This window comes from Macaca mulatta, chromosome 1, assembly GCF_049350105.2.
Source record: "Macaca mulatta isolate MMU2019108-1 chromosome 1, T2T-MMU8v2.0, whole genome shotgun sequence".
In the NCBI taxonomy this organism is placed as follows: domain Eukaryota; kingdom Metazoa; phylum Chordata; class Mammalia; order Primates; family Cercopithecidae; genus Macaca; species Macaca mulatta.
The window spans coordinates 183788413-183909549 of NC_133406.1; the positions used below are offsets into that span (position 1 = coordinate 183788413).

The 121137-nt window shown below is 39.6% G+C and overlaps 1 protein-coding gene across 10 annotated transcripts; it reads left to right on the forward strand.

Moving 5' to 3' along the window:
• The first annotated feature begins 20346 nt into the window (after positions 1-20346).
• Positions 20347-119761, forward strand: FYB2 (FYN binding protein 2). 10 transcript variants are annotated; one of them, XM_077955805.1, is made up of 22 exons: positions 20660-21127; positions 25409-25494; positions 29177-29234; positions 46184-46931; positions 49855-50016; positions 51776-51809; positions 71394-71503; positions 78672-78706; positions 81491-81522; positions 83454-83550; positions 86197-86356; positions 93314-93452; positions 93538-93578; positions 95382-95445; positions 97979-98077; positions 100139-100167; positions 101654-101714; positions 112265-112351; positions 114928-115021; positions 118308-118464; positions 118569-118602; positions 118932-119761. In XM_077955805.1, exons 4-22 carry the CDS (start codon positions 46565-46567, stop codon positions 118951-118953), a joined length of 1824 nt encoding a protein of 607 aa, XP_077811931.1. In that variant the 5' UTR covers positions 20660-21127; positions 25409-25494; positions 29177-29234; positions 46184-46564; the 3' UTR covers positions 118954-119761. The 10 variants fall into 10 exon arrangements, with proteins under 10 accessions (XP_077811908.1, XP_028689191.2, XP_077811883.1 ...); XM_077955824.1 differs by having other exon boundaries at positions 20665-21127; positions 93338-93452; XM_028833358.2 differs by lacking the exon at positions 29177-29234 and having other exon boundaries at positions 20470-21127.
• Positions 119762-121137: the final 1376 nt, after the last annotated feature.

Sequence of the window (121137 nt, forward strand, 5' to 3'; positions counted from 1 at the left end):
GACAGGGTTTCACTATGTTGGCCCGGATGGTCTCGATCTCTTGAACTTATGATCCACCCGCCTCAGCCTCCCAAAGTTCTGGGATTACAGGCGTGAGCCACCACGCCTGGCCTGGTTTGCCTACTTCTAAGCCCATATTACTTCTACTTCATCTTTGACCCTTAGAAACAGAAACCATATGGCCACCCACCCACTCACTGCTGCTCTGACCTTTTGGCCACAATGTAGATTCATCTAATTATCCCCTCCAGAAATTTTCTCTAGCACCAAAGGCTGGATTGATACATTTTGGTGTAATCCCATGTGGGTGAAATCTGGTGGCTTCAGAGCAAAAGCAAGCACAAAAGGAAAGGGGAAGTCTCATGACTTTTGGTTTATGTGCAGCTAGCAGCTCCCTTTCCCAACTTTTGCCTCAGAGACCAAGCTGTCACTGGGCCCAGGGCAGAGGGTACCCCTCACTGCTGATGCTGGGGCCTCAACTGGGAAGCAGCCAACGGATGTTAACAAAAGAAACAAACACACATTATTCTTTCATAAAACTTGTACAGTTTACAAATCTCTTTCATTTACTTTGAGTCTTGCATTCATGCTGTGAAATAAATATCATTATGCCCAATTTATTCTCATATTGATGACCTAGTAGAGACCATGCATTTTGCCAGGCAATTTCAAGTACAACACATTATTTAAATCCCACAAAGACCTGTGAAGCGGAGATTATTATTCCCATTTTAAGGAAAAGGGAATTAAGGTTCTGAGTAGTGGAAAGACATACTCATTGCCACCCACAAAATCAGTGGCAGAGTCTACATTGGAAGCCAGAACATCTAGTGGCAAAGCCTGTGCTCAGTCCATGGCACAAGGCTGCTACCAGACACGCCCCAGCCCACCAGACTGACTCAGCAGCTCAGCTTCTAAACACCGCTGCTCTGATGGTTTGAGTTTGTCTGTCCCACCATTGTAAGTGGAAGCAGAAGACTTGTCTCTTTAATGCACAGGACTTCTGATCAAAACGAGCTTTATCTGAGGAACTGCACCCCAGGAGCCTCTTTGGCATCTCAACTTGAGGAAATGACAGGATTCTGGACCTTGATCCTGAATCTAACACCATAATGGGATGAGGCTTTTGTGGAGGTATTGGGAAGCAGTGGATATAGTTGGCGTGTAGAATAATTGTAATTATTTTGAGGCCAGAGGGCAGACTGTGGCATGGTTGTTTTAAAACATGATCCCAAAACTAATTGATATTCCTCCCATTAATGTCCCCTGCCCTTGAATCTGGGTTCTGGGACTTCTTGGCCAAAAAATTGTGGCAGAAGTAGTGCTGTGCCAGTTTCCAGTTTCAGGCTTTAATAAATGGACAGCTTCTACTTCCTACCTCTTGTGACACTTACTCTTCTAACCCAGCAACCATACTGTGAGGAAGCACGAGTTGCTCTGTGAACAGACCAGTGTAGAAAGTGATATGAACAGGAGGCAGAGAAATACTGGGTAGAAGAGGGTGGGTCCCTGGCCGGGGTTCCACCCTCAAGCCTGGACCCATGGCCCCAAATGAGAACTTCACATGCTTGTTTTCCTGCCTGAATGTTGCCTTTTCCAAAACCACACTGGTCCCCCCAGCCTCCCACCCTGTACCCATAAAAATCCCAAGCTCCGCTGGCAGAAGAGCAGAGTGGAGCGGCAGAGAAGGAGAGAAGAGAAGCAGCAGCCAGATGTAGAAGAAAAGCAGCTTGATTTCAGAGGGACAGCTTGACAGGGGGACTTCAGAAAAGAGTTAGGCCGGGGACAACTGAACTCCAGGAGAAGATTATATTCCCACTCTGTCCCATTTCCAGCTCCCTTTCCCGCTGAGAGCCACTTCCACCACTCAATAAAATCCTCCGCATTCACCACGCTTCAATTTGTTCGTGTGACCTGATCTTCCTGAACGCCAGATAAGAACTCAGGTACCAAGAGGGCAGGGTGTAAAAGGCTGGCACCTTGACTCTCCACTGAGCTGGTAAACACTTAGCTATCCATGGACAACAAATGTTAAAAGAGCATTGATTGTAACACACGCCCTCTGGGGCTCCAGGGGATGCAGACACCCCTTCCTAGATAGCAGAGCTAAAAGAACATTGTAATGTGCTTGAACCCTGCTGCAGGGCTGCACAGAGTCTGCTCCCACCAGAGAGGAGCAACTGGCCTGTTCCAGTATTCATTTGCTTGGGCTCCTGCACCCACTCACCTGTGTGCTCCCGCTCTGTGAGGGGTTCAGAGCTGCGGGCTGAGTAACTGAGTCACCCCTTCACAAGTCTTACAAAGGGGTCAAGGGAAATATCCCATCTCAAAAGGAACTGACAAGCAACTTTGCTAGCCATGCAAATGAGCCATCTTGAAAGAGGGTTCCCAGATGAGCCACCCCAGACAATGTTGCATAGAGAAGGGACAAGATGTCCCCACCGAGCCTTAACCTTAAATGAGCAAAGTGAGGGATTGTTTTATTTTAAGCCACTATGTTTTGAAATGGTTAGTTATACCACAATAGATAACCACGAGAGAGGAAAACCTAACATTTGTGGAGCCTATACCATACAGCAAGGCCATTACATTGACAACCACTCTGAGTTCCTTTAGCAATCCATGTAAACAGATGCAGAAACTGAGGCTCAGAAAGGATAAGTGACTCTCTTGAAATCCGATACCCGGTAAGTGGATCAGCATGGATCTGAATTCTGCCTGGTGAAGGACTTCAATCTCCAGCTTTATCCACTAAACCACAGGGCAATGATACAAACACTACTTCTTCCCAACTTCCAGCTACCTGTTAACCTGTTTTTACGGGGATCGCACAGAGCCTCCAAGTGCAAAGCAAGCATACCGGCTCGTTTTGTTCTTAGATTGCATGATACGTATTTGGAAATAAACACGTTCAGGTATGAATTTCAGCCACAACTCCAGGGAGTGTCCCCCTGGGGTAGGGCAGTACTGAGTCAGCTGAGCAACTTTCTGGCTGCATCACAATGGGCTCATTACTTAATTTCTCTCAGCCTCAGTTTCCTCATCTGTAAGACGAGGACAAAAATAGCTACTTCACAGAGCTTTTGTAAGAATCTAATGAGAAAATGTTATGTAAATGATTTAACATAGCACCTAACCCATAATAAATATTCAGCAATTCAGTGTCCCTTTTATTGTGGATTTAGACTTAGAAAAGTTTTCATGTTTCATCCCCCAACCCAACAAAGAGAGTCTCACAAGGTCCCAATGGAGCAGATACATCCCATCCCTGAGCATCATTTATTTTTACTTGTCCCAAAAATTTTAGCCCTTTTTTGCCACTGCTCCTCCAGCCCCTCCGGACAAGGACAAGAATGAATCTCAAACACAGCCAGTAAGCTTTGCTCACAAATTCCTCCTTCACGACTGACTGAGCCCTGACACTGGAAAGAAACATTCCGTTGAATCATGTAAATCCCCACTCATCTCCAAATTGGGTGCTGGAGTGCCTCAGGGAAGTGATTTTACAACCTCACTGACTTCAGCCAAGGTAGGCTCCAGTCCCTCTTGCAAAATAATTCAGCCTGCACCTGGCAGCAAGACTGAGCAGGGCTCCTTCCCTTCTGACTGCAGAAATGGCCCCTTTGGCTGAAGGGGAACAGTTTTTCCCCCAGGAGGCAGAAAAAAAGAAGTCCTCAGCCACTGGCCTCCTGCAGCCCTCCCCAGAGGGTGTAGGTAGGTAGAGTTCAGTGATTCAGAGCTCACACCCTTACTGGAACTAAGGATTTCAGATATTGGTGGAGAGGGCTGTTGTGAGAGATGGCAACTCCAATATGAGGTCAACTTGCCTGCGCTTTCCCTCACCACCTCCAGGATTTCGGGGGCAGGGTTCTGCTATAATGGACTGAGCCATCCTTGTGTCTCCATGCAAGGAAATGCTTTCTAGCCTGATATGCCTCTTGGGAGACCTATTATCTTTTCTTGTACTGCTGCCTTTTTTAAAAATTCAACTCAAAATCTGGATCTTGCAATAGACTATTCAACCCACAGCCGACTGAGCTGCATGAAGTACGTAGCCCCAGCCTCTGCTTAAAACCACCGCCCTGTCTATCCAAAATGCTATGACTGCCTCATCATAAGTGGCACAATTCCTCATTTGGTTAGAAAGGTTCCTTTATTCTCAAGTTATTGGGAACCCAAGTCCTATTACAAATATTAGAAAACAGGTCAGCAGCTTCAGCAAGAATCATAATCATAAAAATTACTATCAGTTTTTGAATATGTAGTCTCCAAGTGCTTCATAACCACTCTATCATGTATTTCTTGCTTCAGCTCCTCAAAGTAGATATTACTGCCTGCATTTTATATATGCAGACACATGTTCAAGAATCAAGTAATTTGTCCAAGGTCACACAGCCGATATGTGGCAAGGTTAGAACTCCAGCTCCACCAGCACTCACTCACCAATGCTAAATTCCTTGGGGAAAGTTCTCCTCTGGGGGCTGTCCACACTACAGAAGGATACACTCTCCAGACTGGCTATGTGACATTGCTTGCCTTTCCCGGCCACGATCAGCTGGAGGCCTTCAGAGACATCATCCACAGCTCATCTTTTTCATGTCCCAAGTCAGTTCATTGCAAGCTAGAGTCCTTCTCTGTCCTCACCAGCAAACAGTGGTTAGCATTTGTCTTTTAGCCCCTAACTCACACTGGTGTGCTCAGGAACCAATGACCTCACCAAAATCAAATATCTACTGTTTTTGCCCAGGTCATATTCCCCCTGCTGTCTGGGTTCTGCTTTCAGTGATGGAGTAGATCAGTAGAATTTTTTTTTTTTTTTTTTTTTTTTTTTACAGAGGACTGAGCCATGATGGAGATTCCTAGGGAAGTCCAGGAGACCAGAATCAGAAGATGTTCACAAACCATCTATAGTCTCTTCAGGAAGAGTGAAAAATGACTGACAGGGTTTTCCTTGTCAACTGGTGGAGCCCAGATGATGCAGTCTATATGGGTTGATCTTCCTCTTCCAAAGGAAACTGCCCTGCCCACACCACAACCCTGAGCCGTCATGTTTAGCATGTGACCCTACCTACCCTGTCAGCCCCTGGAACGTACTAGGCTGGACACCTGACCAAATGCCAGTTATGATGTGACCGAATATGGAAAGTTCTGCCCAAGGAGAAATATGGCCAATCGTATTTTCACTCTGGAAAATCTGAATTGAAAGATATAAGGAGAATCAGTAGCAGAAAGTGAGACTGGTTGAATGCCCAGAGAGAGGCTATGAGGTAGAATAGAGACCCTGAATAAACTGATGTTATGTGCAAACAAAATGATGGCAGTGTGGAAATCTGAGTAACCAGAAGTCTGATAATAGACCAAGGACATTTGAAGGAGCAAATTGTTGGCAGAGAGAGCAGCAGAGTGAAGCCAATGGTTAGAAAAAGCTCAGCGGTGCTAATGGCAGACCACTGGGTCACAGAGCCAGCAGGCCCCGCTGCTGAGATTTCTCCAGGTGCCCTCGACCACGTGCCATGACTGGAAGGTCTGGCCACACTGTGGTACCTGTTCTCAGATGCCTGGGACATGCCCTTTTCCTTCATGGCCAAGGGCATCTTTATGGCAACACCTTCACCTAGTCCTCCCCTTTCTGGTGCTGTTCCGTATAAAAGTCTTTTCATTACAACTAAGAGAATGCTGCTAAAACTATAGTCCCACACAGTTGTATTTGTGTGACGTACATGGTTTATTGGTGTTTTATAGACTGTGCACTCAATAGAGGCTGTACTTTATCTCTGGGCATCTAGAAAACAAGGGGCTACATCTGTGGCCTGCCAATAAGCAAATGGGGGAGTGATGGTGCTGTGCAGTTTTCTTAGTTTTGTCTTTGGTTCCAATTTATGCCTTTGTCCCCATGTTTTTAAATTTTACTTTAACTTTTGTGATTTTACATTTTGTATATTGTTTTTGGCTCCTTTCTAAAACAAGATAATATGTAAATAAAATTACATATCAGACAAGGGGCGATATGTCTGAATCAGGGCCCTTGTTGAAAACAGAATTTACCCCAGGTGGTTAAAAAGCAGAGATTCTAATGACAAGATGTCTCAGGGAGTTGTGAATAGGGTGGAGGGAATTGACAAGGAAGAGTGGAGCACCCAGCACGGAGCAAGAGCAGGAAGCCATTACCACACAGATGGTAGAAGGAACAAGGTGGGCGGAAAGATGATCACTAGAGCCCCACAGGGATGGGGGCCATGAGGAGGCTTGGTGGGAGCTGCAGTTGCTGGCAGCGTACCAGGAGTGGCAGAGTTTCATGCCCAAGTAGGAAGATGGGCAGGGAAGAAATACCTCAACTTCCTTCTTATCTCACTTCGGCACCTCCTGCTGGAGTTTTCTAACCTGAACAGGCAACAAAGAAGTCCAGATGGTGCAATCTCCCAGGGCACAGACAATGGCTGAGAAAGGTGGAGGACAGGGGTGGAGGGGTATTAAGAATAAACAGCAGAGATAAGCATGAGGTCTTAGGCTAATGCTCACAAACAGGGATCAGGCCTGGAGGTAGAACTGAGTGGTTTAAGACCAGTTCTGTGAATGGGAAGCAGGTGCTGGGCTCACTGTGCCTCCTGATGGCGAACCTTGTGGCACGTGGGCTTTTTCTCTAGGGATGTCAGCTTTCTCTTGTTTCTGGAGGACTGAGCTGACCCCCAGAGTCCTGGTAATCTTCAGAATGCTTGCAACTCACTTTCTTCCAAGCTCTACACATTCCCCAGACACCTCCAAGTTCCCCAGAGAGTAGCTATCTTAGTCCATTCGGGCTATGATAACCCCAGAATACTCATAGATTTGGTGACTTAAACAACAAGCATATTATTTCTCACATTGCTAGAGGCTGGGAAGTCCAAGATCAAGGCCCCAGCAGATTCAGTGTCTAGTGAAAACCCACTTCCTTGTTCACAGACACCAGCTTCTCATTGTAACTTCCCATGGCAGAAGCCGTGAGGTAGCTCTCCACGGCCCCTTTTATAAGAGCACTAATCCTATTTGTAAGGGCTCCACTCTCATAACCTTAGCACCACCCAAAGGCCCCGCCTCCAATTATCACATCGGGGGTTAGGATTCAACTTATGAATTTTGGGGGCACACAAACATTCACTCATTTGCCCCAGCAGAGGCACTGAGCTTTATCAACTCCTATTGTTCTGCTTGTCACACAGTCAGGAAAAGGTCTCCAAGTAGTCACAGCAGCTGATGAGAGCCTTGGTTTACATGTTCACATACCCACTGCCTGCTGCTTTGTTCCCTGTGCTTGAGAAAAAGGACTTCTCAGCTCAGCGAAGGGCCTCAGTTCTCTGGAGAACACATAGCCCCAGAAACATGCTTCCTCTTTAGAGCTCAGGGATTCAGTAAGCCCACCTCCACACCCGAGTGGGTCCACCCTCACCTACTTCTCATCCCTGCCATGGCTTCAACACAAAACCTCATTCATCCAGACCCACAGACTCAGAATATGTGACAACGTAGAATCCAGCCACTCCGTTCAAATGTATTTGTTGCCATCTGTAGGGAAACAAGAGACCTTATCAAAGTAGAAAGCTAATATTTGTTGAGCTAGGTACTCCTGTATACTGCCTCATTCCAGCTATATGTTCATTCTGGGAGATAGATACTGTATTAGAGAAACTGAAGATGGAAGAGGTTCAATTATTTGCCCAAAGTCTCAGTTTTACTGACTCATAGAGGCAAGGTTCGGGCTCTGTTTTTCTGGAGTCAAGGAACCAGGCTTGTCCCATTACATGACACTGCTGCTTGGCAAGAAAGTGATGCTCATACAAGTGATTGGAAAGAACAGGAGGGCTCTTTGAAAACAACAATTTTGTTTATTAAAAGAAGATCTCTTTTGGCCAGAAGTAGCGGTTCACGCCTGTAATCCCAGCACTTCGGGAGGTTGAGGCAGGAGGATACATTTGCTTGAGCCTAGGAGTTTGAGGCCAGCCTGGGCAACATAGCAACACACACACACACACACACACACACACGCTGTCTCTCTCTCTGTGTATATATATGTCTGTGTGTGTGTATATATATATATATACACACATATATGAGAATATCTTCTGAGCTTCATTATTATATTGCATGCCTACAGAGTTAGAAATAATAAAACACTATCCAGTTGTTTGGACAAGAGTACTCTGACTCACTTCCCTTGTGCTGTGGGAAGAATGACAGTTTTACACAGTGTCACTGGACACACATACCTTCCAGTCACCTTCCCCAGCCCATCAAATTCCACTGCCTTCAGGGCAAATATCTCATGCCCACTAGGGCAAGAATTCACATCCTCTGATTTGAGTTTTAAAGACAAAGATTTACACAGGATAACAATCTTGTTTTTTTTTTGTTTTTGTTTTTGTTTTGTTTTGTTTTGTTTTTTTGATTGTGGTTATCTCCAATTTCCCATTGTCTGAATCATAGCCATGGAATAAATTGAATCTTTTTCTAACATAGAATATATTACTCTTGAAATAGTAGGAAATGTTGATAATTGCCTTTTATTGGACTTACAAATAATTTATAAGTTGGTCCGGTTAAAAAAAAAAAAAAAAAAAGTACCATAGTCCTTTATTTCTTTGGTTTCTTCCTCCAGGCTAGAAGCAGCCTCTAAAAATAGCTACCTGTGCAGGGATGGGCCTAGCGCTCCCCCTGGTGGTCATAGTGCAGGATTGTGGCTTCCGTAAATGGACCTGAAGCGGCAGACCCTGCATTTGAATTAATTCTTTCTCCCCTAAGTACACAGAGAAATTTGATTTATTCTTCCCAGTCATGCCTGCATTACAGAGCACTTCTGCTTATAAAGTCCATCTGCTTTGAGGGTAAGTAAATGATCAATTCCTCGTATACATTATTATGTGGTGAACATTTTTCTCAAGTAACAACAGCTTCTGTGGTTCTATCAAATGTCAGGGGGGCTGGGGGTTTCTTCTTCCCTTAAGAAGATACTGAGGGAAGAAATATCAGCTGGCCTTTGCATAAGCAGTGTAACTACGTATGGAGGGGATTAGCTAAATACGACTGTATGGGGGATGGAGGCGGAGGAGAAAAAGAAGCAGGAGCAAGAGAAACAGACGGGGAAGGAGTCCGTAGAATGAGAAGCTTAGCTTAGAATCCTGGCCCTATTTACGAGCTGCACCAGGCGGGATCCTGGGATGGCCCTCCACAGGGGTGACAGAGAGATGCTCGCCCTCTTCCTCTAGGCACGAGGAAGACTATTTCCCAGACTTCCTTGCTGTTGGCCATGCGACTAGCTTCTGGACAGTAGGACGTGGGCAAAAGGGATGCCACACTTCCAGGCCTTACCTCTGAAGCTTCCCTGGAGATTTTTCACACACTCTGTCTCTAAATCCACACCAACGGAAACAAAATATTCCAAAATGTCAGGATCACACAAGGGAGGTGAACCAAATCCATGAGTCATCGCCTAAAGGACACCCACCCAGGAAAGCCACCTAATTCTCATTAGATTGTGATGTGAGCAGGAAATACTTATCTATATAGTAAAGTGCTGAGATATGAAGACTGTTTGTTACAGCAGCCAGGATCAACAACCCTGACTATTAAAGGAAGTCATTTAATCCCCCTGGGCTACCATTTCCTCATTTAAAGATAGGGTAAATATATAAAGAATCAACAAAACAATGTATGTGAAAACATTTGACATCTATCAGGACTGAATAAATCCTGGTTTAAAAGCTATTGTGCTTCACATAAGCAATATTTTCATACTGGATGAGTATTTTTGTGGTTATCACCCAGGTTTTTACTTGTAAGAAAAAGAAGATCCAACTCCAATGGGCTAACTGAAATAGGATTTTATTGGCTTCCAGAGCTGGAAACTTCAAGCCTAGATTAAGTCTTAGAGCTGGTTTAATCCATCTAGCAACTCAAGGACCACTCTTTATTCTGCTTGGTAAAACTTCATTCTTAACCTGACTCCCCTGATGGTCAAAGATGGCTGTCAGCAGCTCCTGCTTCTACATGTTCCTAGTGAGCTTTAAGGGCAAGAGGAAACCCTATCCCAATATTTCGAGAAAAAAAAATCCCTTGATTGGGCTGGCTTAGATCACATGCTTACAACTGAATCCATCCCTTCGTTGAGATGGAGAACATGTGCTGATGAACTGACAATCGGGTCCCACATCTGGAGCTGGTGGGATCTGATTGGTGGAGGCGAGGGTTGGAGTGAAGAGGGAGGAACCAGCTTTTCCTTAACTCACAGAGGGATTTAAGTGGGAGTAGGAGAAGTATGAGAGCACACTTTTTTTTTTTTAAATAATGTTTTAAAGCTGAGGGAAAGGGGAGCAGGGATAAGTGTATGCTAACGATTCTACCAAAAATGTGTGCTACAATTGGTATGTTTTTTCCCTTGATGTAAGAAAGAAGTTGTAGGGGTAGATGGTGAATATTATTTTGTGATCACTCAAAATGATCATTTAACCTTTCAGAAATCTGTAAGTGAACTGGACATTGTGGGTTTCAACTTCTTAACCTCTGACCATGAGTTTCCTAAAATATCCTCAGATATTGACTTCTTGAAATATGCTCACATATTGACTTCCTGTCTCTCTTGACAGTGCAGTGTTTTTTTAAAAAAAAAAGTCTTGTAAGAATAATTTACTTCCTTGCCCTTATGCTTTTCTCCCCTCTTTATTTCTTTGTACTTTCCTTTGATTTTGTGCAAGTGTTTTAGAAAGCATAAGGTGCTGTACAAATGGGAGGGATTGTTCTTCTCCTCTGCTCTTCATGCCTAAGGTAAATCATATGATACTTAATCATAAAATCATGAGACTGATTTTTAAACAGACTACTTAGATATTCGAATGAATCTCTTCTGAGCAGTCACCTGGAGAGGTGAACTTCATATTCCAATGAATATTTGAGCCACAGCTATATTAATTATACCTCAATTTTAACAAAAAGCATAATGGCTTGATCAACTGCATTATGCATCTGATTTAATTCCCAATCCCCTGTAATGTTTCAAAAAAATTAAAAAGAAGAAAAGAAAACCAAAACTGAATCTATGTTTGCAAATCCAAAGCAAAGATTTGTCTTCTTAAATAACATATCTTAGGATCTGAAGGCAACTGTCCATGGAGAATTACAAAAATATTTTGGATCCCGGCATTAGAATAAATGTTGAAGAGCAAACACTCAGGAGGGTGCATGAGTTTTCCATTTGCTTAATAGAAGAGGAGAAGGAAGAGCGGGGAGGAGAAGGAGACACAGGAAGGTGGCAGGGTGTCGCACTCTTCCTCTACATCCAAGATGATCTGGACAGCCCTCTTTCAGCCACCCTGCATCAGAATTCTCCCAGCCTACAGGCTAAATCTGAAGTCCTCAGTACACAATTCAAAGCCCACACTGCTGCAACACAACCTGGTCTTTCCCCCCTGGGATGGCTTTCCTGACACACCCTGTACTTCTGCCAGAGTTCTCTCTGCTCCCTGAGGATGCCAGACCCATTCCAGAAACTGTGCCCCCGTCATACTGCTGACCCTTCTGAAACAGCCTCTCCCTGCTTTCATGTCAAAATCTCATGCTTCATCAAGACCCAGCTTATGCTTTCTCCTCCAAAAAGTTTTCTGAACCCTTTCCTTCCAGAAAAAAAGGACGTCATTGCTCTTTCTATTTTGATCTAGTGGCTTTTAAAAAGTCAATTACGGTACTTATTGTTTTCTCTTATATCATTTGTGTCCCTTGTGCCTGCCATGAGAGAGGTTGCCCACAGATGCATTCTTCAGCCCTGTCCTGTTCTGCTCCAAATGGCAGGACCTCTGACCCCTACAGGCTGCAGGTCTCAGGCTCCCGCATCAGCTGGCTTCTGCCTGGGCTTGGTCAGTGGAAGGCACTCACAGGAGACTACTGAAGGGCGGGAGGAAGGAAGAAGCCAGGGTACTTCTTCTCTTCTCTAGAAGCTTCAGAATGTAGAAGTGACCATTACTTTCCCATACTGATTCTCACACTTCCTCTGAGTGATTCTAGCTCCTAGACCCTGATGACACCACCTCCAATTTGTCCCTGTAGCTTAATGGCTCCCAGCTGTTGCTAATCTCTGGGTATCCTCACAGCTCTCCTGGTATAACAAATTGTCCATATTAAATTTCCTGCTTCCAATAGGTAGAACAATTTCTGTTTTCCTAACTGGACCCTGGCAGGTACATCAGCTCATCTCCCCATCCAGCAGTTCCTAAGAATGGTCAGTTTAATAATAAAACCAGTGAATGGGTGAATGGAGAAATATGTTTACTTATCATAAATCATGTTTATATTTAAACTTTCCAAGACACTTTCATGGCTCTGGGAAAGTTTATCCACTTTTTCTAACTGGGTTCTCCAACCCCAATCCTCTTGTTCAAGTTAACACACACTCAAGTCCTGCATAGCATCTGTGTCACTGACAGATGGTGAGATACTGGGTGTGGAGTGAGACCATCACAATCAGAACAGTTAGAGAATCCAGAACATCTGAGAGTGTTGGCAGGGACAATGGCAAAGGATCCATTATCCTTCTGCTCTTCAGGTCTAATATGTGACTTTAGCCAGAGTGAGGCCAATTTACAGTTATTCCTAGAGCCCAGTACAATTTGCCCATGATGAGAAGATGCACATTCATGGCCAAAATGGAAGATTTGGATATCAGGCTGGCTGTGGAAATGCTTCCCTGTGTGTGAGGCTAGCACACGGCCGCATGGTCTCCTCAATGCTGCCCAGAGCATTATTATATTTCCATATTGGTCTGGAGGCCAAATGAATAGAAACAAGGCATTTAAAAGGCATCTGGGAACAGCCAGAAGTTAACACTCCTGCTACAGTGGAGGATGGTTCTACCCTTTCCTGACCCATACATCTCTCAAATCACTTTGGTCCTTCTAAAGGAGGCTTGGCTGTCAAATAAGGCTGAGCAGCTATTGAGAAGAAGCTTAGACCTAAAATGAGAAAAGGAAAATAATCCCACCGAATGAACTCTCACCAGAAAGGTAACATGTTTACTAAAAAACATTTATTGTAGGTTTAGCACTGAGCTGGGTAGAGAATGAGTAAGAACCAATTTCTGCCCTTGAAGGCCCCACTGCCTACTTGGCAGAGACAGGTGTAGGGGTGGAGGGACAAAGGCAGGGTGGTGAGCTGAGCTGCAGTCCAGAGGCTTCGTATATGGCCCATGCACAGCAGGTAAGAATACATGTTCTGGATAGGGCTGATCAAAAGCAAATCCCAGCCCTCCCACTGACCAGCCTTGTAGCCTGATCTGTGTGACCCTCATTTCCCTGGGTCTCAGCTTTCTCATCTGTAAAACAGAGGGTGAGTGCCTACTCACAGTTATTGTGAAAATAAAATGAGTTTATGCACCAGAAGTTCTTCATGCCTAGTCTGATGCAAGCCCACGCAAGAACACTGGTGGTGTCATGATGGATGGCCTCTGGTGACAGTAGTGAAATTCCACCAACAGCTTTGTGGGCCCTGGATTGGAGCTGGAAAGAAAGACTGTGGTGAATGCCACTCATGATGGGTCTAGCTGACACTCGGTCTTGGGGGCCTTTGGGAAGCTGCCTTTGAAGATCCTCAGAAATACTCGGGAGGATGGGGAGTTTATGAAGGACTCACAGAGGCTACCATATGGATAGGAATAAAACCAGTTTTGTTGTTGCAAGATCAATTATGGGATGAATGATGAAGGAACTGTGGAAATACAGAACTGAGTAAATCACCTTCTGCTGTCATCAGAGAAGGCTCAATGCAGGGGCATCACTGGCACTAGCTCTGGAAGGTTAAGGGACATGGCACAGGTGGGTAACAGCTATGCAAGGGACAGCATTCCAGGTAGAGAAAATGGGATAGGCCAACATTGAGAGGCCAGATGCAGCATGGAGAGCTCAGAAGGGAAGAAATTCAGTCTAGCAGGTGTAGGGAGCCCAATGATGGGAGCCAAGGCTGGAGAAGCACCAAGGGGCTGATTCTAAAGAGTCTTGTATGTCCTGGGAAGGATTTGGACTTGCCCTTGTAGGCATTAGAGAGTTAGAGGATGTTTCCCATGGTGGAGTGTCATGGTCAGATTTGTCTTGGGAAGATCAATCAGATAACACTAAGAAGACTCATTTGGTGTGAGGTGGGGGATTGGAGGCAGGGGTACCTCTCCCAAGACTAAACTTACAACCTCCCATAGAGGGGAATGAGAGAACCACATTGATTGAAGAGATGTTTCTGAGATCTAGTCATTTCATGAGGTGAAGCTAGACTCTCATTCCCTTAATGCAAAGATTATGCCTACTTTGTGCCAGTGACCATCGGGCACCCACTGTGGGAATGTGTGCCAAGCAGGCATGCTCACTGAATGTTGTTGAGTGAGGCATAGTCCACTGCACTTGAGAAGTGAAGGATCAGTGGGAGTCAGGAAAGTCCAGGTTTTCTGCTCAGGAAAGAGGATGAGCTTGATGCTGCTTGGAGCAGGCTTAGGGGGTCAGATCATTGGTTAAATCATGGTCTTGTTTAGTTTGAGGTATCTATGAAACACCCAAGGGAGAAATGCAGCAAGTAGTTGGTTTTGTGGGTCACTGTGAGTCCTCAATCCATAGAACAGAGCCTAGCTCAACACACTGAGTAGGTGTTCAATAAATATGTGTTGGATGAATGAGTAAGTATATTCAGGAATGACTGGACTTCATGACGGTCTTTGACATAGTGGGGGCCCTTGTTATTTTATTCCCTATGTTTTTCACAGCACTTGAGGGTATGAGTACTCATATGATTCAGCTGTTTGTTTAGTGCCTTACATCCTAACTAGACTACAGGTTCCGTAGGGTAAGAATAGTGTGAATTTTGTTCCCCACTGTGTGTCTTGGTCTAACCTAGACCATAGTGGAAATTAGGTAAGCATTTCCTGAATGGATGAAGAGACACGGATGTGGGCGTGGGCAGGAGGCATGTGGGAGCCAAGAGAAAGGAAGGGAACAGGTGAGCATGGTGACCAGATCAAGCGTGGAGCTTCCAGGTTCTGTTGCTTGTTTGTAGCACTCTTCTCTAGACCTCCCAACTCCCTCCTCCTCTTCCACATGCCACACTCCCCAAATCCTGCCCTGATCAAATCCTTTCTCTGAGCTGCTGTTCTGTCATCTGTAAAATGGGGACTCATTATGTGCTCTGCCTTCTTTATTAGCTGGCTGTGAGCATCAAATGAGGTCATTCAATTCTACAAATGTTTATATAGGTGATTAACTGCCACAGCGATAGATGCCTTTGAACGAATACACTGACCTCCATGCTCAGTTCCGCCTGGCTGATGTATACGCAGATTGTTCTCCTGTGGCTTGAGTAGCATCTTCTGCTCTAGGAGACAGTGGGAAACAGGATCTCATTGACACAGGCCACCTCCTTTCCCAGGAGCCCTTCATTTTGATGACAAAGGACTCTTACCTTGCAATATGAACAAGGGCCAAATGGCCTGTCTCATCCAGCATCCTCATTCAGAACTAGCTGATTGAGATCCAACACATGGGGCCATGGTAGTGTGGCCTGCCACATCCCACCTCCCTATAAGCTGTTGTACCAGCTCTTGGCAGTGTGAGCCTGGGCTGCTGGCAACTCTGTAATGTAGCTACATGAGGAAGAAAAATAGACATTAAAGCAGAAAAGGAGGTGCAGTCCTTAGGGCTCCTTTCAGGATGACAAAGGGTCAGAAACAGCAACTCCTGAGAGCAGGAACCATGCCTTTGCAGACCCTGGGATGTGCACACACATGCCTTAAGTCCATGCATGGGAGAGTGCAAGAGTGTGAGAGAGAAGCTTTGCCTCCCCAAGTCCTCATAAGGAGAAACTATTCAAACTCTTTGACTTTGATAGAGCTTTTCAACATATATGAAATCAGCTACCTAAATTATGAGTCATAAGTCACATACCAATTTCTATGGTTTGAATGTTTGTGTCTCCTCCAAAATTTATGTTGAAGCTTCAGAGATTCATGCCTTATAAAAGAGGCAGAGAGAACTAGCTGGGCCCTTTTTAGCCCTTCTGTTCTCTGGAGGATGCAGTGTTCAAGGTGCCATCTTGGAAGCAGAGACCGGGCCCTCACCAGACATGGGGCCCTCACGAGACACAAAAACTGCAGTCATCTTGATCCAGTCTCCTCGGCTGTGAGCAATAAATTTATGCTGTTTACAAATTACCCAGTTAAGGTATTTTGCTGCAGCAGCACAAACAGACTAAGATACCAATTGACATGTGGATTTTGTGGAGAGACCTACCACTCCTATATCCTAGTAGTCTGAGTCTCTGAACATTGCATTCATGCGGTATGACTATGCCTTGAAGTCCAGACCCAAGAAAAACAAACCCAAAGAGAGATGGGGGTTCCCTGCTGGAGTTTTCTGTCTAAAGACTCACTTTTCTGCGTGATGGAACATGGGAGTGATTGACATTGGAAAATATTTCTTATTTCCAGGCAAGCTCCATCTTTTTCCCACAGAGGAATGGTGTTCCTTTGATCTCAACAAGACAAGCATATTAGAAAACATCTTAATAATTCATCTGAGTGATGCATACATAATGTAACTGGCATTAGTGGGGGAAGACCATTTCTTTACAAGAACCAAAAGGGTTGCTACATCCCTAGCTCCAAGCACAGCACCTGGCTCAAAGCAGGTGGTGAGATTCTTATTAAAAGACTATTAAAAGAGAAGCAACTTGTCTCGGTCATGTTTGCTTAGCATTCTTCAAAAAAGCTCTTACTAAATTATTACGCACTTATTGAGATGTTTACTTAGATGAGCACAAAATTGACATGCGAGCTTCCTTCAAGGCAAAGGAGAAACCAGCTGGACTAAATGTTTTTCAAAAACTGGTAAAATGGAAGCAAGACCTTTCTTGAACCCACGCACCTCCAAGATAATTCTAGGCATTTTATCCTTAAATATTTTATCTTTAAATACTTGTATACCTTATATGAATTGTCCCATGTTTCTGTCCTGATTATCCATCCCTTCCTAGCTTCCCACCTGCTCTGTCTTCTACATGGCTATTATCTTCATTTCAAATCATACTTTTTACCTGTTTTTTAGATGGTATGCTCCCTCAACCCCTTTTGCAGCCACCATAGAATGGAGGAAAGAGCAATGGGTTAGGGCAGGGCAGAGTTCAGATGGAGAAACAGACCTGTACTCTCCGCATGGCCAGGACATCTGCCTAACCTTTCTCAGCCTCACTTTCTTCATTCATCAACCAGAGATAGCATCTTTTATCTCACAACATTGTCATGAGGAATAGAAGAAAATATACGCAACTGTGTAGCCTGCTACACAATAGACTCAATAAATTTAACTTCTTTCATCTTTCCTTCTCTCCCTTTTGAAAGCAGTCAGGATATAAATTATACATAAATAAATTACATATTGTGCTGGAAAGCCTCAGAAATGATTAATCTAACCAATAAGAATTTTAATATTAATAATAGGTTACTCTAGCAGCACCAGCCTAACTCTGACAATCAATCGACACAGTCTGGCTTTGTCATCATATAACATACAGTGCTCAAAGTTTACCCTAGAAGGAGGTGAGGGTACATGATTTCCCATTTTCAGATCTGTTTTAAATGCTCCTTTTTTTACATCGGGGTATTCTATTTCACATTATTGCTTATGATACAAAGTGTAAGTAATATGTTTGCTAAGAAATGAAAGACTGAGACATAATAGGAGACACTGCAGAGCTCCAAGCAGAATCTGAGACAGAAAGCAAGGTTTGGAAACATTAAGAATGTGCTGGAAATACTGATTCCTGCTGCTCAGTTCCCTGAAGAATGGATGGGCCCTTTTTGGAGAGTATGGCACGTCATCCCTGTTACGCAGAGGAGCAAACTGGAGCTAGAGCCTTGAACGACTAGAAATATCTAGAAGATGTTGAGCCAAACTTCAGCCTAAGTATCTGCTAAGCTTTCTCATAGGCTACTTTCAAAACTGAGTTTGGAAAAAACTGCTTCAAAGAACCCCTCAAGCTCTCTGATTCTGTGAGTTTACGATTCTGTATTTCTCTAAGATTTAAATAGAAGCAAACAGAGCACCTGTGGGCATGGGTTCTGAAGTCAGCCTTCCTGGACTGAAGTCTCTGATCTTCCACTGGTTGTGTTACCTGAAGAGGCAACATAACTTGTATGGGCCTCAGTTTCCTCTGCTGGAAAATTAGGATCATAATGAGGACTAAATAAAGTGATGCTTGCAAGGTCTGGGGCACTGATCCCAGCAGGCAGCAGGTGCTCAGTTAGTCATTTCTTTATCCATGATTAAGTGAACCTTCCTGGCTCTAGGCCAGTAAGATTCACCCTGGCCTAAAGCTAGCAGGAGGTCACCAAAGCACCTTGGATATAGCAGGATTTCATACATCTTTACTGAATTGAAATATTTATTCATAAGGTGTAGTGATATCTATTGCCACTTAGGTCAACCCTCAAATTTCTCATCCGAAATTCTCCCCACAATGTCTGCACTTTGTACCTACCTCTTCTGCCTTTACCCTCCCATGTAGTCACGTATGAGTTCTCATAGCAACTGAATACAAGGATCTGCCACTTATGGGATAGAGGCCCGTGAGAAAACTGGGATGATTACAGGGAAATAAAATGATGCTACTTCATTTGTATATCCAAGTGCTACATGGGCACTTTGACAATATCACAGCCACCAACCACTGAGGAGGAGAGGGGAAAGAGAGGAACTGACATTATTGGTGTTTACTTATTGCTAAGCCACCCTATCAGGAGATTTTCCCATGGCCATTAGTCCTTAAGCCAACACTGCCAGACTCTTATTTACTTTTACAGATGACAAACATGCATCTCAGAGTTGACTTTCCCAAGACCAACAGCTAGTGGGGAAACTGAGTTTAACACCTAGAGGATCATAAGACATACAGCCAGGGATTCTCTGCCATTCCAAGAGTCATAGCTCTTAAGCCGACTGACAAAACAGTACCCACCCCTAACAGCTACCAGTGATTAGTGCCTAGGACCTAGCACTGTAACTAGCCCTGAACCAAAGCAAAATGCAGAGACCTCCCAGCCCTCCCAGGAAGGGGGAGATGAGAGTCCTGCTGCTCTGCTCCACCCCCTCTGCCAGTGTAGGCTGGCCTGAAGCCACTAGGGGGAGCTCTTGCACTAGGAGCAAAGGGAATTTGACAGCCCAATTGTCAGCGGGGACTGTGGGGAGGGCTCCAAGTTCTCCAGGGAGCTTCCTCCATGGTTTTATTTACAAACTTATACACATAGGAGCGTGAACCAGAGTGCTAAGGGAAAGCTACAGATGACTTTTGGCCTGGGTCCCCTTTAGCTTCAGAAATGGGCCCTCTAACTGACTGGCAGCAGAGTCTACACAGCAGCGTTGGCCAAACTGAGAGTCATGAAGTCAAGAAAGTGCTACCAGTTATTTAATTCAATAGCATGTCATGGCTCAGAGCAGAATGGAAAATATCGGCATGATTACACACAGTAAGAGTGAGTACTGCTTTGGGGAGTTTTTCTTTTAGCCGATGTGTATGTGTGTTGAGGAAGGATGTAAAAGGCACATCTTACTGAGTCATTCATTAATAAAGTTTAAAATACACAGACCTCAAAGGCTTTTATAAAATCCAAACTGCCAGTCCCTGGGCCAGAAGCGCTGATGCAGTGTCTTGTCTGGGCCTTAAATGCTGTGTTTTTTGATAGATTCCCAGGCTGCTCTGGTGATCAGCCAGGTTTGGGAATCACCTGTTATACGAAATGGCCCTCAGGTGGGGTCTCCTCACCTGTGCTCCACCCCTCCTTTCCCTGGTCAGGACAGGAGAAGATTTCTAAGAACTTGACAAAGCAAGAAAAGTCACACCGGTTACACATAAAGCAGGGCACAGGCCACCCACTCTGCCCCTCCCCAACCCCGGGAGAGCTACAAGCCCCCAAACTGGCAACTGAGGCTTGGGTTTCCATCTCCAACTCTGTCAGACAAACAAACAAAAATAACCCCAGCAAAATAAAATCACTTTAGAGTCAGCCAGATCTGGGTTCCAACTCTGGCTCTTCTACTCACTACCTATGTGACCATGGGCAGGTGTTACCACCTCTCTGAGCCTCAGTTTCCTCATTTTTTTTTTTTTTTTTTTTTTTGTGAGATGGTGTCTCACTCTTTCCCCCAGGCTGGAGTGCAGTGGTATGATCTCGGCTTACTGCAACCTCTGCCTCCTGGGTACAAGCAATTCTCCTGCCTCAGCCTCCCAAATAGCTGGGATTACAGGCACCCACCACCACACCTGGCTAATTTTTTTTTTTTTTTAAATATTTTTGGTAGAGATGGGGTTTCACCATGTTGGCCAGGCTGGTCTCAAACTCCTGATCTCAAGTGATCCACACACCTCGGCCTCCCAAAGTGCTGGGATTACAGGTGTGAGCCACCACACCCGGCCATTCTTCTTCACCTTTTAAAATGGGAATCCAAATGCCTCAGTAAATATCAGGCCAAAAACAGGGTGTTCCTTTATATTAGCTCCTTTTCTGGCCTCCACTAAATCCCCCTGTGGGCTTAGGCACGCTGTCCTGTTGGGCTTTGCTTTCCCTGACCGTGAGAAAGGGTTTGTGAAATTAAGTAGTCGTCTGCAAGGGCGGAGCTGGCGGAGGCTGTTACTAACGGGGATCACACTATCCAGCCTGCACGGTCTGTACTAACAGGAGCCTGCCTTCCCCATTCCTGCGCAGCTCCCGCTGCCTGGGCACAAAGGGAAATGCCCTGGAGAGTGAGTGACTGTTAGAGCAGCCAGAGGGGAGCAATGGGAAGAGCTGCTTGCTGAGAAAAGGTGGTCTTGGCAGGACTGCAGACAGAGGACTCTCCCCAGCCCCCGGCAGGTGCCGGTCTAAACCAAGCTGGGAGGATGGAGGCCGGCCCTGGCCCAGCCCCAGGCAAGGGAGGAGCCTCGGCTCAGATGGGGCAGGTGGGGAGCCTGGGCTCAGGTGTGTCCTGTGCGAAGTGATTGCTCCCTGGCTGGCAGAGACAGAGGAAAGCGGATTGTTGGCCCCAGGACCCAGCTCTGGGAGGCTGGGCTTATCTCCCCGACTCTGACTTGGAGGAAAGCAATGGAAGAGGTAAGCCTATCTCAGTTTTGCTGCTGGCTTTCTGCCTGTCTTTTCTTGAAGGTCAAGTTCTTCCCATTTGAGAGCCCTGTGGAAAAACTGCCTGTGCGTCCTGCCTCCTGGGCAGGAATAAACATGTCAGGTGTCAGCCAGCGCGTTTCTGCTCACACTGGCTTTGCTCAGGGCAGGTGGGAGGGAAGAGGAGTGTGCCATGTCCTGTGCCACCTGGAGTATGAGGGGACAGGAGGTGCTGAGGAATGACAGCATGTGACCGAGCTCTACCCAGCCAGCTGGACTCCTGACCTATTCCCAGATCCTCTGCTGAAGCGCCCGCTGGCTTCCCACTGTGTTTACTTGCCCTTGTGGACTGTATCCGGCCTCTACAGTGATTAGCGGGCCTCCTGGTCAGAGGGCAGTGCTTGGTGCTGGGCAACCGGCTGTGCAGTGCTCTTTTGTGGCTTGTGGCTCTAGATTGCGCTCTGCTCCTTGTTAACTGTGTGGCCTGGGGCAAGTGTGCCTGTTATCCTGAGCCCTGGGTCCTTCGCTCATGAAAGTGAATTACTAGTACAATAACTAGTTTGTGAGATTATCAGAGGTGCTTGTATAGAGATGTATGGAAAAGTACCCTGCCCTACGCCAGCATTCCCTGCCCCTTGGATGGCTGAGTGCTGTTGGCATAGTTGGAGACGTCTCGCCTGACTGACCACATCTTCCTTTTTCCTTCTGCAATTCTCCACTCTCCTCTATTTCCATCTTCAATAAGTCAGTTTCTTTTGATGTGCATGTGTGTGTGTTGCTTCCATACATTTTTATTATACATTTGGAGTGAAGTAATTTTCTCCCATGAATCATGTGGCTTCTCACCCACATGTTTGGTTTTAAATCAGGACACAGGATACGTTTCAGCTTTTGCTGGTCAGGAAAAGCTTTCCTTTGTCTCAGGGCACAGGGCATCTTTATCTCGGTGACAGATCACTCCAGTCCAAATAGCTGAGTTTTGGAAAGGGGTGAGCAGGGGCATGTTGGCATGACCTCATCTCCCTCCTCTGAGTTCTCCCCGCCACCCCCCACCTCTCCTGTACCACTTAGTAAGTTTTGAGAAACTCCTCCTTGATGGGAATGTGCCAGGCTGAATATATTTAGCGTGCCTGTAAGAAAAGGAAACTGACTTACATTTTTGCCATCTCTGATGGGCCAGGATCTGCACTGGCATCCATCATTTCAGTTTATCTGATGACAACACAGTGAGATCTATGCCATTGCCCCATTTATTATAGATGAGGTAACTGACAATGTTATCACTTACTCAGTATCACACAGCTGGTAGCAGAGCTGGGACATGAGCTTACCTGTGTCAGTAACAACTGTTGAGTGCCAACTACAAGCCAAGCATTGCTAGCAAGGATTACAATAGGACAGCAGGAAGAATGTTAGGCAAATTAGATAAAAATGTACAAGAGTATGTTTGTTAGCTAATCACATTTTTATGGGATAAGCTAATATGATTATATAACTTTCACTGCTCAGAGACAGAAAAAAATCAAAAGAGAAATAAGAGTGGTTTCTCATCTTGAAAGAAATATTTTTTTTGTTTTCTAAAGTTAACAAAATACTCACTTATTCAACATATATTTGTTGAGGACATGTTTTGTGCGGTCTGGTCCTGCTTTGGTGCTGCAGATGCAGCAGTGAACCAAACGGTTGAAGATACCTGCCTTCCTAAACCTCATATTCTAGTGAGAGAAGACAAACAAATCTATGTATGGGTCAAATGGCAGTAAGTGCAATGTAGATACACAAAGCAGGGAAGGGAATAAGGATGGTCAGGCAGGAAGACGGACTGCTATTTTCAATGAGATCGTTTCAAGAAAGGTGTCAATGGAAGGTGGCATTTGAGCAGAAACTTGAAAAAGGTATGGGAATTAATGGACTGTGTGGATATCTTAGGGAAGAACATTCTACGGAGAAGTAATAGCAGATGTAAAGGCCCTGAGGCAGAAGCTCGTTGGTGTGCTCAAGGAATGACTGGAGCTGGAGGAAGTGAGGGAGAGAGTGGTCAGAGAGAGTGGGGTCAGATGATATAGGGCCCTGGAGGCCATTGTTGAAACGTGAGCATTTCCTCTAAGCAAAATGGACAGCCCCCTGGGCATTATGGACAGGGCAATGATGCAATCCAACTGACATTTTAAAAGGATTATCTGACTACTGTTTTGAAAATAGATACTAGGGACAGGAAGTGCAGAAGTCGACCGACCAGGTAGGAGATTATTGCAGTAATCCAAGCGAGAAAGGATGGTGGCTCAGACCAGTCTTGGCAATGAAGTGGCTAGAAGTGGTCAGATGCTGGAAATAGATTAGAGGTAGGGTCAGCAGGATTTACTAATGGATTGGACAAAAAAAAGAAAAGAAAATTGTTGATGACTCCAAGTTATAAAGCTAGAACATCTGGAAGAGTGGAATCAAGGTTTACCGAGATGACTTAACACAGAGCAGGTTTCAAAGGAGATTAGGAGTTGGTTTTAGACGCAATATGTTTAGGGGGGCTACACAGGCAGGTTTAGAGTTCAAGGAAGAGGCCCAGGCAGGAGGTATCTTGATGACACATCTACATTATCTAGAATAGCACTGGGTGTGTAGTAGATATTTAGTATGTGTTATACAGGGGATTTTAAAACTTGGTCTCACATTCTCTGACATCTTCTCATGAAGAGATGGTGCCCATGTTCCCATCCCTTGGCTGAAATCATGACTACTTTGACCAATACAGTGTGGTACATGTAACACTCTGTGCTTTCAGAAACTGTGTCATAAAAGGTCATACCTCATCTACCTCATTTATGAGGACACTTACTCTTGCAGCCCTGAGCCCCCATGTGAGTAGTCTATACTCCAGTATTTTCTGGCTGGAGACATGTGATATAGACACTCTGGTTGACAGTTCCAGCTAAGCCTAACCTTCTAGCCATTCCTGCAAGACTAAAACCAGTACCCTCCAGACTAGACCAGCTACTGGTGAGATGCAGCCAAACGGCTTTTATCAACACCCTGTGGAACACAAGGAGAACTCAGCTGAGCTTCATCCAAATTCCTATCCCACAAAATTGTGAAATACAGAAAAATGTTTTTTGTTTTAGGCCACTCAGTTTTGGGGTGGTTTGTTTTCATTAACAGATATCAGGACAATTAGATATATCCTTTGTTCTGTGTAGTTATTTAAAAAGTCATTCTCTGCCCATAAACATAAGGTTTAACATTCAACCGAGGTTTGAATAAATTAATACATTTAAAGAGCTTAGGACAGCTCAATGAACTCAAAGGCAGTTAATTCTACAAACAATAACTTATGGTAATAACAGGTGGGCTGTTATGGGTCAAATAGTGACACCCATCCCTCCCAAACTCATGTTGAAGTCGTAACCCCCAGCACCTCAGAATGTGACCTTATTTGAAGATAGGTTCTTTATAGAGGTGATCAAGTGATATGTTTTGGCTGTGTTCCCACCCAAATCTCATCTTGAATTGTAGCTCCCATAATCCTCATGTGTCATGGGAGGGAGCAGGCAGGAGGTAATTGAATCATGGGAGTGGGTTTTTCCTGTGCTATTCTCGTGATAGTGAACAAGTCTCATGAGAGCTGATGGTTTTATAAAAGGCAGTTCCCCTGCACACACTCTCTTGCCTGCTGCCATGTAAGACATACCTTTGCCCTTCCTCCTTTGCCTTCTGCCATGATTGTGAGGCTTCCCCAGCCATGTGGAACTGGGAGTCCATTAAGCTTCTTTTTCTTTATAAATTACCCAGTCTCAGGTATGTCTTTATTAGCAGTGTAAGAACGGACTAATACATCAAGTTAAAGTGAGTTCGTGAGTAGGCACTAATCCAGTATGACTGGTGTCCTTATAAAATGGGGGAATTTGAACCTGGAGAGATGCACAGGGGTGAGACAATGTGAAGATACAGGAAAGGCACCATGTGAACATGAAGACAGCCATCTATAAGCCAAGGAGAGAGGTCTGGTACAGATCCTTCCCCCACAACCCTCAGAAAATAACCAACCCTGCTAGCATCTTCGTCTTGGACTTTTGCCTCTAGAACTGTAAGGCAATACATTTCTCTTGTTTAAGCCACATAGTCTGTTGTGCTTGCTGTGATAACCCTAGCAACTAATAAATGAACCGTATCAGCAAATAAAATAAAAGAATTTATGTAAATAACTGTGTGCACTCTCTTCCCCCATCAACCTGAGAGGTGTTTTATATCATGTTGTTGTTTTGACCTTTCCCAAAACGACAGCTGTGCTTATCTCTTCAGCGAAGAAATCTGAGAAGTGTTTATTCCCCTCTGCATGGAAAATGGACAGAAATGATCCTGCAACCATGGTCAGTATTCCTCCCTGATCACTGACTTCTGGGTTTTAACTTTTCACATCTGTAAAATCTGAAATAACAAGCCCCTGGGAGATTTTTAAAGATTAATCAAAATAATGAAACATTTTGTTAGGACCTATTAAATACAGAGAAGTTACAAATAATGTGCTTCAGAATAATAATTAAGCAATTTTGTATCACAATACTGGAAAAAGTGGAGGTTTTATTTATTACTTTTCACTGTATTATTACTGTTAACCATCTTTCCCATTTTACAGATAGAGAAGAATCAGTATTCAAATTCAAATGTGTCTAACTCGAGAGTCCCCATCCCTAACCATTAGTTTGGTTCTTTTTACCATAGTGATGGTGAATGGCATATAGGACAGAGGTTTTAAAAAAAAAATCTTTGAACTGGAAACCTGAAATTGAGTCTAGGTCTGCCATCTACTTGGAATGTGACCTTGAGCAAATAACTTATCTTCTCTCAGTTTCAGATTTCCCATCTCTAAGTGTGACTAATAATAACTATTTGTCTATAAAATTATATAGAATAATGTATTTGAAAGTACTATGAAAAGAATAAAATCCTAGACTAATATTTGTAGTTGTTGATATAATCAAAACTCTCCAATCCAAAATTGTAGCAGAGCTGACATTAGAATTCAAACCACTTTCGGAGCCCTCTACCCTCCACTTTTGATGAATTAGCCAATGGCTCACCTCAAAGCCCAGAGTGTGATCTTAGACAAGAAAGAGAAAAAGAAGAAAAAAAAAAAAGGTCGAGAAAGGTTTTTAACAACTGAAAAGTCGATACAGAAAAACAAAGCAGCATTATCACTTGAACTTTTAAAAGATTAACAGGGAAGAACCACTTTCCACACCCTTTAAAAAATATCATACAAAAGTGTGTGTTGCTGCTGGGTTTTTTTGTTTGTTTGTTTGGTTTTTTTTTGTCCATTACAACAACCTTTTCTCCAAGTTGTGGTATGAATGAAATAACATTGGATTGGGAGTCTCAAACCTCTGGGTGACTTTGGTCTTTGCCACTCATGCCTGTGTGCCCTTAGGCAAATTATTTCACCTTGGTGGGTCTCAGTTTCCATCTCAAAAAAAAAAACAAACAAAAAAGAGAGACCATTGGAAACTTTAGGCTATGGAAAGAGGTTTGAAAAGGGGAACTCGGAATGGGAGGCATGCGAGGGTGGTGCTGGTGCGAGGCTCATCTGTCTTGTCCCAGTGACTGTCTTGAGTCATGGCCCACCTGGAGCGAGGGCTGGCATCATCTCAGCAATGGCTGGGTTGTTGACTAACTGCCTGGAGGTAATCTCTGGAATTTCACAGCTGGGTCGCCATGGGCTGGTTTGTTTCAAGATTAGCCCCCTGGAATTTCTAAGTAAGTACATAATTAGATAAGCTGGCAGTGCAAGGGAGTGTCAGGTGGGAAGGGAGGGAAAGAAAGTTTTAAAGTGTGTTTCAAGGCTGAAAGCAAGAAAGGAAAAAGTTTTAAAATGCATTTTGAAGCTAAACTTCTTGGTTACACTACCACTATTCTAGAGTTTCTGAGAGAGAGGAACTCTTATAGAATGTGTGCTTTAAAGCTTCAGCTTCTGGGTTTGAATCCCAGTGCTACCACTTTTTGGCTGTGTGAACTTTGGCAAGTTATTTGACCTCTCTGATTCTCCATGGAAGTGCCTACCTGCCTGATGACACTCCCTCCCGTAGAGCTTCTATGATTTAATATATAGAGAACACTTAGAATCATGCCCAGTGCATACGTGTGCTCAGTGAGTGTTAGCTGTTACTGCTGCTGCTGCTGTTGATGATGATGATATCCACTGAAGGATTCACCATCTACTGAGAAACAGAAAAGTAAATAGATATTGATAATAAAAGATAGTAAATACAGTGATAGAGAAACACACAGGATATGAAGGATCATGGAAAGGGGGAATATATTCAAAATACAACTCCCTTCCAAAAAATCGGAAAAGTACAGCATCACCTGACATCAGAGTCTTACTATTTCCTCTTGTTAATTAACCCAAAGAAAAATCTCTGTTAATGTTCCATTAAGCTGTGCGTTCCAGGCAGCACTGCCTGATGCATTTTGCCCTTCAATTATTCTGGCTCTTTACATGAAACTGGCATCTCTGAGCTAAGTAACAAAATCTGACCCAGTGCCCGTATGACCAACTCAAGGCCATCTCCATTTGGTTTTCTTAGCCCTTTATTTAAAGAAAAGTCTTGCTGGCCGGGCGCGGTGGCTCAAGCCTGTAATCCCAGCACTTTGGGAGGCCGAGACGGGCGGATCACGAGGTCAGGAGATCGAGACCATCCTGGCGAACACGGTGAAACCCCGTCTCTACTAAAAAATACAAAAAACTAGCCGGGCGAGGTGGCGGGCGCCTGTAGTCCCAGCTACACAGGAGGCTGAGGCAGGAGAATGGCGTAAACCCGGGAGGCGGAGCTTGCAGTGAGCTGAGATCCGGCCACTGCGCTCCAGCCCCGGCGACAGAGCGAGACTCCGTCTCAAAAAAAAAAAAAAAAAAAAAAAAAAAAAGAAAAGTCTTGCTAAAGCCCTCTTTGATATTTTTCAGATTTTGCTGAGAGAAAAATGTAGCCTCTGGGAGGGAGTGGAAACTGGGTGTGTGAATTGAGTCTAAGTCTAAACAGAGCAGAACTAAATGTTTACAGAGTGGGTCCTGTGCCCCTTGTTAGCTAGCCTGGGTTCGGAAACAGAGGGGAGTGAGAAGAGGGTAACTTCGTAGGGTAGTTTCACAGAATGACTAGAGTCAAGGGGTGCAGACTAGAGTGAAAACTCCAAGAAAACTTCATGGAATGAGTTCATGTCCGTGAGTGCAGAAGGAGGCAAAATTGGAGCATTTCTATTACTGGAAACTGAAATGCCACCTAACAGAACTGATTCAATTTTTCCATCTGAAACCATCAGGTTGATTAATTCTGAACATATTTACTGAACATGTACTCTGTCACAGTCATTTCATCACTAAAAATCACCATGATCATCATGATAATCATTGTCTTCCTCTTCCTCCTTCTTTCCCTCTTCCCCCTCCTCTTTCTCTTTCTTCTCCCCTTCCTCCTCCTCCTTTCTCTCTTCTCTCTTTATCCACATCACAACTAGCTTCATCAGAATATCATTATTGTGGGTTTGCTTTGTGTCAGGCACCAGGCCAAGGTTAATGTCTATGGCAGTCCTAGGATGTGAAAAGCTGTATCCCCATTTCACTCATCAGGAAATAGGAAAATAGAGAACTGAAATAGCTTTGTAAAGGTGACAGAGACAGAATTCGTAGAGGTAGGATTTCACCTTAAGGCTTTTAAATCCAAAACCCATGTTCTTAACCCTATTGCTGTACTTGAAGTTGCTTCTAGTCTAGGGAGGAAGGGGAAGAATGTAAAAAACAATTACAGTGTAATAAACACCGCAGTAGAGGAGGTATAGGAGCTCTAGGAGCACAGGGGAGTGGCCACCCCTCACTGCGTCCCTGATAGAAAGTTTCCTCGGGGACTTGCAGTTGGGTTGAGTCAAGTAAAACAAACATTTTTCAGACAATAAACATGGGTAAGAGCATTCTGGAAAGAGAGTGGCATGTGTGCAAAAGCATGGAGGCATTCGTTCCTCCAGCAAATATTCACAGTGTCTTCTCTGCTCTGGTCACTATGTTAGGAAACCCAAGGGGGAATAAAAGAAGAGCGAATCTGGTGAAGTGGATGAACTAGAAAAGGTAAGACTGGAGGTAGAGAAAAAAAAATATTCAGAGGGAGAGATAAGAGGAAAATAGCTGTTAATAGTATACTTCTATTATGTTTTGCAATTTACAGTGCATTTTCACATGTCTAGAACACTACCTTGTACATAGTTGGCACTGAACTAGTAATCGAATGAATGATCTCTGTAGACCTTTAAAGTTACCCATTTGCCTAGAAGTTCTGTGAGAACAGAGAACATTTGTTCACCACTATCACCACTGAAATCTGCAGTGGGGCCACTGAGTTGCACAACTCCAATAGGTGCTGTTTACATGGTGGCCAATGAGAATGGTCTCTGTGATCACAATGTGAATAGTGATGTAGAACTATTATATGCTATATTTATATCTATATATGAGTATGTGTGTGTGTAACAACATAATCGATGTACAACTTGGTAGCTTGGGTTCATATCTTATATAGAGGATTAATATTTATTGATTAAGCTAATTAATGAGAAGGAAAGCAGGAAGTCTAGACAGATTGCCATCATTCAGCTTCTTCTCCATGCAAGGATCGTTAGTGAAATCTCTGCTGTAGACCAGCATATCCATTTCACAGATGGAGATGAGATATAATGTGACTGCCTTAGAATACAGATCTACTCAGGGCTCTCCTAGTTAATGCTTTTCTACTGCAGCATACAGTACACAGTTCCTCTTTAAAGCCATCAGTGCATGGTTTTCTCCAAAGGGCCAAGGATGCTTCTTTCCTAAGAAACCAGCTGGGCTGCAGAATGTGTTGCTGGCCCCTCACAGCTGGCAACCTCCCAAGGTGAAGGAAATTGGGAGCTGGTGCCAGGAGTCTTTGTCAGGTATTGGTGTGTAACTAATTGCTGCTGTAAACGTTTCTCACAAGAAGGTCTGGCTTTGCAAGTTCTTGGAGTAAAGAAGATCCTGAGGTTTACTGAGTGGATTAGAAGAATTCATATTTGGAAAGCAGAAAGACTGTCAAGCATCAATTTTGGCAGAAAACATTTTGTCCCAGATAAAGGGTCTTTCAAACACCCTTTAGTTGCATTTCTTGACTGCTTACAGCCAAGAATTGAGGCTGTAGGAGTATGCTAGAAAGAGCTAGGGGATCGAGGTCAGTAGGTCTAGTTCTGCTATTTACTAGCTCTTTGATCTTAGGCAAGTAAGTTGACTTGACCCCTCCAGCTTTAATTTCTTCATCTGTAAAATGGAGTTCATCACTTCTTTAATGTTGTATAGTGGCAGAGTAAACAAAATAATGTATGAAAAGGGCCTAACCCAGTGTGGTATAGTAAAACAATCTTGAGTATTGGAATCCGACCTCGTTGTTAAATCCAAATTTACCTCTTGACAACAATGCAAACTTTGACAACACCAGTAATAATAATGATGACAATAATAATCATAAGTAGCTAACATTTCTGGAAAATATACTATGTACCAAGTACTGTGATTCACACTTAACTTGGATTGTCTGAATTAATTGGCAATACAGTGAATACTATTGTTGTTGCCATTTTATTGATGGGAATAAAAGTTAAAATCATCTAGCTGAAAGTGAAAGGGCAGGGATCCCAACACAGAAGATCTGATTCCAAAGTCCAGAGCATGGTTTTCAATCCCTAAGCTAAACTTACTTTCTCTCCAAGCCTCAGTTTCTTTATCTATAAAATTGTATTACCAATGCTTACCAATCTTGGTGAGTTGTTAGAAGAATCCAAGGTTCTGTCTCAGAATTGTAGATGCCACTGCATCTACTTCAGTGGCGCAAGTTCAGTAATTAGTGGGGTGTGGTAATGGGTGACATGGAAGTAGCAGAGGCGAGAATGATGAGCATGATGATAATGATTGGCACTCCAGATCTTAAAAATGACTTCCATTGCTATTATTGGAGAAATAGTTTCCTGAATAGACAGAAAACCAGACAGGGGCTCCTTTATCTTCTTTAAAAAGCAAAAACATCTAACACCTGTAAAACCTGCCCCAAGTGCATTTAGAATGGTGTCTCTGATTTCTTTTACTGTTTCTTCATGCAGCTGGGACTGTAATATAGAAAACAAATCTAAGAAATTAAAATGGCCACATCGACTGAGGAGTTTACATCATAGCTGTGGAGTAAAAGCAATAAAGTGGCTCAAAGAGGTTATTCAACCCTTCTTTTTTCAGTGTTCATTAAATTGCACTTTAAATAAAACTGTCATAAACCTAAAAGACACTGAGTGACTGTTCTGTCTGCAGCAGGAGAGGGCAGCAGGGAGAGCAGGAACCCCTTTCAAATAAGGACGCTCTGTGGTTGGTTTTTCCAGCTCCCTGGCAGGCAGTTTCTAGTGAAGCCTCCTGTTCTTGCCCTAAGTTGCAATGCTGAGTGAGTGTGGGGCATGTAATCAGGGATGGGCTGTAATTGGGTTATTGGAGGACTTGGCATGTTTGCAGAGATCATAAATTCTGACTTCAGGCCCTGATCCCCAGACTGCCAACCAAGTTAAACTTGAGCCTTTTGCTGAAAGCTACATTTTGAACTTGGCACCTGAGGGTATATATGGCCCATGTTTTCTTCTGAAACCCTTACCCTCACCACAAAATGCAGTTAAATGTTGCTTAAGTTTTAGTTCTTGAAGCAATATCAAGCCCATAGCATTTTTTTTTTTTTTGGCTGATTTCCTAAAAGACATCATAAACCCCATTTGTTTGCAATGAATAGTTATCTCCCTTTGTTTTTCACTTCCCTTTGGGAGTTCTCTATAGGCCTGTGGCTTGAGTGACAGAATTTGAAGGTTGCAAAATATCATTTTGATATTCATGATCTCCCAGTATATTCTGGGAAGGAATTTGGAACCATAAATATGTAAATTTGTGTTGTTAAGTTTATTTCTAGTGGCCTGTGAGATCTTTCAAGGGGCCACCCCAGCCCTATTTCTCCTTCTCATCTCACATTTCAGCCACACTCCCCACTCCAGAAACCCACACATGCCAGACTCTCTCAGGTTCAGGTCTTTGAAATGCCATTTCTACCATTACTTTCAATGGCAAAAAACACAATTACTTTGCACCAACCTAATATAATCTCATTCCCCCTTTTGACAGCCAAGTTCCTATTTGTTCTTTATGTCTGTCTCATTTTCTCTGGGAAGTCCCTCTGTCCTCAGTCTGGTTAGGTGTTCCCTGTCCTGCCTCTGGTGCTGCTCCATCACATCAGGGACCTCAAGGTGTTGTCATCGTCTGTTTATGTATCCATCCTTTCCATGAGACTGTGAACCCCAGGACGGCAAGGCCTGTGTCTGCCTCATGCATTTATGTTACCTGTAATAAGCATACAAAAAATAATTGTTGGATGAGTCTGGAAAAGATGAGGGAAAACACTGTTATTAAGGAAAAGGCATGTTGTATAGCAAAGAGTTGATTTTAAAACATCACAGGTGTATTAGTCCTTTTTAATGCTGCTGATGAAGGCATACCCAAGACTGGGCAATTTATACAGGAAAAGGTGTTTAATGGACTTACAGTTCCACATGTCTGGGGAGGCCTCACAATCATGGCAGAAGGCAAGGAGGAGCAAGTCACATCTTACATGGATGGCAGCAGGCAAAGAGAGAACTTATGCAGGGGAGCGCCTCTTTATAAAACCATCAGATCTCGTGAGACTTACTCACTATCATGAGAGCAGCACAGGAAAGACTTGCCCCCATGATTCAATTACCTCCCACCACATCCCTCCCACAACATGTGGGAATTCAAGGTGAGATTTTGGTGAGGACACAGCCAAACCGTATCAACAGGCTTTGGTGTCAGGGCTAGGTTCAGATCTTGGCTCAGCACTCATTTACTATGTGTCCTGGCAAGCTTCAGAAAGCTCTGATCCTGACTTTTGTCATCATCTTCACGGGGCGGGGGCACAGCTCAGAAGCCAATTGTAAGGATTATGGTAATTGAGGTAACATACACATGCTGCTATAGGCAGTGCCTGGAAATGCATTAACGTAATAAGCCAACGCACCTTTCAGTTTCTTTTACCTAGAATTATTCCTAATTTTTCCCCAGTTACCTCACCCACAAATATAAAACAAATGATTTCTAATCTGCTCAGTTTAATTCAAAAGAACACATATTGTCCGTCTACTCTCTGTGTGCCTAGGCACAGAGACAGAAGCACAAGTGAAAAAACACAGTCTGATCCACATGTGCGAGTGGGGTGTGGTAAAGCGGACACATGTAGATCACTTTAATCAATAAAATTAGATAAGTGGAAAGACAGAGGGAAGCAGAAGGTACTAAAATGGAGCAAGTACACACACTTGGCCCAACCTAAGAACTGGAAAAGGCTGCTGGGAGGGATTGGCAACCCCTAAATCTCAAAAGATGAATATGTTTAACCAGGCAGATAAAGGTAGGAAGGGCATTCGGGGCAGGGGAACAACAGATGCACAGAGGCAAGTTCAGTTTTACTGGAGGGGTGAGTTAGAGGCAGGAAGTGGTGGGAAATGAAGCTGGAGATGTAGACAGGAAAAGATCAGAGAAGACCTTATGTGTTTGACTAAGGAATGTATAATTTACCAACAAGGTAACAGGGAGCCATTGAAAGGTTTTAAACAGAGGAGTGGCATGATTGAACCTGCACTTTATTGATTGATTGATTGATTGATTGAGATGGAGTCTCACTCTGTCACTCAGGTTGGAGTGTAGTGGTGCCATCTCGGCCCACTGCAACCTCTGCCTCCCGGGTGAAAGCCATCCTCCCACCTTAGCCTCCCATGTAGCTGGGACTACATGCATGCACCACAATGCCTGGCTTTTTTCTTTTCTTTTCTTTTCTTTTTTTTTTTTTTTTTGGTATTTTTAGTAGAGATGGGGTATTACCATGTTGGCCAGGCTGGTCTTGAACTCCTGACCTCCAGTGATCTGCCCACCTTGGTTTCCCAATGTGCTGGGATTACAGGCATGAGCCACTGCACCCGGCCTGAACCTGCCTTGAGATGCATCATTGGCATGAAATTAATTTGTAGTTCTCAAAGAAAGCCTTTTAAAAGATCATCCCGGCCAGGCGCAGTGGCTCACGCCTGTAATCCCAGCACTTTGGGAGGCCGAGGCGGACAGATCACGAGGACAGGAGATCGAGACCATCCTGGCGAACACGGTAAAACCCTGTCTCTACTGAAAATACAAAACAAAATTAGCCGGGCGTGGTGGCGGGCGCCTGTAGTCCCAGCTTCTCCAGAGGCTGAGGCAGGAAAATGGCGTGAACCCGGGAGAAGACGGAGCTTGCAGTGAGTGGACATCGCACCACTGCACTCCAGCCTGGGCAACAGAGCGAGACTCCGTATGAAAAAAAAAAAAAAGATCATCCCCTCTGGAGGTTATTGCTTCAGAAATATATTCATTGATTTCATTCGCTGTTAGTTTGGTCAATACTTACTGAGTGTTACTAGGAGTAAATTTTCATGCTTGAACCTGTGGGCTCTACAAAGGTGAGTATGTGTTTCTACCTGACCTCAAGGAGTTCATGGAATATAGGGCAGATGAAGCATCTACTTGAATAATTGTAGTAGGATATGGAAAGTGGCAAGGGGCATAAGACTAAAAGAGATTTGCAGATGAAGTGCTAGATGACATGTTTTCAAACCTTTTCCTTGAACCAGGTGCTGAGCTGGCCACACAGTAAGCACTCAAGGTGCTTCATAAAATATGGACACCCCGGAACTTCTGTTTCAGTGGGGCAGGCTCAGGAGTCCCCAGGATATTCCCATGCACAGCCAGGATTAAGAACCATTGCCAGAAGAGGTCTGAGGAGAGAGAGGTTAAGTTTTGAAGGGGCCATTGATGACAGAAGCATGTAAGCTGTGCCTAGAAGAATGAGTAAAATTTGGACAGTAGATTTCGTGCAAAGACATTCTGGACATGCCAGATGGCAGGTGAAGCATGGGCTGTGATGGGATGCAGGAAAACAAGACCTACACTAGAGGGAGCCCAGGAGTTCTACGTGACTGCAACATGAAGCCGTGTAGTGGCGGTTTGGCACCAGATCAAGGAGGTGAAGGAATTAGCACTTTAACTGATAGATACTTGTGCAACACTATTATTTTTGTTTTTAATGGAGTGGCATTTTAGAATGTAATTGTATTTTAGAGCCATCAGATCCCTGCAACATTTTTGTGTGAGGCTGGGTTACCAGTTAGAAAATGATTGCAAAAATCTTAAGTAGCAGAAGACAGCCAGCTGAACCAGGGAATAACTATCAGTCCAGCTACCATTGATTATGCCTGGAGCTGAATAATTATTTTGCTTTTGCTTTTTCTTTCTTAAAAAAAAAAGTGAGGAAGAGGATAGGGAAAAGTTCATGATCTCATTACCCACAATTCCAAAATCCAATAAGCTCTGAAACCCACTAATTTTTCATAACTTTTTTGGTTTCAAAAGCCTGCCTGAACCAACATGAGACAATTTATGATCTTTATTTATCTTGCATTATATGAACATTAATATGTTTTGCTACAGAAATGGTAACATGTTTGATCACAGCATGCTGTCTCAGACCACACTAGGGGTTACATATACAGAATTTGTAATATATTACCTTTCTAAAATTGGAAAAAATTCGAATTCCAAAGTATATCTGGTCAGAGGATTTTGTATAAAGATTATAGACTTAAATTAGTGATGAAAACTAAATCTGAAAGAATCCAAGCAATGTTTCAAAGAAAGAGGAAGAAGACTGAGCTCTTGTGCAGGGAAAGAAACGGATAGAAGGGGTTTTATAGAGAGGGTACAAACACACACAGTTTCATGTTGATGCTAGGAAGATGATTGTGTTGATGTCAACGTACTATTGGAATTCTTGTATGAAAGTTCTAATGGCCCTGTAATTGGTGATGGATGGACAGAAGGCCCTTATGACAAGGACTATAGGCAGTTGCAGACAAGAAAGTGGCAAAGTGATATGATCTCAAATCCACCGAAGGGTTCCCTGAACCAAAATATTTCCTCCTTTCTTATTGCCTTGAAAAGGCAACTGAGATTCTTCACTACTTAGTTGAATGAAGGCTTTGAAGGCCCTAAACTTTTGAAGGCTCCTGGGAAGAATAATGGCTTTCTTCCTCCTGTTCCACTCATTTTATACTCTAGCTGCTCCAATCTGAAAATATGATGGACCTGCACACCTCCATGCCTTTGTCTATGCTGTTCCTTTAGCCTAAAATGTCTTCATAGCCCTTTTCTCCCCAATGGAAACTCACTCATCCTTCAATCTTACTTCCTTTGGGAAGGATTTCCTGAATGGGCCAAGTTAAACTAATTCTTCACTATATTTTCATTGATTCCATGCATAGTACTTATAGTTAGGTAATTGCTTGCATAACTACCTTCACTAAATGGGGATTAAATGTTTTTAATTGCTCCAGTCCAGCTATCAGCTGAAGATGCAATGATGGGAAGACATAGTCCTTGTATTGAAAAAGGTGAGGTTTAGTGGGAGAGGCAGACCAGTAAATAGTTATGATAAGATAGAATGTGATAAGCACTAAGACAAAAGTAAGCAGAGAGAGGTCCTTGTTCCAGACGGGGAAGAAGCCAGGAGGGTTGGGGAAGCAGTGCTTTGCATGAGACTTGAATGAGTAGGAGTTGCCCACTGTGTTGTTCTCCTGCTCACAACTTTTAGAGGCTCTCCATTGCCTATGGAATGAAGTCCTAACTCCTTCACTTGGGCTCCTAATTTCTGCATGCTCCCACTCTAATAGACAATTCCAGCCCCTAAAAACTGCAAAGTAGATAGGAGGTACCCTGGGTTTAATTCTGCCTCAGATACAAATAAAGAGTAAGAAGAATGTTTAACCAAGGTTACAGTTCTAGGCACATTTCATGCCTTCTATCGATACCCAAGTAACTGTGAGTGGGAGAGAGGCAAGAATTAAGATGTATTCCAGAGAGTGATTCTCATGATGGTCTATGGAATGCAATCTGGGTACACAGGGAAATGAAGATGGGAGAGAATAGTAGAGAAACAGTGTTAAGACCCATGAGGCTAAAGCATTGCTGGAGTTGGGGCACCAGAAAAGGCAAGTGGGTAAGATGAAAAGGGGTCCAGGTGTAGGGTACTTGAAATTGATGTGTTGAAAATGGTTCATTTATTACTCATAGCAAGGTCTAAGGTGTATCTATGGAAATTAGTGGCTAAAGTAGGGTGAAAGATGAGACCATTAGAAATGAGGCCAAAGTGTTGGAAAGATTATCTGCATGGATTTGGAATTTGCTTATTGTCATGAGAGTAGTAATAGAGAGAGAGGAGTGAGCTGGGTGCTAAAATCTTTAATAAATAAAAGGGAGTGATCAGGAATATTGTGGAAGGCATCAATGGAAAGCAGTAGGTTTAGTTTAATATGCCATTTGCAGGAGTTGGCGTTATTGATGAAGAAAAAATAATTTGAAAGCAGTAGTGATGAGCTAAGAAAACACTTTACTCCACTTTCTGACCCAGGAATAGAGAGGAGTGTGGAAGGAGAAAGCTATGCTTGCGAGAGCACGAGAAGAGCCATGTCTTCAGGAGAGAGCTGAGTTTGAGTTAGAGCAAAAAGATAGAGGGCAAGTTCATAGAAGAGATTGAGGACATGAGGAATTTTGCAGACTGAGGGTTAGGATGGTCAGGGAAGGGTGAGAAATGGGATTCAATTAGTGATACTATAGAGGTCTGTGGGGAATAAGGCCCTTTGTTACAGACCAGTTTCATTTTCTCATGGTGACCAAGGTAAATGGGGATGTAAGTCTCACTGTCCTGATGTTTTAGGGGAAGACGAGTCATTGGCTAACTATTGCCTACCACTTGGGATGGGGGCTTAGGCAGCATTAGTGGTAATGCATGGAGTATTGAGGTGAGGAAAGCATGTGGTGTATGAGGACCATTAAGACTCTGGGCTGCCTTTGCAGTCTGCAGTGGGCAGCATCATGGCTAAGGGACAGCAGGTGGCATATGTGGTTGCAACTAGAGGAGTCACAGTCTCACCAAGAGCACAGGACAGGGGCTGGGCACTTAGGGACTTTGTAACACTTAACTGAAACCTTACGCCCCATGTGGTATTACTGGCCCCATTTTACAGATGCAGAGAGATTTAGTGGCTTGTTCAAGGTCACACATTTAATAAAGCTGGTATTCTTGCTCACACCCAACCTGGAGATGAAAAGTACTCATTTGACCTGACAGATAATGGAGGTGCAATGATTTTTTTTTTCCTTTACTTAGGAAGATTTTAATCTTTCTAACCTTAAGCTTTAACCTTAACTGACAACTGCGGTGTCAGTTCAGTTCTGTTGTTCCTACCCCTTCATAGGAATTAATCATTGGTACCAAAAATATAGACGGTTTCACCATTATTATAGTTCTTACAGTAGGGAAGGTTGAATTGAAGCCCTTTTATTCATGAAGAGTGACTCAGATGCTATATTTAATCGACTTCTACTTCTTTCCATCTTAGATAGGATTTGACAGCTACTACTACCTCTCTTCCTGGGCTCATAATTTCTTGGCTTCTGCAGCCTTCTCTTTGCCTTGGATTTTGAGTTTACATATTCCTTAAGGGTCTTGGATTTGCTTACCACAGAAGAATGTTCAGACTTGTGATAAACCGTTGCCGTTGACATTGCCATTGTTTCTGCCTGTGGAAGGCAACAGTTAGCAATGTGCAGACATTCAGAAATGAGATAACCTTTATTTTCCAATTAAGAAGTGTGCATAGAAATAGTATCTTCTCCTTTTGGAACTTATTTTATGTATATTTTTATGACCACATTCACTTACCAAGTCACTGTTAACTTATCGAGCACCTGCAGTCCTTGTCCAAGGCAGCTTGCTGTGCGGTGCAATGAATGCCATTGTATATGAAAGGCAGAGAGTGGTGACATAGAGAGGGTTACCTAGCAGCCCATGGCAGCAGGGTAAACTCAGGAGAGGACGGAACAGCTGTCTGTGCCATGCTTTATAAAGCAGAGATCAAAACATGTGATTTGACACAGAATTTATTATCATTTGCAAATTTACTTTGAAAGGATATAATACTGAGTTTTGTTATTTGGTTCTGCATTTTCCCATCATCTTTTAAATTACATTAAATCAAAAGTACCTTGAAAAATCCAAGATACATGGTCACAATGGCCATGTAATTTATTAAAAATTTTTAAACTATGCCAATTATATTAAGTAATTTTGCTCATGTCAGTGTAAATAATAAAAAGTCTGAGAAAGTGTCTTAAAAGCCAATGCAAATTGGCTTCCTGGGATTTTTGTTTGTTTCAATGGTGTGATTAGAGCTACATTTTAAACATAATCTCTAAAGTAAATGTGACATATACAAAATTGATTATGATATTTTTATGAATTAATAGAAGAATTTTAAATTAGAGCTAAATTTATAAGAAAGGCATATTTGTCAATATATTTGTATATTTATTGCGGAATAAATAAAAGCAGTCATGGAGTTATACAGACTTGGATTTAAATTCCTGTATCACTCTTTATATAAACTGGGGAAAGTTACTTAACCTCTCTGTTAGTCTATCTATAAAACAGGGTCAGTAACAATTGCCTGATTGGTGGGGTTATTGTGAAAATTAATTAAGGCATCATGTATAAGGGTTGTTAATAAGGATGATGAGGATAGAAAAAAATATAGTTATCAATTCTCTGAAACTAGCAAAGGGGAAACTATCTTCCCAAGAAGAGGAGGTTATAGCATTTATACTCATGTGATTAGGTATTAGCTTGTTTCTAGAAAATTATTAGCCAAAATAGTTTCTAGACCCACCAAGCAAATTCTTGGGTTAGAGTAGTCCAGAATAGATCATATGGGCCCCAAAGCCAGTTTGTATGACTTTGATTCCCAGCTTTGACACTTGCTGCATGACCTTGGACAAGCCACATAGGCCCTGCCTCACTATCCTTGTCTGTATTCTGAGAATACATGGGTTTAAGTTAGTTAATGTATATGAAGTGCTTAGAACAGTGCCTGGTATATGGTAATATCATGTGTTTGCCCATTTTTGTTGTTATTATTATTATCATTATTCCTTAGATTCCTGTAACATAAACATTGAACAAAAGGCAGCTGTTTGATGGAGTCTTTTTTCCTAGTGACTAAATACATTCATCTAAATATAACAATGCCACACTTAAAGAGCTGAGATTCAGACTTCTAACTGTTTTACTCTGGTGTCTCCATTCTGAAATAGCAATGTCTTTGTTTTTCTTGGCTGCTACCTCCTTGGTTAATTTCCATATCAAAAAGATATACCCCTTCTGTTTAGAGGACATCACTGTCTTTTATCTCAGGTTGTTCCCACAATATCTCTGGCATTGTTTTGGCCTGTATTTCCCAGATGAAGTATTTGAGGCTTGCCCAGCATAAACCAGAAGCACCAGGCTATGTTCCGGGCTATTTTTAGGGCTGTCTGTTGACATGATAGCAATTAGGTCATTTGTTTCTGAGGGCATTCTAATCTGCTTTCACAAAGATGACACAGGAAAAACATTAAGAATCTGCTGAGTTACGGTTCATGTATTATGTGAACCAGCTAACTTTTCTAAATATCTATGCACTGATTCATTCATTCACCAAGGATTTTCTGGGTCACTTCTGCCACTGCTGGGGATACCAAGATAAATAGGATACTGGCCCTGTCTTAAAGGGGTTCTGAAAGACTTGTGAATTAAGGATTCATTCCTTCACCACATTTTTATCGAGGCACTGGCACTACAGCAGTGGGCAAATACTGAAATACAAACAAAGTATCTAACTGTAAGGAGTTTACATTCTGATGGAGGGAGACAGACCATGTGCTGGGTTTTGATAGGTGCTATAAAGAAAACAAACCAGGCTGCATCGGCCAGTGTGTTTTGTTGTTGTTCTTGCAGATAACCAAATTTGTTATTGTAAATATGAATGGAAAAGGATTTACAATAAGTTATTTTAGGAATTTCCAGAACTGGCAAGAAGCTTATATGCTAGAGCTAAGGGAATGGGGCAGTTCCTATGTGAACCCATCAGTGCTGCTACCCACCGCATAGCACAGGAACCTCTGCCACAGCTGCTCCCCAAAGCACATGCTATCCCCTGAGCGGCCACACCCTCAGGGGCTCATTTACCAAGCTATGGACACCTCTGTTGGGCAAATTTCCAGATGAAACAGTGCCTGGGCGTGGTAGTTCCAAGCTTCCCAGGCTCTGTGCTAGGGGAAGGCTCACTAGAAAGGGTTGGATGAGCCAGTGTATACCCAGGGTAAGGTAGGTAAAGAGTGAAGGAGAGATGCTGCCTTACCTAGAGTGGTCATGAAAGAGGAATCAGTTAAAAATTGCCTTTAGCTGCTCACCAGGAAACCTATCAGTAGTTCCTCGCCCACTATGAAGATTAAGCCCGATGACATTAAGACTTGGCCTCTCCTTTCTTCTCCAGTCTCATATACTGCGCACTGGTGCTTCATTTATGTGAAATTGCTGCTGCTTCCCATGTACATCATGCTGTTTCCAAGGTTGTGCCTTCTGTGTTCATTCTCCGGACTGCCTTCCTCTATTCTTTGCTTGGCTGTTTAAGCTGGGGAATCCCCTCTAGGAAATCTGCTTGGCAACCAGGTTTGCATCACAAGCCCCTTTTCTATGTTCCCTCCACAGACTTTCTGCCATACATCTCACAATTCTCTGTATTATGTTAAAACAACCAATTTGTGTCTGTCTCCTTCATTTTCTGAGTTCTGAAAGGTCAGGGTTGCCTCATTCATCTTTGTAACCCTAGTGCCTAGTGCATAGTAGGCAACCAATAAATATTTTGAGATGACACGAGTTAAATTTTGAAGGAGCAGGAATTTGCTAGTTCAAGAAATTAGAGAGAAAGATGAGCATTGCAGGCAGCACATTCAAAGTTACAGCTACGTGAAAGGGCAAAACAGGTTTGGGAGAATGTCAGCAATTTGGTGAGGCTAGAAGGAAGAAAACATGTTGGGGGGAGGCCCAATGTGATGCTGGAGCATTAAGAGGGTCAGGATTAGGATGGCTCTTATGTGCTAAGCAAAAGAATTTGAGCTTATTTGAAAGCTTTGGGGATGCTAAATTGAAGGTTTTAAAACATGTAAGGGACTTACATGACCAGATTTGTTTTTAAAGAGGTTTGTCTAACAGCTGAGTAAATGGTGGATTAGAGGGGCTCAGAATTGAAGCAGAGAGACCATGAAGAAGTCATTCCAACAGTAAGTGAGAAAGAATTGAAGGGAGGGGCTCATGGGCTGCTTAAGAGTTCAGATCAGTGGGATTTGGGGACTGACTAGCTGTGGCAGCTGAAAAATGGAGCATGGTTTTAACCAGAAGGACCCTATGGCCACTTCCCAAACCATCTTCATGCAGTTTTCCTCATGTCCTCAAAACTCAACTTCCACCTATTGGTGATGGATAATACAAAACAAAATGCATCACATCTATTTCCCATCGATTGTAAGGAAAATAAAATCTAAATATTAGTGCCGGAAGAGGCTTTGGAGATCACCCAGTCCAACCTCTAATTTGATGTATGGCTGAGCTAGAGAAAAGAAATTACTTTTCTCTGTAGCTCTGAAAATCAGTGGTAGGCACTGAGTCACCATTGCATCATCTGCTTAATTCTCCACATAGCACTCTGTCTCTCATATTTTCTTGTGTAATTGCTTATTTTCTGTCTCTCCTTGACATTAGAACAGAGTCCTTGACTGTCTAAAACAATGTTTGGTCTGCACGTAGATACTTAATGAACATGTGTTGAAAGAGTAGAGAGCCAGGTATAATCAGGTTTGCTCCCCGCTGAACCAGTGATCTTTGCACAGGACCTTGGTTTGGAGGTTATCAAATCCGTAATTCTATTTCATAGTAGGGCTTTGCTTAATTAATCCTACAGAGACTAAAATCTAAGCAATAACATTGTACAGTAGTTCTCCATGTGGCTTCAAATAGTGAAGAACTGAAAATAATCATTATATTACTTTAAAAATATTAACCACTGACAAACTCATAACCATTAGGATGGCTATTGTAAAAGAAAAAAGTGTTGGTGAAGATGTGGAGACATTGGAACCCCTGTACACTGTTGGTGAGAATGTAAAATGGTGCAGTTGCTATGGAAAACAGAAGGGAGGTTCCTCAAAAATTAAAAGTAGAATTATCATATAATCCAGCAATTTCACTTCTGGGAACATACCCAAAAGGACTGAACATAGGGTCTCAATGAGGTATCTGTACACCTATGTTTATAGAAGCATCATTCATAATAGCTAAGATATGGAAGCCACCCAACTCTCCATTGATGGATGAATGGATAAACAGGATGTGTTATATATACACTATGATGCATTATTTAGCCTTAAAAAGGAAGGAAATTCTAACACATGCTTCAACATGGCTAAACCTTGAGGCCATTTAATAAGTGAAATAAGACAGTTATAAAAAGACAAATACTCTATGATTCCTCTTATACAGTAATTTAGCCTTAAAAAGGAAGGAAATTCTAACACATGCTTCAACATGGCTAAACCTTGAGGCCATTTAATAAGTGAAATAAGACAGTTATAAAAAGACAAATACTCTATGATTCCTCTTATACAGTACCTAGAATAGTCAAATTCAGAGACAGAGTGTAGAATGAGAGGACAGAATATGGACTTTTTAAATGGATATGGAGTTTTATTTTTGCAAGATGAAAAGAGTTCTGGAGATTGGTTGCACAACAGTGTGAATCTACATAACACTGCCAAACTGTACACTTAGAGATGGTTAAGATGACACGTTTTGTGTGTATTTTACCACAATATAAAAATATTTATCACTGAGGTGTGTATGTCTGTTATCTCATTTGAGTCTTACATTAACCCCGAACTGCTGTCAGAAATATAAGTTTCATTTTTTAGTGAGGAAAATAAGGCTCAACAAAGTGAAGTGAATTGCCCAAGGCACATAAGTGGAAAATGGATAAGCAGAGTTTCACACTCAGATCTCCTGATTTCACGCCCAGTGCTGGCTTCTGCCACGTCAGGGGAGAGAAAGTATGGTTGAATTAACTTGCCTGCTGGCTGTGTGTGTGTGTGTATGCATGTGCATGTATGTGTGTGTTACAGAGATAGAGAAAAGAGATATGAAAAAGGAGGGAGAGTGCATGTACTTAAGCTCCGAGACACTTGCTTCATGCTTCTTGTTCAATTTCTCTCCCTTCCAAAATCTTCAGAAGGCAGGTGTGAGTCAACTGTAAATATATAGAGAAAAGGTTGCCCAGCACTTCCTAAGCTAGCAAAATCAGAAGTCCCTGCCATGGACATGGTCTGTGTACATGAAATTAAAAACCTTTAAGAAGATAAGGAGAGGACAGTGGCTCTTACTTTTTGCAATGGCTCCATTAGACATTATCCTACTTCCTATGAAAGCAAAAGATGACAGAACACATTTACAAAATCTAATGCGGTCTAGTGGGAGGAAGAAGAACCAGCAGGAAGAGCATGGAGCAGGAGTTAAGCCTACACCTACCTGGCCAGACAGCCAATCAATTCACTGTATAAACCCAGTCATGCTCCTTCCTCTGCCACCAAGGTTGGGCTCCCATTACTACCGTTATTTTCATATACCACATTGGAGCTGAATTTAGAGGGAAGAGCATGATCATTTTCCAAGGGGAGTTAAAAATGCAAGAGGGTCATCTAGCCTCTTATAAAGAACTTTTATTTATCATGGGCCTACTATGTGTCAGGCACTGTAATGGACATTTCACTTATAATGGCCCTAATCCTGCTACTGTTTGATAACTTATTTTTATGAGGCACTTAGAGGGAAGAAGATCAAGTTCCCCAGAGTATTTCCATAGAGGATAAAGAGTGGAGTCTTCATATGAACATATGTCTATTTCCAAAGTTTGTTCTTTTCTCCATACCATAGTGTTAAGTTCAACAGCCAAGATATAAAAAGCTAAGGAAGTACCAAGGAGACAGGAAAGAAGTTAGCTGTGTCTGTCATCCACAGGTGAAAGCTTTATTTTATTATTATTATTTTTTTCAACTTTCATTTTAGGTTCAGGAAGTAAAGGCACATGTTTGCTACATGGGTAAATTGTGTGTCACTGAGGTTTAGTGTATGAATGATTCCATCACCTAGGTAGTGATCACAGTACCCAATACGTAATTTTTCAACCTTTCTCCGCCTTCGTCCCTTCACCCTCTCATAATCTCCAGGGCCTTTTGTTTCATCTTTATGTCCATGTATATACGCAGTGTTTAGCTCCTACTTGTAAGTGAGAACATGCAGTAGTTGACTTTCTGTTCATGTCCTTTGTCCATTTTTTAATGGAGTTTTTTTGCATATTGAACTAAGTTCCCCAGGTGAAATATTGATGGATTAGTAGGCAGTGAAGTGCAAGAAAGGTGTTGACAAGCTGATGGGGATACATTTTGTGAAGCAAGAACACAAAGCAAACTCCAGGTGATAGAGAGTAGGAGGGTCTAAGAAAATTGTAAACAGTTCTGTTTAGTTTAAGGGTAGTTGTGTTTGGCTGTGGTTGGAGATCATAATTCCACCATCTTTTGAGCTAGTTGGGACTGCATTGTGAAGAACCTTCAATTCTGTATAAAGCAGTTTGGAATTTATTTTTATAGGCAGTGGGGAGCCATCAAAAGTTTGTATCAAGGGGTTTCTCCACTGTTTTTAATACTATCTATAGGTGTTCTTTATATGCTGTGATAAAATTAAACATCCCTTGAGTGTTTAAAAGAGAGATAGTGTTTTCATTCTATCTCATATAGACAATAGCATTGCTGGCTAACATTGCCCAGAAGCAGTTGCATTGTATCAGCAGTTAGAGTCCCTTAACATGGTGAGATCAGTGAGATCTAATCACACTGGCTTTTTTTCTTGGAATAATGAGACACTTGTTTTTGTTGTTGTTGTTTATTTTTGTTGTTTGTTTGATTATTCTTTGCTTTAGGAAGGGGTAAGAAGCTTCAAGGAACTTCGAGCCAAATTTCAAAATCTTGATGCTCCACCTCTTCCAGGACCTATTAAACTCCCAGCAGGAGTTTCTCCAAACAGTGACATTGGAGGCAAACAGTCAACTCAAATTTTGGCCAGTGGGAAACCCCTCTCATCCAACCACAAGCAGCACCCACCACACTGTTCCAGTAGTGAGTCCCGGCCTCTTCAACCTCAGAAAATAAAGTTGGCTCAAAAGACTGAAATTCCAAAATGTTCTAGCTCCCCAGGGCCTCTGGGAAAGTCCACTGTATGTTCTGCAGCAAGTTCACAGAACACTTCTCTGCTGTTAGAGGTGACTCAGTCAAATGTTGAGATAATCACTAAGGAGAAAGTAATGGTGGCCAATAGCTTCAGAAACAAACTCTGGAACTGGGAGAAGGTTTCATCTCAGAAAAGTGAAATGTCATCAGTCCTTCTCCTTGCCAACTGTGGAAGTAAGGCCTTCCATCTGGAAGGGCAAAAAGGCATGGGGCTTACTCCAGAGGAACCCAGGAAAAAGCTGGAAACAAAAGGAGCCCAGACTCTTCCTTCCCAGAAGCACTTGGTGGCCCCCAAAATATTACTTAATGTCTCTGAAGATCCCTCTTTTGTAATTTCTCATCATATCAGGAAGAGCTGGGAAAACCCACGTCCTGAGAAGAGCCCAGCAAGCAGCACCTACCAGCCCATCTATGAGTGTGAGCTTGCCAGCCAGGCCCCAGGTAACAAATGTGATCCCCATGGGACAGGGGCTAGGAGGGGTCATCATGTTTTTCTATTTTAAAACCTGTTGACTCAGAGTGGTTATGTATATGACCTGGGCAATGTTGCTCCAGACTTTCAGCATGATATTCTAGGCCCATTTGCTAAACTGTAATCTTGGGTTTGAGTAAAGTGCTTAATCTCCTGGAATTGCTTTGTGAGATAGCTTTTGGAAAAACTTGGATTTGAATCCTAGCTCGACTTCCTACAAGTTGCATGAATTTAGGCAATCTATATTGATTCTTAGAGCCTGAGTGTTCTCTTATAACTCAAATCTGTCACCAATCGTCTGTCTTGGTAAACAACACAACTATCCTAATTTCTCAGGCCAAAACTTAGGACCCATACTCTATTTCCCTTCTCTTCCCTCATTCTACACACTGAATCTATCAGCAAACTCTTGGTTTTGCCACCAAGCACTTGGTTCACCTCAGTATTATGTAAGTTATAAAAGGATAAAGACTGGCTGGGCACAGTGGCTTACGCCTGTAATCCGAACATTTTGGGAGGCCAAGGTGGGCAGATTACTTGAGGTCAGGAGTTCAAGACTAGCCTGGCTAACATGGCAAAATTCTGTCTCTATTAAAAATACAAAAATTAGCTGGGCATAGTGGCCTGTGCCTGTAATCCCAGCTACTCGGGAAGCTGAGACACCAGAATTGCTTGAACCTGGGAGGCAGAGGTTGTAGTGAGCCAAAATTGTACCACTTCACTTCAGCCTGGGTAACAGAGCAAGATTCTGTCAAAAAAAAAAAAAAGATAAGGACTGTCTTTTTTTACTACCAAATCCCTAGCACCTAGAAGAAAAAGGCCAGATTGAATGAGTCCTAAAAAAAAAAATGTGTTGAATGATTAAGTGGATGGAAGGGTGGATGGATGCATCTCCTTACAACCTTGTATGGTTTCTGTTTGTACTTGGAATAGAATCTAAACTACTTGCTTTGTGGTCTTCATGGCTCTGCATGCTGGTCCCTGTTTTGTGTCTGACTTATCTCCTACCTCTCCTCCCCTAGCTCTCTGCCCATAGTCAACACACTAGATTTCTTGCTGTTCCTTAAATAGGCTTTGTCAAGCCTCGGGCCCTTTGCACTTGCCGTTCCCTCTTCCTCAAAAACTCTTTTCTTTAAGATTTTGTAGCTGCATTTAGGCCTAAGTTCCAAAAACAACTTTCCAAGGTTAGCTTTCTCTAACCTCTCTATGTAAAGTACACTGCCTCATGATCAACAGTTCACACTTGTCATCCTACCTTATTTCCTTCATAGAACTAATGGATCTCTGTAATGATCTTGTTTATTTGTTTACTTGTTTATCATCAGTCTCTTGTTATTAGAATAAAAATTCTTGAAGGTAGGATTATACAAGTTCTTTTTCTCAACTCTATCCCTACTTCCTAGAACACTACCTGGAATATAGTAAATAAATAGTTATTGATGAAGGGATGAGGAAGAAGAAAAGACAGATGGGAAGAAAGATGTATGGGAAGAAGGACGGACAAGAGAAAGGAAAGAAGAATGTATTATCTACCAGATGGAGCTATTGAGATAGTTAAATGAGATAACGGATGTAAACTACTTAGCACAGTGCCTGGTAAAAACTCCAAGCCCAATTAGTAAGTGATAATTAATATTCACTATGTCTTCTTCCTAATTTGATAATGACTGAAGTTTTTGACAACGCTACTTGTAATTAAAGCCTAGGAAGAAAGGAACTTTGGGCCTGAGTTTCTGGGGATGTAACCCGCTGTGGGTGAAGCAATAAGGAAGCTTTCCCTCCCTTCCAGCTTGTGGAGGAGAGCATAGGAAGTCTCCCAGGGGTATATGGAAAATGCTAGGCCACTTCTTAAGTTTTTGCATGGATGGCCCATGTAGTCAACTACTGTCTTACATAAGTCAAAAATCAAAGCAGTTGGATTACATAAGATTTTGTGCTATTTTCAGTGTAAAGGGCAGATATGATTTTCATATATAATATTGGACTTTCTGTTGGAGTTGGATTTAAGACTGCAGAGGACAAATATATATAAAATTGGAACTTTCCTGGAAAATTCCAAGACACAGGTGCCCAGATATCATAAAGTCAGTCTTGAAGCCAGTCCTAGGCTGTGAGCCCTGGAAATCCCAGATCAATTCTTATTCCTCTTTGTAGAGCCAGTATTATTTGCATGTCATAAGTGCTTGAATCCTTTCAGTAGTCACAGCCTCTCTCCTATGAGGTAGGCCCTGTGCTTGGCGCTGGGGGATCAATACAACACCATCTCCACCCACAGAAGCCCACGTTTAATGGGAACATAGATCAGTACCTCCAATGTGCCATGATATTGATGCAGTGGTATTAACAATGTGCTACGGGGATACAAATCAGAGGTTGATTCCGGCCTTCATTCTTGTGAGAAATCAAGAAAAGCTTTCTAGAGGAGGTGTCATTGGAGCAGAGCCTAAAAAGAATGAATTGAAGTTTGTCAAAAAAGGGAATAGTGTTCCAGAACCAAGAAAAACATGAACAGAATTTTGGATATATGAGAGCTTTTTAAGGCTATCTAAATCAAATCTGGAGAATGGAGAAGCCAGTGATACGTGTGAAAAATTTTTGGGCTTTGAGTTGTGGGAAGCAAGACATATAATATGCCAAACAAAGAATCTAGAAACACAGATGGGTGCCTTGTGGTGTAGAAATGGCAAAGATGGAGTGACCGATTTCATGCTGAGGAAATCCTTAAAGCAGCAGCATGGCAACTGATCAGGTTTATATATTGATCGGGGCACTCTAGCTGTTGGGTGGAGAATAGATTGGACAGGACTGAGATGGAGGCAAAGAACCAGTTTTACCCAACAATCTATGACATGAAAATAATCATAACCTACTTTTTTTACTGTCTGTGTTCAGAGAAACAGTCAGATGTCAGACATCACCACCTTCCCAAAATGAAGCCACTGCCCTCCGTCAACTCCCTGGGTCCTCCTCCCCAAAAGCCTTCAAGACCTACCGTCGTGAACCTCCAGGCCTTTCAGAGGCAGCGAGCTGCTGTTCCCAAGACTCAAGGGGAAGGTAAGGAAATGCACAGGACCCTACACATGGCCAACCAGGAGTCACCTCCATCTCTACATCTTCTCCCAGGTGACCATGCAGCGGCTGTTTACCATGAGGCTGGACATCCGTCACTGCTTATTCTCATCTAGGGGCTGTGGCAGCTTGCCCATGAAATGACGTCTCTGTGGGAATTGGCCCCTATCGCTCCTAGACCAGCCCACTTCCCCTGAGAGCACTGCATTTGATAACTGGGAATCTGTCCAAGAGGAAGAAAACAAAAAGTTGCTGAGCAGGGAGTCACGGAACCTTTGTGTTTCCTGCAAACCTGTGTTGTCAACACAATCCATTGGTGCAGGAGAAGTGGGGAGGGAGTGAAAACGGAGAAAGTCAGTGTGAACTTGACCTGAAATCCTTAGCCGGGGTGGGGGGTGGTGGCCTCAGGCCTCTGTGATCTGCTTTTGGTAATTAATTGAAAGCCTACAACCCCCAACCCTCTGATCCCTTCCAGAAACTGAAACATCTTTGGAAGCCATTTTTTCTGTGCTATTTTGTGTCTTCTTTTACTATTTAAAGGAACACCTCTCATCCCTCATCACTCCCACCACAATCTGATCTTGCTGACATTTTAAATGCCTTAGCTTATGTTTGCTCTAATGAAACACAAGATGAACATACACTTTGGGACAAAATGTACTGCTGTGTTATTTATTTTACTGTGACCGTCAGCACCAGCAGATGGCAGAATCACTGAGAGAGCTAGCACAGTCTTTGTTCGTTTTAACTGCTTTGGGCAACTTCATGGTTAAATGCCTCTAACTTCATGATTCTCAAACTTGAGTGTACATCAGAATCACCTAGAGGACTTGTTAAAACACAGATTGCTGGGCCCCGTTCTCAGTTTCTGGTTCAGTTGGTCTGAGTTGGAGCCTGATAATTAGCCTTTTAACAAGTTCCCAGAGGGTGCTAATGCTGCTGGTCCAGGGACCACACTTTGAGAACCACTGCTACAAGTCATCTTAAGTCTTATCCTAAAAGGAAATTCTATATGGGGAGATAGGCTCTTATAAGTATACTTTACTGATATGGCCAGCTCCAAATCAAAGAAGGATAAATGTGATTTTTATAAACATTAAATCATTCAGGCCTCAAATAATCTCTCTGAATGAGAAGAAGGTTTATCAGACAACATAGAAAAAAGTACTAAGTCTTTTGTAATAAAATGGGCCTCTGTACTCACTAGCTATTTAAGTTTGGGTTTGTTAATCACTGAGCCTCATTTTCCTTATCTATAAAATGGGGATAATTTTCCTTATCTGTAAAGTGGGTACCACTGATCTCTTAGGATTATTGTGAGGATAATGAGACGTGATGCCGGGAAAGAGCTTAAATAGTGCTTCGAACACCAGGGAGTGGTCTGTAAATGTTCAAGTTTATTTCAAAGGAACATTGAGCAGCAATAATCTCTGTACCATGTCCTGTGTTGGAAATGAGAGATTACGAGATAAACCCCACAGGGGTTCTGGTCTTTAAGGAGGTCAAAGTCTAACGCAAGAGATTGTATCCATAAATAAGAAATTGTACTGTAAAGTGTGGGTGAGTACTGCAATGCAGGAACAGGTATCCCCTGGGTGCTGGGGTGGAGGTAAGGGATGTTTCAGGCATAGGCAAGCTTCCATTCTCCACATTACCTGTGGGGTCACGTCATAGCACAAGCATCATTCACTTTAACCAGGCTGCTGCAAACACCTCTTTTTCACTCTGCCTCCTTCTCTTGCAGTGACTGTGGAAGAGGGCTCCCTGCCTCCAGAGAGGTAAGTACATGCTCCTTAGTTGTGTAGGAACGTAGCCCATCACAGGGGCTACTTAGCCTGCTCCCGAGCAGGCAATTAGCACAAACCAAGAATCTGTATTTCTCAGAAGGGTTTCAGAAGGAGTGATTTATAAGCAGCAAACTGCAACTTTTGTTGTAAACAAAAGATTAAATAAATTGTATTTAACATGTGCTGACGTTAAGTTGCAAAGATAGTCCTCACAGGTACTTTTTAAATTATATAGTTGGGTTCAGTAAATTGAAACATCACCCTTCATAGTCATAAATTGAATTAGAGGCTAAAGAATGCTCTGGGCAGCTGGTGTGATATCAGGAATCAGTAATAGGATAAAGGATGTTCTATTTTTGGTGCACTCCTTCTAAGAATTTTGCCATAGAAGTGTCAGTTCATTAACTCACTTAACCAAATAATATCTATTGAGACCTTTGATGTGTCAGGCACTCAGCTGGCTACTTTATACACATTTTTCATTCTGTTGTCTCAAGAGGGCTGCACAGTTGCTGCTGCTGCTCACTTTTTTTTTTTTTTTTTTTTTGAGACAAAGTCTGGCTCTGTCACCCAGGCTGGAGTGCGGTGGCGTGATCTCGGCTCACTGCAACCTCCGCCTCCTGGGTTCACACCATTCTCCTGCCTCAGCCTCTCAAGTAGCTGGGACTACAGGCACCCGCCACCACACCCAGCTAATTTTTTTGTATTTTTAGTAGAGACGAGGTTTCACCATGTTAGCCAGGATGGTCTTGATCTCCTGACCTTGTGATCCGCCCAGCTCGGCCTCCCAAAGTGCTGGGATTACAGGCATGAGCCACCGCACCTGGCCGCCGCTCACATTTTATAGCTCAAGACACTTGTGCTCAGGAAGTTTACCACTTGGTGAGCCATGATTCCAACCCAGATGTGCCATAACCACATTGCTTATATACCTCACCTCCCTCACGAAGATGTTCCCTGTTCTCAAAAAGGTTAGTCTTAGAAGAAGATCCATACTTAACAACAAATAATCATATTACTTATTCCTTTATCAAATGTTTACAATGGTGTGTTAAGTTTTGTAATAGAGGAAAGGACAAGATTCAGAGGCTGCACTAAGAAGGAAGTTGTTTCATCTCCTTGGGAGGGTCAGAGAAGTCTTTAAAGAAGTATCAGTTCTCCATTGCTAGAGTAATGCTACATAATAACAATAAAACTTTCATAGCATACATGAGTCTGTGGGGTACAGTTGATCTGGGCTGGGGTCAGCTGGGTTTGCTCATATGTTTGCAGTAGACTGCAGGCTGTCTAGGCAACTTTGTGATACTGGCTGTGGTGGCTCACATGTTGGGGGTAAGCTTACAGTTGGCTGATCTAGGATTGTGTTAGCTGGGGTGGCTGGGCACCTTGACTTGGCACCATCTGTCTCTCCTCATCCAGCAAGCTAGCCCAGGGACACCCTTCTACAGTCACTGCTAACAAGCAAGACAAGCCCAATCACACCAGCACTTTTCAAGCCCTTGCTGTGTTGCAGTTGCTAACATCTTATTGGTCCAAGCAAGTAATGTGGCCAAGCCCAGAATCAGAGTGGGAGGGTGCTGAAAGTTTCATGGCAAAAAGCAGGGATGCAGGAAGGAGTGAAGAATGGGGTATTGAACCAGTCAACCTCTCCCTGAAGAGGAAACATTTGAAATGAGTATTGAAGATGCATATTTGCAGCATAGCATGGGAAAGGACACTGTAGGTAGAGGCAGGAGGTGTGAAGCAACATGTTTAATTTGTGGAAACTAGAAATAAGTACAGTTAGAGTGTAGAAAGTATAGAAATGGATTGTAGAGGTAAACAGGAACCACATCACAGAGAATCTTGTACAACAGGGAATTGATAAGACAATCTTATTCAACGAGGAACTGGTAGTGTGGTGTTAGACACCATGTGCTCTGGGAACTCCTGGGTTTGTCGTCCCTTTGAAAAAGTTAAATGACAGCACAAGACAGGTCAGTGAAGATATGTTCTATGTGCATTTATGTGAAAGAGAGAAAATAAATGGCTCAGGCAATGGTTTGCGCCAGTTACTCAATGAACATAGGTCCCAGTATGACAGTTTGAAGGGACAGTGTACCTCTGCTGTGCTCTCAGTTGCTCTTGGTTCTTTCATATGGTGAACATCTCAGTAGGTTTGAGCGTAAGGTGACTGTTGTGTTTAACTAGATACATGTTTTTCCTACAGATTGGTTCTAATCTAAGCTGACCTCTTCTCTGGCATTTAAATCAAAGAAACAGTAATCTGTTTCACCATGGAGGATAAACTTGCTGTGATGGCTCACTGGTCAATCTCCACGTGGTACCATCTTCCTGAGGGATTTACGGGGGCCATTTTGACTGTCCTGTCCTTTCATGCTGATTTTGGAACCTAACCTCCCTCTGAAATGAGGTTTCACTAAACAGTGATTATGATGTGGGCCATAGCGCTGAAAGAGTGAAAGACAAAAGAGATAAAGAGGGGCCAGAAAACTTAGGGCCACTTCGTGGAAGATGAAAGAACTGGAGCTGTATCCTGCATAATAGGTAGGAATTAGATAGGTTTATTATGTGTTCTCTTTTGTGAGACCATAAAGTGGTGAGGCAGGGTATTTTTCCCTGATACAAACACCGTTCTGACATGTAGTTGATCTGAGATGTAGTTGATGGGTGGATGGGTGAATGGGCAGATGGACAAACAGATAGACACACCAATTGATTTATAATATAGAGATACAACATGTTTGAAAGCAAGGAGTTTGGGAAGGAAATAAGCAGACGAAAGGAGACTCTAAAGAGAAAGAAATACACAGACAAAATACTCTAATGTACAAAAATAAGAGATGAGGATGGATCCTAAAATGCATTAAGTGCCATGGTAAAAAGTTCAGACTTTATCTCTCCAATGATAAGTTAGTCTGAACAAGTAAATACCATATTGTGTGATAGCTTTAGCTGTAACTTCCATGGAAACTGGTGCTTGTTTAGGAAGAGCATCATCCATGTTCTTGGTATTAATCTTCAATTCAGAGATTAGATTAGAAATAGTATGTGTAGGCTCTCATTACTGGAAGGGGATGTGCTGACTATCTGATGTAGCCAGGCCACATAGCACAAAGTTAATGAAAGCCTGGGTTTTGATCCAATCCCTAGAACTTAACACCTGTGTAACTTCGGGAAAATGCCATAACTTCTGCAAACCTTAAAACAAAAAAAAAAAACTTCTGCAAAATTCTCAAAACATCTAAGGACTGCATTCGTCTCCAAATTAAAACTCTCATTATTTTCAACCATAATGTATAAAACAGGAGTCTTTGTGTTCTAGCTGTATTTCTTTGGATATGTATTTTGATCATCTTAAAGGTCTATATCTTAAGATCTGCTCAGTTTCTACTTTTGTGAAATGATGATGTTGTTATTACCTAACTCATACTAGTGTGGTGAGGGTAAATAAAATAATGATCTTAAAGTGTTATGGGCAGTGCCTAGCATCTAGAGAGTGTTCAATAAACCTTGCTTAGCTATTATATAACCTCCCAGAAGGGCAAGAATCTATGCTGAGAACTTTAGCATATGCTGAGAATTTCTATGCTGAGAAATTCATTCACAAGGAGCTCAACACCTGGAGAGTCTTATATTTTTCTTCATCAGAGCCAATTCTGTTCATTCAACATGTATTTATTGAGCATCCTCTATGGCCCAAATACTTACATACATTGAAAATATAGCAGTGTACAAAATAAAATAACACGTGTGCACGCACACACACACACTGCTTTGTTTATTTATTTATTTCAAAGTCCTTCAAGCTGATCTGGAAAAAGAATTGACCTCCCTACCCAAACTCTCAACCATATGTCTAATACTCTTTGGTACAACAGGCATCATATTTACCCCCTCTTTATGTGACAATTTTTTAAACATCTAAGGACTACTTTCTTCTCTAAATTAAAACTCTCATTATTTTCAACCATAATGTATAAAATAGGAGTCTTTGTGTTCTAGCTGTATTTCTATGTATACATATTTTTATCATCTTAACCCAACACACTTTCAACAACCATCTTTCATTTCTGGACCTCTTTGTGTCTAAAATATGAGAGGTGACGTTGTATAAAGGAACAAGTGCAGGTTCTGAAGTCATATTGGCGCAGATTTAAACCCCTCTTCCATACCTTAGACAAACCATTTAACAGCTCAGATCTTTGATATACGTATCTGTAAAGTGGGCACAATATTATTATTTACTTTATTGCCATCAAGGCCAAGTGAGATAAATTATATCAAGCATGCAACACACAAAAGAAACTCAATGAGTCTCAGTTTCTCTAAACCTTGGCCTCTCCATCCCTTGTTACCTCTGAAATATTAATGTCTCATTAGTTCCCAACAGTGAGATGGCTCTTTGGAGATTATTCTTTGTCATCACTCTTTAATGCAAACCAAGCTGGCTGGCATCTCTTTTGAATAAGCAGCCCCTATTTGTGGGAGCAAAGCAGGTTAGTCCCAGGGCAGCAATCAGCACTGGTCTCTGTCAGTACTTAGCGGAGTTGGCTAATATTTTATTCATTAGCTATAAATATGGCTTTTCTCCCATTAAGAAGTGTCAGAGATAGTCCTGACTCAGGGAATCTGACTCAGACACATAAAGGAGGTACTGTTTATTTTGGGAGTAGGAAGATGACAGCAGTGTTTCTCAGGGGAGGGTCTGTGGGTGAATTCTCAAGAGTTTACCATTTTCTCTCTTGAAGTTTTTAATTTTGTGTTTTTATTTCGAGATAGTCTTTAAATGTTCATAAGCTTTTAAAATAAATCTATCAGCTTGTATTAAAAGTTGATAAGCTTATTTTGAATCTTCCCGATGACTTCTTTTATGCCCAGTACTTGGAAATATATATGTGTATTTGTGTTTTTGCAGTTTCTACCCCAAGCAGAGTGGGAAACATGGGGTCTTCTAGGGCTGGGCAGATCATGTCACTGTCTCTAGGACCTGTGTCATGCAGTGGGGAGTGGCTGATCCTGTGGAAGTGAGGAATAGATGCCTTACCAAAGGCCTTCAAGTAAAATAATGATAATTACAACAACACTGTAACCAAAAAAAATGCATTTACAGTACTGATTTGGATAGTAATAAGTACTATAAACAAAACTTTTAAGAGTATTAGGGTAATCATGAGGGACTGAGAGTGAAATAAAGCTTAGGATGGTCAAGAAAGGCCTCTCTGATTGATTAATGGGTACAATTATACAGTTAAATAAAAGAAATAAAAACTAGTGTTTGATAGATAAGTGGGGTGACAATAATTAATAATAATCTATTGTACATTTCAAAATAGCTAGAATAGAGTAATTCAAATGTTCTTAACATAAAGAAAATTGTGATAGATATCCCAATCACCCTGATTTGAACTTTACACATCATATGAATGTATTAAAATATCACATTACCCTGAAAATATGTACATCTACTATGAATCGATCAAAGAAAGACCTCTCTGAGGTAGTAGCACTGGATTGAGAACTGAATAAGGACTCAGGCCAGTTAAAGGAAGATTTAGGAGATGAACATCCCAGGAAAGAAAATAGCTGGCACAGAGACTAAAGGGAGAACCACCCTTAGCACGTTTTAAAGAAGGAGAAAGGGGTTGGAATCTCAGCTAAAGCACAGTGAGCTCAGGAAATGGGGGTGGAGTATCTTGTGAGCGGTGGAAGTAATTTGGATTTTGCTCTAAATGCATTGGGAAGACATTGGAGAGTTTTAAGCCAGGAAGTGACATGAGCTGACACTTCTTTTGTAAAGGTAATTCTAGCTGCTGTATAAATAATAAATTTCATGAGAAAATAGGTGGAAACAGAAAGTGGCCTAGAAAGCCATTGCAACAACCACAGTAAAACTAGCAACCCACACTCAGTGTTTATTCTAAGTACTTTACACATGATTTCATTTATGACAATTTTAAGAAGCAGATAGTACCGTCCCATTTTATAGATAAGGACACTGAGTCACAGAGAAGTTAAGTAACTTGACATGGACAGGGTAGTCAAAATGAAATAAAAGAAGTTGATGGATTCAAGACTTGTTTCAGAGGAAAACAGCAATCACTGGATCAGCTGTGGGGAGTGAGATGTGAGGGAAAGAGAAGAATCTAGGACAACATGGAGGTTATTTGCTGTTCCCATCATTGTTGATATTAAAATAGGTGAAGTGCTTGGCACACAATCAGTGCAAGACAAGAAGGATCCTTCCTGAAAGGTCTTTGAGCTTGTTTTCTACTTAATAACAGCAACCACAAAAAGCATATCATTGTGCCTTTGCACATGTACGACAGAATCACTTAAGGCTAGCTGTAAAATTGTTTGCAACTACAGTGCTCTTTCCTGAATGGCTGCACTTCAGGTAATTAAGACTGGTGCAGACCTGACCTGATTGACCAACAACAAAACAGCCTCCTTGTAGTGATATTCAAGAGGTGAAAGCAGGCCAGGAAATCCCAGCATGCTGGGATAAATTGAATCGTTACAGGAAAGAATGAAGAGAAGGAATTTTTTTGAAGCCTGTGTCCTGCCTGTGGAGTTTCAGACCCAGAACATTCAGGTAGTTTCAGCTTAAGCCACTTCAATAATTTCTTATTATCTCTTTTTAATTGGACTTCAGGGGACACAATAAGGCCACTGATTGCCCGCTTTTCATGAGGAGCAGTGAATTTACTGAGTTTTTCTCTTCTTTCTTGTTTTCAAATATTCCTCCTTAAAAAAAAAATCACCTATAACTTCTATTTATTGAGCACTTTCCATAGATAAAGACTTGCACCTTATGTCCACGCTCTCATTTTAAAACTCCCAGCTACAACCACCCATGAGGTACAGTAAGTGCTTTGTGCACTCGCTGACCACAGAGAGTCAGGTGAAGTCTTTTAGGGTGATGCAACTGGATCAGCAGCACCAGGGCTTACCTAGTCAGCCTGGCTCCAGAACACAGTCTCTCAACTACCACCCCAGGCTGCCTTACTGAGGATTCAAAGAACACTTTACCTACAACAAAAGAGGGCAAGGCTTAATAGACTCATGGCCTGCTCTACACATTGAGCCTGGATATGCTTTGGGCAGGAGTTCTTGAACGCCCGCCTTAGGATTTCATTTTCTGTGCAGAGGGATCTGTGTGAGGGAGGCTAGCCTAGGGTGGAGCTAAAATATGAAACGTTTTGGAACCAAGCCTTGCTTTTTCTCTTCAGTGGCATTCAGATGATAAGCCAGAAAAGTCATGATTGAGAAAGAAACCAGACAATCACAAGTTGCAGACTTGGGGCCTAGTTTTGTACATAGGTATATTTAGTAAGGTTGAATAGAAACTACTGTTTTATGACCATATAATGAGCACTGCTTAGCCCTTTTATATCTGTTAGACTCATTCTAGACCAATGACTATCTTAGGAGACAATACTAATTGCCACCTATAAAATGGCAATATTATTAGTAGTATTTGTATATTGAACATTGAATATTAGTATTAGGATATTGAATATACACAATATTAGTATTGTCATTTTATAGGTGAGAAACCGTGGCTTGCCCTGTTTCAGAGTTTATCTGGGATGTGAACTCAGGACCAAATTAAAGATTTTCAGCTACGTTATCCTGACTCAGTCAGAATTTTTCCACCATGAAGTGTTTTTGGAGATACCTATTAGACTGCAAATTCCATGAGAGAAGGATCATACATATTTTTCACCTTTATATGTACAGGACCTAGCAAATAGTGGGCATGAAAGCAATAATTATTGAATGACTAACTGAGTGATGGGCCAGTAGAATAACAGATAAACAAAATGCTGGGGAGAAGGATGAATGGACAGAATGATATCATCTTCCATTAACTTTTATGTAAATGAAGAAAACATTTCAAGATTCTGTTCTCTATACATTTCACCTTGGTTTGCATGTCCAATATTATATCCATCTAATATTGAAGCTAAATAATTAGGACAATCTGAGCACTTCCTTTGCCCTTGCATATTAGGTAAGGGCTACTGCCATGTGAGAGTGGGGACTCATGTGAGATCCTCTTTCCTCAGCTCCTTCTTGGTCTAGTGTTCAACTCCAAGTGACACCCTAAGAAGAAGCTTGTTCTGATTATTTTAGCCCACACGAGAGGCACTCTCTTTTCTTCTCTCCTATTCCTTGGACTCATTAGTTTTTGAATTAAATATTTGTTTAATTAAACTAATCATTGAGCTCTTAGCATTGAGCTCTTAGCATCCATTTTATATTGGAATAAAATTCAAAAATGTTGTACTTTTCCCAGGGCCAAGAATATCCTTCCTTATACTTCTTTATACCTATATATAGTCTTTACAGGTTCCTTATAGGTTTTGGTCACTGATTATTCTCCAAACTCCTCTCCTAAGCCCTCTCACCCTTGTTTCCTCTCTTCTACCCGTGGACTGACCTTTGGCTAATCCTCAAACACAACAAGATTTCCCTGACCAATCAGAAGTACTTATATTTTCCTGTGTGTGTCATCATCTCCCAGATCATCACCTGATGGCTCTTTCTTATGCAGAATTCATTATTTATTTATTCATTCAATAATTATTGAACTGCAACTATGTGCCAGTCATTTTTCTAGATGCTGGAAACGCAGCAGGAAATGAACACAAGGTATCTGTCCTCATTAAGTATGTATTTTAGTTGGGAAGAAAAACAAATAGCAAATATGATATAAGACAATGACGTATGCTGAAATGTCAGCTTTCCTGGCTATAGCACATGTTCCCTCACCCAAGATGCTATCTATTTCATATATGATTCTGCTTTATTTTCCTGTTATTTGTTATGAATGCTTTGGATGATAATATTCATTTGACTTATTTATTTTTTATGTTTTTTTTTAGACCATGAGAACCCTGAGTTTAAGGACCTTGATTGTTATTTATTTTTATATTCTAGAACAGTACCTGACAGAGAGGGGGAGCTCAATGAGAAAAATTAATGATGTGACATCATCTACCTGTCTGAGTTCCCAGTGTTTCTGTATGAGCATCAGAGAAGGATATAAACAAAAAACCAGTTGCTAACTGGAAGCCTACAATGTACCAGATACTAGATGAGGCAATGGTTACTGAGCAGCAAGTGATATTCAATATCCTAGAGCAAGAGAGAAAAAATTAAACTAGTTTCAAAGAGTAATAAAGTAATTTCAAGACTATGACAGTGACTGAGAAGGGTATACAACAAGTATTGTGGTATACAGAAATAGGTGGGGAGGAGGGCTGTTTGGGAAAGCCAGCTGAAGAAGGGCCTTGCCAAAGGGGACAGAGGTTAGACCTGGTGGTTGAGAAAAAGTTGGTCATACAGAAAGCATTCCATGTAGCAGGAGCAGCCTTTGCCAAGTCTTCGAGGTAGTAGAGAGCATTGCATCCTTGTAAAATAGACAGGAGACCAGTGTGGTTGGAGAGTGATGAGTGAGGAAGAGAATGGTAGTACAGGACCTTGGAGACATGCAGAGGGATGAGATCATAAAGGTGGGGAGCGTAGTGGTTCTTTTTTAAAAAATTATTAAAAACCATAGGACACCTCTGGAAAGTCTTAAGCAGGATTGTGACAAGGTCTGAATTATATTTTGAGAAGATCATCTTGGCTGCTGTGTGGAGAATAGACTATAGAAGGGCCATGGATAATGACAATCAGAATTTTAGGAGAAAAAATATGAATTTGCACAGAGGATGTTGGTGATAAGGTCATTATAAGCAGACGAATCATGTGGACAAAAGCGAAGAAGCAGGAAACAGCCTCATGTGTTCAAGAACTATGGGTAATTTGACATGATTAGAGTGTGTAGTGGTAAGGTGTATATCGGGAAGAGGGCATACAGCATTTAATAGTTGTTCAATAAATGTTGGCTGAAGAACAGAATGGACTTAGACGGCACTCGGCTTAAGACTCAATCATATCCAGTCTATTTTTTTGATTTTCTGTTTGCCTGGGCATATCTCATTTCCCTGTCTAAATTATAAATTATTCAAAAGCAGAGAGATGGTCTAATATTTCTTTCTTACCAGCTGCATAATTAAAGTGTGTTTAAATTGAATGAATTAAAAATTAGAAGATTCATGGAGTATGTTACATGAAGTTAAGGGCATTGATTTGGGAGTCAGATAACCTTGGATTCACATTTTGAGCTCCACACACTAGCTGTGTGATCCTGGGAAAGTTATTTGATATCTCTGGGCCTTGTATTTTCTAATATGGGAAGTAGTGACATCAAATCCTTCCCCTTAGGGATGTTATGAGGATTGAGATAAATATCTCTAATTGAGCAAAGTGGAATTTCAATGTTGTAAGCTCTTAATAAATGGCAGAGATTTGTTGTTTGTTTGTAATAGCAGGGTTTGTCTGTATCAAAGTCGAATACTGTAGGTGGCAGAACAGGCAGTCGGGAGACCAGACTCCTAGTTAAAAACCTGCCACTAGTTCAGAGGGTGACCTCACTTCCCTCTCTGTAAAACAAATGGGGTTAGATATTATAGTGCACCTCAAAGAAGGCACTCTGAAATTTGAAACAAAGATATTGTAAAAATTTGACTTTAGTGATCAAAATGAGGGCTTGTGGTCATTTTGTTTCATGCTGCGGAAGTTGCCACTGGTTTATTAAGAATCTGCTTTATCAGATCTTGTTCCTAGATGAATGGGGAAAAAAAAGTCTGCTTTAGTAGTTGTGTGACTTCCTAAAAACACTTAGAAGACAAAGTGCTTTTAGAAAGTCATTCCCAAATTCACCCTGATCCACTCGTTCTACCTTAACCTCAAATTACAGGTTAAATGGTAATATTTTTCATTTTATAGGTGATAATGTCAGGCACAGATAAGAAAAAGAACTTCACCATAACATTTTCCCCATGTAAATAACTAACCCATGAAAGAATTGATCTGTGAACTCTTGGGTCAGCCTAACAAAGGTTGGAAAAATATTGTCCAAAACCCACTCACAAGCTCCTTGACCTTCACCATCGTCTTGTGCTTCATTATTTTCATTGTCAGTTTTCCCTTGGTTCTAGAGTGACTTGCAGTACAGAGGAGAGAACCAATGGACTAGGAATCAGAAGGTCTGGTTTCCAGACCCACCTCTGCTTCTTAGCAGTGCTATCTTGGACAAGTTACTGAATATCTCCAAGCCTCAGTTTCCTCATCTGTAAAATGCCTCATACTGCTACTGAGAGGATTATATGAGATAACAAATATAAAATTAACATGAATATAGTTTGTCCAAAGAGTGAATAATAGCATGTAACTTAATGAATGAGAAATCTGAGAGCTTCTTGTTTATATCACTGGCAGACATACTTTTCTCCCATTATGTCTCTAGCTAATAATCTGGTCAGTCCTTTGGAGTCCGCCTTGCTGTATACTCTGATGACCTCTTTCTTTGATGACTTCCATTACAGTGCGATCTATTCGTGCTATGACTTTAACCGGTACATTCCCTGTGTAAGATGGTATACAGCGTAATGGTTAAGACTTCAGATTCTAGATTCAAATATCTGGCTTCTTATCTCTGCTGCTAGCTACTCTGTGAGCTTGGATCATACTTCTGTTTCTTCATCTGATTGTGGAAAGAATAATAGTATGTATTTCATAAAGTAAAAGATTGATACATGTAATTGAAGCAGTGCTTGGCAGGTAATAATTATCAGCTGTTATTATTATTTACATGCCTTCCCATGCCTGCCTTATGAATGAGATCAATGGTTTGACAATGTAGCTTCAGAGTTAAGGCCAGAGGGGATGGCATATTTTGTAAGGTAATCAGCACTTTAATAACAGTTACTTGGTGATCATGGTTTTGTGTTCCTTTATAGAAATAACTGGGTTATATATACATGAATAGGAAAAAGAAATACCTAGTGCCCAGGGCTGAGAGAAGCTCTATTTGTTGTATGTTGTTGTAGTAGAAGTCATAGTAGAATTGGTCAGTGGATTAGTTAGGGTTCTCTAGAAGGACAGGACTAATAGGATAGATGTATATATAAAGGATGTATATATAAAGGAGAGTTTATTAAGGATTATTGACTCACATGATCACAAGGTGAAGTCCCACAATGGGCCATCTGCAAGCTAAGGAGCTAGGAAATCAGTCCGAATTCTAAAACCTCGAAAGAATCCCTACTCTTTGAAGGCTGACAGTGCAGCCTTCAGTCTGTGGTTGAAGGTCTGAGAGCCCTGGCAAACCACTGGTTTAAGTCCAGGAGTCCAAAAGCTGAAGAACTTGGAGTCCAATGTTTGAGGACAGGAAGCATCCAGCACAGGAGAAAGACAGAGGCCAGAAGACTCAGGCAGTCTAGTCTTTCCATGTTTTTCTGCCTGCTTTTATTCTAGTTGCACTAGCAGCTGATTAGATTGTGCCCACCCAGATTGAGCGTGGGTCTGCCTCTCCCAGTGCATTGACTCAAATGTTAATCCCCTTTGGCAACACCCTCACAGATACACCCTGGAACAATACTTTGCATCCTTCAATCCAATCAAGTCGACACTCAATATTAACATCACAGTAAGGTTATGGTACATGTGGTGGTAGGATTGTGTGTATGTATGTATACATGTATGTATATATATGTCAACACATACACATGTAAATGAAAATATATATTACATAATAAGATGTATATGTATGCACACATATGTGTGCTGTAAAATGGTAGAAGCAGGAGAACTAGTGGTGGAGGTGGTGGTAGAATTTGAAGCACAAGTAGTGGAATAGTAAAAGGGAAAATAGTATAAAAGTGAAAGTGGAAGTAGTAGTAGCGGAAGCAGAAGTAGCAAACACTTTATGCCAAGCACTACACTAAGCATGGCATAAATTATATAATTTCATTCTCATATAAAGAGGATTAAAGGGTGAAGAGACTTAGGTCAAACCACCCACCCAAGGTCATAGCCTGGTAGAGCTGAGGTTCACTGCCACCTCTGTCTTTCTGAAACCTATGTTTCTCTGAATCATTCTGCTCTACTGATTCATTGATTGTTCATCTCTAAACATTATCTAATATGTATACGAAACAAGTTTTAGTAGCTTATGAAGAAAATCCCTTCAAATTCATCATATATTTTTGTGAACCTGGCACAAATGAATTTTGAGATCCATTTTATTTAGCATGGATGTCACTTTTAAAAGTTTAATCACCAATCATTTCATTCAAGGGAAGGATTTCTTAGGGTGAAGGGCTATGAGTAGAGTATTCTTACTTAACGTATTTATTGGAAATAGAAATTGACCAGTTTGGGACTTTGGACAATTGAGAAATCAGATTGTGTCACACTCCCTTGTCACCAGAAACCTGTAGAATGTTACACAGAGCAAATGCTGACTAAGCTACTCCTGTTCATCCTGTCTCCAAAATGCATGTCCCATTTAAATAATAAGTGGAAGAAACTGTGTTTTCAACCTAACAAAATAATTATAGAAGTATGGCTAACAGGTTTTGCTGTTCAAGTCTCAATCTTTCTACTTAATGTAAGCTCTTCTTTAGATATTCTAGAACTTTCTTGCAATGAAACTTTTTGAGTCATCATCATGCAGTGTGGCACAGGAGAAGACAAGAAAGGAAATTCGCCTGTCAGGCATTTTCCACATTGTGATTCAGTTATTCCCACACTAAACCCTCACAGTCACTCTATGAGGAAATGAAGGCTCTGAGAACCCAAATGACTGCTCAAGACCACACAATGAGACGTACATATAATGAATCTATGTACAGTGTCTAACACATGGTAAACCCTCAAGAAATAGTAGCTATTAGTGTGATTAATAATCTTACTGTTTGACCAAGTGGACAGATGTTTGAATGAGGTGCATGAGCCACTTCTCTAGAGCATACAGCCTAATACAGAGGTTGACTAATTATTCTCCAAAGGACAATGAGGGATTCTGCGGGGGCCTTTCAGGGCTGTGGACCAGAGGCAGACATGGCAAGTGGAAACAACTGTGAGATGTCACTTGTCCATGCTTTAGCTAGAGAGATCTCATTTGTTTAAACATTTATTTTGAAGACAGGATTTCCAAGAGTTCAAACAAAATTAGAAATTTTCTGGTTTTGTAATCATCTTTAACACTTGTTTTGCATTTAAGGAGCTGTTTTTGCTTCTTGACACAGATAATGTTGAAGATATCACTAAGAAATGTTAATGTTTTATAATGTAGTATACAAAAAACTGGAGGTTTTCTGTAAGAAAGTAAGAAAAGTTAGAAACCTGATGCTATGCCACTAATAAAAAATTTTACAAGATGTAAACCTCAAAACTTACCATTTTAAAAATACAATATTTCTGTCCTCTAGTACACTAATATTACTAGCACACTTTTGTGGAATGCTTATGTGCAGAGGGCAAATATTTCATTCAATATCTACAGTATACCTTTAAAGTAGATTTTATTATAACTGTTTTATAAAGCAGGAAATGGAGGCTTAAGGGATTTACCCAGTACTTTATAACTAGAATGTAGGGGAGAGCTAGGATTCCAATTCAGATCTGTTTAACCCCACGTTCCAGATCTGTCTCATATTCTGTGCTGCCTCCCAGTAGTTTCTATAGTCCTGTAGACACATTTTTCATAAATGTGGAAATAAGTTGAAGCATAGATTTGAATTGTAGAGTTATTTCTTCTCTCCAATCCAAGTTCTTTATATTGATCCACATTGTATAAAGTCAAGGTGGATCTCAGATCTAGTTTTAACGGACCACGGATAAAGGTAAAAGACATTCTCAGGTAGCAAAAAAAGGAGGTTAAAATACATCTGCAACCTTCTTTTTTCCTCTTAACAATAATCCCAGAACTGATTCTCTCTAAAGACAATTGATCCTAAAGATGCCTTTTTGGAAACTTTGGTAAAATTTTCTTTATAATTATCTGAAATGCGATATTTATGCATTTTTGACCAAAGTAGTCTAAGAAATTGATTGGACATCTTTCAATTTTTCCCCAAATTGTTTCTTATTAATAAAATTAATTTACCATAGACCAAATGAGATTGTTAGGCTATTGAAGCATGAGGTATATGGCATAGCCGATAATTTAAGAAAGTTTCTCGTTATTACTTTATGAAGAGGGCGGGGAAAAATATGAGAGGAGAAGTCGCTTATGCATTGGAGTTCATAATTTTTCTTTTTCAGCAAAATGAACTATTACATTTTTAGAGTTATTACAGATAATATGCACAAAAGAAAACTAGAAAATATGCAAAATAGTCAAACAAAGGAGAGAAGACAATTGGGTGGAATGTGCTTTTGATTATAATAAATGAGGGAAAAAAAGAGAGAACTTCAACTTTTTCACTGTCTATGATAACTAAGTGAATACACATATAAATGAAAAACCAGGAAGACTATCAAAGGCTAAGACTTCATTTGTATTAAGGTGCAGAGATTATGTGTAATTTTTTCTCTTTGATACTATCCACTTTTGCTGTGATGTAGTTGTTATTTTCCATTTGCTCTAGATGCAGCTGAAGTCCCTTCAACTCTAACCTAACCTTTAACCCTAACCCTAACCCTAACTCTAGTCCCCTTCAACTGCATCTATAGCAAATGGAACTACCTCATACCAAATATGGACAGTACAGAGGAGAAAGAATTATGAATTCACTCCATAATTCCATTTCCCTTTCTCTCTTTGCAGAGGCAACTCCAATCATGAATTTGTGAGTGTATCCATTTAGTATATTCTTAGGTTTGAGCTATAAACTCATATATCTGTTAAGGATATAGTTTTTAAATTTTTGTATAAATGACACCTTATGTTATCCTTCTGCAACTTTTTTTTACAAAGCTGTGTTTTCATATTCTATCTATGTTGATGTATACGTCATTTGTTCATCATAATTACTGTATTGTATTTCATCATATGAACACATCCCAATTTGTTTATGCATTTTGTCACTAAGGGACATGCAGATTGTTGTAAATTTTTGCCATTTCAAATAATGCGTCAGTAATCATTCTCCTATATTTGTAGGTAAATATAAGCAAGTTTCTCAAAGCTATTTACTTAGAAGTAGAATTGCTAAACAATACTAAATAATCAACTTCAGTGTTACTAGATATTGAAAAATTATTCTCCAAAATGGGTTGTGACAATTCATACACTCAAAGCAGTTTAAAGAGTTCCTGTTTCTCCACATTCTTACCAAATAAGGTATTATTTTCAAACTGGGATTCTAGCTAATCTGATGAATGTGAACCAAATTTTCATTATCTCGATTTCCATTTCCCTGTTCACTATGAGGTTAGGAGTTTACGTTTATAAGCTATTCAGTTTAACTCTTCCGTGATGACTGGCATATACTTTCGTCCAGTTTTCTACGGGTTTGTCTTTTTCTTATTGCCAAAGTTCCTGACAGAATCTAAATATTGTTTGTTACACTTTACTATTAAGTATGTTATTTGTGGAGGGTAACCTAGTAAAGAAAATTTATCTCCCTGGAATGCTTTTTGGCATATTAAAATAACTTTTTTCACTTTTATTGAAACAATGTGATTAATTACAATGATATATTTTCTGATATTAAGCCATCCTTGAAGTCTTGGAACAAATTTTAGTTATTCTTGAGTTATTTTTAATACTGATTAATTCATTTTTCAGTATTTAGTGAATTTGGGTTAAAATCTCTGAAGTGAGATTGCGCTATATTTTCTCTTATTCTTTGATCATTTCATGGTCTTCATACCAAAATTGTATTATCTTCTTAAAATGAGTAGTGTAGCTTTTCCTCTTTTTCTATCCTCTAAAACAGTTCATTAAAACTTGTCTATAAAACTATTTGGTAGAGAACAAGAAGAGAGGTGAGTTAGGGTGGAGGTAGGTACAGGGAAGAGTGTACCTTTTATCAGTGTACTACTGATAAAAGTTCTTTAATGATTTATTGGCCTATTAGTTTTTGTGTTTCTTTCTCAGTTGGTATGGCAATTTTCTACTTCCCTATAAATTTGCTAATTTTCTCTAAATTTTTTAAGTTACTGGTAGAGAGCTGATCATAACACTGTCTTAGATTTCTGAAAGCCTAAAACTATCTCTAGTTTTGTTTCCTTTCTTATCTCTAATTTGTGTCGGTGTATATTCACTCGTGTGAATCCTTTCTCATTTTCTTCATCAGTCACACTAAAGTTGGTCTAATATTAATATACCTGCTTCAGTTTTCTTTGGTACTATTTGGTTTATATGTCTTTTTGATTTTTGACTTGTCTGCTTTTTTTTTTTTTTTTTTTTTTTTTTTTTTGAGACAAAGTCTCGCTCTGTCCTCCAGGCTGGAGTGCAGTGGCGCAAGCTTGGCTCACTGCAAGCTCTGCCTCCCGGGTTGACGCCATTCTCCTGCCTCAGCCTCTTGAGTGGCTGGGACTATAGGCACCCACCACCACGTCCGGCTAATTTTTTCTTTGTATTTTTTAGTAGAGACGGGGTTTCATGGTGTTAGGCAGGATGGTCTCCATCTCCTGATCTCATGATCCGCCCACCTTGGCCTCCCAAAGTGTTGGGATTACAGGCGTGAGCCACCATGCCCGGCCAATATATCAATTCAGATACATGTACTCAGATATATATCAATTCAGATACGTGTACTCAGATATATATCAATTCAGATACTCTTTATTTTAGTGGGATAGCTTAGTTCACGTGCATTTATTGCAATCCTTGACCTATTTGGACTTTTCCCAATTAAGATTTACTATGCAATTTCTATAATTGCATTTTTTCTTTCCTTCTTTTTTTTAAAAAATTTAAGCTTTCTCATTGCATATTTCCCTTCTACCAGTTTAGAAGTTAAATATTCTATTTCTATTATTTTTAGTAGTTACAATTAAATTTTGACATCTATAATTTACAAAGTCTAATGTTAATCAACATCTCTATCCTCGTAAATAATGCAAAGACTTGAAAATAATTTTCATAGCCCTCTTCCACTGTTTTCCATATTATTATGGAAAATAATAGTCTTAGCTATTATAATTTGAATATTGACTCCTTTTCATCATTCTCTTTCTTCTTTCTTCTTATAATCCTTAATATATGTATGTTGTACTTTCTCATTCTATCCTCCCTATCTCTTCTTATTAAATATTTTCTGTCTCTTTATCTCTCTATGCTACATTCTGGATAATGTCGTCATATCTAAATAATTCACCAATTCTAGGCCAGTGGCTCATGACTGTAATCCTAGTACTTTTGGGAGGCCAAGGCAGGTGGATCACTTGAGCCCAGGAGTTCGAAACCAGCCTGGGCAATATGGTGAGGCTTCCTTTCTACAAAAACACAAAAAAATTATCTGGGTGTGGTGGCACATACCTGTAGTCCCAGCTACTCAGGAGGCTGAGGGTGCAGATTGCTTGAGCCTGGGAGATTGAGGCCAGAGTGAGCTGAGATTGCGCCACTGCACTCCAGCCTGGGTGACAGGGTGAGACCCTGTCTCAACAAACATATAATAATAATAGTAATAATAATAGTTCACCAATTCCTCCTGCTGTGGCATCTAGTCTACTTTTCAGCTTCTACACTAAATTTTTTATCTTAAGAACTATATTTTATGATCTCTATAACTCCTTTCTCCAAATCTATAGGACATTCATTTCCCTCAGTCTCTTGTTGTTACCTAATGGTTTTTATTCTTCACTTTATTTCTTTGACTACTAAAAACACATGTCTTTTAAATTAACGTTCATGTTATTCTATTATTTAGGTCCCTCATTAGTTATACCTTCTGACTATCTTACTGCAGCTCATCTCCTTGTATGATTTTCAGTTTTCACTATCAGCTTGTTCTGAGTGGGAATTTGTTTTCTTTGGAAACTACAGGTGCCATGGATTGTGGAAGCATCTTTACAGAATAATTTCAGATTTGCCTTTACAAGAGGGATTTGAATTTCAAGCATCAGTTTTGGCTTTGTGTCTCTGAAATGGACAGATGGTTTATTAAACCCCACCTCTGTATTTGGTGCTGGGTTTTCAAGTTTCTGATTTCTCACTGGTGACTCTTTCAGTTCCTGTGGCCATAGTCAGATAGCAAACTTCCAAGCTCATTCTCTGGGAGACTGGACAGATACGTTTAGTACTTGCTTTACAGACAGAACAGCATATTGTAACTCTGGACTTGATGCCGATAGCTCCATTTCAGCTTCCCATTCAGATGAGGCTTATGGTTCAGACTTACCTTCTGACTCAGACATTAAATCCCCAGCTGCCTAGTCATTAAGATTTCTCTTTATCTGGTCTCAATTTCCCTTTGTGTCCCTTGACTGCAGTTCTCACTTGCATCTTTAATTGTGAGTTTCCTCTGTATGTCTGGCACCTGGGGATTTTGCTTTATTGATTTCTATGTGGACCGTATAATCTTTATACAGGTCTTTGCATTGCTATATTTCATCTAGAATTCTTATGCATTTGGAGTAGGGGTGGTGTGCCTCCCATATATGCTTAGGTCACTATATCGGCCAGACATACTTATATTATTTCTGTAATGAGGAAAAAATACAAAAAGCTTTCAAAATGTGTTTTTAAAAATGTTACATTTTAAGTAACCTTTTTTTCTCCAGGCTTTTCAATGCAGAATTTGAAGAACCACATAATTATGAGGCAACAATTTCATATCTGAGACACTCTGGCAACTCCATTAACCTGTGCACTGCAAAAGAAATTGCTGATCGTAAGTCTGCTAAGCCAATTAATAGTGTAACCCCGTGTGGAATGAAAATGTGTCAAAAATGATATTTTCCCTTTAGCTAACTGTAAGTTTAAAAATGCACAGCCATCCTGCACTACCATCTTATTTCTTTTTCTTTTTTTTTTTTCTGTGTCTGGTATCTTAAAAATATAAATAAATCCAGCTGGGCATCAATGCTATCTCACAATAGCTGTTGCTGCCTTCCCAGCCTCTTCTTTTCTCCCCTTTACCAATCGACTCAGTTGCTTTGCCTTTTGTAGATATGAGGGAGGGAAAATCAAGATATGACGATTCATTTTTCTTCCTTCTCTTCCTATAGAAACTTCATCTCTTTTCTCCTGGTGTCTTTCTTGAAGTTCCCTGGTTACTTGGTGTGTGGAGAACGAGATAACAGACCATAAGAGTTAGGCCCCTGTGTTCAGTCTGAATAGGATCAGGGGATTTATTTAATGGATCTGACCACTGGCTCAGAGCTAAGTCTTCCTGCCTCTGGCATTGCTGACAATGCTCGGGACTTTTCTTGTGAGTTAAGAGACCTTCTCAGGTAAAAAGATGAGGGAGCAGAGATTCATAGCATTTCTACAAGTTGCAACATCTTTGTTTGCCTATAGTATCAGCCAGTTCTCTGTAAAAGCATACATTTTAGTGCTGGAATAAACACTGGTATTTAGTGAGCTTGTACTATAGGATACTGTAGTTCCATGTTAGGCTCCCCGTGTACAGCCCTGCTGATAGAGTGGTTTGATCAACCCTAATGTTTGATACAGGAAACTGAACATCGGAAAGATTGAGTTGCACGAGGTCATAAATATACCATGGAATAGGGTTATAATGTGAAACAGGCTCAGGCTACCTCTAAAGTCTATGCTTTTCCACAAGTTTATGCTACTTCTTATTCAAGGAAGTTTGGCTTCCCTGGAAGCAGGGCTAAAAAGAGATCATCCGGTACAACTTCTTCATTGTATGGACCAGAACCCCAAGGTTCTGGGAAAGGAAGTCATTTTCCTGGGAATACATACTTAGTTCATGTGGTAAGGATCAGGACCTATTGAAATTCCCCTCTTCTCCCTCAAGAAATAAGGGGTTGGAGAACTATTAGAAAAACTGCCTCTCTTTTAGACTGGGCAGTCTAGGTTCTCCTAAATGGCTTGTAAAATACTAGCCATAGGAAGAGCAAGTCTTGACCCCGCCCAGCACTCCCAAAAGGCAGTGCTGCCCCATACTCAGAGTATATGGGCCCCTTCTTTAGAGCAGGGCTTCTCAGATTCTAGCATTCATACAAGTCGCACAGGGATCTTGTTAAAATGTAGATTCTGGTTCAGCAGCTCCTCCAGTGTGGGATCTGAGATTCTGTATTTCTAACAAGTTCCTTGGTGATACCAATGCTGCTGGCCTATAGACCACACTTTGAAAACAAAATCTGTGGGCACCATTTGGGCCACATTCCAACTATGTGCCCTTCTACAAGGCGAAGAATTCACAGAGCCAACGGGATGCTCCAATCAGAACCTGCTCCTTCTCTCTCTGGACCATGTGACACCCCTAGAACCCACCCCCCTGCAAGTAGCTCATTTCAAGTGAAGTGGACCTCTGTTTCTGGGAAGATGGAACAGATGTACTTTTTTGCTAATGCTCCTGCAAAGTACAGCTAAAAGCCCCAGGCATTATGTATGTAAAACAAACATAAGAAGACTAGATGACTCTGAAAGGTAGAGAGAAGGAGGTAGACCAGTTAGGGACATCAGGCCCCAAGGAAGGATAAGGTGGTGAGTTCCCTGATTTTCTTCTTGCCTCATATGTGTCAGTTTTGGAGGTAAAAAAGTTAGCAACCCAGAAACACCAGTAGGCACAACAGCTTCAGCTGAAGCCTTCTCTTTCTAGCCAAATGACCAGGAAAAGGGCAACTTAGAAAGACAGAAAACCTCTAGACAATAGCTGGTCTACTCCAGCCAAACATCATAGAAAAAAATGGGGCCCACCACCAACAGCAATGCTGAATGGGGGGCCTAGACATCTACCCTCAGCAGGCAGGGTAGATGTAGATGCAATGATGCACCCAACTCCTCCACTGGAGTGATGTCAGAGAAGGCCAGGTAGGGAGCTGGGATTTCCACCCCTGCCAGGTGGTAATAAAATTCCACTTAGTGTCCATAAAGATTATGTGGGGAACTTTGACTTTCACTCTCCTTCCAGAAGTAACAAGATGTCCTTCTCTCTACCTCAAAGGATGAGCTAATAGAAGGGATCTTCATAACCACCCAGCAGGAAAAAGGCCACCCTCTCCTTATTGCTGTTGGCGAAGGTCATACGGGAAGCAATAACAGGGCACTCTACTCTTTCCAGCTAAGATGTTATCAGCAGAAGCCTGCTGGAGAGCCAAACTCCTTCCTACTCCTGCCCAGCAGTGATGAGGTGCTCTCTTCTCACTTAGGTATTATTATAAACTGATTTCTTGTTACTCTCTAAAATGTTGGAAACCTACCCCCTAATGCAATGGTATTTAGGAGGTGAGCTCTTTCGGAGGTAGTTAGTATTACATGAGGTCATGAGGGTGGAGCCCTCATGAATGGGATTAGTGTCTTTACAAGCATCCCAAAAGAAATTGCTTTTTTCTTCTCCTTATGAGGGCACAGCAAGAAGACGGTTCTCTATGAACCAGGCAGCAGGCCTTCACCAGAATTGAATCTGTTGTCACTTTGATCTCGGAACTTCCCACTCCAGAACTATGAGGAATAAATTTCTGTTATTTATTAGCCATGCAATTTATGGTATTTTGTTATGGCAGCTGAATCTGAAAAAAAAAAAATGCCTGCCAAAATTGAGATGGCTGAAATACTAGAATTTTCTGACTAAGACTTTAAAGCAACTTTTATAAAATTTTCCAATGCATAGTTATGGACATGCTTGAAATAAATGAAGCAAAGTCTTATCAAAGAAATAAAATGTCTTTATAGAGAAATAGAAATGTAAAAAAAATGACAATGTTAGAACTGAAAAATAAAAAGGTCAGTGGATGTGCTCAACAGCAGAATGGAGGGACAAAGAGTCAATGACTTAAAAATAAACAATAGTAACTACCGAATCTGAACAAGGAGAAAATAGACTGAAAAAAAAATGAAAAGAGCTTCAAAAAATTGTGAGACTATAACAAAATATTTAACATTCATGTCATTAGACTTCTGGAAAGAGAAGAGAAGGAGTGCATGACTGAAGAAGTACTTGGAGAAATAGTGACTGAAAACTCCCCCAATTTGGCAAAAGATATAATATGGGTCAGGAGCGGTGGCTCACACCTGTCATCCCAACACTCTGGAAGGCTGAGGCAAGTGGATCACCTAAGGTCAGGAGTTCAAGACCAACCTGGCCAACATGGTGAAACCTCATCTCTACTAAAAATACAAAAAATTAGCTGGGTGTGGCAGTGGACATCTGTAATTTCAGCTACTCAGGAGGCTGAGGCAGGAGAACCTCTTGAACCCAGGAGGTGGAGGTGGCAGTGAGCCGAGATCGTGCCATTGCACTCCATCCTGGGCAATAAGAGCAAAACTCCATCTAAAATAATAATAATAATAATAATAATATGACAACAGATTCAAGAAACCAAGCAAATCTAAAACAAATGCAATCTCACGAAGAATCATAATCAAACTTCTTAAAGACAGAGAAAAATTCTTGAAAGCAAGTAGCAGGAAGGAAACAATAAGGGTAAGATTAGAAGTAAATGAAATGAAATGAAAACAAAAAACAATAGAGAAAATCAATGGAAACAAAAATGTGTTCTTTGAAAAAACAATCAGTAAAATTGACAAACTTCTAGCAAAGTTGAAAAAATTGATAAACTTCTAGCAAGGCTGAAAAAGAAACAGAAAGAAGATATAATATTAAGAATGAAACAGGGATATCATTATAGACCCTGTAGATATCAAAACAATAATAAGGGAATATTATGAACAACTCTCCACATATAAACTTAACAACTTAGATTAAAAAAAGGAACAATTCCTCAAAAAGCACAAATTACCACAACTCACCCAAAATAATTTGAATATCCCTGTAACTCTTAAGAAAACTGAATGCATAGTTTAAAAACTCCCCCAAAATGAACTCTAAGTCAGGTGATTTCACTGAAAAATTCTATTAGGCATTTAAAGATAAATTAATACCAGTTTTATACAATCTTTCCCAAAAATGGAGGAGAAAACATATTTTGTTTTTTTAAAGTTAGTATTACCATGATCTCAAAACCAGACAAAATCAGTACAAAAGAAGAAAACTTCAGATCAATATCCTTAATTAGTATGGTCATGAAAATCCTCGACAAAATATTAGCAAATAGAATTCAGCAACATAGAAAATTAATTATTCTTCATGATCAAGTGTGGTTTATTCTTCATTTGGTAATGGTATATAAGAGTGCAGAGATGCAAAGCTGGTTCAATATTCAAAAATCAACAAAATCACCATGTTGGCAGGATAAAGAAGAAAAATCAGACAATCTGTGCAGAAAATAATTTAACAAAATTCAACACCCATTTATGATTTTAAAAAACTGTCATAAAAATAGGAATAGATGGGGACTCTATTGTCTTCCTCAACTTGATAAAGAACATTTACAGGAAGCCTATAGCTAATCATGATTCTTAATGGTGAAACACTGATTGCTTTACCCCTACTACTGGTAACAAGGCAAGAATGTCTGCTGTTACCATTGCTATTGGGACTTTTCCAAGGTCATACAGATAGGATGAGGAGAAGGAACAAAAGGCCTCCAAGACATGACCATGTGTTATGACCCTAGCAGTTGGAGGGCTGCTGAGAACCATCTTCAGATATTAGTCCTTTCTCTGCCCCCACAATAAAACTAGTCAGTGGAGAGAGGGTTACGTATTTCTGTGCCAAAAGTAAGCGAGGACTCCCATGCTGTAGATCACATGCTCTTGTCATAATTCTTAGTCCGTTCCTGACTCTTTGGGATGTAGCCCTTTATCCTCTATACTCCTAACTTGGAATATATGTTGGAATTCCTACCTAAGTTTGGATAGCTTAGCTTACCATGAAAGAACCTCCACTTTGTTAAACAGCAGTAACGACATTTTGAACACATTATTAATTGAATGTGTATTATCTTTGTTTACTAGCCATGGCAAATAAGGCTTCTCCAGGCTTTGGTTTCATCATTTCTAAGACAGAAGAAGTAATAATATCCATCCCAAGGTGGTTAGGAGAAGCGAAGAGCTCATGATTTGTTTTTGAAAAGCATAGACAAGTAAATAAATTGGAGTAGAAAGAAGGAGATTATTATCCTTAAAATTGGAAAGCAAATTCATATCAGGAATGGATATTGGGCAAACTGTATCACAAACAGGTATTTTTAAAGTATTAAGTGTAAAATTACCTAATTTAAAGTATTATATGTACAATTACTCAAGTTGAAATACATATTATTAATTAATCATGTAGAATTTTAGGTCTGTGTCAACAATTGTATGCTGATAGTCCCTAAAGAAAACCTAGCATTTCATTGATTTTATCAGTAGATTATATGTTTAGAATAATAAAAGCTTGGAAATGCAACATGTTGTTTGGTCAGTTTTCTAAAGCTTCAAGACTTTAGCAGCAAGAAAGAGAAAAGCAGAGGGAGAAGTCCTACTTTTATGCACATATGTTTACTAACAGTAGGGAGAAAACTTTTATAAATAACTTTTAAGCAAAGAAAAACCAAACAAGCAATTTTATCAAAAAATTTGCCATTTTCTATACAATATCCAGTGTTCTGCTAGGTATATTAAATTTCTTTTCTTTTTCTTTTCTTTTTTTTTTTTTTTTTTGTGATGGAGTCTCACTCTGTTGCCCAGGCTGGAATACAGTGGCATGATCTCGGTTCACTGCAACCTCTGCCTCCCGGGTTAAAGCGATTCTCCTGCCTCAGCCTCCCGAGTAGCTGGGATTATAGGCCTGCCACTGTGCCTGACTAATTTTTGTATTTTCAGTAGAGATGGTGTTTCACTATCTTGGCCAGGCTGGTGTTGAACTCCTGACCTTGTAATCCACCTGCCTCAGCCTCCCAAAGTGCTGGGATTACAGGCATGAGCCACCTCACCTGGCCAAATTTCTTACATTATTTCCTTGAATCTCCCCATTAACTCTGTAAGGCAGGTACCAATTGGTCCATTTTTATAGATGAGCAAGCTGAGGCTCAAAGAAATGAAGTAATTTGTTTGAAATACCCTATGTAGGAGTGGCAGAACTGTGTTTGAACTGAAATTCTTATCACTACTTGTATATATTAATACAGTCATGTGCTATACAATGTTTCAGTTAACAATGAATTGCGTATCCAGCAGTGGTCCCATAAGATGATAATACTGTATTTTTACTGTACCTTTTCTATGTTTAGATACACAACTATTTATAATTGTGTTACAATTGCCTACAGTATTCAGTACAGTAACATGCTATGCAGGTTTGTTGCCTGGGAGCAATAGGCCATACCCTATATCCTAGGAAGATAGCAGGCTATATCATCTAGGTTTGTGTAAATATGTTCTATGATATTCACATGATGATGAAATCACCTAAGGATGCATTTCTCAGAACAGATCCCCACTGTTAAGTGATGCATGACTGTAATTAAGATTGGCATCATGTCATTAAATAAAATCCACATAACTATTGGAAAAATCAAAAGGTGGGTCAGCCTTAGTTGATGTGTTTTCAAACTGTATTTAAGGAAATGAAAAAGGCTGTGGAACAGAGCACTTTGGGGCAAGATAGAGAATTAATTTTGTTGAAGTGGGATTTAGGCTTTTTCCTTTCCCTTTCCTTTCACGTTTGCCTTCTGAGCTGCCACTAAATTTTAGTGCTTTCTTCTAAGCATGGAGTATGTATCTGTTTGCCAAAACAGGAAACTGAAATGGTTTCACATGCTTCATCGACTGTAAATTCCATTCTGGAAATCCCCACAGAAATTAAAACCATGATCACTGATCCCATAATTTCCCAAACTTTGTAGATAGAGCTTTATACAGTCTGATGTTCTTAAAGGTGAGAAAACCGAACTCTGGAATCTTTCATAACTACTTTAATCCTGGATACTATAAGAAATGGGTGGATGAACTGCCTTGAAATAATTTTTTTATGTTTATTTTAGCAACATATGAAGTTGGAATTGAAGAACTCCAAAAGGTATTGTTTCTCCTTACCAACATTATAACTAAAAGTAAAATAAGCATGCAAGGTTGATTCTAAAGTAGTATCTTTTAGAGGGAAGGAATGTCTTTGTTTTCACTTTTACTCCTATTTCTGAGGTTTTTCCAGACTTCAGCTTCTAAGAAGTCTGCACTTTGAGCCCTGTTACTGTCAGAGACAAAAATGTGGGATAGGATGGGAGGACATGGTCCCAATTCATCCATAGCCCTTTTCTGTGGTGGGCAGTGACAACTAGCTTTTAATAACTGTGACTTCCAGCGAGAAGAGTTCTGAGTTCTATGGCACAATCCAGGTTTGTATATCCTGGCTTTCAGATATGCTTTCTGGGCTCCTGCTAGACTTGGTGCCAGGTGCCACCTGGAGGCAGCATAGCAACCTGAGTAGGGCCCAGGCAGAATCACTGCTGGCCTCAATCCCAACTCCTGGCTATGTGATGTTGAATGCCCATTTCCTCACCTGCAAAATGGGAATAAAGCACTCACATCTGAGGTCCTTGTGAGAATGAAAATAAGATAAATGAAGGTAAACAGCTTATTAGTAAGTGCTTGAAACAGAGCATTTCACCTCTCTGAGACTCAGATGTGTCCTCTATAAAATGGTGAATTCTTAGCCAGGCATAGTGGCTCATGCCTATAAGCCTAGCACTTTGGGAGGCCAAGACAGACAGATCACTTGAGCCCAGGAGTTCAAGACCAGCCTGGGCAACATGGTGAAACACTGTCCCTACAAAAAAAAAAAAATACAAAAATTAGCCAGGCGTGGTGGTATATGCCTGTAGTCCCAGCTACTTGGGAGACGGAGGCAGGAGGACCGTTTGAGCCCAGGAGGTGGAGGTTGCAGTGAGCCGATACTGTACCACTATACTTTAACCTGGGCAGAGACCTTGTATCAAGAAAGAAAGAAAGAAAGAGAGAAAGAGAGAAAGAGAGAGAGAGAAAGAGAGAAAGAGAGAAAGAGAGAGAGAGAGAGAGAGAAAGAGAGAAGGGAAGGAAGGGAAGGAAGGGAAGGAAGGGAAGGGAGGGAAGGGAGGGAAGGGAGGGAAGGGAGGGAAGGAAGGAAAGGGAAGAAGGAAAGAAAAGGTATATTTTCCGTGAGGACAGGAAGCATATGTCTTGTGGTTACTGTATCTGCAGTAGTAGATGCTCAGTAAATAAAGGGACCAATACTTGTTTCACTGAATGTCTGGGAGAAGTAAGGCAAACACAGTATGTAAGCACTGTGTAAGCTCATAGAAGGCCCTTACCTACTGTTTTAATAGGATCAGTTAAGTTTCTACTCTTTTCTTACTGGGTACATTTAGTCTAGATCCTTCATCTCTCTGTTTCAGTTTTCTTGTGCTTGCTGGTAAGGATTATTCATTTGTGGATACTCTTCGTCACTAGAAAAATATGAATGATTATTATTTCTATCAATGGGAGTAGAAATAGCCTATTAAAGTGCTTCATGTGCCTGGCAACACCAACAAATAATAAACTATTCTACACAAGTGAACTCGCCAAGTAAATGAATTTTATCCCATTTTATCCCAATTTTATGTTTTAAGTAAAACATAAAATTATGTTTAATTTTTAAATCTTTTAACTCTCATACATGTTTTGTGTTTATATCTGTATTTTTAAGCTCAGTGAGTGGAATCTGATCTCTTCCTTTCTTAATGACTTGGAGTATTCTTGACTATAAGGGACTGAGTCGACATAGTTTATGCTCTTCTTTTGAGATGCTCTTGAGCCTTTGCAGAACTAGTTCCCTTCACACCAAACTACCACAAGTCAGTTTTCTGAATTCTTTTCCCTTTTTTTTCTACTGTCAATATTTTTGTGTCTAGCAATGAGTTTTTCATCTGGTCAAACATGTACCAAGTCCCTCTAGTGTGATAGCACTTGTGCATAGACAGTAGCGCTTAACCCTCATAGTTACCCTGTGAGCTGATATCATTGCTCCCATATTACAGATGACAACATTAAGGCTCAGAGAAGTTTAGTAAGCTGTAAATCATGTAACAAAGATATAAAAACAAGGCCTGTCTGACTTGTCATTCTACCAGTGCTGCATCTAATTTGTTGGAATTATGTGTAAAATAAGGACCAATAGTCTCTGAATAATGGTCTGCAAGGCTGCCCTCAAAGGAGAGCATAATGAGCTAGGATACCTGGATTTTGTGATGGCATTTTAGACGCTTAGATATATTCTATTCTTTTCAGCGTTCTTAGACAGATTCCAAATAATGAATGGGACCAGATCTATAACCACTGAATAAATGAGGGGCTACATTGTGATCATTGGGGCATAATTTTAATGGAGCCAAACATAGATCCTGCAAGATTTGAGCGGTGATCACAGGGCATGTGATCAGTGAGTAAGGGAGAAATTCCAGCATTACTTGTGCACTTGTGAATGCCAATTTACCCACTAAAATATTGCTTAAATCCCACAAATTCATATTTTATCATGGGATTTAGAAGTTATTTATGTTTCAGATGCATTTCTGGAAAGGCGTACAGACAACAATTTTTCTGAGTCACATCATACATTCCTTTGGGCATGCCCTGTAACGTCAGAAATGCTTGTTTTCATTTCTGATTGATCTTCAGCCCCACTGCAACAGTTCCTGGGACTTTCTGTGGTCAGTGTCTGCCTTTGCTCTCTACTGAGGCTTCATCCCCCTCACCTTTTGGTGTAGTCTCTAATGATCTGTAACCAAATAACAGAGCCTGATTCGGGTTGATTTATGAAAATAACCACTTTCCTCTTTACTTTCAGTCTTGGAAGAATTTTCCCTATCCAGAACCTAGGTGAGTTTTATCTTCAAACAGAAAAGCATCTGTCCAACTACTGACTTTCTGATGACTGAACTAGTTTTCCTCTATGGGCCAGCTATGTTTCCAAACTGAACTAGCCTGGTTCAGTTTCCCCAGCACCTTGCAAGGTACCTAGTACAGAGGAAGTGATCGGTGATCCTGCCTTGCCTCCCGCTCTCATCTTGTTCTAGCCCATGCTGTACTCAGCAAACATTTACTGAGTATCCAGCCTGTGCCAGATATGTGCTCACCACTGGGGCTGTAGCAGTGATGGAGACCTCACTATTGCTTTCAGGATCTCCTGAATTAGTGGGAAAGTCACACAATCAAACAGGCAAATAACAATAACATGAATTCCAAAGAACTGACAGTTTCTGAAATGCACCACGCTGTTTGAAGTCTCTTTGCCTTTGCTCTTTTAAGCCATCGATTCACCCCAATTTAACAATCTGGCAAGCTTCTACTAATCCATCAAGCACCCCTTGTGTATGAACCCTTTCTTCATTCCACTCCCTCAGAGAGAAGTAACCAGTCCCTTGCCTGTGGTACCACTGTAAGTTCTGTTTGCACAGTATGTTTGCACAAATGGCACTGTATGTAGTTTGCTAACATGCCAATTCATCCTCCCCTCCCTACTCCCCTTCTTGTTTGGGAGCTCCTTGTATTCAGGGCCAATGTCTTAATGTTCTTGGTGTTCCTGATACCTCTCACACTCCTTGGGTCCAGAGGAATGCCCTGGCACATAGTAGCGCTCTTACCTGCCTCTTCAGAGTCTGTTTCTAGCCCTTCTCCATGGAGTTATTCTAATATATTTTTAAAAGCATGGTTGATGAGCTCTGGAGAAGCAAATATCAAAATTTCCTGATTGAGTCTGAAAACATTTGCTGAATCATGGAGAAAACCTGCTTTAGCTGGATGGGCTACCTTCCTCTCTCTCCCTCAGTTCCTACCTGTCCCTAAACTTACGACACTAACACAGTGCTGGGCACATGGTAGGCACAGGTCAAATGATTAATTATTTAGTTCAATATTTATTGAGCTTTTACTCTTCAGACACTGCTGGATTCTGAGGTACAAAACTGAATAGAATATATTTTCTACCCTTGATCCAAGGTGGGAGGGGAAGCCAGAGTAGTTGGGAGTGAGGGGTTACTTGGAGAGTAAAATGACCAAATAAATAGGAAATCACAATAAAATATTATCACTCCTTTGGAAGTTTAACAACACAGAAGTGAGGCACGAAAACCAGCTATTCCTACACAGCATTAACACTGGAGTTACACATGTGAATAAGATAGTTCTGCCTTGATTTTTAGTGGTTGACAAGGCAAAGTGGAGGGACTGGAGATAGATCTATAGATAGATGTACTGTAAGACAATATAGAAGAACAAAGTGTTAGAAGAGTAGAGAAGGTATGACTGCTTGGGAGAATCAGGGAAGCATTCTCAGAGATAAGATGATTTAGCTATATCATGAAGGGCATTGTATTTACCAGTATAAGATGTGGAAGGCATGTCTAAAGAAAAATAATAAAAAGGAAGAGTTGCTCAAATAGGGTGGTGGGTTTGAGGAATTATGAGAGTCTAGACTCAAGCAAAAGTGGAGGTAAAAGGCAGCATGAGATGAGTTTGGAAAGAAAGGTAGGAGCCAGATCACGATGAAAGTTAAGTTTTATCTTATAGGCAATAGGGAGTTAGAAGATTTTAAGCAGGAATTAACACTCTGGCATTAATTGGAACAGGCAGAAACTCAAGGAAACTACGTATATAATTGATCTGATCCTAGACTCCTCATCTAAGAGAAATGATTCATATTTGCCTAAATCAATTTTTCCCATTCATTTCATTTAGGATTGGACAGTACACTATCATTTAAACGCTCTAAGCTTCATTTTTTTTTTTCCTGGTGTCTCTTCACATTTCAGTGCTAAACATGAAGATAAAAAAATGAAGGAAAAAGAGCCATGTGAATTGGAACCTAAGAACACAGAAAAGGAACCACATTCAAACCATGTTTTCAAGGTACCTATGTTCTACGGTTCCTGCAATGTAGACCTATAACAGATCAGTTCATGGGGGTGACTTTATAGGGCCTGAGAGACAGAGCTCTTCAGAGAGACAGAGTTAGGAAATGCAATGGGCATTTGATATTGTATCAAGGAAATAAATGTAACAATGACACTAAGCTCTAGCCCTTAATTTTCTACTTTTTAGCCATGAAGCAGGCCTTAGAGGCAGGGGCTGGGACTAGATTAAGTCCAACAAGAAACCCAGGGTGCAAACTACAAGGCAGTATCCACTCTCAGGTGCCGTCCCTGCCCTTGTACTACCCTGGAGTGAGAGTTTCCTTAAATGCTGTGCCCTAAGACTCTGCTTAGAAGAGTGACTTGTCTCTGAGCTTGGTTACCTCATCTGTAAAATGAAAATAAATGATTTCCACCCAACTACCATCCCCATTCCCATGCCAATTCTACCTTGTTTGTGGTGATAAAATAACGTGCAAGAAAGTGTTTCATACGCCATAAGCTACCATAAAAATGAAATGTATTCTTGTTGCTTTCATTAATACTAAATATGATGAATGTGTGTATATCCATATCTAATTGACCCCATCCCCTTCAAAGCAGTTGGGTGGCAGGAGGCTTAAACAATAGATACCACCAGGGCAATTGCCAGTGCTCACATTAGATACCTGTTTGAGATGTGCCTATCTTTTAATACGCAGTTGTCCCAGTGCCATCTGCAGAGCTAGGGTAAATCAAACAGCATGTTGGCTGTATGAGCCTGAACTGGCGTGTAGGTCCAGAGGCTGGGCTGGACCATGTTGGGTGTTCACAGAGCATCAGAAAGCAGCATAATTCAAAGGATGGTGTAAGTTGCTAATTGGGAACGACAAGGTCCAGAGCCAGGGGAGCAGCACTGGGTGTAAAGGCCAAGCCATCAATTGCTGTCAAGTTAGAGATCAGGAATGGTTTGATCAGGAGCATATGAGAGGGCAGGAGAGATACATGACTAAGGATATTAACCATGAAAAATCTTAGGCTCTGCTCTTTTTCAATGCTGGCTATGTGGCGTAAGCCAGATATGGGCTCAAACTACTAACAAAGGGTCACTTCCTTCTTTCATAGAGTGTGTTTGGGTTTCAGAAATTGTTAAATGTTATTTAGAATATGTTAGGTGGATGAGGGGACTGCCTTCATTACGACAGTACACTGAAGGACGGTGGTCACTATATTTGTGCAAAATATTGACTTCATTACTTTCTTGTCACTTTTCTCCATTTATACATTTAATTCTTGGTACCATGACTTAAAAGAATGCCCCTCCTCTTATTCTTCTATGAGTTTCCCCGAGATCCCACCCAAAACTCAAGATAATCCGCTCCTTATATCTACTAATTACATTAGCCTTTCCCAAGTACTTTCAAATGTATTATCATAGTCAATCCTCATGTCTATTCTGTTGTAGTCAGAAGGACAATAACCTTTCTCTCATTTTCATTGGACAATTATAAAACACTTAGATGGCCAAAAATACTCTAATTTTCTCTCTCTCCATGATCTCTTCCTGTCAGTCTATGCAGAACGTTCTGAAATGTAAATGTGATCAGGGTTTTCCCCTGCCTGAATCCTAATGGCTAAGAAATAAAGCCCAAACTCTTTGCTTTGCACGCAGGACCCTTCGTAAGTCAGTCCCATGCTCATTTACCTTTTCAACTGCATCTCTAGGCTGTTTTTCCTTATCTTTTTCCTTAAACTCTTACCTTAGCAGCAGCCTCCTTCCTACCCTTATAAGGACATGAATACTTCCCCAAATCCCCTGTGCCTTTTTTTTGTGCTTTATCTGCCAGATACTCCTTTATCTGCTCTGTCAATCTCCTACTGACGTTTGGAAAATACAGTTTAATAAAATCTGCTTTTCGAGGTCTTCTCTAACCCCTCTCCCAGCCAAGAGAACCAGCCTCCTCATCCTCTCTGTTTCCATGATGGTGAGCAATACTGCTGTAAATAACGTTCATCACATTATGCCCTAATTAATCATTTGCATGCATTATCTCCAAGACCAATGTCTTAGGAAACTCTGTCTCTACTTCTAGAGCTTAGCATGTTGTCTTGCCTTCAGTAAGTGCTTGACAAATGCTAGAGAAAGGGAGTAAAGAAAGAAGTGAGAAGGAACAGAAGAATGGTGCGTGGGAAGACAAAATGTAGGCAAAAAGAAGGAAGTGAAAAGGAATACATAGCATCCCTTAGAACAAGGTTCTGGGGTCAAGTCGTGCCTAGGTAGATTACTAACTGTGGAACCAGTGACCAGTTACTTAACCTCTCTAAACTCTTTATTAAGAGAATTGATGATACTTTTCTCATGAGGTATCATGATGATTAAGTTATATGGAATATAAAAAGCCTACCCTATAGTCAGTACACCCTATATCCTGACTGCTTCCTGTGAGCTGCCTCTGTGCCAGGCATTCACTGAACATTCAGAGGTCATGAAGGATATATATATGCACCTTCAGGAAACTTAGAATCTGGTAAGATATTATTCAATGTTAAATAAATGATAAACAATTGTTATCTAAGAGGAATGAATGAAAAATTGTACAAGTAAGCAAAGAACTGATTAGGTAAGTCAGAGACCTATGGTACTCTCCCTTTTGCATATGTTTAGGTAGATGCCTATGAAGGGACACCTGAAAAAATTCAGATGACCAACATCCACACAGGTAGAAGGAACATGTTGGCTGGAAAGCAAGAGGCCATGACTGACGTCATCCAGACAAATCCCTGCCCTGAGGGCCCGAAGCTGGCCAGGCACTCCCAAGGCCACTGTAAGTTGCATTTCTTCCTGATCCTCTTCATCATTACCAATTTGTTTTATAGCTGAGCATGGCCAAAATTTTAATTTATTTTACCAATATTTATTGAACATCTATTATGTGCCAAGCAACTTGCCCTAGTGAGGAAGCTGTGCAGTACTGGGAAAAAAAACAACAACAACAACAATGAATTCAAAAGCAGAAGTCTTGAGTTCAAACCTAAGCTCTAATACTTAGTAAGCTGTGTGGTAAGGATTTTATATTCCTGCAACTCAATTTCTTCATTTATAAAAAGAGATCATGATAATATGGACCTCACAGGGCTTTTATGAGGACCAAATCTGACAGTATGTCATATGATAGGTACTCAGCAAATGTTTATTCTTTTCTTTTTATATATACTAGCTCCTGTTGTCTAGGCTCACATCATCATTGACATGTACTGATGATAACACTATGGTGTCATTTGTGGACTTTATTCAGGTTGTATTTTACCTGCATGTTAGTCAGGACTCTTGATTGCAAGCAACAGTAATCAAACCATACTATGTTAAACCAAAAAGAAAAGGAGATTCACCTAGCACAAAGTCTAGTCATGGTTGGATCCAGGGACACAAACAATATCAGTTTTTGCACTCCTGGTTTTACTACCCTTTCAGTTGACACTTTAATAACAACAGAACGACCACAGTAATAGGACCTGGAATAAAGCATTTCTATACTAACCCTGTGATTTTGGGAAATTTACTTACTTTCATGTGCAAGTGGTGATACTACTACTAATTTCCTAGGGCTATTTGTCAATGCATATGAAGTTTCTGGATCATAGTTAAGTAACTATTAGTCTTTTTCATTTATTTGTATTTTGAAAAATATCATACCATGCCTTACATTACAATTCATGATTTATGTGTTATCTCCCATGGCACACTGTGGGCACCTTGAAATCACAGACCATTTGCTAATTTTTTCTGTATCTCTGTAACCTGACACAGTATCGGGCACACAGGAGAAACCCAACTTAATTTTGTAGAATGAAAGGATAAATCAAACTTCAGTGTCTAAAAATATGGTGGACTAGGCAATATGAATGACTCTCTTGACTAAAACAAAGTGAAGAATCAATTTTTTAAAACATTCATAAAAGTATCACAGAAATGATTTATGAAGAAAATCACCCACAGGCCTGCAGTAACCAGGAAACCTGGGAGGTGCGTGCCAAAGCTAACTTTTGCCTTGATGATTTTTACTGAGATCCAAATCCCTATTTAGTTTTATCCCAGATTTCAAATAATTCCCTCAAAGTATTCTTTAAAATATTAACAACTGATAGTCAAAAATAACCAAGCACAAGGAAACAACTCACAGTGAGGGAAAACCAGCAGAACAGATAGCAGACCCAACCTACAAGATATTGCAGATATTAGAATCATCGGGTATAACACATAAGGTGTTTAATATGTTTTTAAAATAGAGAATAATATGAATAGGGAATAACCATATTTTAAAAATATTTGAAAAGGAAAAAATAATAATTGATACATTGATAAAATGCAGTGATTGCATTTTATATCACATTACCTACAGTTGAAGAGAAAATTAGTGAACTAAAAGATAAATCTAAAGAAATTATCCAAAATTCATTCTACAGGGGGAAATGATTTGGAAAAAAAAAGAGTAAAAGAGAAGATAAAAGTCATGGAAGATAAAGTGAGAAGTCTTAAAATAGCAATAAAATCAGAAAAATCAGAATTCCATGAACAGATACTGGAAAAATGAGGAAGAGGAAATAATAGATAAAACAGATACTATCTGAGAATTTTCCAAAATTATTGAGAGAGATAAATTTGAACCAGGAACCCTAAGGTTCTTAAGCAGGATAAAGAACAGAAATCTATGCCTAGCCATGCAAAATGAAGAACATTAAAGAGTAAGAGAATATCTTAAAAGACCTTAAAAACAGACAAAGGGGAAAAACCAATCACCTACAAAAAGAAAAAAAAAAAAATTGAGCTCTGACTGCTGAGTTCTCTCTGCTGAGTTCTCTCTGACTGCTGAGTGTGTAACGAGAATACAGTTTTGCTGAAAGAGATTAAATGTCTACCTGAAATTTTATGCCTCGTAAAAATGTCTTTCACAAATGAAAGAAAAATGAGATGTTATCAGACAAATAAAAACTGGGACATTTTATTGTTCAGATAAAATGCACTGAAGGAAATTCTAAAGCATGTACTTCAGGCAGAAGGAAAATAATCACAGACAGAAAGTTGTGGATGCAAGAAAAAAAGTTAAGCGAAAGCATTAACGCAAGAAAATAATGTCAAATTGAGGAAGGTCTAAAATATTATAAAATATTGAACATTCATAGTGCTTATATTGAGACGGTGATTAAAGTGTCCTAAGGTTGGTAATTGTTTGGGAAGAGAGTAATGGTATTAATTTGCTTTAGCCTTGAAAGAATTAGAAGAGCTAGGATACATTCATTAAAATATACCATTAAAAGAGTGAGAAGGTAACACCACACGTCTACAACCATCTGATCTTTGACAAACTGACAAAAACAAGCAATGAGGAAAGGATTTCCTGTTTAATAAATGGTGCTGGGAAAACTGGCTAGCCATATGCAGAAAACAGAAACTGGACCCCTTCCTTATACCTTACACAAAAATTAACTCAAGAAGAATTAAAGACTTAAATGTAAAACCTAAAACCATAAAAACCCAAGAAGAAAACCTAGGCAATACCATTCAGGACATAGGCATGGACAAGGACTTCATGTCTAAAACACCAAAAGCAATGGCAAAAAAGAAGCCAAAGTTGACAAATGGGGTCAAATTAAACTAAAGAGCTTCTGCACAGCAAAAGCAACTATCATCAGAGTGAACAGGCAACCTTCAGAATCAGAGGGAATTTTTGGAATCTATCCATCTGACAAAGGTCTAATATCCAGAATCTACAAGGAACTTAAACAAATTTACAAAGAAAAAACAACCCTATCAAAAAGTGGGCAAAGGATATGAACAGACACTTCTCAAAAGAAGACATTTATGCAGCCAACAAACGTGAAAAAAAAGCTCATAATCACTGGTCATTAGAGAAATCCAAATCAAAACCACAATAAGATACCATCTCACGCCAGTTAGAATGGCAATTATCAAAAAGTCAGGAAACAACAGATGCTGGCGAGGCTGTGGAGAAATAGGAATGCTTTTACACTGTTGGTCAGAGTATACATTAGTTCAACCATTGTGGAAGACAGTGTGGTGATTCCTCAAGGATGTAGAACCAGAAATACCATTTGACCCAGCAATCCCATTACTGGGTATATATCCAAAGAATTATAAATAATTCTATAAAGATACATGCACACGTATGTTTATTGCAGCACTATTTACAATAGCAAAGACTTGGAAACAACTCATCAATGATAGACTGGATAAAGAAAATGTGGCGCATATATACCATGGAATACTATGCCGAATATACCATGGAATACTATGGAGAAATTTATGCAACCATAAAAAAGAATGAGTTCATGTCCTTTGCAAGGACATGGATGAAGCTGGAAGCCATCATTCTCAGCAAACTAACATAGGAAGAAAAAACCAAATACTACATATTCTCACTCACAAGTGGGGGTTGAGCAGTGAGGAACACATGGACACAGGGAAGGGAACGTCACATACTGGGGCCTGTCGGGAGTGGGAGGCAAGGGGATGGAGAGCATTAGGATAAATACTTAGTACATGCGGGGCTTAAAACCTAGATGACGGGTTGATTGGTGCAGCAAACCACCATGGCACAACAAACCTGCACATTCTGCACAGGTATCTCAGAACTTAAAGTAAAATTAAAAAAAAAAAAATTAAAAAGAGTGAGAGGGTAAGTCACTGTGTAGGAGAAGATATTTGCATTATTTACATATACCATTTATATATCAAATATATACATATTTGATAAATGACTCATATTTGGAATACACATCTTCTATAAATGCTTGGTATTCAGAAAATATAAACTAGAAATCAACTTTTAAAAAAGGAAATGTAGTGAAATTAGAAAAATATTGAACAGGCCCTTCCCCAAAGAGACTATCCAAAGGGCAAATACACTATGAAGATTCAATTCTGCTCACCAAATTGTCTACCATAGAAAAGACTAAAAGTATCAAGTGTTAGTGAAGATCTGGAGCAACTAAAACTCTCATTCTCTGTGGAGACTGTAAGCTGAGACAACCATTCTGGAAAACTGTTTGGTAGTACTAAGGTTGAACATATGCGTATCCTATGACCTAGCAATTTTGTACTTATGTATATATCCCAATGTAAGTGCACAGTTTAATGCACCAAAACACACAGACAAAATGTTTGTAGCAAAACTTTTTGTAATAGCCCCAAATTGGAAACTGTCCAAATGCCCATAAAAAGTAGAATAGATAAATAAATGGTAACCAATTCACATAATAGAATAAAGTCATTGGAATCAACAAATTAAAACTATTTGCAACACTATGGATGAATCTCACAAACATAATATTGAAGGAAAGTAGGCGGCACCATAGAGTACATACTAAATTATTCCATTATTATAACATTCAAAAATAAGTACTGCTGGTATTAGAAGTCAGGAGAGTGGTCACTCTTGTGGGTAACTATTAAAAGATAAATGAAAGAAAACAAATAGAAAAGAAAACAGAATGGCGGAAAAAGAAGAAACTTTAGCCAGACAAAGATAAGAAAAAAAATGGAACAAATAAAAATATATACTAAGATAATAGATATAAATTTTAAAATATCAGTAGACGCTATAAATGTAATACACTAAATTCACTAGTGAGAAGACACATGCATTCAAATCATTCGAAATTCAAATATATTAAGTGCTTTTTATGTGCCCAGCACTGTTCTAGGAAATGGGGATATATAGCAGCAAACAGGCAAAAATTTCTTTTCTCACGGAGGTTACTTTCTGATCAGAGGAGACAGGCAATAAATAATAAAAGATCTATATTGAATGGTATTAATAGTAAATACTATGAAAAAATAAAGCAAGCTAAGAGCATTAAGGAAGCAGATGAAGGTGATGGAGGTTGCCATTTTAAAGTGCTCATGGAATGGCGTGAACCCGGGAGGCAGAGCTTGCAGTGAGCCGAGATCGCGCCACTGCACTCCAGCCTGGGCGACTGAGCGAGACTTCGTCTCAAAAAAAAAAAAAAAAAAAAAAAAAAGTGCTCATGGATGACTTCAAAGACCTTAAGTAGCTGAGGAAGAGAGCCATATGTGTATCTAGGATATGAATGACCTAGGAAAAGAAAAAAAGTGCAAATCCCTGAGGCAGAAGTTGGCCAGATACGCTGGAGGAGCTGCAAGGAGGCCAGTGTGGCCTCAGGGTAACTGAGGAAGAGTATAGTAGGAGATGGGGTCACAGAAATAATAAGGGACTTCTGTAGATCATTGCAAGAACTTTAGCATTTACCATAAATGAGATTTTTAAAACCACTGAAAGCCTTTGAAAGTACAAGAAAGGCATGACCTGCTTTGCATTTTAAAAAATCATCTGGCTTCTGTCTTGAAAATAAAATGTAAGCTAAATCGGGGAGAACGGTTAGGAGGTTATTGCAATAATTTAGGTGAGAAATGGTGGTAGCTTGGAGGAGGATACTATGGTGGAATTGCTGAGATGTGTTTGAAATCAGAATATAATTTGAAACTATAGTGGACAGATGGCTTTGGATTAGAAGTGAGAAATGAGAGAGAAATGAATCAAGGATGTCTCCAAGGTTTTGGGCCTGAGCAACATAAAGGATGGAATTGCCCCTTTTATGAGATTGAATAAACTTCAGGAAGAGCAAACTTGCAGAGAGAAGTTATGAGTTTGGTTTGGAATGTAATATGTTTAGACAACCAAAAGGAAATGGTGTGAAGGCTGATAAAGTATCTGGAATTCATGAGAGATGTCTAAATTGGAGATGTAAATTTGAGAGTCGTCAGTGTTTTTAAAATGAAGCCATAAACTTTTGCATTTGCTTCAGCCAAAAGGAAGGATTGAGGAAGGAAAAAAAATGCTGCAGACTGAGAAGCAACTGTGTGTTCAGCATCTTTATTTTGTATTGGAGAAATTTACTGATCACTCCTTGAGAAAAAGCAGGACCTTATGCCTCCGAGAGCTGACATTCATTGAGATGGTTTGGGGCCTACACGCTCACTGACTTCTTGTCAGGGGATAAAATCTTATTGCTTGGTTCATTTAACTAATAGATACAAGTTAATGTGCTTGTTTATTTCTCAAGTATATTACTTTCTATTTCTGATTAGTAGTTCATATCTGAATATGGCTATGAATTACCAATACCCTAAATATTAACCAATGCCAACAGATAAAGAAGTGGCAGTTTTATGGTTATGACAAGTTTACAACTCTGTGAAGTAAGCCAGCGTCTGCATTCAGCTACCTGTGCAAACAATCCCTCTACATTTGTTAACCTGGCACACTATCTTCTGGCTAACTCCAGAATGAATTAATGAATACTATATATTGATAGGTGCTCAATCAATCAACTTGTCTGAGAAATTTTGCTTTAAGAAATGCCATAAGACTGGATAAGATCATCTAGATGTAGAGAGATAAGCCCCAGGGATGTACCCTGGTAGACTTCAAAGTTTGAGGTCAGGGATTAAAGGAAGAACCATCAAAGAAGGGAGTTACTAGTTTACGAGGTAACCAGCACCCTTTTTAAGTATGTATTTAATCCTTGCCAAAACCACATGATTCGGTGTTAGCATTATTATCCTCAACTTCAGAGAATCATAACTGAGGCACTGCAAAGTGAGGTGGCTTGCCCAAGGATCATACATACCAAGACTGTAATCCAATTTTAGCCCATTTAATCTGCCTTTTCTTATGCTTGCTTGCATTGCCAGTGATGTGTGTGAATGACTTTATGATGGCAGCTGATGAAATGTTTTTCAGGGGGGGTTTCTGATTTCCTTTCAGGTGGGTATCTGGAGGTTTTGGAGTCGACTAAAGAAACTCCAGACCTAGGGGTCTCTAAGCCAAGTTCCATCTCGGAGGAGATATATGATGATGTCGAGTACTCCAGGAAAGAGGTGTAAGTAACGTTCCAGTCTTTCAGCAAGATGAATGTGATGAGACTTTAAAGGTACAAAAATGGTCTTTGTTATTTTCTCCCGTAGACCGAAGCCAAACTTCCGTAGCTCATTTGCCTCAAATAGTGGTAAGTATAGGAAGACATTTCTGAAGCTGCCAGTAGGAATTGCAGAATACTTCTATGACTGATTAGTGATAAGACGTCTTTTAATTATTCATATTTTAATAATACCAATTTGTGACAAGCTAAGAGAAGCAGTATCAAGGTATGTGCTAACAGCAATACCAAGGTATGTGCTAATAAATGCATTTAGAATCAGGAACGTGAAGATGCTGGTAAGAGCATTCTTATGTAAAAGTGAATTTACTTCCTTCCTGATTTTTTACAATGGAAGTCTGATTATAAGAATGTTTTTACTTAAAACACTTTCTTGGCTTTCTAATACTTTAAAGATTGACTTCTGACATGATCTAGAGTCCTTGACTAACCTACCCCTACAGACCTCTGGAGCCTCATCTCATACTATACTCAGTCTTCACCTTTGAGACCCAGTTATGCTGACCTTCTTTTAGCTTCTATAATTTGCCAAGCTCCCACAGCAGGGTATTTTCATATTCTTCTCCCTCCCTTTCCGAAATCCTCTTTCCTCCCCTGGGTCCCTTTGCTTCACTGACTCTTAATCTTCTAATCTCAGTTCCATCATTATTTCCACAGGGAATATTCTCCTTGGTGTACAATCTCATAGTACCATGGACTTCTTTTTCATAGTACTTATTGCAGTGGTAATTTTGTTCTTATGTGACTTTTTAATTAATGTCTCCCCTCCTAGATTATTACCTTCTTTATACATACCATTTTCTCCAGCCCCTAGCATAATGCCAAGTACATGTTAGATATTCAAAAGAATCTGTTGAATGAATGAATTCATGAATGAAAAAGTAATGGGGAGGTGTTGGTCAAAGGATACAAAATTTCAATTAGGAGAAGTACCTTCAGGAGGTTTATAGTACAACATAGTGATTATAGTTAATAACAAAGTATTTTATACTTGAAAATTGCTGAGAGTAGATTTTTTAATTCTCTCCACGAGAAAGTATGTGAGGTAATGAATATGTTAACTAGCTTGACTTAGTCATTCCACTATGTATACAATTATCAAAACATGTTATAGATCATAAGTGTATATAGTTGTTTGTCAATTTTAAAATAAATTTTAGAAAAAGAAAAAGCAATGGAGGAGAGAGAATCAAATGTTACTCTGATTGATCTTCTTAGAATCCCAGAAGTTTAGAGGGAAAAACAACCTTAAATATCATTAAACCCAGCACACTCATTTTAAAAAGAAAATTGAGACATAGAGAAGTGACTCCTCTAAGATCATTGTGTGTTAAAGTCGAGTTTTGAACCTGAAAATCCTGACCCTTAATTCAAAGTTCTTTCCATTATACTCTGTGTCAGGATTGAATTAAAGTATATCTGTGTATGTTAAGCTTATGTTTTGGGCTAGGCCAAAGCCATGCTGTGAAGGGAGAGATTATTCAAGATATAGCTCATTTTCCATGGTTTCCCCGGCATTCAGCGCAATGCCTGATGCTTAGTAAATTCTGATTATTATGTATTAAATACAGAAAGGAGGGAGGGAGGAAGGAAGGAATCTATTGAAGAACCAACTGTCTTTGACTAAATCAGTTCAAACTTGGAATCAGGTGGAAATGAGTCTTAATTTTCATTTATACATACTTTTATAGAATTTTCAGTATTTTTACCATATGCTTTTAAACACGTGTGGCTGAGTTTCAGTAAAAACTATTTAACAAAAGAAAGATCAAAGTACCTAGCATCTAGTAAGTATCTAAAAAATTTTGTTAAATATGAATCTGAACTATTGCTGTTGGAATGAATATAAGAAGTAGGGTTTTTTAATTTCAGAAGAAAACAGAGAAGAAATGTATGAAGATGTCTACAAAACAAAGAACAACTACCCAAAGATAGAGTGAGTTTCTCTCTTTCTTGGCTTTGTAGGCTAATGATACTTCCCGTTGGTATAGTAAAGCCAGAGCTTAAATGAGAACCCACCTCCACCCCGCCCCACCGCCACCCCCGACTCCCATCATCATCTCTTAGGAAAGATTCACACTGAAAGTTATGATAACCTATTGTAACATTACAATTGTGATCAACAGGATACTTGTAATTGTGTACAATCATATACTATACATATTAAATCACATTGTTCTCGCTTTTGAGAAATACCCATTTCCCAGAGTAAAGGATTTTGATATTGGGTTAGGAAATAAGTAATAAAAGAGACATAAATATTAATAAAACTTGCTTCAATTCTATAGCTGTTTTTCCAGGAACAAATCAGTGGTTATGACTTACCTGTGTCTCTGTAAGTTAGTAAGCCTATCTCTGGGATTTGGGCTTAATACAACATGTAGTGATCCAGGGTTATCAAGAATAAAATTTGTTCAGATGGGTATTATTCGACAAGTTTAGTTATTAAGGACATGTTGTGGAAAAGAAAACAGCAGTGGTCAAAAGCAAGGAATTTAAGGGTTCAAGGGGAAAAAGGAGACCCTGAACTGGACATGCTGGTTAGCATGAGGTGGGCATATCGTTCCCTCACTCTACCCCCTAAAAGCCCCAAAAGAATATTTGACAGAATTGTACTTATCAGCTGGGTAATCAATGTATCACTATTGCTGTATTATTCAGTAAATTAAAAATCAATGATAAGAATTTCAAGAGCCAGGATTTCCTTTTTTTTTTTTTTTTTTTTTTTTTTAGGTCTTGGGTATAAACATTTTCTCATTTTATTTTTTTGAAAAGTATTTTTGTTATTACAGTTTTGCCTAGTAGATATTCAAGAGTGATGTGATGATTTTGTCCAAATGGGTGCATTTTTCCTGTTGTTATATTTGTTATTTTCTCATTCACTTACATGGTAGTGAGCAAGTAAAGAATAATTGCCTTTTTTGAATTGACTATAAAATGTTCTTAATTTGATATAATATTAGGTCATTATTTTTTAATGTTCTAATGTTTATTGAGAGTAAAGTATATCCCCTAATTGTGGGATATTATGTTTGACATATACCGATTAATTTGAATTTTTTGAGTTATATTGTTTAAACAATACTGTCAGGCCTCTGTTTGAAGAAGTAGATCACATAGTGTGCACAGTCTAGATAAGGAAGATGAACAATAAAGAAATAAACAAATAGACAAAATTTTAGATACTGGTTAATATAGAGTAGGGAGAAGTATGAGTTGTTGACTGGTCAGGGAATTTAGGTTGGATGGTCTCCAAAGAGGTATATTTTGTCATAGTTAAGACTCATATCGCCAACAGACACATGAAAAAATGCTCATCATCACTCGCCATCAGAGAAATGCAAATCAAAACCACAATGTGATACCATCTCACACCAGTTAGAATGGCAATCATTAAAAAAATCAGGAAACAACAGGTGCTGGAGAGGATGTGGAGAAATAGGAACATTTTTACACTGTTGGTGGGACTGTAAACTAGTTCAACCATTGTGGAAAACAGTGTGGTGATTCCTCAAGGATCTAGAACTAGAAATACCATTTGACCCAGCCATCCCATTACTGGGGATATACCCAAAAGATTATAAATCACGATGCTGTAAAGACACATGCACACGTATCTTTATTGCAGCACTATTCACAATAGCAAAGACTTGGAATCAACCCAAATGTCCATCAGTGACAGACTGGATTAAGAAAATGTGGCACATATACACCATGGAATACTATGCGGCCATAAAAAAGCATGAGTTAGTGTCCTTTGTTGGGATATGGATGCAGTTGGAAACCATCATTCTCAGCAAACTATTGAAGAACAGAAAACCAAACACTGCATGTTCTCACTCATAGGTGGGAATTGAGCCAGGATTTTCTATAACGTATTTCTAGTACAGTTTGTAAACTACATTTCCCTGAGTTATCTTTTCCTCTAAAGGGAGGACTGCTTCATAAAATCTGCAAAATAGAGACACTTGCGGTAGTTTGTCTTGAAATATAATTACTCCCTTCATAGTTGACTGGTGTGTGCTACTTCGTATCACATCTAAACAAAGAAGAAAAGCATATAATTCAATAAGGCATTTTCTTGCTCTTTCCTGAGTGGGATGTGTTTTGGACATGAAACCAAAGCCTCTGGTTCTTTATTTTTTTAATAGACTCAGGGGTACATGTGCAGGTTTGATACATAGATATATTGCCTAATGATGAGGTATGTGTTTCTAGTGTACCCATTACCCAAATAGTGAACATTGTACCCAACAGGGAACTTTCCAACCCTCATTCTTCCTCCCACCCTCCCCCTTTTTGGAGTCCCCAGTGTCTGTTATTTCCATCTTTATGTCCATGTATACCTATTGTTTAGCTCCCACTTATAAGTGAGAACATGTGGCATTTGATTTTATAATACAACAGCCTTCTCTATCTCTAGTACTCTCTTAAATGCCATGTTACTTACGTCCTGTGATTCCTCTTAGTTTAGATGGAAAAGAAGCACTCAAAAGACTGCAGCAATTCTTCAAGAAAGAAAAGGATAGATTTAAAATAAAGAAAACCAAGTCAAAAGAAAACTTAAGGTAAAAAGTCCCTTTAAATCCCTTTCCATGAGGGGATTAACCTGGTAGATACACAGGTTGATGTTATCCATCCAGTCTAAGAAACAGTGAAGGGGATAGCAGAAACTAAAACCAAGGATCTGGCTATCATCTGCCTCTTTCTTGTGAGTTTTTGATTGAATTACATACACAGAGACTAATTAATGAGAAAGTGGCATGCTCCTTTGAAAAAATGGCAGAAAAAGGGTTGAAAATGAGGGTAGAGGGAAAATCTTAAGCGAAGTCCAGAAGGGAAACTTTCCTCATCATCCTTAACATCCTATTCCTGTTGTTACCACTAAGCATTATGTTACTTACCATGTCCTTTTACGCTTTTGGGGCCCTACAAACCCCAGTAGTTTTTATCTGTCTACTGTTCTATATTTAATTTATCTCCCTTGAGAGCAGCAATGTGTGGAAGGGGGAGATGAGCTGCTCAGCTGAACAGTTCGTGTATTGCAAGGTCTTAGACCTGGAAAAGACCCTCTGAGATGACCTAGGCTAAGTGCCAGTTTTGGGAGAGGTTCCAAACTCACTAGCACTAGAAAGAGATATGAGGGGAACCTGGATTCTAGATTCTAGTACCAGTTCTGCCATTTATTCCATGTATAACCATGGGCATATCACTTCCTTTGTATACCCGCAGCATTCCAGTTTTCTCTTGTATATAATGGAAGGGGGACTCTGGAGACACTTTGCAGGCAATAGATAGATATAGATGTAGGCATTATGGTGCTCCTCTATTTATGATGGGGTTATGTCCCAATAAACTCATTGCAACTCTAAAATATGTTAAGTTAAAAGTGCATTTAATACATCTACCAAACGTCATCGCTTAGCCTAGCCCATCTTAAACATGCTTGGAATACTTTCATCAGCCTACAGCTGGGCAAAATCATCTAACACAAAACCTGTCTGCAATAAAGTGTTGAGTATCTCATGTAATTTATCGAATACTGTACTGAAAGTGGAAAAAGAATGGTCTTAAGGATACTTGAAGTAGGTTTCTACTGAATGCGTATCGCTTTCACACCACTGTAAAGCAGAAAAATTGCAAGTCAAACCATTATAAGACCGGGAACATCTGTGTAGACATAAAGATATAGAGATTTTATTTTGTGAGGGCAGAAGATGATAAAATAATTTGCACAAGGTCATTACCTATAGTGAGATGGAATTATGTTGCTCTACCCTGAAGTTCTTTTTGATTATAAAGCTTCAGAGTTTTGTGACTTTAAGTCCAACTGTCAGTTGGGTCTAGATCTACCAAGAGACCCAACAAAACATGAGGTTTATAAATTGTAATCCTAATATGGAAGAAGAGGGAGTTTACCTTCTGTGGTCAACAAGACCCTATGCACAAAGGCAGACCCTGGCCTTAGCAAATTAGATGTTTTCTGAGAGAAAATTATTGGCACGATAACGTGCAGTCCCGTAATATTTGAGCCATATAAGAATGCTAATATTTTTAAGATGCAAATCTGATTACCTTTCTCTCAAAACTATTGGTTGGCTACATACCACATTTAGAACAAATATCCAGTTCCTTAGCCTGGCAAGTAAATACATCATGGCTGTCCCCATTCTACTTCTCTAGTTCTGTCTCTCACTAAAAGCAACTCTCACTACCATCCAATCCACATAGCTATAGATCTCACACTCTGCCATGGTGTCTCATGCCTCCATGCTTTGAACATGAAATTCCCATGGTCTGGAATGTACCTGCCCTCCTCCAGCCTTCTTTTATTCTCAAAGTTCTAGTTTTCCCTCAAAATTCGATCAAATATTATCCCTGCTTGAATTCCTCCCTTGAACTTCTCTTACCAAACCTGGATTATCTATGTTTCCCTTGTGTTCTCATAACATCCTGTGCACATCTTGTGAATCTGTTAATACCAGAGAAACCATTTTTCTTGGAGTCAGAGAATACCAGGGGAAGAAGGGCAATCCAGCGTCATCAATATGTTATTGGAGATCTGTCAGCTCATCTTTCGGAACATGTTTTTTCTCCTTAACTCTTTTGTGTCTTTTGTCAATCAACAGTGCGTTTTCCATTTTGCTGCCTGATTTAGGTAAGTGCCATTTGCTTATTGCTGACCAAAAGTACTCAGTTTTCCTATATTCAGAGGCAGGGAAAGAGAAATGGTAACCCTTCCTGCATTCCCACATTTGATGAAAAATTGATCTACCAAAATCAAAGAAGATGTTTCATACAGAAGTATTTTGTTTACATTGGGGAAGATGAATAATGTTTCTCAAGTACCTACTATATACTGTGCCCTGGAGCAGATGTGTTCCTCTTAAAATCCCAGAGAAGTAAATGTTATCATCCCTTTTCAGAGAAGCTGTAGAACCTACATCCATATTTAAGTGATCCAGGATTTGTATTCCAGTCTCTCTGCCTATGAAACTCATGCATTTTGCATTCTACCATACTGCCTTTTGAAGGACTTGATATCCTTCATTCTAATTAAGACATAATAAGTTGAATATGATCACATTGCCACCAGCAAACTAACTGAATTGAGAATGGAGCATTGGAATGTTGTTTGCTTTTCCATTAAAATAATAGTGCATAAATTAGCACAGTGCATGACACATAGTAGGCTGTCAATACACGTTCAGTACATTGAATTTGTCAATAAAAGAGGGTCATGTGTTCTGTTGTTTGTTAATTTTTGTTTAGCGGTTCTAGCTATGTGGCTACCTGGATGTCACTTGAACTTGACAATTCAAATGTATATTATATTTTGTAAATATGAGTTTGCTGAACTAAAAAGCAAATGACAATTATATACACCTGATAAAATCCCACATCTCAACATATCCTTGGTCTATGTTTAAAAGAAAAAAGCTGACTTAGAATAGACACGCATTGTATCCCCACCCACATTTAAAGGTATTTAATAAAATAAGGGAGTGAATAATTATGAATAATTATATCCGAAGGTCTCAAACTTGTTCAGTGGTGAATCACCTGAAAATCGTGTAATTCTATGTAGAGTGCCAAGGAATGTGAATATTGTAAAATGAAAATGCCTAATCATTATTATGGCACTAAGTCAGATTCAACATTATGCAAGATTATTATAAAGGAACAATTGCCAATGATTTGAAATAAAAACCATGGAAGAAAAATCAACATGACTATTCTATTAAGCTGTTTCTCCCCTCTAGGAGTTAAGAAAAGACCTCACTATTCTAGCAGTATAGCATATTTGTTCAATTCCAGAAAGATGGGAACTTAGTCTAAAAATGATTCTTTGAGCAACTCATTTTTTCTGGAACTCTTTGTGAAATCAAATTAATATAAATATATATGTTTTGAGATACTGGGACATCAAACTTTTTTTAAATCTTTCAGTTGAATTTCTTCCCAAATAGCGAGTATTTTTATTCTTTGATTCTTCTACTCTATTTGTATTCTATGATCAGATTTTGCCAAAACAGCCCCGAAGATGCACCTGGATAATTAGGTAATTGGGTATAATTTGGAAAGCCAGTGCTTATATAAACCATGCTTAATAATGGACTATTTTGATCCTGTCTTGACCCTAGAACTTAAGTCTCAGGAAGTTATTATCTATGATGATGTGGACCTGAGTGAAAAAGAGTCAAAGTAAGTCAATTTACCTTATTGGTTATCCCTGCTGATATTTGACCCATTTCCTGATGCTTTCTTAATTATGATCACAGAACCATCTTTTCAGATCCTTGGAGATTGAATGAAAAGTCAACTTGAGATAGTCTTCTCACTAACAGGGGAAAACACTGAATAACATATATGATCCAACAGTGGTAGGTGACCACAAAAGGCATTGGAGGTTTTGAATCTGTTTCTGATTTTCATTTTTGAATTTAGACTTGAATCTCATTTTAACACATTTTAAAAATTATCTCCAATGTATATGACAACATAGAGGATAGCAAGCACTATGTGACAGAACCTCCATATTCAAGGACTAAATAACTATAATTTATCAGAAAAGATGGCTGGATGCAGTGGCTCTTGCCTGTAATCCCAGCACTTTGAGAGGCGAGGTAGGTGGATTGCCTCAGTCCAGAAGTTCAAGACCAGCCTGGGAAGCATGGCAAAATCCCATCTCTACTAAACTAGCCAGGCATGGTGGCACATTCCTGTAGTCCTAGCAATTCAGGAGGCTGAGGTGTAAGGATGGCTGGAGCCTTTGAGTCAGAGGTGTAGTGAGCCGGGATCACACCACTAGGCTCCAGCCTGGGCAATGGAGCCAGACCCTGTTTCAAAAACAAAAAACAAACAAACAAAAAACCCCACAAAACAACAACAAAAAAGCCATCCTTAAGTTTGATACTACCTCTCCAGTCACTTGTTATTTATACTTCTCCTCTTAACCAACTGGTTAAAAATAAAAGTCTCCTCTGTTCATGTTTGATTCATCTTTCCTTGATCACTTCAATTAGGTTTCCTATTATACCACTGAACTTATTTTTGGTAAGGTCACTAATAACTCCTTTGTTAAATCCAATGGATACTTTTAAGCCTTTATTTTATTTGTCTTCTCTATATCTTAAACTGTGAACCATGCCATCCTCCAAAGGAAAAAAAATACTAGTTTTTCCCTAGGTTTCTATGTTGTTATTATTTCTTCATTATTTGATGTTATTTTTAAGTTGACATATAATAATTGTACATATTTTCTAGGTGCATAGTGATGTTTCGATACATAAAATATATAGTGATAAGATCAGGGTAATTAGCATATTCATCATCAAACATTTATCATTTCTTTGTGTTGAGAATATTCAATATCTCCCTTCTAGCTATTTAAAACTATATAATATATTATCGTTAACTATAGTCATCCTATGGTAGTTGTATTAGTTCATTTTTACACTGCTATAAAGAAATACCTGAGACTGGGTAATTAATAAAGGAAAGAAGTTTAATTGACTCACAGTTCAGCGTGGCTGGTGAGGCCTCAGGAAACTTACAATCATGGCAGAAGGGGAAGAGGCACATATTACGTGGCGGCAGGTGAGAGAGAGAAGAGAAAGTGAAGGAGGAAGAACTCCTTATAAAGCCACCAGAACTCATGAGAACTCATTCACTCTCATGAGAACACTATGTGGGAAACTGCCCCCATGATCCAGTCACCTCCCTCCCTCGACACGTGGGGATTACAATTCAGGTAAGGTTTAGGTGGAGACACAAAGCCTGACCATATCAGTGATATAGAACACTAGAACATATTCATCATATCTCACTGTATATTGTATCCTAAACTAATCTCTCCCTATTCCCTACTTTCCCAGCCTTTAGCATCCTCTGTTCTACTCTTTATTTCTATGAGAGCAACCTTTTTTAGCTTCCATATATGAGTGAGAACATGTGGTGCTTAACTTTTTATTCCTGGCTTATTTCACTTAACATAATGTCCTCCACTTCCATCCATGTTGCTGTGAATGACATGATTTCATTCTTTTTTATGACTGAATAGTTCTCTGCCGTGTGTATGTTTATCACATTTTCTTTACCATTCATTTGATGTTGGATACCTAAGTTGATTCCATATGTTGGCTATCACATATAGTGCTGCAATAAACATAGGAGCATAGATGTCTCTTTGATATAATGATTTCATTTCCTTTGGTTTAATACCCAGCAATGGAACTGCTGAATCATACGGTATTTCTATTTGTAGTTTTTTACGAACCTCCATACTGTTATTCATAGGTGCTGTACTATTGATATTCCCACTAAGAATGAAGAAGGGTTTCCTGTACTCCACATCCTTGCCAGCGTGTGTTATTTTTTGTCTTTTTGATGATTGCCATCCTAACAGGGATGAAATGATACCTCATTGTGGTTTTGATTTGCATTTTGCTGGTGATTAGTGATGTTGAACATTTTAAAATATGTTTATTGGTCATTGTATTTTGTTTTTTTTTATTATACTTTAAGTTCTAGGGTACAAGTGCACAACGTGCAGGTTTGTTACATAGGTATACATGTGCCATGTTGGTTTGCTGCATCCATCAACTCATCATCTACATTAGGTATTTTTCCTAATGCTATCCCTCCCCTAGGCTCGCACTGACCAACAAGCCCTGGTGTGTGATGTTCCCCACCCTGTGTCTAAGTGTTCTCATTGTTCAATTCCTACCTATGAGTTAGAACAGGCAGTGTTTCATTTTCTCTCCTTGTGATAGTTTTCTGAGAATGATGGTTTCCAGATTCATCCATGTCTCTGCAAAGGGCATGAACTCATCCTTTTTATGGCTGCATAGTATTCCATGGTATATATGTGCCACATTTTCTTAATCTAGTCTATCATTGATGGACATTTGGGTTGGTTCCAAGTCTTTGCTATTTCAAAGACACAGACTGGCAAATTGGATAAAGGGTCAAGACCCATCAGTGTGCTGTATTCAGAAGACCTGTCTAATGTGCAAAGAGACACATAGGCTCAAAATAAAGGGATGGAGGAAGAGCTACCAAGTAAATGGAAAGCAAAAGAAAAAAGCAGGAGTTGCAATCCTAGTCTCAGATAAAACAGACTTTAAACCAACAAAGATCAAAAGAGACAAAGAAGGCCATTACATTATTGTAAAGGGATCAATTCAACAAGAAAAGCTAACTATCCTAAATATATATGCACCCAATACAGGAGCACCCAGATTCATAAAGCAAGTCCTTAGAGACCTACAAAGAGACTTAGACTCCCACACAATAATAATGGGAGACTTTAACACCCCACTGTCAATATTAAACAGATCAACAAGACAGAAGGTTAACAAGGATATCCAGGATTTGAACTCAGCTCTGCACCAAGCAGACCTAATAGACATCTGCAGAACTCTCCACCCCAAATCAACAGAATATACATTTTTCTCAGCACCACATCACACTTATTCTAAAATTGACCTCATAATTGGAAGTAAAGCACTCCTCAGCAAACGTGAAAAAACAGAAATCATAACAAACTGCCTCTCAGACCACAGTGCAATCAAATTAGAACTCAGGATTGAGAAACTCATTCAAAACCACAAAACTACGTGGAAACTGAACAACCTGCTCCAAAATGATTACTGGGTAAATAACGAAATGAAGGCAGAAATAAAGATGTTCTTTGAAACAAATGAGAACAAAGATACAACGTATCAGAGTCTCTGGGACACATTTAAAGCAGTGTGTAGAGGGAAATTTATAGCACCAAATGCCCACAAGAGAAAGCAAGAAATATCTAAAATTGACACCCTAACTTCACAATTAAAAGAACTAGAGAAGCAAGAGCAAACAAATTCAAAAGCTAGCAGAAGGCAAGAAATAACTAATATCAGAACAGAACTGAAGGAGACAGACACACACAAAAAAGTTCGATAAGTCAATGAATCCAGGAGCTGGTTTTTTGAAAAGATCAACAAAATTGATAAACCACTAGCAAGACTAATGAAGAATAAAAGAGAGAAGAATCAAATAGACGCAATAAAAAATGATAAAGGGGATATCACCACCAATCCCACAGAAATACAAACTACCATAAGAATACTATAAACACCTCTAAGCAAATAAACTATTGGTAATTTTAATGTCATCTGTTGAGAAATGTCTGTTCATTTGCCCATTTTTAATTGAATTTTTTTTCTCTTAAGCTGTTTGAGTTCCTTGTATATCCTGGATATTAATCACCTGTCAGATTAATAGTTTATAAATATTTTTCTCCATTCTGTAAGTTGTCTTTCCACTCCGTTGATTGTTTCTTTTACTGTACAGAAGCTTTTTAGATTGCTGAAATCCCATTTGTTCATTTTTGCTTTGTTACCTGTGCTATTGAGGTCTTAGTCATAAAACTTTTCCTAGACCAATGTCCTAAAGTGTTTCCCCTATGTTTTCTTCTAATAGTTTTAGAAGTTTGGGTCTTACATTTTAAGTCTTTGATCTATTTTTGTTTGATTTTTGTATAGGGTAAGAAGTGGGATGGGGTCTTGTTTTATTCTTCTGTGTATGGCTATCCAGTTTTCCCAGCACCATTTATTGAAAAGACTGTCCTTCCCCCACTGAGTGTTCTTGCAATCTTTGTCAAAAAGCAGTTGGCTGTAGATACATGGATTAATTTCTGGGTTCTCTATTCTGTTCCATTGGTTTGTGTGTCCGTTTTATGCCAATACCATGCTGTTTTGGTTACTAGAGCTTTGTAGAATATTTTGAAGTCTGGTACTGTGCTTTATACAGATTTGTTCTTTTGCTCAGAATTGCTTCAGCTACTTGGGGTCTTTTGTGATTCCATACAAATTCTAAGATTGTGTTTTCTATTTCTGTGAAAAATAGCATTGGTATTTTGATGGGGATTGTATTGAATCTGTAGATAGACTTGGGTACTATGGTCATTTTAACAATATTAATTCTTCCAGTCTATGAACATGAGATGTCCTTCCATTTGTTTGTGTCATCTACAATTTATTTCATCAGTGTTTTGTCATTTTCTTTGTAGAGATCTTTCACCTCCTTGGCTAAATTTATTCCTAGGTATTTTTGTTTTTTGTAGGTATTATAAACCAGATTGCCTTCTTGACCTCATTTTCAGCTAGTTCTTTGTTCATGTATAGAAATGCTACTAATTTTTTTATGTTGTTTTTGTATTGTACAACTTTACTGAATTTATCAGTTCTAAGAGTCTCTTGGTAAAGTTGTTAGGTTTTTCTAGATATAAGATCATGTCATCTGCAAACAGGGGCAGCTTTACTTCCTCGTTTCCCATTTGGATGTCCTTTATTTATTTCTCTTGCCTCATTGATCCTGCTAGAACTTTCAGTACTTTGTTGAATAAGAATGGAGAGAGTGGGCATCCATGTCTTATTCCAGTTTTTAGAGGAGAAGCTTCCAGCATTTCCCTGTTAGGTAAGATGTTAGCTGTGGGTTTGTTATACATGGCCTTCATTATGTTGAGGTACTTTCCTTCTACACCTAATTTGTTGAGAGCTTTTATTATGAAGGGATGTTGAATTTTGACAAATGCTTTCTCTGCAGCTATTGAAATTATCATATGGTTTTGTTCTTCATTCTGTTGCAGTGATGTTTCACATTTATTGATTTGCCTATGTTGAATGACCCAACTTTGTTGACTGCAGGCATGTTCCTGGTGGTCTGATTGATGGGCATCAATATGACCATGGAGGGGGTGATGGCTAGAGAATTTCTGGCTTCACAAGATGAAGCCAGTGATTCATGAGCTGAGCTGAAATCTTCCCAGCCTGATACTTCCCTTTCTATCACAGCAACCCTCCATGATAGATCAGAATGGTTCCCAGTTGGCCAGGTGCAGTGGCTCATACCTGTAAACCCAACTCTTTGGGAGGCAGAAATGGGAGGATCGCTTGAGCTCAAGAGTTCAAGACCAGTCTGGGCAACATAGTGGGACCCCATCTCTATTTTTATAATGTAAAAGAATATTTTAAATTGTTTCAGATGAGAACATCAAGGCTAAGGGTAACTAACTTGTCCACGCGATTGAGTACAGAGGTAGGTCCGAGATCTGGGTGGCCTGCCCCCAAGCCAGTGCTCTTTCCTGCCACCTACCCTCTCTCTGGGGATGTGCTCACCAAGTGAGCCCAGGGGTCAGTGTGTGAGGTTACAGAGGGACAGCAGCCTGGTTGTGTGCAGGGAGGATGCCCTGGGAGTCAGTTTTTTGTTTGTTTGTTTTTTGAAACAGGGTCTCACTCTGTCCCTCAGGCTGGAGTGCAGTGGTGGCATGATCACGATTCACTGCAGCCTTGACCTCCTGGGCTCAGGGATACATCCCACTAATATGTTCTTGCATTTCTGGGGTGTATCACACTACATCATGGTGTATTATCTTTTTGATGTGCTGTTGTATTGAGTTTGCTAATATTTTGTTGAAGATTTTTGTGTCTATGTTCATCAGAGGTATCAACCTGTAATTTTCTTTTCTTTCTTTTTTGTATCCTTGTCTGCTTTTGGTATCAGGGTTATGCTGGCCTCATAGAATGAGTTAGGAAGAGTTCATTCTGCTTCAGTGTTTTGGAATAGTTTGAGAAGATTTGGTATTAATTCTTTTTTAAAGGTTCAGTAGAATTCAGCAGGGACGCCATCCAGTCCTAGATTTTTCTTTTTTGAGAGATTCTTTATTACTGATGCAATCTCATTACTTTTATTGGTCTTTTCAAGTTTTCTAAATTTTTCTTGGTTCAATTTCAGTAGATTGTATATTTCCATGAATTTAGCTATTTCCTCCAGGTTTTCCCATTTGTTATCAGATAGTTGCTCACAGTGGTCTCTAAGTGATGTCTCTTTTTTCACTTCTGACTTTATTTACTTGAACTTGCCCTTCCCTCCCTCTCCCCGTTTCCCCTTCCCCTCCCCTTTAATTTTCCCCCTCTCCTTCCCCCTCCCCTTTCCTCTTCCCTCCCCTTACCTCCCCTCCTCCCTCCCTTCCCGTCCTCCCTCCCTTCCCGTCCTCCCTCCCTTCCCGTCCTCTCTCCCTTCCCCTCTCCTTCTCACCCCATCTCTCTGTCTAGTCTAGGTAATGGTTTGCCAATTTTGTTTCTTTTCAAAACACCAGCTTTCTGTTTCATTGATCTTTTGTATTTTTTATCTAAATTTGTTTATGTCAGCTCTGATCTTTATTATTTCTTTTCTTCTACTAACTTTGAATTTGGTTTGTTCTTCCTTTTCTAATTCTTTGAGAAAAATCATTAGATTGTTTTTTGAAATCTTTCTAGTTTTTGATGTAGGCATTTATTACTATAAACTTGTCTCTTAATATTGTTTTTGCTGTGTTCTATAAGTTTGGTATGTTGTGTTTCTAAGTATTATCCTTAATTTCTCCCTTCACCCATTGGTTGTTCAGGAGCATGTTGTTTAATTTCCATATATTTGTATAGTTTCAAATATTCCTGTTGTTATTGATGTTTAGTTTTAATGCACTGTGCTCAGATGAGATACTTGATATGATTTTGATTTTTAAAAACTTGTTGATACTTGTTTTGTGTCCTAACTTATGAACAGTTCTGGAGAATGTTCCATTGATAATGAAAAGAATGTGTACTATACAGAACATGAGTGACATGTTCTGTAGATGTGTATTAAGTTCTGTAGATGTCTGTTAGGTCCATTTGGTCTATGGTGCAGTTTAAATAGGATGTTTGCTGTTTTTATTTCTGGATAATCTGCTTAGAGTGAGATGTTGAAGTCTCCCAACTATTATTGTATTGAGGTGTATCTCTCCCTTTTGGCCGAATAATATTCGTTTTATATATCTGGGTGCTCCAGTGTTGGATCCACTGAAGATGGAGCTCCACATCTGGTCCTTTTGATCTCTATGTTGGTGACTATTTCAATAAACACACAGTTGCTCAGGCTGAAACCCTAGGTTATCTGTTATTCCTTCTCTTGTACCTTTCCCTTCCCTTCACTCTCTTCCAATAACTCAAAACTGTTCCCACTTTTCCCATCCCCACTGCACAGCCACAATGCAGTCTTGTTTCTCAACCAGATTACTACAACTCCCTGAATGGCCATCTTACCTCCATTTCTGTTTATTCTCCAGACTTTCTTAAGTGCTAATGTGACCACCTGCCACCCAACAGCTGAAAACTGTTTAGTGGTTACCCATCACTTTCAGAATGAAGTCAAAACTGCTTAGGAAAACATAAAATTTATTCATAATCCAGTCCCTGGCAACCTCTTAGCCTCACCTGTTATTCCTGCTTACCCACTATTCCTGTGTTCCATCCATACTGTACTACTTGGAGTTCCTTAGACCAGATATGCTGTCTAGCATTTCCAAACCTTCACATTTGTTCCAACTTCATCAATTCATTCAACAAATATTTATTGAACATGTCCTTTGTGCCAGGCACTGTGCTAGGTGTTGGGTATAAAGCAGTGAACAAAAGATATATAATTCCTATTCCTGTGGGCATAGAGAGACTAAATCAATAAACAAATGAAAACATTAGTCTATAATTACACATTGGAATTTGGTTGCTTTGAAACAGGATATTTTGAAAGACAGTGGATATAGGGTGTGTGCTGGTAGGGGTTTTAAAGTATTGATAGTTATGGAAAGCCTCTTCAAGAAGGTGATAATTTAAGAAGAAAAGAATAGTTCTACCTGTGACACACTTTGCCATGTTTTTTGCCGACTATTTTATCCCTCATTATTTAAAATTGAATTCAGATTTTACTTTTTCTAAGAAGCCCTCTCTAACTTTATCTATTTAAGTTAGGTACTCCCTTTTTTTTTATCAAGATATTTTTCTCAGAATTGTAGTGGTCTGTTTTCTTGATTTTCTTATCTGCTAGACTGGGAACTCTTTGAGGTAGGGACTGTGACTTTCATATCTGTATCATGTGTCTGATACCAAAACATAATTTGATAAATTAGTTAACAAAGAAGGACCTGCTATAAAAATGTGCAAGATAATCTGGAAGCTCAGAATAGGTCGACATTACTGTTATTTAGGTGATCAGAAATCTTTGTGCCAAGCTGAAACAGGAAAGACAGGTAACATTTTGACAGGTGAAGACTGGGAGCAAAAGAAGATGAGAGAAAAGGGAGGAGCAAGAGGGGGGAGTGGACAACTGTAAATGGAAAACACACGTGTTTGGAAAGTTCTGTTGGACCATAAGGCGTATATGATCAGGAAAGGGGTGTTACAAGCAGAAAATGTAATTTGGCATAAGATGGAAGAGAACTCTGAAATATCAAATTAGGGTAAATAATAAGTTCTTTTTCTCTTTTGTTTGAGATGGAGTCTTGCTATGTTGCCCAGGTTGAAATGCAGTGGTTATTCACAGGTGTGGTTATTCACAGGCGTGATCATAGCACACTGCACTTTGACCTCCTGCCTCAAGCAGTCCTCTCACCTCAGCCTCCCAAGTAGCTGGAACTACAAGTGCATACCAGTGAATCTGGATAAATTATTTTTCTTAAAAAATCATTTATAAAAATCAAAACAAAATAAAATTTGTAAAGCATGGTAAAACATGGTAAAACAAATTGCCCTGAACCCATCATTCGACTTAAGAACTAGAACATAACCAATACCTTGGCCTCTTTTCCTTGTACACACCATGTATCCCTTCCCTCAAGGTAACTGTTCTCATAAATTTGGTGTTTTCATTTCCTTGTTCAAAATAAATATAGTTTTAACAAACATATGAAACAAATATTATTTCCTTTGGGATTTGAACATCATGAAAATGAGACAGTGTATACAGAGTTCTGTAACTTTTTTATTCAAATATAATCTTTCATTTTTCCTTTCATTCATTTTAATGTTCTGTAGTATTCCATTATATGTATATACCATAATTCATTTATCTATTCAATTGTTGGTAACTATTGGGGCCCTTATAAATAATATCGCCACAGATATTCTTATTTTATTTATGGCTCCTGTGAATGTGTGCAGGAATTTTTCTAGAAGATATACTTAGAAGGGGAAAAATGCAAATTATAGGGAATGCAAATTCATATGAAAATACCAACTTGTTTTCCAAAGTGGTCATACCACTATGACCATCCATTTCATTCTCTCTGCTCATCCGTTTCCTCGCTTGTAAAACTTTGAGTGATTGGTTTAAAGGATTGTTGCAATACTTACTTTGAAAACCAAATGAGTTAACATACGTAAGATGCTTAGCATAAGACCTGACACATAGATGCTAAAAAGTACTAGTTCCTTCTATAATAAATACCTTCTCCCTTCCCTGCATCTTCTTTTGCCTGGAATCACTAATGTTACATGCTAGTTGGCTTAGCCTTGTTTCACAATGGAGTTCAGTTACATTATTCACATTTTAGAGACCAAAAAAACCCCTGAGGCCTATAAAGGAGATGAAATGTGATTATAAGCAGGCTGATCTCTTGCATCTGGTTTCAAATTTGGATTATGACACATCACGGGTCAGCAAACTATGGCCGGAGGACCAAATATGGCCTGCCACTTGTTTCTGTGTATAAAGTTGCAACAGTAGAGTTGAAGAGTTGCCGTAGAGATAATATGGCTGCAAAGCCTAAAATATTTACTATATGGCCTTTCCATGGACTATCAAAATATATTTCTAGATGGCTTTTTAATTTTTTGTAAAACATAATTGCCTATGAAGTGTTGATGGTTCCACGAATGTATTAATTTACTTGCTCAAAATATATTTCTCCTCAGAGATGAAGATAAACTGAAAATGTGGAAACCCAAGTTTCTGACACAGAAGGAAAAAAAAGAGAAAAACGGTGCTGAAGAATCAGAAAGGTGGGAACACAGAGGCACTTATATTGTAGGTTATCTGCAGCAATTTATACCTCTTACCAGCTGTGTGGCTTTAGATAAGTAATGAAATTTGATTCTCAGCTTTTTCATCTACAAAATGAAAATGACAACATCTACATCATAGTACAGCTGAGAGGATTAAAAGGGACAAAGAATATAAAAATATTAAGTGTCATACACATGTATCTTCATCCTCCTCCTCCCTGCTTTTGGTGGATAGGAAGTGAGAAAAGATTTCAAGTTAACCATTTTCAAACAATGACAAATTTCTAGTCTTCTTTTAGGTTGTAAGAACTTCCCCTTATAAGATATCATGTAAATAAAACACCAATTAGAACTTAAATGTAACTTTGAGAAAAAAACAAACCAGGTATCATATAGTGACACTGATTTCCCTAAAATATAATTCTAGTTATGACTATAATGAGTGTTAGAAGTTTAAAATGTTTTACTGAGTCAAGGTCTAACCTGCATTCGTGTGATTCAAGTTCCCAAGCGGTTGTGAGAGGATGTTTTTACTGAGGCAGGTGGTTTCTTACTGCTCTCTGATCCCATCTTCTCAATTGCTAGGACATGAGGCAGGATATGAGGTACTTTTTTAACAAATGACTTGGGGAAATATTTGTCTAAATAGTCACTGAGATGTGAACATTGTGTAGTCTGTGTGCTCTGGGAAACCTGTTAGAAAAGTCCTACTGGGGTGCACCAGAGGAAACCAGACATTAGTGTCTGAGACTCAGAGGATGGCATTGGATGGTCCTTCTCGTACGTTTATTTTCTTTAGGTTCAGACTTGATGTAATTTATTTTTCTCAGGTTGGAAAGATGTATTAACAGACTAGAAAAGAAACTTTCTATCTTAAACTTCATACTTTTACATACATTTGCACAGCATAACAAAACAGAATTCCAAGAGAGGAACTATTAGTAACATTTTTGATCTGCCCCCCAGAAAGCTTTTTAGTATGTTGATAACTACAAATAAGGCTTCTTAGGAAACAATTTTCCAGTGCCTTTTTATTTTTATTTTTTTGCAACAGAGTGATATAACAGTATACTTTTATTTTGAACCAAGTAAATTAGAAAATGTTACAGTAAGGGTAATTATTTCTGTATCAATTTCTATGTGCTCTTTGAACTTTTTAAAATGATTTCGACCATAACGTATTCTACCAGTAAGGAAGAAATGTTTTCTATATTAGTTCAACTCTTTTATTATTCTTTTATCAATCAAAGACAATGGTAAGTTTAAAGAGAAGTTGAGCAAAGGTATGTGTCTTAGCCTATTTGTGTTGCTATAAAGGAACACCGGAGGCTGGGAAATTTATAAATAAAAGAGGTTTATTTAGCTCATGGTTCTGTAGACTGTACAACAAGCATGACATTGGCATCTGCTTCTGGTGAAGGCCTCAGGCTGCTTCCACTCATGGCAGAAGGTGAAGGAGAATGTGCAGAGATCACAGGGCTAGAAAGGAAGCAAGAGAGACAAGTGAGGTACCAGGCTCATTTTAACAAATGAGATGCCAGGCTCCAGGAAACTATGACAGTGGTAACTCACTCATTACCAAGAGGACAGCAGCTAGCCATTCATGAGGGAAAAAAACCCCATGACACAAACATCTCCCATTAGGCCCCACCTCCAACATTAGGGCTCAAATGTCAACATGAGGTTTGGAGGAGTCAAATATCCAAACCATAGCAGTATCTCAGGTATAACGGCATGAAAAGGATAACCCACTTTCTAAGATGACCCAAGTAGACATTGTAATGTGTAGGGAAATGGGCAGCTGATGGAATAAAACTGACAGGATTTGGTTGACTTTTTTACTTCTGTCAATACATTAAACTGCTAAAAAGAAGAAACAAATCTCACGTGAAGAGCAAGAGGGAGGACTAAGAGTATAATCAGTTTCTTCTGTAGCGTTATTTACTTTTATGTGCTGAAATTCTTGCACATGTTTTGTGGCATCTTTCTTTATTTTCTTAATGGTATTCATCCTCCAAAACATTCAGCAAACTGGAGAGCTCTTCGATTGAACCATGTAGATTTGTGATCTCCAATTAGGCTTAACAACTTAGAAAACCACACAAAGTAAACTGCTTACTCATTCTTACTGGTTTCCATTAAATAATCTGAAGGTGAATGGGAACATATGTAAATTTCCTAAAATTAAAAAAAAACAAGTTATATCTCTAAGTCTCATTCAGACAAGTTTCTTATGTACCTTCATTTGTTTAACCAATGTGATTTTATCCCGTTATTATCTTGCCATCAAAAATATTTAATTGTGGGGAAAAGCAATTGGTATTACCCTGATCACTTGTTTGACAATTTACTCTAATGGAAATATGTGTGTGTATTTGTATTATGAACCTACATATGTGTGTGTACATATACACAAATACAGATGCATGACTTTGCATATGTATTATTTTATATAAAATTATGCACACAAAATCTATACCTGAATTTGTCCTGAAATGAAGTGACTTTGTAGACTCGGCAACTTAAGAGTTTTATTATAGTACATTTTACCCTACCTGCACATTTCTTGCTAGTTTCTCTCCTAGAAGTTTCTTCAAAACCAAGAAGCAAAACTTAGAAAAGAACAGAATGAAAAGAGAAGAAAAACTATTTAGAGAAAGGTTTAAGGTACGTTCTCTTCTCAAGGTAAAAATTAGCAATATTAACAGCTTGGAGCTTTCATTTAAAAAAAAATCTGTAAGTATGCTGTGCCTTTGCCTCTCTGAGATACAGACATTATCTTTGACACAAAAATCCAGCATTTCATTCCTATTTTTTCCTGATACATTTCTATATTTTTATGTCTGTACATGCTATTCCTTCTTCCTGGAAAAACTACTAAGTTGTTCTTGAAGGCTCTGTTCAAATGTCACCCACTCCTCCCTCTCTCGTCCAGGTTGTTACTCCTTCAGCACATTTTGTATATCTATTTTACACATGTCTTTTATAACACTGATTTGTTGTATTAAAGCATTTGTGTGTGTGTGTGTGTGTGTGTGTGTGTGTGTGTGTGTGTGTGTGAATCTTGAACTAATTAATCTCTTGAGTGCTTTTTGAGAAAGAAACCCTGTCTCATTCAGGTTTGTTCCCCAGGGCCTGACATAAAACTGTACAGACAGTGTTTGGTAAATGAATGCCTAAACAAGCAAGCAAATGAATAACAAAATGAACAAATGAATGACGCAGCATCCGAAGCTCTCTGCCTTCTTATTCTGTTATTAAGAGTTCATGGAACATTTTTTCATTATTCTAAAGCTCAACCTTCCCTGATTTCATATATTGTCAAAGTGACGATTATTAACTATGAAACATACTGAGCACCTTCCATGTGCTAGACACTGGATTGAGAGAGGCAAAGTGTGCATCCTCCTCATAAAATTTATCTAAGTCACTATACAGCCTAAAATTTTTCAAAAATTCCCCCTTGCAAAATGTTTAAAGTTTAGGCTTCCTAACATGACACAGAAAGCTCTTTATGTCCTGACCTTTGCATATCTTCCTGGCTTTATCTCTTGCCACTCTTTGCGTTGCACTTTCTGCTTTGGCAACAAACTGCTCATAGTTCTGTCCCTTGAATGAACCTCCACCTCTATCTTTGTCTTGCTATTTCATCCCTCTAAGTGCTTCCTTGGTCTATTCCAACTATCTGGTACACCTTTGAACTTTTCTCCATCTGACTAGCTCTTATTCATTTATCAAGCTCCAGTCGAGGGATCTCCTCTTCTCCAGGAAGACTTACCCAAATCTTCTAATTAAATAAATTACTCTTCTTCCGTTTACTTATATACTTGAGCAATCTCTAGCTTATCACACATTAACAAAATTGGAATTACATGTTCATCATATTAAACTATGAGCTCCTAGAGGACAAAGGTTATTTTATATATGTTTATATCCATGTGCAGAGCAGAATAAGGTTGCTTAGCATTTTGTAAACACGCATAAAATATTTTTTAAATTGAACTAAAATAGGAATATACACAAATCTCTCATAATCACTGATAATTCCTGTTTGAACCAAAGCTGATTGGGGTTACTATATCTAGAAATTGTGATATGTTAGTATCTACTACAACCCTGATGTTATTTGATTAATTGAAAAACAACCATGAGGCAATCACTTGTTGAAAAGACCCTTATGTTCCATCCAATCCTTTTTTCCCTCTCCGTGTGTTTTTGATTGTTTCATGTGGGAAAGATATTCCATTTCCTGTATATGTGTATAATTCCATTCTTATTACCTGTAGTGGGTTTCCTTGATAGGCCATTTCAATAATTTTTATCCAGCTCAAATCATAAAACATTGGATAACTCATTTGTGCCAGGCACTGAGGGTACAAAGATGAATAAGACTGTCTACTATTTTCACTTGATAAGACAGTATGTTTATTAAATTATATAATAGGAATAGATATCAAGTATAGTTAAGAGACAGTAAATTTTTATATATGGCAGTCATAACAGTTTTCATGTGAAGTGGTTAAGAGAAAGAAGAGTATTTCAAGTAAACAGCATGTATTCAAGGATTGTCATGTAGCTTGATGCAGCTTCAGTAAAGAAGACAAAGATAGAGGGATGGAGAATGGCAGTATACAAAGGAGCCCGAATGTCAAGCTAAGCAGTGTGGATCTCATCCTGAAAGCAATAAGGAGTTTTTAGAACTTTATAAATAGAAAGGTGACCTAATTAGATCTGTATTTTAAGAAATCACTATGAATTCACAGTGAGCAATGGCCTGTAAAGGATAAAAAAGCCAGTAAGGAAGCGATTGTTTTGTTAAGTAAAGGAAAAAATCTATCTTGTAGATCTGATCTCATTTGTTATAGGTTGATCTTGTAATTTATCATCCAAACACAGGACACTTCTAAGAGTGGGAGGAGGAACTCTTAATCATAACAAAAAATAGTTATAGATAGACATATTAGTTATAAACAGACAATATCCTGGGCAAAAGGAGATATTTGGTCACACTAATTTGGAGAAGTAGGTACCTGTAATCTAAGCTATGTATTCTGGAACTATCTGTTTGTGGTCAACAGATTTCAGTGCATTAGAAGGTGATGTGCTGCAGATGTATAGGTCAGTATGTCAGGAAAAGATTCCCAAGGTCAGGACTTGAATTTCTCAGGAGTTTTTAACAAAATGCCTGCCTGCCCGTGAATACAAAAGGAGAATGGGAATTGCCCCCAACTGGGTACAGCCAATTCCCACTACTTTAAAATAACATGTAGTATAGCTATATATAAGAATACATAAGCTCACACAGAGAAAAAGCATGGAAAGAGTATCATCTAGAAATGATAGGTATGTAAGAATATTATAAACTTTAAGGCACTACACAGAAGTTTTAGTAATGGAACAGTTAACTACCATCCATGGTGCTTAATTCATACCTACGTTACAACCTCATCCAGCAGGGCTCATTCTAGTACAATTAAGTAATGGTTGTGCACACACTGGGGTCTGTCTGGGGATAGGGTATGGGGAGGGAGAGTATTAGAAAGGATGATTAATGCATACTGGGCTTAATACCTAGGTGATGGGTTGATAGGTGCAGTAAACCACTATGGCACACATTTACCTATGTAACAAACCTGCACATCCTGCACATGTACCCCGTAACTAAAAATAATAATTAAAAAAAAAGATTTGAGAGAAAAAAAATAATGGTTGTGAAAATACTTTGAAAATATAATCATACCAAACAAATGTGAGATTGCACCATTTTACTATTATTTTCTTAAATGACTTTCCTTTAACTGTATACCTTCCTATTTTCTATTCCCATATGTGTTATTTAACTAGTCAATAGTATCTGGAGTTTATTTTGAGGTTACTATATTATATCCTCCATTAGTTTTGTTATGAAAAATAACTATGCAAGAATGGTCTGATTAGTAATTTCTCATTTCAGTACAATAAAGAGATTATTGTCATCAACACAGCAGTGGCCTGTTCCAAGAATTCAAGAAATGGAATATTTGATTTGCCAATAAGTCCTGGAGAAGAACTGGAAGTCATTGATACCACCGAACAAAATCTAGTGATATGTCGTAATTCCAAAGGCAAATGTAAGTTTATTTGCTTATTTTTCATAACATTTCATTGTTTTTAAAAAAATCTTAAAGCATTTTCTCTGTAACTTTCAAATTAACGGTGATTTTTCTTTCTATAGATGGATATGTGCTCATTGAACATCTAGATTTCAAGTAAGCTGTTTGATTTTGTACTTTAAATCATGAGTTCCTAATACCTTGTTGTATATATTAGTCTCAAGAGAAGACTACTGAATCTATTGAAATTCAGGATAAGTTTTAAAAATTAGACATGCAGTACCCTATTCTATAAGGATCATGTTGGAAGATACTTTATTATTGTCTCTTGTGACTATGCTATCAAACTTCTCTACACAGCTTTATCAACATTTTAAAAGAACACAAACATATTAAACTAGATCAGAAATTCCCTAGAAATCTCCCACTCAACTGTTTCATTGTCCTATATTTTTAAATGTTTGCATATTTTTCTTTTTTCTCAGGCATCAAAGTTGGTCACCTTAGAAAGATCACGGTCAAATGTTACGGACTGCACAAGGGAGAACTAGTCCTAAGATCCTAGTCCTGCCTTACATCAGTTTCAGTTTACATGTCAAAATTTTAGAGACGGTGGAATCTGTGGAAACTTTCGTTCTGAACTTAAAAGAGAAAAATAAAAACAAATCCTCAACATTTAGATGTTGGTTTTACTCCTAAAAGGTTATCTTTCAATGTCTATTTCAGTATCTACTTCACTGCCAGTTCAAGAGAATGTGAAACAGTATGTGTTAGCATTTGAGCACTTATTTAATGAGCCATATCCAAAGTTAGAAATCATGCCTTATGGCACCTAGTCAGTTGTGCAGATGGTTGGTTTGCTTCTAATATTAGCACACGAGCGTTTGTAATTTCTAGATGTTGTGCATTCAAATTTGGTATAATTTAATTCTGAACAGTAAACAGTAAACAGTGTAACCAAGGTCTTTTAAATACTCAAGTTTAAGGTATAATCTTAATTATGACTCAGTCTTTAAAAAGGTATAAATGTCCTTTTACTTTATCACAAAAATAAACTCATATGAATACTGTTCCACATTGGTTTCTTTTGGGAATAGTTTCTCAAAAAATAATTTATTCCTAAATTCACCCATCATTTTAAGAAGTGCCCAAATGTACTTAACAAAATAATATATATGCTGTCCACTTTAAAACATCTTTTTGTCCAAAATAAGAACAATTGTCATTATTTTGTCTATGCCCAAATAACTATTCAACTAATAGCATTCATATGTACTTTCATTTATATGGAATTAAATAAAAATTTAAAAACTGAGCTGTAATATCTATTCCATTTTTTAAATGGGGTGCACTGCATGTCAAGAGAAATAAATTCTACATATGCATTTAACAGTTTCAAATTTTTAAGTGGCTTTTTCAGCACAGAAAAACTGAAGAATTTCACTCAGTTCTTTAAGCAGGGTGATTCTGGCCTTCACAAGTGTGATGGAATTTGTTTCCATGGCCTTGTTCTTTATATTGAGGCCACTTTTAAAGCTTCTAGGTTCTTTTATTTTCCTTTGCATGTTCCAAATGACATTTGCCAATAAAGGCCAAGCTTATTCTAAAAGACACGAATCAAAGATATTCAAAAAGTTCAGACTTTAGAGAAGGAAATCTGTAGAGATTATTACAAATAACATAATTAAACAAGATATCAATGGAACAGCTAAAGGATTAAAAAATGTTTTACAGAGAAGGTAACACTGAAGCTTGGTCTTTAAATATGTTTATTTATTAGACAAGGCACAGATGGAAGATCCATGCTCGCTTTGGTGATTATGAAGAAATTCATAGTAAATGGAGTGAAGAATGTCTGGTGGGAAATGGCAAGAGCTGCTTGCAATGGGGCAAAGTGGGGCTAGAATGTGACAGACTTCACTTGTACCTTTTCCTCTAGAGATTAAGGAGTCATTTAAGGGTTAAGCAGGAAAAAAATGTCAGTTATTTGGGGGATAGGAAGAAAATGCCAGATATTTGGGGGATGGGAAGCAATCACCAATATGGATAATAAAGGAGAGGTGAATTGTTTTTGCAATATTCTAGGCAAAAGGCATTATACCTTAAGACAGCAGCAACAGAAATATATGGTACAGGAGCCCCATTAGAGGTATTACAGAGGTAAAAGAGAATGTCTTGGTGACTAATTAGATGTATCGGTGAGAGAGAATGAGAATTAGGGAATGGCTTTGAGACTTCTTTTCTGGGAGATGAAATGAAGGCTTGTACTAAAGATTGGAAATATATTTCTGCTTAGACTAGAGACCAAACTCTGCTTGGACCCCCTGAACTAAAACTATTACCCAGTGAGGGGCATTTGCAGCCCTCTTCTGCTCTCCAGGAACATAACTGTTAGAGTAGGCATTGTAGAAGACAAGGCTAAGTATGGTCTGTGGGCAAGAAGAGTATATGACTATGCTGAGCAGAAATCTTTCATGCAATAATCCTGTCCAACAGAGAATCATATACCATACATCACTCTTGCCACTTCACCAAGCCACTAAGCATTTTAAATCTTGGAGTGACAGCGGGACTAAATTTGAACTCAGATAGGTTTGTTCCCTGCACTTTCCACCTCATTACATGGTCCCTTGTTTTAATTTGACTCAGCTCTTTACATCTCAATTTCCTCATTATTTAAACAGGGCTAGG

What these genes read in the sequence shown, in the direction of transcription:
- FYB2 (XM_028833358.2), top strand. Translation starts at nt 25,468, where the DNA reads ATGGACAGAAATGATCCTGCAACCATG. An exon ending in TTTCCCTATCCAGAACCTAG is followed by an intron (nt 81,523 to 83,453) that starts GTGAGTTTTATC and finishes TTCACATTTCAG; the next exon opens with TGCTAAACATGAAGATAAAA. An exon ending in GGTGCTGAAGAATCAGAAAG is followed by an intron (nt 112,352 to 114,927) that starts GTGGGAACACAG and finishes ATTTCTTGCTAG; the next exon opens with TTTCTCTCCTAGAAGTTTCT.